Source organism: Phlebotomus papatasi, chromosome 1 (assembly GCF_024763615.1).
Source record: "Phlebotomus papatasi isolate M1 chromosome 1, Ppap_2.1, whole genome shotgun sequence".
Lineage (NCBI taxonomy): Eukaryota > Metazoa > Arthropoda > Insecta > Diptera > Psychodidae > Phlebotomus > Phlebotomus papatasi.
The window spans coordinates 92466570-92575456 of record NC_077222.1 but is presented as its reverse complement, the minus strand read 5'-3'; the positions used below and the strand labels follow the sequence as shown (position 1 = coordinate 92575456).

The 108887-nt window shown below is 35.7% G+C and overlaps 2 protein-coding genes across 3 annotated transcripts; one reads left to right on the top strand and one right to left on the bottom strand.

The window, feature by feature from the left end:
- Window positions 1-5092: 5092 nt before the first annotated feature.
- Window positions 5093-68366, top strand: LOC129809756 (vinculin). 2 transcript variants are annotated; one of them, XM_055859811.1, is made up of 6 exons: window positions 5093-5276; window positions 60678-60923; window positions 64361-66451; window positions 66508-66720; window positions 67144-67386; window positions 67446-68366. In XM_055859811.1, the coding sequence occupies exons 2-6, from the start codon at window positions 60867-60869 to the stop codon at window positions 67707-67709; spliced, it is 2868 nt and encodes a 955-aa protein (XP_055715786.1). In that variant the 5' UTR covers window positions 5093-5276; window positions 60678-60866; the 3' UTR covers window positions 67710-68366. The 2 variants fall into 2 exon arrangements, with proteins under 2 accessions (XP_055715786.1, XP_055715785.1); XM_055859810.1 differs by lacking the exon at window positions 5093-5276 and having other exon boundaries at window positions 60401-60923.
- LOC129809498 (uncharacterized) lies at window positions 10386-58781 on the bottom strand. The gene is made up of 6 exons (XM_055859347.1): window positions 58755-58781; window positions 58531-58671; window positions 17924-18106; window positions 15409-15425; window positions 15116-15355; window positions 10386-15042 (listed from the first exon to the last, which is right to left on the bottom strand). Exons 1-6 carry the CDS (start codon window positions 58779-58781, stop codon window positions 10386-10388), a joined length of 5265 nt encoding a protein of 1754 aa, XP_055715322.1.
- Window positions 68367-108887: the final 40521 nt, after the last annotated feature.

Below are 108887 nucleotides of genomic sequence, written 5' to 3'. Positions count from 1 at the left end.
AGCCCATGGAAAAAAGGTAGATCAAGTAAGGGTAACAAAAGGAAATCCAAAAGACTTAAGGAGCTCAAAGAGGAAGCCAAAATCAATAGACAAAACTGTCCTTACTTGAAATAGCCCCATGCTCCCTTAAGTTGAAATGTAGCTAAAATTAAATATTCATGCTGCTAATGTTGAGCTTGCAGGAGGTTCAAGGAGAGTTTGGGTACTGTAAGTAAAAGTCCATGTGCGTTTTCTGAAAATGAGGAGACCCCTTTTGCACCATCACTTTCTGTGGTCAAGAGAAAACTTTTACTACATACAAATTAATGAACTCCACTCGTTTTGGCCTTGGGAGACCATTTATTGTTCCAAGAGACATTATAGTGCTGGGCAAAAGGAACGCTGAGTTGGGCAGGCTTGCATGAGAAATTTACTTAATTAACTGTTTTATTAAATCGGGTGGACCATTTAATTTATTCTGTGGTCAACAGCTTGTACCTCATTTGGTCACTGTCTTCACCCATTCCCATTCCCAAAATACCCTGCTCCAGCAGCAATTCTCTGGAAAATATCATAGAAATCATACTCGGGAGAAAGGATCATTTGTGTCCCCAATTGGGATATTATGCAGAGAAAAAGGAGAAATTAGCCAATTTCGAAGTTATTCCATCTGCATATAAAGCGATTTCATAAAATGTTAATAAATAGTCTAAATATGACACAAAAAGCTTCTCATGGAAATTGGTCATGTTTACGAGGGTTAGGATTTTGATGTGGATCACAATTAGGATACATCTTATGACCCAATGTCTGTCCTAATTGGGAAGATAGCCATAGACAGATGATTTACAGTGATTAAAGTTTGAAATTGATACATTAAGGAAGCTCAATTGAGCCAGAGCTGCTAATCTTGCAAGCATAATTTATCACGATATACCTTACGTATCATTAAAGTTGCACGCAGATATTTCAACGACTTTCTTTGCTCCTTTAAGATCTATAATTCTCTTTAAAATGATCTTATCAGAAGATGTTATGCTGAGACGGGTGGTTTTCGAAGGCGATTGCCTCAAAAAGATATTACGCATAATTTCATATACTGAAATCAAATTTATTTACCCTAAGTTGCTTTAAACGAGGATATTTTGATTCGAAATCTCCTTTTCTAAATAATAATTCTCCATTCAGTTTTTTCTCCTAAGTGGATCGGTGTTAAAATCGAAAAATTACGCAGCGTTTGGTAGGGGAAAGTGGAGCAGCTTTGAAATTAGGAATTTTCTCATATTTTAAAAACAGAATTGAGCCTCACCATAATATAATTTAGCTACGCAATTGGTTTGTTGAGTCAATTTATATCATAATAAGGCAAAGTTTCATTAAAAATAGGAGAAAAAGCACAATTTTAAAGCTGCCCCAATTCAAAAACGCCCTACTTCCCTCTTCAAGTATATCATTTATTTTATTTAGAAAAAGAAAATTTAAAAATAATGTTTCTGAGATGAAGTTAAAATTTCTTCGGGAAAGAAAAACTTTTAAATTTGATTTAAACTGGTTTTAACTAAATTGTTTTGTATAATTTTTTTTTTAAATTCAAAAACCTATTTTTAGCGCAATGTTGTAGTATTGAAATTCAAAAACTGCATATTCTTCTTTATAATTCGTAAAAGCAGAGTTTTTCTTATTTTTTCTTTTAAGAACGAAGCCTTGTTATTGAGTTAAAGGTCAAACTGGTTCAAAAGGTAAGAGATATCGTACTCTGGTCTTTAGAAACTCCTATAAGTCAACATTACCTCAAGGAAATTTTAGATTTGTCCCTTCACTTTTCTCCTCGACAAGCCACAAAACTATGTTTTTTTTACCTTTTTTTAAATTGGCCGATATCATATCCATCATCATCATCATCATTTTCAACGGCTTGTCTCTATTGAGCCTGTCGATCCTCCGTCAGTTCAGGAAGATGTTCGGGTTCGATCCCAATCCAGGCAAAATCCATAGAATTTGATTTAACCACCTTGTCCTAGGTCTGCCCTGAGGTCGAGGTCTCCTCACAATGGTTTGCATAGCTTTTTTGGGGAGTCCTTCTTCATTCATGCGTTTAACATGACCGTACTATCTAAGTTGTGATTTCTCAACCCGAAGAAGTAACTCCTCGACGATTAACTCCTTACGACCGGCTAAGTTCCTCACTCGATCTCGACGAGTGATTCCCTTAACCGCCCGGAGGTACCTCGTCTCGGCAGCTTGTTTCAAACTAAAACTTCCTTAATTTTCATTCTAAAATTTTAAAAATTTAGTCCCAGGGACCTGATTTTCGAGGACCTTTTTGAAAAAAAACCACTTTATTTGGCTCAGGTCTTATTGGCTGAATTTTTAAAATGTTTAAAAGAAAATATTAGAAAATATAGTTTAAATGCTGTTTTAATATGAATTAAATAAGTTTTTCTTTGTATTGAAGCAAAAAAATATGTTTTTTAGTCTTCTTTACCCACGTAACCCCTTAAGGGGGCATCCTGAATTACAAGGTCAAAAAATACCGATAGATATACCGATGGTAAAAATATTTTTATATTTTTTAAAACCGATAGATAAAGTTCGGTAAAGTGATATAATTTGGAATTAGTGTTAGAAATTGGACAATTCGCCGGTACAAGTTGGACATGGCTCTTGATAAATATAGTACAAAACTTGTTTTTAAGCACAAGGAACCAATTTTTAAAACTAAAGCATTACATACAAATATACGAATAAAAATGAAGTACTAAATTTATCAAGAAAAAGCCCTGTTCAAATTGTAGCATTGTCCAACTTATACCATGGTCCAGCTTTTACCACTTTATCCTATCTAAGAATATACCATAAAAATTTTAGGAGGAAGTTCGAAAAATTTCCGAAGATACAGAGGCAAAAGCAAATGACATGAAGCAGATTTGGAAGCGTTCTTGAAGTGACTTCTTGTAATATGTATAAACAAATGCCGAAAATTTCATAAAGCTTGTTTTTCCCTTCTCCTTCAAAGAAAATCGAGAAAAACAGCTAAGTTTTTACTTTCTATTCTCCCCCTTCTCCCTTAATGCATTTTTGAAAGGCTTATAATCAGAATTTTGTGTTAATATTTCTGAAGAAGCTCTTAGGGCCCATATAGACTGAGGCTGATCCTTGAGAATATTTAGCCTGTAAAATTTAGCAGTAAAGATTTATCCAAAACTGTCATACACTCAAGGTAGAATTAGAATCATCGATTTTTTTAGAGGTCTTTTTCATAAATTTCCCTTATCAAATCCTTTACTGTCAATTTTTACATGCTACATATTCTTGAGGATCAGACTTAGTCTATTTGGGACCTTAGGCCTCTTTGGAGTTTGCTTTTAGTAGTCACAGGGATGTTACCAAGAGCGCTATTAATAGATTATAAGAATTGTGGTTCAATAATGCCTTACTTAGATGATTCTACGAGATAATATTAAAAAAAATGTTTCTTGAGTAAGGTTTATTTCTCAACCGATTTGTTCAAATTTGTATATTATTCAGAGATATTAAAATTCCCAATCTAGTCTCGACACGTCTTAAATTTTAATGATTCGGTCAATGATCTTAGTTCATTTAATCTTTAAAAAAAAATATAAATCAACTCTTATCACAGTCAGTAGTTAGGGTTACTTCAAGCTCAAAGTTCAATGCATGCAGTAAAGCAAATTATTTGATTAATATTCAATCTTAAATCGGTTTTATGCTGATCTGTGAAGGATAGTAAGACAACAAGTATCCAAATAAAACTATGTGAAGGGATATTTTACAGAGAGCTTTATCTCAGAGTTTGTATATTCCGCTCTGAAACAGAAAATAATTAAGAGATAGTGCTAAAAAATTAAATTGGGGTAATTTTGAAATTGAACTTTTTCTCCTCTTTAAGGAGCCCTTTTTCAAAAGTACTTAACATTCCAGCGCCTTGACATACCCAGTCATTTAAGGACCTTGTCTATGTCTACAACCTTTTGCCATTCAAAAGTGCCCCACCGTCCCCTATGAGAAGAAATTCTTGCTCTGTTTTCCTTTAGAGATTTCTTACAAACGATAAGACGGCGATGGACACAAAAAAAAAACGATTAATTATTTCTGAATAAATAAATTATCCATCCTAATTACGCAGAAAATGGGAAATCAGCGAGAAATGCATGATGAAAGTGAAAAGCAATTTCCACAATTTTCCTCATTTCATCGTGAGCATTTTAATTTTTCCGTTCATTTCCTGATGCATTCCATTGTACTGAAATTCTTCAATGTCTTAATTAAAACAAATGTTTTTTTTTAGAAAAATTTCACTATTGACATGGCCTTCCTTTTGTTAAAATAACATAAATTTTCATTCTTGTCATAACTCAAATTTTTGAATTTTAGCTACATAAAATTGATATTCATGTTGTTTCATGTGAGAACGTTTCTAAAGTATACATTTCGTCAAAATACTCTTCTTACTGGATCACATCATAATTCCAATGACAATTGCGTGCTCTTTAGCGAGCTGGGTGTTGACTTCGAAAGTAATATGAGCCTTTTTGCCATGGCATAAACGTATATGATGGTAGACATAAAACGGTGAACGTGCTTGCATTAAACATTTTGGGGATTTCGTATTGTTGTCAACAGAAAAGCAAATAATTAACACTGTGCCACAGAGCGTCGTGTGTTTGCATGGAATGTAATTCAACCCCATAAACACAGCCCCCAACCCCTAAAATACTGGGTTGGCATGGAGGAGTCCCACCAAAAAGGGAACTTTCGCACACATTTTCTCTCAAACACTCGATAATTATTTAGCAATGCTGGTGCTGCCTTGGCATGTGAACCATATTTTCAATCCAGTACTGTAGGAGCCAAATCCCAGGAAAAAATTCCCTGTGGAATATTTACGGGGGCACATGCGATGAATTTTATTACAGGAATTTTGGCTGTTGATAAACATATTTTATTTCCAAACAAATTGTCCTGTGTGGGAGTTGTGAAATAGGAAAAGCTCACCTGAGCGTCTGGAGCGAGGGATGGGCAGTGGGTGGTTCACCCGGAAAATATCGCCGGTTCTGTGACTCAGAGGTTTGGGGCATGCGTCTTAACTCCCATCCGCAGAGTGTCAAGAGAGTTGGAGATTGCGGGAAGACTCTTTCTCCTGCAGAACAGGGGATATTGTGTGATTTTTCGTGGTTATTTCGTGATTTTTTGCCTTTTTTCTGTCTCATACCTATTTAATGGGACAACGTTTAAATGGCAAAGTGATAAAATTCATTAAATCTTCACGAAAAAAGGTAGGACAGATCTCAGTTTTATTCACAAATTATCATTAACTATTGTTCACATGAAAGGTTATCAAATCAAAATATTTTCTTCCTCGCGATAGCTCGAAGTTATTCTATATTCATGGACGAATAAATGCCATTATAAACTGAAAATTAAATTTTAAAAATTGTGGACTAACAGCTCTGTCAAAATACGAATTAGTGAAAGTTTTGTCAACAATGCAAAGTGATAATTTGAGATTTTTTTCCTTCAATCCGTGACACACAATAAACAAAACTTGCGCAGTAGAGCACTCCCCATTTAGAGCACGCTTCAAGGAAAAAAGACAAGGGGCTTGATACTAATTCAAAGTCAAGGCCTTTTGATACAGGGATTGATAAAATTACCTGGCCTTTTACCTCTTTGTGTCTAGAAATCTCGCTTGGGAGAAGACTGAGCTCCCCTACGGGATTTTGCAAATTCAATTCAATTAATTTTCTGTAAATCTAAAAAAAAACGTTATTTTTAATTTCAGTAAAGTAAGTTTCAGCTAAAACTTTAATTTTCCTATGTTTTTTTTACTAGGATTCTTAAAGAATCCTCATAAAATCAGGAAAACCATTCTAGAGAAGAGCACTAAAATCAATATTTGACAAATAATCAAGAGAAACATGAAATATAATTGCCCAATGTAATTAAAGTTACATTAATTAATTTTAAAAGCTTTGATTTACCCTCAAACCATGTCAATACATTTTACTTGAAAACCATGATAGAATTGTCACTTGCTTACAATTTGTTACCTTCGGTAAGTGGATCTGTATTTCAAGGGCTAGCCTTAAGCACTTGTAATTGATACAAGTGTTTTGCGGCTTCTGCCTTGAAATACGATACTCATTCCTGAGAGATAGGTGTTTCAATTACATATGTATGATTCCCAGAATCTCCCTCAGAAAGGGAAATTTAGTTGTAATCAGGGTATTTCCCTAAGGCTTTCTCGAGTTACAATCTGACGCATTAGCTGAAATGTTTGACCATGAAGGAGTTTTAGAAAACAACCACAACCTGGTGATGTGATAATCTTATTTAATCAGTTTGAAGATTAGGAAAATGAAAATTATTAGGTCAAATAAATGGACGAATTGAAACTTTTTATTTTTAATTCAAGGACTATGATGCCTATGACGCTTTGCAATAAGGTCATATCAAAATTTTCATTGTAATGATACGGTTAGTTAGTTATACTTGATGATGATTTAAAACACGGATTATGACCTATGTTTGGATTTATTCAATTTTAACTTTAAGGTGTGAAGTTAAAATTGAATAAATCCAAACATAGATCATAATCCGTGTTTTAAATCATCATCAAAATTTTCACTTCGATCAGATTAAATGTGAAAAAATACTTGAAAATTTAAAACGACATCGAAAGAAAAAAACTGAAAATACAACGATTTGCACTATATGAAGGCATAAGTCAAATGATCAATTTATTTTTCATTTAGATAATGTAAAAATTAAAGATCACATAGTGTAAACAATAAAATACATTGAAAAGAATATCTGAAATTGATATCCGGGGCCTTGGAGTAACCAATTATCTGATTTTCATGGCTCAAGAACCCAGAGCTTGTTGCGAACAGAGACTTCTGTTCGCTTGATGCGTAATCCCAAGAATTTTTGTGTTTGTGCACAAAGAGGCCACAATGAGATCTAGTAATTCCCAACTCCATAAATTTGAAATAGAGACAGGAAAAATTCCTGCCTCCACCCAAGCTTGAACTGTGCGCCTTTCGTTGTCTGCGAATGCTCTACCAACTGAGCAATGGGGTGGGGGCAATGGCTCTGATTGTCTTTCCCACTGATCTCAACCAATTGCCATGAGCACTTCAACTCGGTTTTGATTCACTGAGTGAGAGCCACGTGATGAAAAACGAGTTGAAGTGCATATGAAAATTGGTTGAGATTCGCGGCAAACACAATCAGGGCCATCAGAGCCAGTGCCCAAATAGCTCAGTTAGTAGACCATTTGCCTAGACAGCGAAAGGCTCTAAGTTCAAGACTAGGTGGAGGTAGGATTTTTTTTCTACCTCTATTTGGATGAAATTTGTGGATTTGGGAATCACTAGTTCTAATTGCCGCCTCTCTTTGCAATCCGTTGTAATCTTAATAGAGGAATTGACTTCTGTAAGATATGCTAAAATCATGATGATTCAAAAATTTCAAAGTGATATTAATCGCAAAATTGGTGAGTCTGAAAATTTTTGATGATCAAGTATTTGATCTCCAAAAGTTTGATATCCAAATTTGTTGGTGACTGAATATAATATTTGATCCAGATCGCCAAATTTTTGAGCCCCAAAGTTTAGTGATCAAATATTTGAACTTTGAAGACCATATTCTCGAGTATCAAAATTTTGATCACCAAATTTTTGAGTTCCAAATTTTAATTCCCAAAACCTTTTAATGACGAAATATTTGAATTCGAAGACTAAATTATTGAATTCCAAAATTTTCCGTCTAAGTATTTGATCACCAAATTTTTGATAACTAAATGTTTGATGGATCACCAAATTTTTGAGTTTAAAATTTGACTGACCCTATATTTAACCAACATATTAGCGAGTCCTAAAATTTGAATGGTCAAATATTTGATGACCAAATTTTTAAGGTCCAAATTTTGATTCCCAAAATTTTTTTGATGACCAAATATTTGGACACTAAAATCTTGATTTCCAAAACCTTCCGTCTAAGTATTTGATCATCAAATTCTTAAGTCCCAAATTTTTGATGCCCAAATATTTGATCAGATCATGAAATTTTTTGAGTCTCAAAAATTTTTGATGATCAAATAGTACTTGATTAACATATTTTTGAGTCCCAATCTTTGATTTCCAAAACATTTCGATGATCAAAATATTTAAACGTTAACATTTGAGTTTTAAAGTTTTCCAAGTATTAGATGGCCAAATGTTTGAATCTCAAATTTTTTTATGATATTTATTATTATTATTATTATTAATATTATATTGATTTATTTATATTTGGTCAGTCCATTAATTATTTAATCACTAAGATCTTGAGTTCCTAAATTTTGATGACCTTAATATTTGTACACCAAAGGACATTGGGCAAAACGGTCCAATCTTTCGCCACGAATGAGACCTTTACCATCAAATAGGTATTGGCAAAGGTAACAACTTTTGTTTCGGGACCAACCCCAAAAATATGTGGGAAAAGCACTAGAGCATACAACATAATGTATAAGAATTGTAATAATTTTTTTTTGCAAAACTCTTTTTATACAATAACGGTTAATCGTATATTGTTCGTTTCTAAGAATAATTTGTAAAGAAGGACTCAAAGAAAATTTTCCTGGAACAAACCATATCTTTATCTCTTCATTTTCCCTGCAATTTTCCAGATCTTCCTTATAAATCTTTTACGATCCTTCAAACTCATAAAAAAAGGATTGTATCTAGGGAAATATCTCTTATACAGCAATATTCTTCTTGGAAAAGGAATTAAAAACTCTAAAGATCGCAGTGTCCTAAGAGATACCGTTTTATTTAAATACTTTGAGTATTTCAGAGAAAAAAAATCTTTTCATTAATTATACTGAGAACCTTTTGTTAAAATTCTTTATTAATGGTACCCATACAACCCTATGAACTTCAGCAATCCTAGCTCCTTTTTTAAGGAGAATATTTCTCTAATGACGACAAAAGGATGCAATCGAGGAAATACGTTTAACGGAATTAAATAATATTCGAGCATTTTTGAGGAAAATTTGGATACAAGAGATATAGGGATACGGTTTCTTTTGGGAAAATATTCTTTGAGTTCAGTTCTCTTTTAGAAAACTTTCTTTGGCGCCAACAACTTACGATATGCCGTTATTTAAAAAAGGCATTTCATAAAAATAGTTCTACCAATTTCTTAAGAACCCTTAGTTTAAGATATCTGAAAAAGTTGACGTGATGGACCATTCCGGTCATATGTTCAAGATACATCAAGGACTCCGAAAATATCTGTGATTCGCCATTAAACGAAAAAAGTTTTCGTTTTATTGCCCTGTCATGTGCGATGACTTTAAAATATGACAAGTTTGTATGGGAGCTACCAGATAAAGCAGTCAGAGGGAAAATCTGAAAATATTTATTTGAAGCTTAAGTCATACATCGACTTTGATCCGAATTTCATTAAGATCAGTTACGCCGTTTTCGAGTAATAAATTGTCAAAGTTGTAAATTTTCCGAAGGATATCGTTAATTTCCCAAGGAGTGACAGTCCTTTTTGACTTTGGTCTCGGTAAATTTTAAGTCATACACCAATACCTACAAAATGGGCCTAGTCTCATCTCTGGAGAAGGGTTGGACCAGCTCCCATATATTTCTGCCCATTGTCCTTTCTTTGTTTCAAATTTTTTATAACCAAATATTTTATCACCACATTTTTTATGTTCAAATATTTGATCACCGTAATTCATGCGTCTTAAAATTTTGATGATTAAATTTTTGATTCTCAAAAAGCTCAATGAATCTTCATTGAATCAGCTTACCGCTCAAGAGTAAAAAAAAATGAGAGTGATGGTAGTAAAACTTAAATTGGTTTTAAAGGTTTTAATTTTTTATTATTTTCAACCTTAATTCTCAGAATCTATCATGTTCAATTGTGGAGGACGTACCTTAAAGTAAAATATCACTCCTATGAAAACTCTTGCAAGTCAAATGGACTCACTTTCCCTTGTTGGTTACCTTTAATTAAAATAAAACACGAAGGTTTAGAACCCCTGCCCTGGCTATGGCTTCTTCCTCCTCGTGAATTACCTTTAAAATGATAAAATAGCAATTACAATCCGTCGCGAACGACCGGATAAACGCCACAGGATGTCCGCTGCTGGTGCTTTCCAATGAAACACTTTTCTAACTGAACAACTAAATTTATTCTCACCAATTCTCAAAAATATTTCACACACGCTGTTCTTCACTCCTTCTACTTTGACAAAATTTTCTCAAGACTATCATTTCAAAATTTTTCCGCTAGGGGCGTCACACGTTTTCTCCTTCCAGTCGCCCCATAACCAAAGTGCCGTGGATACTTCCGCGGAATAGTCGACATTCTCCCCCTCGAAATTACTCAATTGGTAATTTCGCCAATTTGTTTGCAGCTCTTTTGACTATTCCGTCTGCTGTCTTCAGAGTCACCACTCGGGTGACGTTGTCCTTTCCTGGATGACATTCCATCACTCTGCCTCGAGCCCACTCTCCTGGTTTGACGTTGTCTTCTTTAATTCTGCTGACTTTTCCTCGCATTCGCACTTCATCATCCTTGGTGGCAGCACTGGCTCCGACGAAATTTCGACCATTGTCACAATAAATATTTTGACAATACCCTCGTCGAGCAACAAATCGCTTCAGGGCGTTGATGAATCCATCAGAAGACAGGTCACCAACTGCTTCAAGGTGAACTGCCTTGGTCGTCATACATATGAAAAGACATATGTATCCCTTCACGTAACGGCTGTTTCGAAGATTTGAAGCCTTGATCTCAAACGGCCCAGCATAATCACATCCTGTGTTCACGAAGGGGCGAATCTGATTGACTCTAACTGCTGGGAGATTCGCCATCACCGGTGATTGGAGCGTTGGTCGATGCTGGAAACATCTGATGCACTTGTTCAATACTTTCCTGGTCGCATTTCTCCCTCCCACAATCCAGTATTCACTGCGTAGGATACTGGTCAGCAGATTGAAACCAGCATGTAGATGTATCTTGTGAGAGTACTCTATCAGCAACTCAGTAAAGCGATGACCTCCAGGGAGAATTATTGGGTGGCGAGCGTCGTACATCATATTTGCAAATCTCAATCGTCCTCGCACCCTCAGAATTTGGTCATCGTCTAAGAAAGGCACCAGCTTCACAAGTCGACTTCCCTTCGGGACTGGCTCCCCCTGTCTACATCGGGAAATTTCCTCACTGAAACATTCTTCTTGGATGTCTCGGATGAGACGTTTCAGAGAGCTTCTGCGTTCTTGAACAGTTAGGGGACCCTTTTGACGCTCCTCTTTCTTCGTACTTAACCGGATGAGATGAGCTCCAATGCTCACCATCTTACTGAAACTTGACATATCTTGTAAGAACTCATAAAGTGAAAACTTACATTTCCTTGTGATGTGGGCAAGCATCTTCTTGACTATCTTCTCCTCGCCAGTATCAGCAGGAACAATCACTTTGTTTTCTGGCCAGGCACTGGAATCTTGGGACAACCACTTCGGACCCGTCCACCAAAGAGGATGACTAACTAATTCACTGGGCTTGACTCCTCGTGACAAACAATCCGCCGGGTTCTGCTTGCTTGGTACATATCGCCAATGATGTGGAGGAAGTACCTCTAGAATCTGCGCAGTTCTCTGAGCCACATACTTCTGCCACTTTCGGGGATGGGATTGTAGCCACTGAAGCACAGTGGTTGAGTCACTCCATGCTGTAACATTCACTTCCAAGTGGATGAATGAGTCCTTGATCTTTTTGACTACTTCACTAAGCAGCAAAGCAGCTTTGAGTTCCATTCGGGGTATTGATGTTGGCTTCAATGGAGCAACTTTAGATTTTGCTATGAACAAACACACGTGATAATCACCATGAATCAACATTCGTGCGTAAATCACAACACCAAACGCCTTTTCTGATGCATCCGCAAATGCATGTAACTCCATAAAGGCTCCATTGTGAGGAAGACATCTTTCAACATGGGCTGATTTCAGCAATTCAAATTCCTTTCTTATAACATCATACTCCTTCTGATCTTCCTCAGAAAGATCATCGTCCCAGTTCTTTGTTGTTGTCCACACCTTCTGGAAGAGCATCTTGAACGTAATTGTAACTGGTGCTATAATTCCCATGGGATCATAGACTTTTGCTGCTTCCGAAAGAAATGCTCTACGAGTTCTGACTTCTTGAGGAAGGTGAAGCTCTAGCTTCATCACGTCTTCCGTTGGGAGCCACCTCATACCTAGAGTTGCGACTCCATTTTCTTCATCTTGGCCAACGGTAGCTAGTTCATCCTGAGCTTTTGTCTGCAAGACCTCTTTAGCATTGGACGTCCATTTTCGTAGCATAAATCCTCCCCCTTGCAGAATATTCTTAATTTGGTCACTGACACAAACACTTTCTTGCACTGTTTCGGTTCCGTAAAGCAAATCATCCATATAGAACCCACTTTCTATCCCTGCACTTGCTTCCGGATAAGTCTCCTTGGAATCAATTGCCATTTGCTGCAAGGTTCTTGTGGCAAGATACGGTGCACTTGCAGTGCCGTAGGTGACAGTCTTCAGCCGATACAACTTCATCGGCTCTTGGGGATTCGGACGCCAAAGCACTCTTTGGAAATCTTGGTCTTCTGCAGCTATTTGTACCTGCCGGTACATCTTCTCAACATCGGCTTGGAAAGCAATCTTGTACGTTCTGAACCTCATCATAATTGACAGAAGATCATCTTGGACTTGAGGTCCAATAGCCAATGCATCATTCAAAGAAACACCGCTGGAGGACTTACTTGAGGCATCGAAGACCACCCTCAATTTTGTGGTTGTGCTTGAGGGTCGAACAACGGCCTGATGTGGAATGATGTAAGACTCTTCTTTGATTCTCTCGTCTTCTGGAACCTCCTCCATGTGTCCGAGAGAGATATATTCGTCCATGAAGTCTGCGTATTGTTTGTGGAACTCTGGATACTTCTTGAACTTGCGTTCCATCACAGACAATCGTGCTTGAGCTGCCGGCAGAGAGTTACCAAACTTCCCACGATCAGTTTTGAAGCATAATTTGACCGTGAATCTTCCTGACTCATCTCGCTTGTGTGTTGCAACGAAATCATCTTCACAAAGCTGCTCTTCTTTTGTCAGGATTTTCCTTTCTGGTAACTCCTCCTCAGCTTCCCAGAATCTTTTAAGTGAATTCTCAATGTCACAATGTGTATGAAGCACCTGTACTGAAGTCTCCTCAGCACTTTGAGTGACAACTCCCCCTAAGACCCAGCCAAAAATGGTCAGCTGCGCAATAGGGTATCCTGGTGCTGATCTCTTGTCCGGAAGGTGGATTTCCCATGCATACTCCATGCCAAGAATTATGTCAATCTTCGCAGGATGGTTGAATTGTGGATCAGCCAACGTAAGTCCCTCAATATGCTTCATTTCATCCAGTGTAATGGTTCGTCCAGGCAACTTGCTGGTCAATTTGTCCAGAATGTAGGCCTTGACTGCGATCTTCTGGTGCTTATCGTATCGTGACGAGACATTGAGATCAATTGCACCTTTCGTATAGCCAACATTTGCTTGTCCTGTCCCCTTGATGGCAAGTCTTGCGTTGTGGCGCCTCAAATTCAATCTTTGAGCGCATGCTTCTGAGATCAAAGTACACTCAGAACCCTGATCAATTAAGACTCGACATGTCTGCTGGTCTCCACTGGCATCTTCAACATTCACCAATGCCGTTGGTAGTAAAATCATCTTCGTGGTGGAGGCAACATGATGTACTGAGACAGGAGTGTCTTTAGGCGCATCCTTCTTGGTTGACTCTGCTTCGGAGTCTGAAGTCTTCTTGTGTGTATCTACTGCAGGACTCATTGTGGAATTCGAGCTTGAAGTTTCTTCGTGCAGCAGCGTGTTATGCCTCTTATGACATTTTTGACATCTTCCCTTGCTGCGACAATCCTTGGCACGGTGACCTTCCTTCAAGCAATTAAAGCACACGTTCTTGTCAGCCACGAAACTACGCTTGTTCTCCACAGACAACTTCGCGAATTTCTCACATTGAAACAATAGATGAGCTTGGCTACATTTCAAACACTTGGCTTCCTCTGTATGATGAGCCTTAATGGTGCCATCGTTCCTATCTTTCTTGGAATAGGAACCCTTGTTCTCCTTGCTAGTTTGGCTTTCCTGTGTTTCTCCATAGACTTCAAGAGAATCCATCCTTCTTCTCAGGAAATCGAACCATTTAGCAATGGATGGAACATCTCCACGCTTAACTTCTTGTGACCAGAGTCTACGAGTCTCGGAATCCATTGATGATTGCATCAAATGCACAAGCCAGACATCCTTGCCGGAGTATCCTTCGCCCATTTTTTCCAGTGCTTCGATGCTATCCTTGTAGACATTGTAAGACTGCTTGATCAGAGAAATCTTTGCTTCTTTCACCGGCTGCTGCTTCAGGAAGCGCTCAATGTGGGCTGTTGCTATTTGTGGCTTCTTGTCGAATTGTTCCTTGAGTTTGTTCCACGCTGTTTCATAGTTGTCACTTGTGGTAGCCATATTCTTAATCTCAGATACAGCATCCCCCTTCAAGGACGACCTAAGGTATTGTAGCTTCTCTACATTGGACAAGGACTTGTTATTGTGTATTGTAACTTCAAACATATCCTTGAAGCCCTGCCAATCTGTGTAATTCCCAGAGAAGGTCATCAAATCCAGCTGTGGTAGCTTAGTCCTACTAGCCTGCAGAGATCGTTCTTGTTGAGTGAAGACTCTCTTCATGATTTCTTCAAGAGAATTGGCACTGTCATTTGTCGATACGTTAGGAACATCTTGAGAGTTATTTGGCTGCAATTCTGTCAACGCGACATGCGCTTCACACCTCAACTCGGAAATTCTGACCCAGAGGGCTTCTCCATCCTTGTATTCTTTCTCCTGAATCTCAGGAGATTCCTTGGCAGCCTCAGTTTCTATTTGCACCAGAATCTTTTCACAAGCTGCGGCCTGCACATCGATCTCGTTCAGAATCGCCTTAACTCTTGCATACGACAAATTTTCCCTTTGCTTGATAGTTTGTTCAATGCGTGTCAGAGCGGACTTGACTCTCCCACGGGACCTGTGTAGGATCTTGAGTTGTTCCATGATGTCTTCTGATCGTTGTCTTACTTCTTGGGAGATCAAAATTCACCGTGTTTTGCTTCCCTGTCGAGACAGCTGAAGCCCTTGGGAACACTTCCTTCTTCGGTGGGAGAGTACAATCTTTTTCCTGTGGACTTGCTTCTTGGGGCCTTAAGGTAACCTCTTCGGTGCTGATTGTACTCTCGAAGGACCAGATTATGTGGAGGACGTACCTTAAAGTAAAATATCACTCCTATGAAAACTCTTGCAAGTCAAATGGACTCACTTTCCCTTGTTGGTTACCTTTAATTAAAATAAAACACGAAGGTTTAGAACCCCTGCCCTGGCTATGGCTTCTTCCTCCTCGTGAATTACCTTTAAAATGATAAAATAGCAATTACAATCCGTCGCGAACGACCGGATAAACGCCACAGGATGTCCGCTGCTGGTGCTTTCCAATGAAACACTTTTCTAACTGAACAACTAAATTTATTCTCACCAATTCTCAAAAATATTTCACACACGCTGTTCTTCACTCCTTCTACTTTGACAAAATTTTCTCAAGACTATCATTTCAAAATTTTTCCGCTAGGGGCGTCACACGTTTTCTCCTTCCAGTCGCCCCATAACCAAAGTGCCGTGGATACTTCCGCGGAATAGTCGACATCAATCTTTTAGAGTTCTGAATTAGAATAACATTTTATAGGAATAGAATCACAACATGTGCTTAAGGCGAACCATACGAGTTGCTTTTAATGAAGGACTGACAGTATAAACCAACTTAAAATCCAAACAATCAGAAAACTAAGACCTAAAGTTACAGCATATTCAAAAATCCTTTTCTCGTGTTTATGGAAGCCTGTGGTGACAAATGCAATTGCAAGACTTTCAGTTTAGAGTTTCAGCATGTATGTTTAATCAACAGAAATTTCATAAAACGGATATGTTGCCCTGTGAAAGTGTGAGACAAAACTTTCAAACCATCCTTGTCACTTTCTCTGTGAGTAAGGTCTCCAAAGGGGTAATTAAATTTATTACAATATCCAGCATGGTTGCACATTGACTTTTCAGCTCTGAGATTGTGGCGTTGGGACTTGGTTCAATTTCACTTAAGATGAGTTTAATCCACACAGTATAGAATGGATTTAGGATTCTATTAAAGTCACACTTGAGTGGAAGATCTACCCCTGAGTTTCACTAACACCAATTTTCTGCTGGTTTGCAGAGAATTCCGTGAAATCGATTGAGTAATTAATTTGTAAGTTCAATATGGTGTGTGTTGATGTGTCAAAAATTCAAGTGGCACAAAGTGCTTCAGTGTGTTTAATTTGGGACTTGGGGAGAGTTGGGTAAATGCTTAATGTAGCAGCAGAAGCTGTTAACATCACCAAAGTTTCGAGCTTATCTGTTTGCCCATGATAAAAGTTCACACTTCCATGGCAATGGATGACATATTGAAGCACTAATGAAGTCAGAAACCTCATTGGATTTTCTTCCACAATCCCAAGAACGTTAGAAGTTTAGCCACATACAAAGAATCCTTAACGAGAATTTCTTTAACCACATGAAAATAGTTTGTTTCATAGTTTTAACCCTTCAAAATGTACGGTTGAATTTTCTTCAAACTTGCACACTAAACTAATGCTCATAAATGGAATGTTTACATCTAGGAGAATTTTATGAAATAGGATGATGATAGAGAGAACTTATAGACATTATAGACAGCCCATCGCTAAAGATTCTTCAAGATTTCCTACTCCAATAAAATGCATGGTAAATACTTGGTCTTTTGTTAGAATTCCTACTTAAATAAATTGCCTGGGATATTAGATATGAGAGATTTTCTCATGAATTTTCTCATTTCATCTTCTGAGAGGATATAAGTGACTCAAAGCAATTCCTGAAAAGGCTTGCAAATATGGCTATTTGGGTATAATACAATGCTATTAGTCAGGATTGGTTGAATGAAGGAGAAGCTTAATGCGAGAGAAATTCAATTTTTTCGGTTAGAGATTCTTTCTAAAAACACAGAAGGTTGTTGACTGATCAAATTTCCCTAAATAAATTGACGTTTACGAAAAAAAATTATTTAAGCTTCCATCGCACCTTTTCGATCGGTAAAATTTCGTGAAATCAAAATTAATATCTTTTACATTCATAAACGTTTTGCATGCAACCATCTATACCTCACTCTTTTGCACTTAAAATTTGATTGAACTAAATTTAATTTGGTATGATGTTCAAAAGAAGAAGAAGAGTTCGAAAGAGTGGGATAGACATACACAAAACGTTTGAGAAAGAAAGGGATGTGGATTTCGATTACATGAAATTTTCCTGATCTAAAAGGTATACCAGAGCCATTACAGTCATAATTCCAAAGAAAATTTAAATTTTCTCGTTAAATGTTGTTCGTTAAGTACTAAACGATTTTCGGTCAAACTGATAGATGATAGTGGAGCCCCTAACACAGAAATGACTTTCGACTTCCTTTAGTTTCTTTTATCGTTCAACATAATTCAACAACGTTTGAACACCAAGGGTTTTCTACAACCCTCCTGATTGTAATCGGTTCCTAGAACTCGTCACTGTAAGCGCCGTGGTCAAAAATATTGTCATCGGCAATATCACCTGGGAAGACTGGTCAGGACTCTTCAGGAAGAGACGAGACTGTTGCCCCCTTTCGTAACCATTTTTGTTGCACGAGCTTGCTAACTCAAACATCAAGAGAACGGATATTGTCATTGTCGACTTCTGGAATAGGCTTGGAAGTGCCATGGCCGTTGCTCCTCACTGCTCCTCACCTTGGTGAACAAGTTCAGCAAATCATTACCAGAAAGTGTGTCAAGAATGTTGCCTCCTCTTGATGACCAAGGATGAGAATCGAGGCCGTTGCCCCCTTCCTGGTCACCGTCTACTGCTAAGCTCGCCTCTTCCAACTCTGTGACTACAGCTATGGCATTGTGATCGGATGAAAGCTTACTCGGCTGAAATATTCGAATTCGGTTTTCGGTGGGACTTTGTGTTGGTTTCTGTTGATTTTGAGCACCTCGAAGTCAGAGTTCTTTTTTGGTAGATACCAGTACTTAGTCTAAGTAGACCATCTCTGAGTTTGTCGTCAAGACTAGTCAACGGATCCATTTAGGAGAAACCGCTACGCCTAGTTAGAGTGTCGAGGCCTTTACCCTCTTTTCTAGATAACAAGTCTGGTCAATGCCCTCCAGGAAGTGAGACAAGGTTTATGTCCCATCTGACTGCTGGAATGGCTAATATCTTTCTTGGGAAGTGTCGTTGTCGAGGTCATTGCTCCCTTCTCTGGTCGACAGAATAACACACTTTTCGAGTGACTCAACGACCCGACACCGCTCGTATCGCTCGTATCGTCTTAACTCTTTTGGCTGTAATCCCGACATGAAACGGAAAACTAAGTTCGACGACTGACGGGCCTTGCTGTTATAGTTCCTACGGCGAAGATGGCGTACTCCGAGATAAAGGGTGTCGCCACGAGAAACTGGCTCAATCCTGTAAAGGGAATTACCGACTGTCTGAATTGTCGCTCAATCTTAAGTTCTAGGTCAACAAATTGTTAAGTTTGAAGTTAACACTACGTCTTCTGGCTGTCGCTGACATTAGACCTAGTTACTTTCCCCTATTCTAAAGGTCGCTAAACTCTAAACCACATCAATACCTATTTTCTAAATAAGGAACAAATATTTTTTGTCGTTACGAGAACGTAAAAAGAACGAAGCCTTAGATTATTTCAATGCAAGATATTTTTCTTACATTTCCATTAAGTTTCGTTTAGCGCAATTTTATGGTTTTTCTGTAAAAAAGCTACGGGTGAACTGGGTGAACCATATTATATTATAAAGCTTTTGTTTTTCGTTTTTCGACATTTTTCAATGCTATACTCTATAAAATTATAAAAATTTTGGATATCTTTGAATCAGACAAAATTTCTTTGAGTTGTGCTTTATGGTATCGCTTTGTTTGACAATTTTGATAACTCCTTAAAAACATCGAAGAACAATTTGTCATATTAGTTGTTTTTAGATAGTCTTTTGAAAAATGGCTCATTAAAATTAAAAAATAAGAATTAATTACAAGAATCTTACCTAAAGGAAGAATAAAAAATTCTTTCGTTCAAAAAAATGTCGTCAGTTTGTCTGCCACATAAATTGCAATACTCTTTCAGGTTTAAAATATTGATATTATTGGACTTATTATTTTAATGGCTATGAAATTAAATTACGGATGTATTTAGCAATCATTGCCAAACATTTCGTTGAGTTTAATGTCATATTATCGTCAAGTTTGATATTATCAATTAAGCCTTCTAAACTTAACGATCTTTTCTCTAAAACAAAATAGTTTTAGTAGCATGAATTTGAGATTTACACAAAATTACCGTATAATTATCAATAATTGATAAAAAGCTAAGTAATTTTTGATAGAAATGTGTAAGACTCTTAGGAAAAATAAAAGAAAACTTACATTATTCAAAGGCATGAACGTTTGAAGGGAGAGTACTTCAGAAATAAAATTGTAGAGCGTGTGGCCTATTCGAAACATGTCAACCCAGTCGACGGCCACAACCCACCAATCCTAATCCTTTATTCCTTTGACACGCCCAACCCCTACCATCCTCATGGGTGCTGAAAGGTTGCTTTGGGGCTCTTACTGTTAGGTAAATGTCCTCAGTCTTCAGTGAGTGAGCATCAGTCGCCGTGGACGGTTCACTCTCATGAAGTGAAAAATGGGTGGCACCTTCAGTTCTCCAATTTTCCTCTAAGTTTGTATTTTTCTATTTAGGTGAGCCCCATCTGGGCTTACAAATTCAGAAGTGGGATCCCCATTCCCCAAAAGTGGATCGCGAAAAGAACAGTTGAATTAATTGTTGTAGTTCTTGTGTTTAGACTTTAATTAATCTTGCATTGTGGTCGAGATGTGTAAAGTTCAGTGATACTACGAGAATACAGAAGATAAGATGGAGCATTCCTGTCGAGGGAAGTCTGCAGATAACTGGGGAGTCCATGCGGAATCACTAAGCCAACGAAGAGGAGACACCGCACTGATTGGGGAGCGCTAAGAGCGAGGTATTCTTCAAGAGAGTTATTGTGAGGATGGAGTTCTTAAGTACAGAGAGATCATCGGAGAAAGATTTTCAGATAAGTCCATTCCAATTAAATTTCTAGAAAAAGATATTTATATTGAGCAATCGTAGCTACAGATATCATAACGCGTGTCAATTTCATAGAAGTATATATAATAGTTTACATCAAGAATTGATTTTAAAGAATTGCAATATCAATCAAATATTTGACGTGTTATCATCAAAGGAAAAGTGAGGGATGATTTGCTGGGAAATTTGTGCAAACGATAACTAAAAATTATAAATATCATCTTGAATGTGTTTTAAATTTACTATAGATCTAAATTTAAATCATGACCACAAATGAAAAGTTCGTTAGTGATAATTTCGGATACAAGTCCTCCATAACTTCATTATTTAGTTGCATCTGTGTTATAGTCTTCAAAATCACTATTAGTCCCAATCATTATTAGTTTTCACGTCCCATGACAACATCTTTACGGAAATACATAGTGAATTCAATTTAATAGAAAAGGTATTAATCTACATTTGAGACAACTATTTTAATAGATCGAACGCGAGTTTTTCATAATTTACCAAAAACAACGTTAAGTGCGCAACTCAGTAAATTTATGATCGAGATCAGAGGATGTTAACAAAATAATTTAGAAGTCTGTAGGGCCGTATGCAAGGAAGTGATTTCGTAGGATTACGTAGGTTAAATTAAAAAAAAAATAATTGAGCAAAAGTACTCTTCGGAACATTAGCAAATAATCTTTTCGTGGCGATACTTAACACCCGGTCGATGACGAATAAAAATCGGAAAATTTAAGAGGTCAACGAAAAGCGAAAATTTCATCTAGCAATAAGATTATAACATTTCGGATTAGACATAGAATAATTGCAAATGGAACTTAGAAGCTGTGTCGATGAATGATCAGTGAGATTGATGTGTGATAGAGGGCCCTCGAAAGTGTGTGTGAATGAGGTTTTCCATTGCAGTTGTAAATTGAATCAAAATTGGGAATTTGGAAGAATTCGTAAAGACTTGATCTTAGGAGAAACCATAATTTCAGTTGTATAAGCAACATAAGATGAAGAGTAGGACACATTTGAAAGCGAAGACGAACCGCAATTATATATTTCAGAGGTTTATATTGATATCCATAAGTGATAAGACGTTTGATATTAAATACGTATCTTCACAAAGTTTACGCGATCAAGGATCAAAATCACATGTGCTTAACGAACATTACCGCGATCACGGAATTGAAGGACAAATTAAAATATTAAAAATTGGAATTCATATGATAATGTTGAAATATAAGAAGAAAGGAGAGAAAATGATAAAGATGAGTAATCCATTTTCGAAAGTATGGGAATAACCCAAAATAAATGCTGAGAGAAGGGTACAAACTTAGGTTTACGATAGGGGCTATAAAATATTGAAATATTTTTGCAGACAAAAAGACCCGATGCGTCGGCAAACTTAATGTTATATTGAAAGGATGCGTTAGAGGAAATGGTCTAAATGAGTTTTTCAATTGCTTAGACCCAAAAAGAAATGCGTCTGGGTTAAGGGACGAAAAACAACACCTCATTCAGGGATCATAAAATAAATGCAAAAGGATCGACAAGCAAATTGGGAAAACCCAAATGTGTTGCAAGGACCCATTAGTTCAAGCGCCTTATGGAAATGAAGTAATTAGGTTTTTCAAACAGACATACCGACAATGTTGCAATTTATCCTACAAAAAGGTTTTACAGTTTTACAATGCACCACTCATTAGGCGGGTCTTGGGATTTCCGGGATGGTCAGATACTCGGGTCGAAAACGTATCCCTTGCAATAAAACCCACATAAATAGATATGTGTAATGCTTTTAAAATGTATACAGCTGCATACCACATTTTTCACAAATTGTAAAATATATTAGACATCGGATAATTATTAACGAAACGAAGGATCTTCGAAAGAACATTATGTCGTGTCGCCATACCTAGAGAAATTTGAAAACTTTCCCAACCACATGCTCTTGGATCTGATCTCAATCAAAAAGGAATATTTTGGAATAAAAGGGGTAACTCAAAATTTAAGGAAGCGGATTTCAGATGGCAGATATATGATAGATAAATAAGACGGGTAATTCACGGTTATATAAGTCGAATTCAGTAACAATTAGATAGTATTTTGAAAAAGTCTTAATATTAATATAATCTCTTTAGAATTCTTAATACATACGGGAATACAGGGCTACGTAACATAAAGACACTAAATCGCGTGTAGATCTAGGTTGAATACGATAGGGAATATCATGAAACGTAACCATATCGACGCGACGCTTATTTTAGTCAACATTTGCGACATAGAAATTAACTTCAGTTGTACAACACTCGCGCAGAAAATATAGTAGTTTATTGATTGGGAAAGGCTTTGTCGAACCATCTACATCAACAGAAGATCGTAATTCGTTCAGGCGATATATGGAAATACTACAGATGGACTGTTCGTAGTTTGAAAATGACTCCTTAGAGACTGATAGATCATTATTGCGAGAGAAGGAATTATCTAAATGGGAGGAATAGGAACACGCTGTCATTCGGAACATTAATGGCCTTTACACACTATAATGAATGTTCGTCAATAGTTGCCATATTGAAGTAAATTGTTGATGCCAGAGAAAACTGTCAAAATTTCTTCAATAATGTAAAAGATAGATATCACTTTCTCTAGCGTGTGGATCTCATAACAGTCACTGAATGAATTCTTCGTTTTGAATTTTTTCAATCATAATTTGTTTACATGTCACAGTGAAATTACATGAAAAGGAAGTTTGTCCTGGATTTTACATGAAGAGAGAGAAAGAGGTGATCAAGTAGACAACATGTATGATCTTCCACGAAGCTGGAGCAAATATACGAAACCTATTTGTAAGACCGTCGGGTTATGCTTACCGTGTTATGCAAGATAATAAAGTAACTAGAAATTGTTTTCCGGCAAAGATGCGTATGTCAATTGTACAGAAATGGCTTATCCAGGATAATCTAGGTTTCGAGAGATATAATATGTGATAGATGCGGATGGGTTAAATGTTAAAGAAATCCGAAAATTTTGGGAGTTATCTAAGAATATATCAATATGACGTGTAAGCAATCTAGCATCAAAGCATTTATTGCGGCATCTGAGGATTCATTAAATTAGACAGATCTTGAAGGAAAAGAAGGTTATTTTTGACGGTCGGTTTTAAAATAGTCAAAGGACTTTTACAGTATCTCGGGGATATCAAGTAAAACAGTTAATGTAAAGAGAATCCCGACGTCTATCGCATGTTGTAATTCAACTTAAAGTAAAGAAAGGAAAGTAAAGTCTAGTTCAAAATAAACGCGTTAATGCAGGATTCGGTGTTAAGAATTTCAAATCTGTGAATCAGTGATATTGTATTACACTTTATGGGATCAATATTTTTAGTATTCAGAAATCGAATCATATTAAAGGTACACATTTTTAGGATCACGGGATAATGAGGGAAAAACCTTTTTCTGCTGTCGAAAGTGCACAGGTAGAAAGTAGGACAACATATTCATTTAGGTTGACGGTTGAAATATTCAAAACTTTGAGTTGAAAGTTGTATCGCACGGATTCGCAAATAGATGGCGTTGTGTATGAAATAAACAAATTGTATGGAATCTAATAGGAGTATGAAGAAATAGTATGCTGTGTGTAAGGGTTTCACACATACGATGAGGTTTTAAGGAAGATGTTGTACGAAGTGATAACAGTCGTTACTATAACAAGAGATAGATGACATTATATGGACAGAAGTGTAATTATGAAAATTTTTGGACAACGTCGTATTGTGAATATAAACATAGCACAAACAAGATCATAATCGAGTTAGACATGAACCAAATACAACAACGTGTGCAGTAGGAAGTCTAAAGCCAACATTATAGTAGAGTAATTCGCAACGCACAATAGTTTTTGTTTTGTAGGTGTGCTTTTGATGTTTCAATGAGAATGAGTGAGATCTAGATATGTTAATCTCTCTTACTTTCATATGAGATTTCGAAGGCATGTTTGCAGGACGGGGGTTATTGTGCTCTGGACCTAAGGGAACGGCATCAAGAAAATAATGGAATCTTCAACAGTGTTTATGTATGAAAAAAAATAGTACAGGGGACTCTTACAAGATTCGACTGTAATGTATGAAAGGAATAAACGAATATAAATGAAACGTATTTCGTGAAATACTAGAAGAAAAACAGAATGGCAGGAGAACAGAAAGGCTGGAGTCAACGGGTTTTATCCGAGCAAAGGGACAATAAAACTCAACTCATCAATGACAGGCTATATATTATTATAAGTAGGACACGGTATTTAGGGGTATATTCGGAGAATAGGAGCGATACTTTATAAACTCTAAAACACACGGTCGGTAAATGTATCACATGATGAAAACGGTAATCATGGGATAGTGGTATGATCAGATTCCTAGGTCCAGAGGTACGATCCAATTACAACAAAGCGGACAGAATCTGGCCAGGAGTGTGATGCATACAATCACTACATCCCAAAGTTAGGGAACAGGGACCGAAAGCGCCGAACACACCGAGTTTGTTCCAGAGGGAGGAAAAGAAGACTTCACATTGGAAACCAACAGGAGCAGTATTCGACAGAGCGCACATTCTACACTACAGCGAACTTCTACGACACGGATGACATCTAATTTGAATGCAAGACAACAGAAATATAACTAGTAGGACCGTTGAAGGATTCTTATCAGAGAATTGAACTACAACAGAAGAGATTCAACGAAGGAGTCGACTACACTAAAGACTGAAAATGTCAAGTTAATATGCGACAGGAGTTTCACGGGGTACAAAGGCATGGGGCAGTAGTATTCTGGATGCTGAAGATAATCGCGACAAAGAGTTTGTGACTAGAAATCACTGAAGTTGTTCACTTCAAAGACGTAATGCTCCCAATAGGTCACACTATTGGCAGACTTCTACATGGATACTTCTGGTTGGATCAAAGGAAATTCAGTCAGAATAGCACCGAGGAATTTGATATTGGAGGAGTAATCAAAGTGATAAAACTGAACTGAGGTCAACGTCATGATCATGATCCAAAAGGAATTGCCATGAATATGCAGACAACAATACCAAAACAACAGAGCTCTGTGAAAGTAATTGTTAAAGGACAGTTGACGGATAAGTTAGCGTTGCAGATGTTTTTGAGGAAGTCAATCACAGAAACTTAGTGATTGGGAAAATGCCACAGGAAAGGACAAGATGTCCGTATACACAGGGGTACTGTGTGAGGAATGCGCATTGAGGAACGAGACTAGCTTGACCTACGTGGACTGTGGGTTTTCGGCCAGTGATGTGTGGAAGTGTCCACTCCTAATGCAGTGATTGGCTCCAACAGGTGCTGTGGGTTTTTGGCTCTTCACGGGTATTTTAGGCGATCTCCAAATCTCTAGAATGCCCACGTCAAAGAATGTGATTTGCCCAAACAGCTACTCTGTTGGCTCGCGCTTCTCACGGGCACTTTCTCAATCATTGAGTCCGGGGAGTGTCACCCCTACAAATGAAGTGAGTAGCTATAACACGTTCCCATGTTGTAGCTTCTCGCGGGGCCTCCATTTCTGGTCGGTGGCAGACCAGGTCACAGCGCCTAGTAGTTAATAGGACTGTGGGATTAAGCTTGCTTAATCATTCGATCCATGGTGATAAGTGGATTCGAGCGCTCTATGTAACACGGAACTTAAAGGTTAATTCGCCTTCCTGGTATACTGGATTCCTAGGTGTTGTGGTGCTATGGGCTAAAGGAGCAGGTTGGTAGCATACGGTCCTGGCCTGGGGCTCCTACCATTCACCACGCTGCCAAGGGACGGCAGCTTTGTCAGGATTGGCCGAATTGTAGAGCGTGTGGCCTATTCGAAACATGTCAACCCAGTCGACGGCCACAACCCACCAATCCTAATCCTTTATTCCTTTGACACGCCCAACCCCTACCATCCTCATGGGTGCTGAAAGGTTGCTTTGGGGCTCTTACTGTTAGGTAAATGTCCTCAGTCTTCAGTGAGTGAGCATCAGTCGCCGTGGACGGTTCACTCTCATGAAGTGAAAAATGGGTGGCACCTTCAGTTCTCCAATTTTCCTCTAAGTTTGTATTTTTCTATTTAGGTGAGCCCCATCTGGGCTTACAAAATTAAAAAAATAAAATTGCTTCTTCGGTTTCTGTCATACTGAAAGTCAGGTTTAACCGATCTTCAGACTAGCAGTTTAGCCCAGTTTCTGAACGCCTCTAAATCCTGAATAACCAATTTTATAGCTTTTTCAGAATATAATAGGTCACCTGTCGTTAATAATCATATTCTAATTTATTTTTTTTTCCAAAAAATCTTGATTGATGGCTAAGTATTAGATCTGTAACCTGTATTACTGTCAATCTTGCGATTAGACTCTTGGTTTTCGTTCAGTTCACTGTCATAATGTCGTTGATTTACTGTTTATGTTCCACAAATTTTAATTAAAATAACAGAAAATTAGAACTCCACAAACTCAAAAGGAAACAAATGATTAATTTTCTTGTCTTCAGTGAAATATTTCTCTATATTTATTCCAGGTGGAATTTATGTTGAGTGTTGAGTAAATTTGAGGAAGTTTTCCCCAGATAGAGCCAACTAATCAGAATCAATCTAACGTAAAATAGAATGATAAGTATAACTGTAGAGGAATTCATTTTGGTGAAAATGCTCACAATTTTCCGACACATATCTCAAACTTTTCCATTAGTTTCATACTTTTGCCTCGATGACTAACCATTTCTGTATGCTTTTGCCCTCCTCTTCACGTGTTTTCCTCAAGGCTTTTTCCCATTTTTGGAGAGGAGTTGGATGGCTGAAATTGTAGTTTTATTCTTTTCTTTTTTTTTGTTACAAATTGACAACAATTTTTCCCAAAACTGTTTCTGAAAGGCACGCAGAAATAGAAAGATAATAACTTTTTTTCAGAACAGGCAAAATGTATGAGGTTTTTAGTGACATTTCCACAAAATCTTATTAATCCTGCTCCCCCCTGCTGTGGTGGAAAAACAAGCATCTCAGAGACCTTGCCGTTAGTTTATTTTCCGTTTTCCTGCATATTTCTTTTTTCGGCGAGAGGATAATTACCTCCGTATAATTGAGTTGGTTCTCCCAACTTTGTGGTTTATCTTTGACACTTGACCATTATGCTCTGGAGCTGCGAATGAGCGTGTGACAAAGAGGTGTCATGCCCTGGAAAATCCCCATTGAGATTGTCCAATTAAAAAACTCATGTTTTAATTTCCATCCCCTTTGGACGCACTTCATGTGGCAGCTCTTTCATGGCCAGTCGACTGATGATGAGGGTGGAAGCCATACGAGAGTGACAGGCCGACAAAGAACTTTCAATGGGGGAGAGCAACAAATAAGACACGGGTGGAGAGAGTGAAATTGACTCCCAGCATCATCTCACTGACAGGATTCCCACGGCCAAAAATAGGTGAAATCTATCGCTCTGCCCAGGCACAAAATTAGCGTCATTTTTCATGTCGCCAGGCCTAATGATTATCGTTCTGCTGGAAATTGAGGGTGTCACTCTGGCAGGAATTTCCCTCCTGTTAAATCCTCTGAGCCACTCTCTGTGGCCACCAAAAATCCATATAGAGCCGCAGAAAAGCTGAAATGAGGGGCTTCCAGAGGGGACGTTTGCGGTTAGAGGAAAGCTTGTTGACACAAAAATTTATCATTTGATGAATTAATTCTGAGGAATTGATGCGCTGGCAAATATTTATGCTGAGTCCATGGGGAAAATGCGGGATTTGAGAAAAATCATCACAAGTCTTCTCAGAAATGTATTGTGATGAAAATATGCCTTCAAGAAATACTGTTTACTGCTCGAATAGCAAAATGTCTTTCGAAGCTTTTTATACCCGACGCCTCCACTGCAAACACATATACGATTTTTTCTCTAAAAAAAAGAAATAGAAATAATTGAATTATTACATAGCCCTTTGTTGTATTCTGTTGAAGATTGTCATGTAAAAGACGAATTAAACAAAATCTATCCATACTCATAAGAAAATACCTCTGTCTCATAATAAAACGTCCAGGAACTGCTAATCTTGCAGGAAACTCTTGGAATTTTTCTATTACTTTGTAAAATAAAAATTTCAGTATCAAACGCATCGATTCTAAAGTTCTGGTAAATATTTTTTTAGCAGCTAGGCTTCCCTTGTTTACTTCCCATGGAAAGTTTAGATATCAAAAAGAACTAAATTTTTGTTTAAATTAAATATAGGGTAGGGGAAAGGCTCATAATTTTGTCCAGTTTCTTATTTTGGACACTTTGAGGATAACATTGGACACTAAAAATATATTGATTAAAATGATGAATTTTTATTCCAATATCTGATGAATAATGAATTCTATTTAAATATTTGTTCTTTTTGGAAGATTTTGACACTAAATACGTTAAATTTTGAATATGATTTGAGTTGAAATTGCTTTGTTGAAAATTCAGTGTGAGCAATTGCTTACGAGAAATATGACAGAATTTCGTGTTTACATCAGTCTTATTTAGCTGTGGTAAACTACTAACTAAGTTTGTTCGCTGTTTTTGAGTGATATTATTGAATATTCATTGATTGAATATTGTGTTGATTCACGTTACTGATGATTTGTACATTTCACCTGAAGTGAGATTTGCCTTGTGAATTATATTTTTCGTGTGAAAAATGGGAAATTTTTTAAGACATTCACCAGTGAGGTGATGATTGTTATTTTGGACAGGTGTTTTTCTCACGAAATTTCGTGAAGTTTCATCTTTTGTGATAACTAGGTTGGACAAATGCCTGGAGAAACAAGGGAGCATGATCTCTACGAACGAGATGTAGCGAGAAAAGCCTTGAAAGGCTCCCGTAAAGGCCAGGGAATGCACAAATCCGAGCGTACTTGGAGTACCGAAGTCAACTCACTTTAATGAATGATATGGAAAGTTTCCGGGCTTCTTGTGACATTCTACGTTTCCCTTATATGAACAGGAAGAGGACTTGGTAAGATTGGTTCATGAAATGAAGAACAATGGGCATCCTGTTGAGGCGGATTATCTGTCCAAATTTACAGCTAAGTTGGCCAAATTAATAAACAAGTTGTCCAAAATAAGAGTCAAATTCACCTCTACATATCAATTCATTTTTAAACGTATTAAAACTAATTTTAATAAAAATAAGACGATAAATAGCTTGCTAAGTTTCTAAACAACCCTTCTGAAAAGAGAGTAACAAGAAATGTCAATTAGTATTGAAAATATCGCACTTCAAACTTGGAACTTCGATGCTTATAAGCAGACTGTCCAAAATTATGAGCCCTTACCCTAAGTGTGCCAAATTTCGGCCAGCTTGAAATTTCAGCCAGATTTTTTGTTTCTCGAATTTCCATGAATTTTTAGTTTTTGGATACTCTTGAGATTGTACAATGCAAAAAATAACAAAAAATGTCGCTTCGACGAGCAAGATGATCTGAAAAAGATATTGAAAGAATTATGGAAGGGCAAGGAACAATGAGAATGAAGGTGGCCGAAATAGGCCACCAATGCTGTGTCTACATTTTTATTCATTTTAAAATGTATTAAGAGTGATTTTAGAGAAAATAAAGATGATAGATGATAAACTGTCTGCAAGGTTCCAAGCAACATTCCTTATAAAATAGTAACAAAAATATTCAATTTTTATTAAAAATATTACATTTCAAACTTGAGACTTTGTCGCTTGCATGCAACTATGCCGAAATTTGGCGCACTTACCCTAGACAGGGGCCCATCAAGCGAAATAAAAAGTGAAGCTATTTTTCACTTTTCCTTGTAAAAATTTTGCATATATTGCACCGCGCTTTAAACAAATTTGCTCGTAGTTCTTGTATTATTTCGGCGAGCATAATGAAATATATATTTTTAGATAGCTTTTTGAGCACGATTTCGAAATATATCAGATTGATAAGTCAATTCTCTTTAGGAAAAAACTTGCCAATAGTCTTCAGTGCCTCTATGCAAAAACGTATGGAAAAATGAAATGTCGAGAGGCCCCTGCCCTAGGTCAATAACAGAATTAAATTGCCTTTTTAGCCTGATTTTATTTGACTTTTAAAACACGCTCGAATATTTTAATTTATTTATTGGTAGGGAAAGACTTGAAGGCTTCGCACATACTCTGGCTTTGAACACTTAATTATTTTTTCCTATATTTATTTTAAATAATCCATGGCGATACTTTTTTTAATTTAAAAATGTGTGTATTTCTGCCCTTAGCAAATTGTAATGCTCGAACCTAAAGAGAGAGCACTTATATATAAAAGTTGTGCTTGATATATCTGGCGTTATAGTGAATGAAGATGATGGGAAACCCTCTTCTCACTGACTCTGACTTTTTTTGTGACCTCTGTTATCCACTCATTGAAACTGTAGGGCCAGGTTTAAGAAGTTTCCTCTTTCCTGGAGCTGAAGGCTTGCTGATCAACGTCGTCGTTTTGCTCGATGTAGCTTTCATCTTTGTGTTTTCAGATAAAAAGAACACGGATTTTGATGTCGTTGTGAAGTTATAAAAGAGGAGAAGATCAGGTAGAAATCCGTGTTTTCTTTACCCAAAGTTCAACTCTTGACCGATTCGTAAACTTTCATCTTTGGTTCTCGAAGACAAGTCTTCAGGGACACACCGACACTTTCTCGCAAAACAACTCGTCGCCCTAATTTTTCGTAAAACACGTCCGTATTGGAAGACTATACTTCACTTGGAATTGATTTGATCTATGGCGATATATTTAAATAGCTGCCCTTAAGTCAGACAATTCACGAAAAAATTAAACCAAATTCATTAAAAGAAATATGGGAAATATATGTAGTGTTCTAAGCCAAAGTATGTGCGAAGCCTGAAAGCCTTCCCCTATAAATTCTATTTGTAAAAGTCATACGAGCGTAAAACTGCCCTAATTTGTAAATTTTAATGAATTTGTTCTGTAAATAATTATGATGCATATGAGTACATTGAATTTATGAAATTCATTTAAAAATTAATCAATAGTACAATTTCCTTTTTGGTACGTTGCTATCAGGCTAATCAAACTAAAAAGAATTAAAGAAAACTAAGATAATTCGTGATTCTTGGTTGATTTCTTTATTTCCATATCTTTTATCTAATTAAAAAAAAACAACAAGTCAATGATGATGTATAAGGACAAATTCTTAACAAAAAAACTTATTTTAAGTCGTATTTGATGTATTTGATAAAGAAATATAATTGAAACGATATCTATAGATTTTATTTCATAAAATCCATAAAATAGTGAAATATACAGTGGCGGCCAAAATAATAGACTCACATTGCAAAGCTTATATTTTTTTAACATTTGTACTTTTTCCCCAATTTGTTGATATTATTCTGAATTAGAAATCTTCAAATTATTAGAATTGTAGAATAAGGGTTGTTTTAGCTGCTAGAGGTCATTTTTTTACATTTTACACTGAATACGTCAATAGTGAAATTCAGTTTGGCCAAAAAAATTGGAAAACTGTCATTTATGGTTTCTAAATATGGCTTTATTTAAACTTATTCGATTTATAGACCACATTATTTAATTTAAATGAAAGTGGTCCTATCGTGTTGTTCAAACCAAATTTCACTATTGATGTATTCTGTGAAAAATAAAGACCTCTAGCAGTCTAAACAATATTGTCAAAACAAAAATTTCAATATTCACTATTTTCTAAAATAAAAGAGACTGAGGCTTGAAATTTTTATTATAGATAGCCTTCATGAACCTTCTTAAACTTACAAAGTTTCAAGGGATTCGAGGAAGGATTATGTAAAATAAAAAATAATGAAATTTTGAGCTCTATTTTTGGAATATTTGGCTTACAGAAAATATCAATACTGATTAGCTCAATTTAAGCACATTTCTCCTTAAGATAGAGAAAAATTATCTTCGACAAAGTTGTAGAGGAATAAATTTCCTATAAAAATATGTCTATTTGATATTTTTAACGTTTGCGAGAGTAAAACGTCACAAATTATCCTAAGACTGACAAAATCTGCCCCAGAAATTTTGAGAATCTCCACAAAATCGACTTTTAGAAAATGATTCGAAAACCATATTTCTTTCGAGATAGAGGAAAATAGTCTTCTGCAATGCTGCAGAGCAGTAAATTTCCTATAAGAATATGCTCATTATAAAACGTTTAAGTTTTCTCAGAGCTCGTGAAAGAATGAAATATGCGTTTTGACAAGTTTTGCCCCAGTCTCCCCTAATTTCGAATCGGTAAGCGGAAAACCTCAACCGGAAAGAGTTCTCAAATCGGGAAGGTTATTACTTAATGAGAGGATTGTGGTCTGTTTGCAAGCTAATTACTATTAAGAAACCTTTTCAGTAGCCCCGCCTATTTTATTTTAAATCTTATTTACAAATTTTCCATTTTTCTTTAATCAGTTTTCTCTAACCTAAAGCATAGAGAAGATACTTTTCTCCAATCTACCAGGCGTCTCCACTGCAAATATATTTTTTCAAACTTTACCAATATAAACTTATTTTATAGTAAAAAAAAACATGCTTAAATTTTTAACAGATATTTCAATAAAGATAAATAGAAACTTTTCGAAAACTTTAACTGCAGTTCTAACTGGCAGGTAATTTATATATGTTGTCTACCAGGCGTCTCCACTGCACAAACTTTTCTCTTCCTGACTTTCGTCAGCACTGCATTTGGTGAGAAAAAATTTCTGATGCAAAGTAATTCAGAAATCTGGTAGCTTAAGGGGTTTAGTTAAGGTAAAATCAATAGGGATGAATTTTATGAATATTCCCTTATGGCAAAAATTTTGAAATATTTGTATGGTATAGAGCTTTTCATCAGGAGCTTTTGCGAAAAGAATTAATTTGCTAATGTAGTTTGGAGACATATTTCCATGACCTGTGCTGAAAAATGATTGCAAGAGCACTATTGATATTGCTCCATGAGTAGAATGTGACTTTCTGCGAGTAGTTGAGGGGAAGAAAGGAAGGAATGTATGTAATTTATAAATGTACCCGCACATTTCCGTCAATACCGGAAGGTAGTGTAGGAAAAGTGAGCAAGTTAGTCAATTCGGAAAATAGAGAGTTTGTTCAGTAATATTGCATAAGGCCAATATTCATTCTTCCCTGTCGAAAACATGTATTTCTCGCGAAAATGCAATTTGCTATTAGCACATGAGCTTTCACGACCACTTGTTTGCCTTTTGTGTACATTTCTCTGTTTGAAATTAAGGGCTGTATGCCAGGGTTTATTGTGCAGCAACATGCCGAAGGATGTCTTCATTGAGTCCCCCATCTCTCTGAAGGTACAAACAATGAGCCCCTAAGTGCTTATTATTATCTTTCTCTGGCAGCAAAACACGCGATGTGCAACATGCACAGTGTCCGCAAATATTATTGCAATTAAATTTCAATTAGTCATACATTCCACTTTCTTCAAAAGCTTCCTTGGTGTTTTCCAGTGTAGAAGCATCCTCAGATATTCCCTTTTCCAGCCACGAGACACAACACCCCCCTAGTATGACACCATGTCACGAAGCAATTTTCAGGGAGTTGGGGCAGAAAAGTTTTGTTAGATGCCAGATAATCTTTTCCGTCACGCTCCCTTAATTGAAAGCAAATACAGTCACGAGGGAAGTTATAGTGTGACCAAAAAGTTCACTTAAATACAATTGAGAATAATTTTTTTCGCACATTTAAAGCAGCATTTTCATCCAACAAGTTGTAAGAGTAAATGGAAAAAAACAAATCTAAAGAGACAAGGATTCCAGGAAATGGTCAATATTTATGTTTAGCATGAAAATTTAATACATTGCTTTTCGAAAGGTGAATGTAAATAAATAAACGCTAACGAAGAGCAAAACAACGAATTATTCAATTCGATTGGAAATGCAGAGGTAAAGGTAATGGAATATTCAAAATTTAATAAAGCAGAAATTTAAGTAATTCGGAGAAATATTGAGTATCAGCCGAGGAATAAAGCTAAATATATCTATACTTAATGAGCTTCAGTAAACTTTAAATTGTTCGAACGTTTAATATTCTATGCAGATTGCAATATTGCTTATGCAATAATTATTCTATCGAAATTGTTTAAAAATTTTAGAACTCGTTGCAGTGCCCTAGATTAGAGGAAAGTGCCCATGTTTCGTACGATCCCTAGCTTCGTAATTACTAAATATTTCCTATCTTGCTCAGTGAATGTGACTAGGGGAAGCACCCAGTTTTTAAAACATATTGCGGATACGAAACATGAGCACCTTCCCCTACTGTAATAGGATTTTCAATTTAAGCTCTTCCTCAGAGTAACTTAAGTCATGCTCCTGTTAAGAGCTATTAACAATAGAAGATTAAACTCAAATTTCCAAATTTGTGATTAAAGAATTGTAAAAGACTAGCCAAGAAGCAATTTTTTCTTAATATAGTCTTGTAGGATTCCTTAAGTAAGGCACTATAGAACCAAAAATCTTTATATTTGCTTATGACGCTTTTGGTTCCATCTCAGAGATTACTATAAGTCAAGTGGCGCACTCTTAAGGATCTTAAGAGCTTCTATAGGAATTTCAACAGAAAATTCTCACTTTAAGTCTTTTAAAAGTGCACTAAAAGTCTTGTTTTAAACTTGGTTCTATAAGGCAGCTATTTTGCTTCTTGGGTACTGATTAATTTTATGTGGAAATCCTTTGATGTGAAAAGTTTAAATTACTGAGCACTTTGTTAGAGATCTCTGTACTATTATGGCTTTGTTAAATACTGAATTAAGAAAAGTGCAACATCGATCCTTGGGTTAATGGCCTCTGGACAGAAAAAAAATATAAAATTGTTCGTAATTGTTTCTGAATTAATACTGAAGATTTACGAAGTGCTCGTAAATCATATAACCTACTAAAAAGTTTGAAAAAGTTTGTACTTTTTCACAAACATTGTTCGTAAAAGGATCTCTTGACAAGTATTTATTGTCCTTTTACAAACTTTTGTTTGTAAACACACGAAAAACTGTTTGTAAAATTTGGTCATTTTTTCGTAAAGTTTTATGAGACAAACAAAAATGTACAAAAAATTTTTTGTAAAATAGAATAAAATATCTTCAAGTGAATATGTTACGAACGAGAAATATTCGAGAAATATTATTTTTTTTATTAAATTGATGGGGAAACCGGAAATCGTCGGGAAATGGGATCTCTCAAGGAAAACTCATCAACTTTTCTCAAAGCTTTCGGCTCAGGCTCCGAGCCTTCATCAGTGACATGGAGCAAAAGAGAGAGAGCCATTCTTTATTCATATTTCTCATAGATCTTTTTTCCCAACTTACTCAAGTCTAATATTTCTCTCCTGAGATTCGTTCAAAACAATTCAAAACAAAATCTCAGGAGAGAAATATTAGACTTGAGTAAGTTGGGAAAAAAGATCAAAATAAAAATAAAATTCGCTCTAATTTTTTGTTCTTCAATTTGATTTTATTTTATTTGCTTTATTTGAATTGAGTATATTGTCTCAAGGAGAATAAAATTATCTTTTAAATCAAAAAAGAGCAATAAAAAGTTTTAACCTGTTCCCGAGATAAAGCAATTTAAAATTTTTGCCAAAAATAGCAAGTGAAAAATAGAGCGCGACACGTCATTTTTGGCACTGTATCTCGAACTAGTAATTTTTCCGAAGCAAAAAATATGTACTTACGTGCTTTAGTGGCTGCGACGTCCCTTTAAGGGACCGGGCCTATTGCACTCTGGCCGCTCGCTCGAGAAACGTAGCATTGGTCACTGTCGAACAGTCCGACCTATCGGAGGCTCCTTTTGAGTTTTCGTAACAATCTTGCTTTTACGGGGAGGAGTTGTTAGGCCCTCACCCAAAACTCTCTAGAGAAGGACTTGATCCTTTGTTCGTTAGCCTCAGATTCGTGACTTCCCACTGGAATTGGTTAACCGATCTTCTATTACTCATCTGTGTGCATTGGGAACTACCAGGCATCTAGCCCGCTTGGAGTTGAACATAGGAATTGAGGGGTAGAGGCTATGTGTCGCATTACACCCTCCCTCCTATTTAAATCCGTGTTAAAAAAAAATACGTGTATATTATTTTTTTCATATATTTTAATAAAAAAATCTCAGATTATTAATTTTTACATTGCCTCAACGATCCGAACTTGTATATCCTAATTTTTATTTACATTACGATATATTACATAGATTACCAGCATTACAATACAATTATGCCTCATATTGTTAATCTATTCCTAAGGGTTCAGAACATGGAACCCTATGTCCCTGTTTCCTCAATCGAATTAAGGCTGACTCCTTTGTCTATGGCCATACTGTTTTCAGCTTAGAAAGACTCAAACTGATCCTTATTAATTTATGCTAAGGATCTTTAATCGATAAACCTAAATCCTCAAGGTATGTCTGTTTGGGAGCCTATTGCCAAATATTACAGGCTAAATTTTCTCGAGGATCAACCTGAGTCTATTTTGGCCATCTGGGGTCGTACTCTCTAGTTCTAACTCAGGAAAATGATAGGAAATTTTCGAATAATAACCGTTGTAACTTTAATTAGAAGAAATGACTCCCAAAATATTGTCGAAATTTTAATTTTACCCTTTATCTACATTCCTGTATGTGATCAACTCTGAACAGTCTGACTCTAAACCTGAACTATATTTTCATATGAACCACTGTAATGTCAGAATTATTAATTAAGTCTTCATAATCATATTACTTGGTTTACAGTAATACAAAATCCTATTTAATGCAACTGAAAAAAAACTGCAAAGTGCAAGGATAATATTTTGCACAAACACCGGACAGTGAAATTGAAATTAATAGTGCATGGGTGAAAGGGATAAAAAAAAGCCACAGAATAATTTTTACGCTGAACTAGTTAAATTTATTCATAAGGCTTTTTTCACATATGGCGCCAAATGGGGCTTTTGGTGTATAAAAGGTGATTCTATGATGGGGTTTAAAAATGAGTGGATGGACACTGAGAAATGAGAGTGGATCAATTGAAATCCCATTCGGTGGGGTCCGTATCAATCCATCATCCATGTCTGTCGCGACGCTAGTCAAATATTGCAGATGTGACGTTGATTTATGCCACCATCCTTTTTGTTAATATTGCGATTTGCACACGATTGTCGCGGACCACGGCTCCGGAACACTGGCAGTTTCGCGTTTGAATGCCACACCCAATGATGGCATAATCTTCCTGTCAAAGATAATGGTCCATGGGTTCAGTGGTCCATGTGCATTTTCTCCCACACCTACATACTGTGGGAAATTGTCACCATCCGCGTTTCTAGTGGGCCCGCTTTTGCTCCGACGGAAACCCCACTGACATGCAGATAATCCTCAAATATAGTCCAGATATTCCCGCCTTGAAGGCTGATCAATGTTAAATTGCTTGATTTGTGTTATCAAGACATACTTATTTCAGAGAATTATGCCAATTCTTCAATGATTCCAATAAGCCCAAGGAGTTGTTGTAGGACTGTATGTAGGATGATTTCTCTATAAATCCAAGGAGAAAATTTCAACGATTCTTGTCGTTGAACACATCCATTTTCTGATAACAAGTCTCAGGTTATCGCCCATCACTGAGAGAAATCCGAAAAAGTTTAAATAACATTCAGGAAATGTTTATTTTACCCTGCAGTATTGATCCGAAATCGGTGTAAATATTATGCTTTATAGGTGTATTAGGGGTTAAAGTTACACCTTTTGATGTTAATTTTACCCTTAAAAAGGTGTAATATTAACACTAAAAAATGTTGATATATTTTTCTAAAAAATGTTAAAGTTATGAGAAAAAAAAGTTAATCGCACCCCCGTTTTTTCTCAGTGATGGCCTATACTCTCTATGACCTGTGCTCTTTGACCTCAAGTAGCACGACATGACTAAAGGTACGACATTATGTAATAAAGACGATGTTTGGATGTTTTTACATCAACAGAATGAGTTAAATTTCCCTAATTTGATGGCAATCAAAAGTGTTGTAAGTTTAGAGTCAAAGTGCTGACGTCACGATGACCATTTACTGTGACATGCATTACAATAATCAAAAAGTAAGATCAAAAAATTGACCATTGAATTTTTTTACTGAAAGCCTGCACTGAAAAATATTACCTTTATGATTATGTATAATTCGTTTCCGACTAAGTGATTATTAAGTATTTAATAAGTTCTTAACTCAATGGCTTAATTTTAAGGAGTTGTAGAGCGTCCAACTATATAAAAGTAAATGAAAATTAGACAAACGTTAGCGCTTGGTGGTTATGATATAACTCAATCTTAACACTAAGTACTTGATTAAGGCCTTTATAAAAGTTCTTAATTAGGCAGTGTGCTTTAAGAATGTTAAAGGGTTTTTTAAGTACTTAATTAAGGACTTTTGAGAAATTATTTATTATTGTAGCATGGATGTTATACGCGCCACACTGGTATATAATGGAGCACCCTTCATCGCCAGCTTTCCGGAATTGTGGCCCATTGCTCAAGGCAGCCATGAACCTGGCATTCTGCTCGCTTCACTGGTGAAGGCCTACTTAGGAGTCGGCTCGATTGTGTTTTCGGAATAACTCGTCGAGCACTTATAACCCCATCTAGCGGAACTACAGTGATATCGTAACGTTAGTTTAGTCGCCGATATATCACCCCTCAGAGTTACCACGCATTTCTCAATTAAAATAGCCCGCATTCGCTCTGAGCGAAATAATTTACGTTTAGAGTTTCAAAGTCGCTTTTATTACTCCTAGGTATAGTAAATTTTAAACCCGTAAAGGTACTAATGTATTACTATCTCAATTTTGAGTAGTTCTCTGACTAAAATTCGACGCGAATACGACTAATTTTCAAGATTCCAATTAGTAGTATTTTTTTGACCATTTCTTGTAGAATAAAACCCAGTCATTTTTGAGTCGGAGTAATTTTTTGCCCATTTGGGGTAATAGAATTAGTTCATAGACCTGTCTGTATACGGATTTTCCTGTGAATTTCAGTGAAATTCTCCATTTCAATTATTCTTCCCGGAGGAAAACAATGTATACAAACATGAAATTAACATCCCCTTAGTCCAATATTCACAGAGATATCCCCATGAATAGTTTCTCTGTCACGTGGAGACACCTTAGCCACATCAACCAATTTACCCAAAGTACCCATTTTCATATTAAATAATGTATCACATAGCAAATAAATAGAGATTGATGTCGAGCTAGGCCCATTCAGGAGCTAAAAGCTCTTCCGTGCATTTCCAATCGATTTCACCACATCAATTCTTCAGTACTTGACGAACAACCTGAAGACATGTGACGGGTGGATTTTCTGGGAAATTTTCTTCCAATTTTAATTGAATCATCCATCTACGTGGAAAATAATTATGTGAAATTAATTCATCTGTGCTCATTCATCACCAAGGAGATCCATCAAGGGTGACAATCTCATGGAAAATGTGCTACTCACTTCGTGAATTTGCAAGATGTAATAATTTCATGCAGACATTTTGTGGTGCATGTGAAAATTAAAGTCATGTGCAATTAATTGAACGTTATTAATTTTGAGATTTTCACTTGGAATAAATTTGTGAATAACTTGTATTAAAATTGGTATTAATATTTATGTTTGATTAAAATATACACCCATTCAAATTGAGAGTTTTTGAGAGACAAATTAGGACCTTAGATGCGGATGACATTGGCATACGGAAGTGACTTTGCTCCTCTGCTGTTTGTAAGCTTTTCTTTAATTCTCGGACTTCAGGATGGTTTTCACAGATCCTACCTAGTTTATCCAATCGGTGAAGATCATCCTTAAGTGTTAGCATTAAAGGAAGGCTTATGACCGACCAGTTGGAGTAGTCACCCAATTTTACGGAATAAAATGTATAGTAATGGTCCGAATTCGAATCGAACGTACACCTAGTCGTAATATTGTATAATGGACGGGCTTCAAACCTAAGGCTTAGCCATATGGCTTAATTCGTCTGATTCCTTATTGGACAAGATTTTTGAAGAAATTGTTGTTTAGGATTAAATATTAAGAGAAAATGATCCATTAAATTTTTAAAAATCAGGAAAATTGTTTGATATTGACATTTTTGAAACCTTCGAGAACTGGGCTAAACCTGTAGTCTGAGCCCCATTATGTAATTAAGCGTTAGTAAGAGCTTTACGACGCCGACGCATAAAAAATAGATGACAATGAGGCCATTTACACCGCCGCATTTGATTGAGATTGAATTGTTCCAAAATCGGATTTTGGGACAATTCAGTCTGAATCTAATGCGACAGTCTAAATGACCTCAAGGAAACCGTTTAGATCGCAGCCTTAGATTGAGACTTAATGATCCGAAATCCGATTATGGAACAACTTAATCCGAGTTTAATGCAGCGCAGCAGCGGTGTAAATAGTCTAAATGAAATTCAATTTAATTCAAAATTCAAATTATAATGGTTTTTTTTAAGTCAAAGGTTAAAAAGGCTCTAGAGACAGTGCATTTTCCAACCGAATGGTATTCCTGACAAGCTTGAACCGATTCAGGTTTATTTTTATCCGAAATTCAATTTTATTACTCCTATTCTATAGTACTATGAGAAATGTTTTGAGGGATTTATAAATCGGTTCAAATCGTCTGTGAGCCGGTAATGAACCGGCTTTGAATCGATAAGTAATTTTTGTCCGAAAATCAATTCTATTACTCTTAAAACTATTTTGGGGGATCTTTTGAGTGATTTATGAATCGGTTTAAATCGGTTGATTACCGGTAAACGGTAAATGATGCGAAAGTACCTTAGAAGTTGTTAACTTTATTTCCGTCAGAGTATTACACACGTACCTAAGGAATTATTTAAGGATCTGAGAGCACTTAGAAAGGGGATCAATGACTAGATTTAAATCTACCAACCGTTCCCCTCTTTCTACCAGACCTTCCCACTAGTTTGTACGCGTGCACGTCCTTACTTGTCCGAATCTAGTCACTATCTACTCTCTCTCTCTCTCTCTCGTCCGTCTTTGAATCAGTACTCCACCTTATTAGCGATATCCTCTGAAGGCTAGGGGTGTCAAACCCTAATCGCATATACGTGCTAGAGGGAGGAAAGTTATCATGCCATGATGTTGTACCATCATGACTCACAGGGGTAGGGGAAAGTGCTCTCCCTTCGAACGTTGATGCCTTTGAATAATGTGAATTTCTTTTGTTTTTCGTAAGAGATTCACACTAAATTATCACGGAATTATCAACAATTGATGATAAGCTAACTAATATTTAATAGAAATGTGTAAGTTTCTTAGGAAAAGTAAAAGAAAATTCACATTATTCGAAGGCATGAACGTTCGAAGGGTGAGTACTTCCCCCTACGTCATCTTCATGGATGAGTACACGATATCAGAAGAATCTTAATGTCAAATGATCAAATGCCCGCCGGTTTGGGAGTCTGCAAGTCTTTGGCTTACAACTTAAAGCATCTAAGTTACGAATTCGAATACTTCACAAAGCTTATTTATAGACTAAACCTTAGAAATATTTCTATCAAAATTATTTTTGCGAGTCTCTTAAATCGTATATAGCAGGAAAAATCACATACAGGCGGAGATTGTTCCACTACACTTGGACTTGAATCTAAACTTATGTCTTGATCTTCTGGGACCAAGCAATATTTCAACAGATTAATTGTGTCAATATACTGATCACAAATATACTGACCATAATATGTTTACTAAAGAGTTATGAGTAGATAAGCTTATCCTTGGTCATTGACACAGCTGCCACCTAGTGGTGTAGACGAATAAATTACTGCCTGCACACTATAACTTCTCAATACTGTGCTTTTATTAATCGTAAATTTTATCCCATGTTATAAAGTCATCGATAAGGGATTGTGGATGTCCTCTTAGTAAACGTCAAGATACCATGAAAAAATCCCTAAGAATTCCTACCACATCGTCTTTTTTTTATCAAGCCAGAGGGAATATGCACACAAAGAGCTTTTTAGGGAAAATGTAAAAATTGTGTCACAGCAGAGTGATTTATCAATAGAGTTATGATGGTAAAAAGGCTGGAAATTCAATATGGAGCTGTTTTGAATTTAATCGATATGATAGTCTCGATGTCTCCATTGATGTCTGAGAAGGGAGAGATTTGAGGACAAAGACCTCTCCATGTGAAATATTCGTCTTTGGGGCATAAGAAGAGATATTGTGATTTGTGGCATGGACGAACATGGGAGTATGCCTGAGGAATTCATAAAATTGGTGAAATGTCAAAGGGAATTTTATGTGTTTCATTCTCCACGATAAACAAATAATAAATAAGAAATTTTTTTTTTCCTTGCTCTGTTGATATTTAAATTGCCAATGAAATTCAATCTGGAGCTACTTCTTGACACATTCTGCAGAGATTTTCTCGACCCTTTTCTCACAGAGTTGTATTTATTTCAGGGTGTGGTAGGAGGACCTCAAGGGCTTTCATGGGGAGCATCTGGTGAGAGACAAAAGCCTCCACGCGAAACTTTATTAAATTGCATACCCCTTTTGTGGGTGAATTTTTCTGATTGCCAAAGTTCTTTTTGGCAAAAAGACAAACAGTGAGAAAAATTTTTTGAGGAAATACTGAAACATTTTCCCATCAATTGTATTTCCCTGGAAACATTTTTCCAAGACAGACTGAAGAAAAACCGCATAAGTGCCTCTTTATCGTCTTATTCAAATTTTATGGGCACAAAATAACAATTGTTATTAAATTATTCACAGCATTGATTGAAAAAGACAATAAATTCTAAATGGCAAATGAGATGAGTACTTTCAGGAAGCAAAAAAGAAACATTCTGAAGAAATTAGTGGCAATTTTAATAAATATTCAATGATCCAGGAAGTTCTCGAAAGCTTCCGCACAAGGACTCTTTCCTCCAGCATTTCCTCTTGGGCTATGCTCTGAGTGGGCGGAAAAGTCTATCAAAAAGCTCCCACGAGAGATGAAATTGACGCAATAAAATCTGGAGTGGAAACGAGTAAAAATTTTTTTCTCACAATTTTTTAATATATTTTACGAGACAGATGAAATGTGTTACTGGGAGAAACTGGAGATGTTCCTAATAAAATTGAAGAACATAAGAACAGCAATATTTTTTATTTCGTTTAACTTGTGTCACCACAATTTACATATATTCGCAATTCCAATAATCTCAAATTACAATATATAGGGGGTAGGGGATGGGGGATAAGGAGAGGAGCCTGTGGGGGGTGAAACAGGAGACTCTGCTCTTTTGCAAAATGTAATGGATTTCCAAATATCAAATGCCATTTCCGTCGATTTTTATTATATTCCACCCAATTCAGGCTCGCAATTTCAGGAGGGCAAAATACATACACATCCCAACAATTTTTTTTCCGAGCTCTTATTCCGCACATTGCGAATTCTTTTTGCTAGGCTGTCTTCCCAACACGAAAAAATACCACAGCTTACGTGTGGAATGCTTCAAGATGTTATCGAAACTGAGATGAGAATTTTATAAATAAGGATTCGGTTGAAGATCATTTGGAAATCGTTTAAAATAATTTTGAGAAAACGAGCATTTCAATTATTCAGATGATACCTAAGTGTTGCGGATTATTTGCCAAGAATAGTTTATCTCGTTCTTTCTATCTTATGCGCAAAGCTAAGAAAAATGGAATAGGTTTAGTCGTTATTTTGATAGCTTTGACAGTTGGTTTGAGCCAAAATTATACCGGAGAGGCAAAATCTTGAATAGGTCGGAATCCAGAAAGGCCGAAATTTCGAAGATCCGAAATCAGGAAAAGCCGGAATACCGAAAAACTAAAATCCCGAAAAGCTAAAATTCCGAAAAGCCATACACAGAAGAGCTAATATCTTGAATGAATCGGAATTCTGAAAGCCAAAATCCCGACAAATAAGTTAAAATTTCGAAAAGCCGAAATTCCAATTGGGCGAGAATCCCGAATAGCTTAAAATTCTGAATGGACCAAAGTCCTGAAAAGCCAAAATCCCGAAAAGCAAAAATCCCGAAAAACCAAAACTACACCGAAGACGCAAAATCTTGAACAAAAAAATTCCTAAACACTAAATTCCCGAGAATTTAAATTCCGAAAAGCCAAAATTATATCAAAGAGACAAAAATTCGAATGAATCGGAATCGCGAAATCCAAAATCCAAAAAGCCAAAATTCTAAAAAACCAAATTCCGAAAACCAGAATTATACCATACAGACAAAATCGCGAACACGTCGGGATACCAAAAGCCGAAATCTCGAAAAGCCGGATTTCTTAATGGCCCAAAATCCCGAATAGCTATAATTCCCAATGGACCAAAATCCCAAACAACAAAATCCGGAAAAACCAAAATGCCAAGAAACCAAAAATATACCGAAGAGACGATATATGGAACGGGTCTGGATCCCAAAAGCCGGAATCCCGAATGGGTCAAAATCCCGAAAATCAAAATCCCGAGAAGCCAAAATTGAGGAAATCCAAATTCCTGAAAAGCAAAAATCCCGAAAAACTAAAATTATACTGAAGAGAAGAGACAAAATCTCGAACGGGTCGGTATCACGAAAGTCGAAATAACTAATAAGCCAAAATCTCATATGAGCCTAATCCTGAAAAGTCGAAAATTCCGAGAAACCAACCGACCAAAATCTGAAAGCTATAAACCCGAAATTCAAAATCCCGAATGGTCATAATCCAGAAAAGGACAAAATTACAAGGAGGATAATGTATGGAATGCTTTTCCATACCACAGAAAATTTCTATGTGTCTCCAGCAGCACGGGTGCAATCGGCACTAGCTATGACTCTTCTAAGAATTCCGAATTTCGGCATTCGGGATTTTAGCAATCGGAATTTGACCCATTCGGGATTTCGAATCATTTTGTATTTTGGCTTACTTGGAATTTTGTGTTTTCGGGATTTTGCCGTTCAGGATTTTGGCTTTAGGGATTTTGGTTTTTCAGTAATTTGACGAATTCGGGATTTCTCATTCGGGATTTTATCTTTCAGAATTTTGACCAGAATCACAAGAACCCATTTTATTTATATATCTTAAATTTGATCGTAAGATTATTCTTTTGAAGTGGTCGAAGGTTCATTAATTCGATTAAAACGCTCTCGATTTTCACTGCAAAGAAGACTAGTTACATTGGAAAGAAGATCTCCACACGAAGAAGATCCCCAAGTAGATCTCTTAACCTTGATCTTTTAAATTTAAATTCGTTGTTGTTGACTATTTTCCTCAATCTTTGATCTTGAACAAAACTCCCGTAGTTTTCATATCAGCTCTGGATAAATGTGGAATAGTCCTGGATGGGGAGAAAGACGATAATCCCAAGATTCTGAGACAATAGTCTTGTTTGTGGGCGTTCGATGAAGTCTCATATTCATTTAAAAGTCAAAAGTCGTGAGTGGCAGTCGATTTCTCAGGATTTTCCCTTTTAAATGAAAGTACCCTGGGCACGATGGTGTGAGTTTTTTCCGGGAGTTTGATGTTCAATCAGCAAGTTTTTCGTGTCACACAGTTTTCCTTCTGTTCCCTCCGTGCGTCCTTCTTCCTGGAAAAATATATAGCGAATGCGTGGTGTTTGTGCTGAACAGCAGTTGATGTTTATTGTTTTTGAAATCGTTTTATAGAAGACCATTTGTATTCAAAATAAATTTCATACAGTGACAGACAAAAATTCCGTGTTTCCTTTCCCTTCCCTGCCAGCCCATAGTTCTCCTTTTGGTATCACATACAAATTCCCAATGAAATGAAAGTTTGTTGGGACGTTTTCAGGATTGGGTTTGAGGTTGTTCTGGATTCAAGAGCCAGGGAGAAGCTAACGTCAACCCATTGCAAATAAATCCACTTGGAGCTCATAGAGTTTATAGAGAAGAATTTTTCATTTAGTCCTCCATGTGACTTGACTCTTTTTTTTTCGGAACCCGGAGACACTTCATGTTGAAGAGTTGTGTTCATTCCGTTGGAAGAAATATTGCGGCAGCCATTCATATTTTTCCAGCACGCGACATCGCGGTGAAAGTTCCCCAGTGTCGTTCATCAGCAAGACAAATAGTCTGCAATAATTCTTCCTGATCGCATATTACACTCCCTCACACATGGCGGGAGCTTTTCAAGTATCCTCTCGATCCTCTTTCAACTGGATTTACCCAAGAGAGCTTTTCGAGGGACCGATGCTTTTTCTACCGGAACGCAATTTGGGCTAAGCTTCAGTTTTTCCCGAGAATGTGGGATAATTTTGAAATACTCTGCTAGCGGTTTTTGCTGCAATGTTTTTAGTGTTGTAAAACACATCGCAACTTCACTATAACAGAGGCACATGCTGATTTTGAGATATTGCTGCTTCAGTGTAGTAGTAATAAACATTAGAATAAATTATGTTAAATCTTTCTTTTTGATTAATTAAGCAATGCTAGGGGGAGGTGGGGCTATTTTGAGCTATGGGGCTACATTGTTATACGATTTTTCACACATTTATGAAGGAAACTAGAGTATATGGAGTATATAATTTAGATAGACAAAACAATTGTGGATCTGAATAAAATAATTGTAAGGACCTGGACCAACTTCATTCAGAAATAGGCGACAAGGTCATATATCAATTTAGCCTCACAGCTCAAAGTAGCCCCACCTTTCCATATGTTATTTCGTTTCCTAAATAACAATGATTTTGGAAAGAAATATAAATAGAAAAAAACCAGTTTAATAAAAAGGTGTGAAACATAGATGAAGAAAAAAGTACAATTGTTTAAATAGTTGCTCAAAAAATAATATTTTTCAAAATTATATCTCGATATTTTAAATTTATAATATTTATATTAAGATTGCGAAATTATACAAAAAGTATGAATAGAAGAAGACTTTCAGTCTTCGCACACACTCTGGTTTCGGACACTTGATATTTTCCTCCTTTAATGAATCTGACCTAATGTATATGTACCTTAAGTCACATATTTCCTGAGAAAAATTGATCGAATTTAGTAAAGGAATGTGGGAAAAATATAAAGCGTTCGAAGCCAGAGCATGTGCGAGGCTTTTGCATTTGAAAGCCTTCCTCTTTTTCTTATCATTCTTTATAATAATAAAATAATAATAATTTTATTTAGACTTTACATTTGCCCCTTACCTTACGTCTGCCGCTGTCTCAGCGTTCTTGACGAGACTACGAATCCAAACTCCAGAAATGGTTTTACATTTGCTAGGCAATATTTGAAGACAAAAAATAGATTTTACAAAATCAAAATCACAAATTTTATAATTTTAGAGCAAAAACCTAGCGAAAAGATAGACAAAAGTAGAACGCGTTTTCTAGTAGGGATAGCACGTAACCAAAAGACTCTTCGCGCTGTTTAAGTTCAGGTGAAACCTTCTAATAGAAAATAAAATAAAATAATTAATGATTTTATAAACCGGAATATGATGAAAGTCTTACACAAGAAACATTTTTTTCTTATATTACCCAGGCAGAATTACTCAGGTGAACTGTACGGCCTTATACAAAAATCTCGTTGAATCATTCCTAACACGGTTTTTAAATGAATGATTTATGAATTGGTTCAAATCGGTTATGAAACGGTAATGAACCGATAAGTAATTTTTGTCCGAAAATCAATTTTATTATGCGGGCTTCAGACTAGAGACTTATGGCTGAGGCTTAATGCTTAAGTCATAGTCTGAAAAGATCGGATTGTGACTAAGGCCAAAAATTTGAAGATTAAGCAAAGCCGGCTTCAGATCTGAGACTAATGCCAGTACCTCACTAAGGTGGCTTTGTTGGTGACTGAGGATGAGCCAGAAACCTTTCAGATCTAAATTAAGACTTAGTGCTTAGATTCTGACAACATTGAAATCTGGCGGGCTGTCAAATGGCATTTTCCGATTACATAAAAAAATCGTTTTGAAACGTACATACACAAAATTATTTTTCTCTCGAGTATGGTGGAGAAATTTTATTTTGTGTTTTTTTTAATATCTCAATTTTTCGTTCAAAACATCATAAAACACTACCTGAAAACGCGTATAATTCTCTTATATTTCTCGTGTCATTACAAGAGTGCGCCATCATCGATAAGCCACTAATAAACTTTTGTTTCAACGAATACTTAGCTTTCGTAATTTTTGGGTTTCGCCACAATCCGATCTTTTCAGATTATGACTTAAACGTTAAGTCTCAACCATAAGTCCCTAGTCTGAAGCCCGTCTAAGGGCTTTGACAGACATGAGGATTAGCCGAGAGACAGCTAAGTGTAATTATATTAAAAATAATGGTCAAACTACATTTCCATCATTTTCCATTAAGTCGTATCTCGGCTTAAGTCGTAAGTGTGTCTGGGGCATAAGTCCTCGTTGAAACGGAGATTAATGTGCTTTGTTAGTGGCGCGTCAACAATGACGCACCCTTCTAGTGACACAGTAAAACATAAAATCAGTCATTACAGAGATGAAAAGAGAACTATACGAGATAATTATATTAGATTATTAAAGATAAATGACCTATTAGGTTCTCAAAAATCAATACAATTGCTCATTATTTAGGATTTTGAGGGATCACGGTCAAAATCCCGAAAGCTGAAATCCCGAAAGCCAAAATCCCGAACGTCAAAATCCAGAAATCTAAAATCCCGAATTCTTAAAAGTGTCATAGCTACTCACACGATTGCACCCGCGCTTGCTGGAGGCAAAGGGAGATCTTCTGTGTCTTGGGAAATTATTCTGAACATTTTCCTCCTTATAATTTTATCCCTTTCACGATTTTGAAGATTCGGGATTTTCGCTTTCGAGATTTTGTCTTTCAGAATTTTGACCTTTTCGGGATTTTGGCTTTCGGGATTCTGGCTGCCACCGATTTTAAGATCTTCGGTGACTAGGCTAAACCTCTAATCTGAAGACCGGTATAGCGAGGAACTAGAATGAGCCTCAGGTCTGAAACCAGCCTTAGGGTTGAAGCCCGTATAAGTCTTCTTTTCAATTTTCTAATTAAACTTATTTTATTTTATTCCATTCTCTAAAAAGGAGCTAACTTTTTTTTACGTTAATTTAAGACTCTTAATTTCAATAAGAGACTTTTAAATATATAACCCTTATTCTAGGGATTCCGTAGCGTATCTTGCACTTATTTAAATAAGTAGGGTAATTTAAGTGTGTAAAACCCAATTTTCTTCTAGATTGTATCACGAAAGGTATCAAAAGCTACTTCCGTATTTATTGCCAAGAGCAGGCGGAACTTCCCTCCTGAGGGATGGATGGAGGTCATAGGGCACAAGAATGGATTTTTCCGCACGATGCAGTGGAGTGAACATATTTTTTGCAGTTGAAGTCTGTGAAGCAATAAATCTTCTAGTTACCTTGATGAAATTGTTGGCACAGAGGGAGGGCATTGATGAAATTTGCTGTGAGAGTAGTTTAACATGGGGCAGCATTTGCCATGGTATATAATTTCCATCAGGCGTGTTCAGCACCGCAGGATTTTCTCTGTGGTTTATGTGCTACCCCGGACACTTTTTGCTTCCAGTTAATGGGTCACATTTGTATATTTGGCCACCCTATCCCGGAGACAATTTTACCCCCATATATATCGAAAAACACGTCCCCAGGAGGAGTTTCGTACATTTATCCAAATATCCCAGCAAAACATATGAAGTTGTGATTTCCAAGGGGATACCACAAGATGGAAAAAGCCCCCAATGTTCGTATCATCATAATCAAATATTAACGATTTTAACCATTCCACTGAGTTTGGAGGTTTTTTCCTTGTGTATCTCTTCCCTCGGGAAAATGCGAATTCCCTTTTTTTGGGATCATCCTTTTCCGGGATTTGTCAGGAAAAAGAAGAACTGTGGATAATGAATCCCATCCAAGGTTAATTCAAACAAACCCATATGGGTTTTTCTCACACTGGATTATCCTCTGTTTTTTTTCCGAAAAATGAGCTGAGTACAATTAAGCGACACGATGCTATACGATGTGAGATGAAAAATATTAATAGGTTTATTGCTGTAGAGCAACTCTTAATAAAAAATTTCCCAAATAATGTACTAAAAAAAAATTAAAATTCCAACGTGTCACTCGCTAATTTAATTTAGTGCACGTGAATATAAAATTATATCGAAGCTGTGTGGCAATTTGTCATGGGACGTTTTTCCTTCACTCATAAATTTAACATGAAAACTCCACGAGTGAAAATTTATTCCTGAATTGTGAGAAGGAAGTTCCTGGAAGAGCAAACAGAGAAGAAATCTGGTGGATTGGGGTCAAGCTCAGAAGCTTCCAATTATGTCTTTCAGTTTCTAAATCTGTCAACGCTTAACAAATTTAAAAAGTAATTCATGTTTTTTTTTTGCCATAGCAGAGAGCCTCATTCTCCGTTGAGCTTTTTCCGTAGAAATATAACAGGAGAGAAAAATAAATTATTTTCCACTCGTACTCAGGTTCATAACGTATGAGAGAGACATGGGTGAGAATATGATGGGCAGACAAATCTAATTTTCACTTGCAAGGGTTTACTGGACTGAGTTAGACATTCAGAACTGTCGACTGGATTTACACTTAATCCATATTCTTTGGATGTGAGAGGTATTTTCCCCGCAAGATAACGATGTGAAAATTTACAGTATTTCCTTTTTCGGATGGCACTTTTGGTCCTTCGACCCAGATTGAGATTGACAAGTTGTAGGATGTCCTAGAGACAAGTCAACTATCTTATTGCATTAAGTTTCATAAGAGCTTTTCAACGCGCTTTCCACTCCACAGCTTTCAAAATTACATGAGAATGCTCTTTTGATTGATTCTTCCAGATCCGCGAGCAATTTATTTACAGCTAAAAAGACCTCAAGATGCATCTCCTTGATGGCTCTATGTGGGAAATATGCTTTAGGTTTCCTCTCTGTGAAATTTATCGTGAAATGGTCACAATAACAAATTTTCCAACCATCCCCTCAACACAATGATAACGTTGATGATTGTGCCATGTCAAGTAAATTTGTTGCCATTCACACTCCACTCGAGACTGCAAAAGAAAAGACTGGGGACAATTTTCATGGGAATTCATCTGTCTTTTCCGGAACTAAGGGGTGGCTGAAAAATGACTAAGATTGGGGAGGAAGGGTAGCTGTTCCCATTCAACTTTTGCGCCGTGATCTCATGACCCTTATGCAGCGATAAAGTTGTCTCTATTGTATGTTCTAGAATTTAGACCAAAGGCCAAGCCAAGTGAACACTGAGGAAAATCTTTGGGATTCTATAAAATCTAAAAAGTTTTTCAAAGGACTCTCTAATCTTCTAAAAATGTATAAACCAAATCATTCATAATTATACTGATATTATAAGATTGCGGTATTACTTATAGCTTATCTTTACGTATGGTATCGTTGCAATTTTTGCCACAAAATGATTTCGAAGACTAAAAAACATTGTGATGTGTTATCATAATATATTTCGTGGCTATTCGAAATCATTTTGTAACTAAAGTTGAAGATTTTTGTAGGGGGTCATAAGTATGGACGGGCCATAAGAAATGCCACAACTTTCACCCTAGAGTGAAAGGAACACCTATTGACACTTTAAGAATTCGTGTCAGGACTTATTGACACCCTACCTGTACTATTTGGAATACGAAATTTGAACACTTATCCTTACCGAAAAACGTAGATTAGTGAAAAACGTTATATTACTTATATTTTATTGGATGCATCATTGAGAGAAATCCGAAAAAATTAAAATAACATTACAGAAATGTAATGCAGGGTAATATTGATCCGAAATCGATGTAAATATTATGCTTTTTAGGTGTATTATGGATTAAAGTTACCCTTTTTCATGTTATTTTTATCCTTAAAAAGATGTAAAATTAACATTAAAAAATGTTGATACATTTTTACACCTAAAAAGTTTTAAAGTTACCAGGAAAAAAGTCAATCGCACCCTCTTTTTTCTCATCGATTAAATAAATAACAACAATTTGACAAAAGTGTCAATAGGGATTCCCTGTCGAAGAGGAGTTCCTTCGACTCTACCCTTGAAATAAAATAAATAAAAATATTGTTACTTGCACGCTAGCCATTATTCATTATTCCATTACTCTAGGACCCATTTTCCTTTCCAAAAAGTTGCACGGGAGGAAAGTAACCTTTACGTAATAACAATGTCAGATTTACCATAAAATTTTCGATTGAAATATAGTCCTTCTTATTACACGATGGCATTATGAATGTTCTTACTGTATCAAATAATATTTACAAAGAAAGAAATATAAGGGGTTGCAAAGCGTTCCAGCTTTGTGGAATGCTCGAACTCGTGACTTTGACGCAATGCCACAAAAGTACTTTAGCATTATTTATCGATTTGTTGAACAGATTGAATCACTTAAAGATCGCCCAAAACAACTTAGAAGTTATATAATTGGATTTCGGATAAAATTTAATTAACGATTATGAACTGGTTCATTAACGATTCACAACCGATTGGAATCAGTTGAGATTAGTCAGAAATTCCAAGACCTTTACAAAAAAATATTAATTTCTAATACATTTTCAGAGCTATTGTAACATTTTTTTCGGTTAAAATACATAGTCCTATTTTTGTCAATGTGTCAATCGTTTATTTTCCCGGTGAATCATTCATAATAACTAGAGAATAACACTACTCTGCTACCCTGGTATCACACTTTTTCATTAAAATTTAATTAATATTTAATATTTATATAACTTAATATTTAGATTTTAAACTATTTATTTTAATTAACACTTAAAGACAGAAAAAATCTTCTTTTAGCTTTTTCACCTATAGGGAAATCCATAGTTTTCTCTATAGAAAAAAAAATTATGGACGATTTGTACGAAACTGTTTCGGTTTACTCAGCTTCGTACAAAATTTGGTCACTTATGTATGCCTCATTTTCACCGTAAACTTTACACCGGACACAAAAATTTAAACATAAGTGTTTAGATGGAACTTTGATCTAATTGCTTTAACTGTTTATACGACGTGGGATGCGTTTGAAAATCTTTTTTTTTTGTGTGACATAAAACAGTGAGGCAGTCCCAAAGTCGGTGGTCAGTAATATTAACTGAGGACTGGGGCTTTTGCGAAGCTGCAAAGGATCCATTTTCCCGAGCTGCCAAGGTGGTTACGACCCCTTACGAGCGCGAGATTTTTACGGTAAATATTAACCCTTATAAGCCCTCTAAAACTTGTAATATGTAGTTTTTTTTCGAAAAGAACTTTGCAATGTGAAAAAATGCTTAAAGTATTACACATTCAAATTGTTCAAATTGCAATTTTAGGTGTAAATTTTATCTTTGATTTTTAAACTTAAAGAAAGAGGCCTAGGTTCCCAAGTTTGTCAGAAAATATGAAGTGTTGGATTAGCTATGATGCATTTAGTAACTTAGAAATGAAATCTACTATTACAGTGCTGAACCATTACGATGCTATAAAACCTTCTCCTATATTCAAAGGATTTTGCGTAGTAGTAAAGTCTACAAATATAAACTGGCATAAAATGTTTCTTCAGTTCTTCAAGCGTTGAAGAGACAGCAACAGGGGAAAGCGCGCACCTTCGGACGACTAAAACTTCGGACAACACATTTTTTCCCATGTTCCTAATGGATTTGACTCATGGATCTTTTCAGGAAGTTTGAGGCATTGGACTAGCTTATTAAAATATAATATTATAATGGGCAATAATGGGTCAAATTGTTTAGAAACATATTGAAAAAAATGAGTTGTTCGAAGTTAGAGTCGTTCGAAGTTAGAGTCGTCCGAAGGTAGCGGACTTTTCCTTATTTAAAATTTTAATGTAAAAATATATTCATGTTTTAAAAACTTAAGAAAATAGCGATGACACCGTTAATTTGGCAACAAAATTTTTGTGGGATAGTCTATTCGTGCTCAAAATTCACTAATTTTCATAAGGGTTAAGCAAAGAGATAACGAGATACTTTCAATCATTTTAAAATATGAAGTTTAAGAATAATCAAATGAGATTTATAGTACAAGTATAAAATGAAAATTGCACTAGGGGGAAGCGAGGCACTTTTGAAATTGGGATTTTTTACCTATTTTTAAACAAAATTGAGCCCTATTGTGATATAATTTAGCTTATTAATCTGTTCGTGCAGCTAAATTATATCATGATAAGGCTGAATTTTATTTAAAAATAGGTGAAAAATCCTAATTTCAAAGGTGCCCTACTTCCCCCTATGTTTAATTAAATTCAGAACAAATTGTATACATCTTCTGAATTCGGTGTCAGAGAAGATTTTTTTCTTGATGTAACGAAAAGAAATGTGCAAGTCCTTTCTCAATTTAAAGCAAATGTTTGGATCAGGACAGAAATTATAGGATCAAGAAAAAAAATTGTGAGCTCAAGCGAAATTTTCTTTGATCAACATTACAATTTCTTGGGATAAAAAAAATAATTTTTTGGTAAAATAAAATATTTTCTTTTATACAAGCAAAATGTTGATTTCTAACATCAAGATAAAACTCCTGGGATTAAAAAGTTAGTTTTACGATTAATGGCTTTTAAGGCCTCTACACACTAGGAGAAATTTCTTTAAAAAATGCCTTTTTGAAGAAAATTTCCCCTATCCTTGTAGGCAGAAACGTCAGATTAAAAAAAAGCATTTTTTTTACGAAAAATGTGTAGACACCATTACACTGAAGAAATTTTCATCAAAATTTTCTTTTTTGAAGGAAATTGTCTGTAGTGCTGTGAGGGCTTCTACAGATTAGGAGGAATCGTCTACGCTGCTGTAGTTGGAAATGTCAAAATTCGGAAATTGTTCCTAATGTAGGGGGAAGTGGGGCACTTTTGAATATGGGGCAGCTTTGAAATTGGGATTTTTCAAACAAACAATTAAACATCAGGGAAAAATCTCAATTTCAAAACTGCCCCAATACAAGTGCCCACATTCAAAGAGGCCTTAAGTGGAAACGTCAAAATTCTGCCAAATATGCATTTTTTGATGAAAATGGCTTTAAAGTTTAGAGGCTTTGATGTCCTATACACACTAGAGAAATTTATGCTCATATTTGACAGTTTTTGCTACACAAGTGTGGACTATTTGCTTCGATATGGACATAAATTTCTCCAGTGTGTAAATGCCATAAAAGAAAATTTTTCAAGATTGAAGAAAAGTTATCTTTAAACTTAAATAAGTTATGTACTGAAACCAAAACCAACTTATTAATGTACTTTCTTAATTCTCAGTCTCTTCTGTATCTTGAAGTTTAATTTTAATTGTCTATGCACTTTCCCACGAAGTGTCCTGGAAATTACTTGAGTTTCAGTATCAAGAGATTCCCAATTTTAGAGTAGAGTCGTGTTCCGTGTTAATGGGAAATGATTCAGTGGGCAGAAAAGAACATATGACAAAGGATTGGGGGGGAATGGAAATCTCATCTGGAGCAGTCTATAGGGTAATTTCAGTTGTTTCCCCCAAGGCTCATCCCACAAATTTCCTTACTATCAGCACATTTTCATCTCTTCAGGCATCCCACTCACGTCTAGCACGATGAACTAACGCGAATTGGGTCTCATGGATCCTGGAGAATCTCCACGGATACCCACATTTGCATAGAGAGTGATGCATTCTCTGATATAGGACTGTAAACACAATCCTGTTCTAAATCCCACTCAAATCTCTAGCAAATCGAAATCCCTGTTCAAAATATTAATGTATGAAATCGTTGAAATCACTAGGAATTGATTCATACCTTGTGATATTCAAGAGGGATAATTTTTGATGTGGCAAAACCTTTTGTGCGGAAGATGCATTCTGGTAAATTCTTAGAATATTCCTTAGAAGATGCAGTACTTTAAGTTCTATATGAGAAGTTACGGTTGGAATATGAGTTTCTCAGGACAATGGCAAATTCCTTTTGGAAGAGAGATTGTAGATTTTGAAAATATCTCGTATCTCTGCACTGTACTCAAATCCTTAAACTTAAAGCTCCCAATGGAATTTTGTAATATTGCTATAGGTTACTTTCAGGATAAGATTTGAGATTGGCAAAGAAAAATTATCTTAAAGAAGTAGAATAACTGGGCTGTGTAAAAGGGATGTCTAGGGTACTTTAAAGCTTATTTACAGTGCTTTTAATATCATTCTATGGTTCTTGAAAGCGTATAAATAAAACAAATTGATGATTTAAAAATAGACTTTGTAAGTAGTATTTTAGCCAATTCTGACCGAATTGAAAGCTACTCATAAGCAAAAAAAAATTTAGGAAAGTCTGGATTTTTTTTTGTAAAAGTGTAAATACAGAATATATAAATAAGCTTGGTTCATCCTAATATAAAATATGTCAGATTAAAATAAATTCAGGATTTTCATCTTTGAGGTTTACTTGATTGTTTATCGATTGAAAATGAGTTTAACTTTAGAATTTTATAATGTTTTCTATCAACTAGAATTGGAATTCAATACAATTTAAGCAAAAATTAAGCAATTTTACAGTTTTTTCATTCACCAATTTGAGCAACAGAAATTGACGAATTTTTTAAAATATTTATTCTTAAAACATACAATTTAATAAAATTAATGTTTTAATATAAAATCTGATAAGTCTTTCTAGAGATTAATATACATGGAATGACTCTTTTTCGTTCTCACTGTCAAGGATTTCTGGTTTCTCGAGCTACATAATGAAATTTTCAGATTTATCTGGTTTTGCAAGGAGATTCTCGGGCAATTGATAAGGGTTTCTCAATGTGTATCATACCATATGAATATATAATAAAAATTTAAGTTTACTTCATTTTAAATTTATTTATTTATTTTTATTTATTTATTTATTTTTATTTATTTATTTAAAATTCAAGTTTAATTCAGAACAACAAACTTCAACCAAATCTGTTGAAAAATTTTGTCTTCCTAAGTGATTAACTTTTGACCTTCAGTAATGCAAAATAGAGAATTTTCCGGCCATAGGTATGTTTGGACGAAATATTGACATAGGCTACCTTTTAAAAATCTTTGAAAATAAAAAATAAATCCCGTCCGAGATAATGTTTACTTATGGTTGGGGGGGATATCGATAACTCTTACCGTTTGACCTCTATCTCAGGAACAAACTAGAGGTAAAGCAAAAGAATAATTTCCGAATAAAAATATTCAAAAATCGGTATTTAACCGATTCATTGTCAATGAAGAGCGATTCAGCCGGGTTTAGAGTTTCAATATGTTTCCAAACGCTGGAAGTTTAACCAAATCCATTGAAAGTGAGCCCTGCAAAGTGATTGACCTTTCACTTCAATCAATTCAAAAGGGCGAATTTTCTGGACATATGTATGCTTGGACGAAATGTTCGTTTGGACTACAGTGACTACCTCTAAAAATATCCGAAAATCATTGAAAAAGCTTGGGCCAATCTTGAGCAAAACCAAAAACACATGGTTTTGGATGGGATGAAAGGGCGAAGGGAAAAAGAGAAAAACGTCTGGAATTAATGTTTTTTATTGGTGGTAATGGAAAACCTGAAGTTCATAACTTTTACCGTTTAATCTCCAGGGCGGTAACAAGTTGGAAAAAAGCGGATTATATAATTGCTCTATCTTTGAGTTCGAGCAGTAAAGTTAATATTTATTCACTTTAACTTTTCATACGCATCTCATTCAAAAACTGTGTCTTTCAAAAAATTAATTTTTGAAATTTTATTCAGGTACTTAGTCATTTATCTACTTTAACAGCAGGAAGGATCGTTCGTATGTACATTATGATTATACATTATAAAGTTGTTTGTACTAAGAAATGTGAATCAATGAAATAAAATAATTATTGCGTTATTTGTATCAATTTTCTTGAATTGCAAACTGTCACTGATAAATTTTGACAGAAGCCTTCTAATTAAGGGAAAGCAAGCTACCTTCGGACGACTCAAGCTTCGAACAATTCATTTTAATGAACTTGACTCATTAGCGTTCTTTCCCCTATGAAACAATTCTTTAACTCTTTAAGGGCAAGAAGGTTAAAAATCGAGGGTCAGAGAAAAATCACTTTTTCAAACTTTTCAGAGCAATTTAGTAGGAAAAATTTCATTTTTGGCTAACTGGTGACCCAATCGTCCTTAAAGGGTTAAACGCTAAATCTTTTAATTGACTTAAATTTAAAGGCTGATTCGTATGATCTAGCAAAAATTTTTGTCAATTTTTTTAAGCCTTTAGCTTTAGACTTACTTACTTAGGTAACTGAAACGTTTCTTTAAGGGACTGGGCTTCTCGCACTAACCTCCTCCAGTCCTGGCGATTCTCCTTCAGCTCGCTCCAGGAACATGGATCTCTGTCGAAAAGTCCGTCCTATCGGAGGCTCCTTCCGAGTTTCGTAATAAACTTGTTGTTGAGGGGTTGTTAGCTCCTCACCCAACCCTCTCTAGAATGACCAGATTCTTTGTTCGTTAGCTTCAGGTTCGACATTTCCAACTGGGATTGGTTACTTAATCCCTTATCACTCACCTGAGTGTACCGGGGCCTGCCAGGCATCTAGCCCGCTTGGATATGAACATAGGAATTGAGGGGTAGTGACTATATGTGTCGTATTACGCTGTCCCTCCATTCAGACCCCTTTAGCTTTACTGTGTTATCACACTTGCACATTAAAATTTTAATATGATTCAGATTAATTGTCGCTGGTCAGAGTCCAAATGTGTAATTTCTGTGTTTGAATCATTTTATATTCAAAATTTGATGTATTTGTTGATAAAAAGGTAGACTTGTCCCGCAAAATTTGATATAAATTGATTTATAGCATTAATGCGAAAAATTAATGCGATTTTCTCTTTAATTTTTTAATGTGAAAAATATTTATGCTTTAGGTAAATTTAAACTTATTTTTGCAGGCCAAGTCCACTTCTTTATCAATAAATTGAAAAAACCCAAATATTAAGTGACTCAAAGACACAAATAACATATTTGGACGCTCACAAGCGACAATTAATGTGAATCACATTAAAATTTTAATGTGCAAGTGTGATAACGCCGTTAGACTGAAATGTAACAAATTGCATACAAGTTGAAATGGGAATATCAAACATCTTGTCAAACATCATTAATCTGTCTTTATACTTAAAGCTAGTTGGTAAGATATTTAAATTCTTTGAATATAGAAATTTTTAGGCAAAATATGAGAATAGATAAAGCATCATTAGACTTTAACTCAGACTTAGAAATATTTAATATTCCCCTCAATTAAGAGATAAGTTTTCAAGCGGAGAATCTTTAAATCAGTCTTTCAAGACTAGTTCGTATTTCAAGATGTTTAAAATGTTAATTTTGTTTATCCCTTTGATGCAAAATGAAATATATTTCACAATAACAAACTAAGCAAAAAGCGATGTCAGACTTTAAGATTTCTTTGATTTTAAAGGTACTAGAAGGGAAACTTGCCTTTAATGTTGAACACTTCATGAAAAGTTTAGAATAAATGGAACATCAATAGTTTTTAACGCAGAATAGTGCCTAAACCTTTTATTTAAACACTTAAATTTTCACGTTAATCTTTAAGCTATTTTTATCTCAAAATTGAAGTGAAGGTTTAACAAATTATATAAAAATTAAAATAAAGTGTAAATAATTTATTTGATTTTCTATTGAAGAAATAATTAAATATTTCTTTAAACAATTTTATTTCCATATAACAATGAGAAATGTACACCCGTTATTCACAATTTTTGAAAAAAATCCACTAAAATCTGAAATACTATTTGTACAATCTTAAAAGTTCATAAACCAGAGTATATTTGCTCTAGGAATTTGTAAGTTAGCTTATGATATATCTTTGAGACTAAATTCCCAAGCTCATCATTATGCACTCGAGGAGTTGTGAAAGATGAAAGCACAAACTTTTCGAAGGAAGAAATCCCAAACAGTTGTTTGACAAAACTTTGCCCAAAAGTCCACGAACAATCCTCACGCTAAACTATCATTCCCTAATGAATTTTCTTGAAAATTATGAGTCGCTGAGCCATGAAAACACTCTATAAATATTTTATCGTGGAACTTATGTTCTCAGAGAGTTATAGTGTACTCGGAAGATAGACGACTTATGAATCACCCAGTGGCCGATGTTGACAGAGTTTCTGGCCCGCGTGCGTAAGTGATTCAACACAATATGGCTACGGGTATATAGTACTATCTCGCTCGCACACCTAATGCAAGAGAGTGGAAAGAGAGCAGTTGGTACGATCAGTGGCAGAAATCTCGTCGAGACGAATCCACCAAAGTTGACAATTAATTGGCCACAAATATTCCCAATCAATCAAAATAGTTTCAGTGCAATAGTGGCAAATAGCAATAAGTGTTAATTGACGGTACATGAAGCAATTTTAGAGATTCACTTATCTATTTTTTTTCTCCTTCTATTTAATCCGTACACAACAGCATTAGTCACGCAGCAAAAGTGCCTACAAGTGAACTCCCTGTCTATTTATAGACATTTCTCTGACTTCTTCCATAAAGTACAAAACAGTGCCAATTAATTAAGCTCGATACCCGAGGATTCGTCTAGGTTCTTTTAAGTTTTTTTTTCCCTGCAAAAATAAAGAAGAGGTTACTGCACCTGGAATCGCAATGCCAGTGTTCCACACTAAGACAATCGAGAGCATCTTGGAGCCTGTAGCCCAACAGGTAAGTGTCGTGTGGCTCTTTTTGCTCGTCTTTCGTGGCTTCTTATTCTTCAATACACGCGATCCTCTCCGTCCATTTCCACTCAGTCAGCAGTCTAAAAATATAGTTTCATCAGTGGTTTCGTACCACCCACACACACGCATCTCACAGTCCAAAAAGCACACATGTGTGATGTAATGCCGTGTGGAAATGTTCGTTTGACCCGCGAAAAACACCGCGCGAATTTTTCCCGCGCCCGTGATTACTTTAGAACCCTCCACAGCTGGGTGCGTGGGTTCAGCCGGGAAAATGTCAATTGTCAGCATTTTCCGCGGTGTTTTTCTTCCGATAGAGATTATCGAGATTCCAGACTGATCTCTGGAATTTCTATCATTCTCTCGCGATCTTCTCTACATTCCTCACAAATCACCGACTAATGAGTGATTCCGTTAAATATTCTGTTTGACGGAAATTTGAAACTTACGCCCAAAAAATTCGAGGGGTCATATACTTAAGATTTGTGAGTAGTTTTGTAATGGAATATTCTTGTGAAGGGGTGACGAATTAGTTATGTTAATAAATCGTAAAAAACAAAATTGGAAATCCTCCACTGAAAGAAATCCGAAAAAGTTAAAATAACATTCGGGAAATGTTTATTTTACCCTGCAGTATTGATCCGAAATCGGTGTAAATATTATGCTTTTTAGGTATATTAGTGGTTAAAGTTACCCTTTTTCATGTTAGTTCTACCCTTAAAAGGGTGTAAAATTATCTTTAAAAAATGTTGATATATTTTTACACTTAAAAAAGTGTTAAAGTTATGAGGAAAAAAAGTTAATCGCACGCCCGTTTTTTCTCAGTGTCGTTAATTTTCCTTAAAGAACGACAGATCGAGGCTTGATTATCCCTTCCTCGGGACCCCTGTAAGAGGCCCCTATAAACTAGCGTTTTGATTCTAAATCTCCCTTTTGAAAAAAAAGTTCCTAATTCAACCAATCCCTGTTCTATTTTGCCTCCTACTTCAAAACTACTAGCTTATTTTGGTTTTAAAAATAATATGGAATTCTTTTATTTCTTTTTATTAACTTATAGGTAATAATGTATTTTTTTAAATTCATGTTTGGTTACTTTAACTTTTATTTTAATGGATTCTTCTTTCCAGTAAGTTTGCAATTATACGAAATGAAATATAAAACCTGTTTGATATTCCATATTAGTAAAAATACTAGGAGGGATCACGGGGACAGATATTGTTTCAGATCTGAACCATTGCACTGGGAAGGTTTGTCCAAGACTCATCTGTGCATAGTACAGAAAACTTTATTTCTTAATTCTCTAGTTATACATTCAACGAGTCCCGGTGAAACTACCGAAAGTCGAAATCCCGAAAGAAAAATTTCCGAATGCCAGAATCTCGAATGGGCTAAAATCCTAAATGGGTCCAAATTACGAATAGATCAAAATTCCGAATGGGAAAAAACCCCGAAAAGCCAAAATCCTCAATGTAAAAATATCAAAATGGTCAAAATCGCGAGCGCCAAAATGCCAAACACCAAAATCTTAAATGTGTCAAAATCCCGAATATCCAAATTCCTAAATGGGTCAAAATTTCGAATGCCAAAATCCCGAACGCCAAAATCCTGAATGAGTTGAAATCCTGAATAGCCAAAATCCCGAAAGCCAAAATCCTGAAAAGTCAAAATCCTAAATGGGTCGAAATTGCAAATGCGAAAAAAATCCTGGAAAGCTAAAATGTCGGAAAGCCAAAATCCTGAATGTAAAAATACTGGAATGGTCAAAATCCCAAACACCAAAATCCCGAACACCAAAATTCCGAAAACCAAAATCCCGAATGTGTAAAAATCCCGAATATCCAAAACCCTAAATGGGCCAAGATTCCGAACGCCAAAATCCCGAATGAGTGGAAATCCTGAATAACCAAAATCTCGGAAGTCAAAATCCTGATAAGCCAAAATCCTAAATGGGTCGAAATTGCAAATGCGAAAAATCCCGGAAAGCTAAAATGTCGGAAAGCCAAAATCCCGAATGTAAAAATATTGGAATGGTCAAAAGCTTTAACGCTAACTTCCGAACACTAAAATCCCGAAAACCAAAATCCCGAATGTGTCAAAATCCCGAATATCCAAAATCCTAAATGGGCCAAAATTTCGAACGCCAAGATCCCGAATGAGTTGAAATCCTGAATAGCCAAAATCCCGAAAGCCAAAATCCTGAAAAGTCAAAATCCTAAATGGGTTTTAAATTGCAAATGCGAAAAAATCCGTAATAGCTAAAATGTCGGAAAGCCAAATTCCCGAATATTAAAATACTGGAATGGTCAAAATCCCGAACGCCAAATGTTGAACACCAAAATTCCGAAAACCAAAATCCCGAATGTGTCAAAATTCCGATTATCCAAAATCCTAAATGGGCCAAGATTCCGAACGCCAAAATCCCGAATGAGTGGAAATCCTGAATAGCCAAAATCTCGAGAGTCAAAATCCTGATAAGCTAAAATCTTAAATAGGTCGAAATTGCAAATGCGAAAAAATCCCGGAAAGCTAAAATGTCGGAAAGCTAAAATCCCGAATGTAAAAATACTGGAATGGTCAAAATCCCGAGAGCCAAAATGCCAAACACCAAAATACCGAAAACCAAAATACCGAATGTAAAAATACTGGAGTGGTCAAAATCGCGAACGCCAAATCCTGAACACCAAAATCCCGAAAACCAAAATCCCGAATGTGTCAAAATCCCGAATATCCAAAATCCTAAATGGGCCAAAATCCCGAATGCGTGGAAATCCTGAATAGCCAAAATCTCGAAAGTCAAAATCCTTAAAAGTCAAAATCCTAATAAGCTAAAATGCCGCAAAACCAAAATCACGAGAAGCCAAAATCCAGAACACAAAAATTAGTGAACGAAAATCGCGAATGGGTCGAAATTCCGGATAGCCAAAAACCCGTATGAGTCGAAGTCCCGAAATCCAAAATTCCGAATCGTCCAAGGTTTCAAAACCCGAAATGGGCCAAAATCCCGAAATGCCAAAATCCTAAATGATTTGAAATCTCAAATGAGTCAAAAACCTAAATGGGTCAAAATCTCGAAAAACCAAAATCTAAAAATTTTCTGAGTTTTGTAAAATTATTCAACACATTATTCTCGGTATAATTTCGTCCTTTTTAAAATTTTGAATATTCAGAAGTTTGGCTTTCAGAATTTTATTCATTTTAATAAATATCGTTGTTAACGTATGGTCAATGAAATCGTCGAAAGCGAAGACGAAGTTCTCAAAAACGAAAATGTTAATAAATAACAGGCATTATTTTAAATTCTTAAATGAGATTAGATAATCAGACGTCTTGTGATTTACGGAATTAACGAGTGATCCTGAAGAATAAGAAGCTTGAAAGCTTGCAATGAATATATGAATATTAATGAACTATATGTATAAATAGGTCTCCAGATTGGTTATTCTTCACGAAGAAGCTGAAGATGGAAACGCAATGCCTGACCTCTCCCGGCCCGTCCAAGCGGTTTCGATCGCTGTGACAAACCTCGTAAAGGTCGGCCGGGAGACAATCAATAACTCCGACGATGATATCCTTAAACAGGATATGCCACACTCCCTGGCCCGCGTTGAAGATGCTTCGCAGCTCCTTGAGCAGGCGTCAGCCATGCTCCGGGCAGATCCATACTCCGGACCTGCTCGGAAAAAGCTTATCGAGGGTTCTCGTGGAATCCTCCAGGGCACCTCAGCATTGCTTCTCTGCTTCGATGAGTCCGAGGTGCGCAAAATTATCCGTGAGTGCAAGAGAGTACTGGACTATCTGGCTGTATCTGAAGTGATCGACACAATGGAGGATCTTGTGCAGTTCCTCAAAGATCTCTCTCCATGCCTTAGCAAAGTCACCAGGGAGGTGAGTGCTCGTGAGAAGGAACTCACGCATCAGGTGCACAGTGAGATTTTGGTGAGGTGCATGGAGCAAGTGAAGATCCTAGCCCCCATCCTCATCTGCAGCATGAAGGTGTATATTCACATTGTGGAGCAGGATGGGAAAGGAGCCGGTGAAGCGGCTGAGAATCGCAATTATCTGGCTGCTAGGATGTCCGATGAGATTCAGGAGATCATCCGTGTGCTCCAGCTCACAACGTACGATGAGGATCAGAGTGAGTTGGACAATCTGACGGTGCTGAAGAAGCTCTCCAATGCCATTCGCAATAAGATGGAGACTGCCATGGATTGGCTGGCGAATCCCTATGCCTTGAAGGGAGGAGTTGGTGAGAAGGCTCTAAGACAGATTGTTGAGAATGCCCTCAAGATCGCTGATCGCTGTCTACCTCAGCACGCTTCGGCAATCCGGAAGGTGGCGTCTGATGTCACCAGTATGACCAATGCTCTCTGTGAACTTCGCCAGGATGGCAAGGGAACAACGCCTCAAGCTGAGAACCTAGCCAGAGAGATTCGTGGTCGCCTGACCGATCTAAACAGAGCTGTGCAGGATGCAGTGATCGGGGTAGATAAGGCTGGTCTCCAGCAGGCAGCTCACACTGTCCAAGGACGCCTGGAACAAGCCTGTAGATGGCTGAATAATCCAACAGTTGATGATCGTGGCCTAGGAAAACGTGCCATTGACTTGATCGTTGCTGAGGGCAAGCAAGTTGCTGAAGGACTTCCTGGGCATCAACGAGCTGAGATTCTTGCTCTCTGCGATGAAGTCGAAGCCTTGTCTGATCAATTTGCCAAGCTCTGTGCTGCTGGATTGGGAGATACTCCTGAAGCTCAGGAGATCGCTCGTAGATTGAATGCCAAGCTCCACGAGCTGAAGAAGCAAATCCAGACAGCAGTTGTTGGGCGAGTTGTTGAGGACTTTATGGATGTCGCTACTCCATTGAAGCAGTTCATGGAGGCTGTAAATGTGCCAGAGGGAACTCCAGGAAGAGATCAGAACTTTGCCCAGAAAGCTTCTGCTCTGCAAGCTTTCAGTGATCGTGCAGCTAAAACAAGCAGAATGGTGGCTGCTGGAGGATCTGGAGGCAACAAGAAGCTGGCTGAAATTCTTCTGTCTTCAGCCGCTCAGATTGACTCTCTGACACCTCAGCTGATCTCTGCTGGACGCATCAGGATGAATTATCCTGGTAGCAAGGCGGCAGAGGAGCATTTGAACAACCTCAAGCAGCAATATGCGGACACAATTGCCAGGATGAGGGCACATTGCGATCAAGCTACTGATCCGGCGGACTTTATTAAGGCATCCGAGGAGCAGATGCAGAAGCATACGTTCCTGTGCGAGGAAGCCATTAGGCAGCGTCAGCCACAGAAGATGGTGGACAACACGACAGGAATTGCAAGATTGGCCAATAGGGTGCTAGCCGTGGTTAACCAGGAAGCTGACAATTCGGAAGATCCTGAGTATATTGGGAAGTTGAATGCTTGCGCAGCTGAAATCCAGAATCGTGTTCCACAAATGGTGCAGGATGCCAAGGCGGTGGCCACAAATATCTCTGATCCTCAGGCAGCGTCCAATTGGCGCGACTCCAACAAACAAGTTAGTTACAGTTTGTTGATTACTCGATCATCTCATCAACAGATTTTTTCTTCCAGCTTCTTGCCAGCATCCGGAATGTCCATGGTGCTGTGGCTCATGTTCCTGAGATTCCCCAGCCTCCGGATATGTCTGCCCTCAATCTTCATGATCGTGCTCCACCAAGGCCGCCACTTCCTCGTGAGATCCCACCATCTCGTCCTCCACCACCGGAAACCGATGATGAGGACGAGGTCTTCAAATCTGTTCCTCAGGCCAATCAGCCCATTCTCGTAAGTCACTGTGGATTTTTTTTTCTTGTGATCTCTTTCAGCTGTTGGTCAATTGTATCTGCTTCTATTGACTTTCCATCACTTCAATGAGACGTGACGAAACAATTAAACATACATCTCGCGATCGTGTTTATCTTTTACATTCTTTCAGGGTTATATCAATCGCTTCAAGCGAGGCGAATGACTCTGTGAGATTTTTTTTAACAGAGAAGATCACTCGAGATCGCTGGATAAAATTATGACGCAATGCGCAAATTTTAGAGCAGATGTTACTCCAACATCCACTTGACATTTCTAATCTCAGAGAAAGCTATTTGATCTCCATGAAAGTCACTTAAAGTTCTCTATTCACTGAAATTGGAACAAGTGACGGAATATTAGAGATCTCTGGGCTGATTCTCTGCCTTTTGCTATTTTGTATAGATCGCAGCTCATGGATTGCACCAGGAAGTTCGTCAGTGGTCATCGAAGGACAACGAAATTATCGCGGCAGCTAAACGAATGGCCGTTCTTATGGCCAGACTTTCCGAACTCGTGCAGCAGGATTCGAAGGGTAGCAAGAGGGAACTGATCGCAACGGCCAAATTGATTGCTGAGGCTTCAGAAGATGTCACTAGACTAGCTAAACAACTAGCCCGGGAATGTACAGACAAACGCATCAGAACGGTGAGTAATCCTGGAAGATGATCCTTGAAAAGGATACTAATTGAAAAGTTCTTATTCAGAACCTTCTGCAAGTTTGCGAGAGAATCCCGACTATCGGTACGCAGCTGAAGATCCTCTCGACAGTCAAGGCTACCATGTTGGGTGCTCAGGGATCTGACGAAGATCGCGAGGCTACGGAAATGCTGGTGGGTAATGCCCAGAACCTCATGCAGAGCGTCAAGGAAACGGTTCGAGCAGCTGAAGGAGCTAGCATCAAGATCCGTTCAGATCAGACCAACAATCGCCTTCGTTGGGTCAGAAGACAACCCTGGTACAGGTACTAAAGATCCTCATGCATCGAATGATCAACTAAAGATCCCCCCAACACAAAGTGCTACACTAAACACTAATTTGTTCATAAATAAAAATTTTGTCAGTGTGCCTTTTTTTATTAAATTAATTCTTCACACAGAAATGATTAGAATTGAGAATAATATTGCAGTATGGACTAAAAATAACTCAACGTCAGTCATCCTCCTCATCCGAGCTTCAACACATTTCATAATACTTAGCATTTATGTCATGATCAACAGTGTGTGTAGAAAATGAATTGTTGACCAAATGTTTATTAATGTTCAAAAGACACCTCAATCCATTTTTTTTTCTCTTTGAAAAATTCACCTCTAACTCGTATAGAACGATGAAAAGAAATACCTGCCAATTTGCCAAGTTTGTCACAAAATATGTGAAAATGTGTTTAAATTTTTCTCTTGATACTTAAACATAATGTTTTTTTTTTCTAATGAGAATGATCTTTTTTTTTTAGTAATGATTCAACTCTTTACTATCGACTAATGCCAAATTGTTACAAGATTAATGTATATTGAATGTTTTTAAAATAGAGTAGGGCCTCTTTTTTTTAATAATAAAATAATTACAAGGAATTAATGTGTATCTGAAACTAGAAAGAAAATATACAATTCAATGGAGAGAATAGCAAATAGTTGTTTTAATGGAGTTGCTTGTGCCTTTTTTGGCCATCGAGATAAAGAGATTCAGCAAACACCATTCAAGGCAGTGAGAATTGGAAAATCACATTATGGGGTACGTACAATTAATTTCGATGAGTAAATATGTTTTGGAAATCAATTACTTACACGACTGTGCCAGATATTAAAAACCTAGAATTTGCACAATTTCTTTAATAGAGTGTTTAATAATTTATTTTTTAAGGTTTTTCTAACTTTTTCATAACTGGCCTAGGCGATTTCATTGATTTTCGGATATCATTTGTAGTTATTCCAGCTGAACATTAGTACATCGACATGTTTTACCGATTAAATCGCTATCTTGAATTGTACACGGTCAAAGGGCGTAATTTTCCTAAGATGGTTTTATATAATTTATAGAGAAATTAATCTTATATAAACATAAAAAAATGCCAAAAAGAATATAAGGCAGAGCTCCTTTTTGGGAGCGTCAAACCGTCCGTCTGTCTTGGCATTTATGACAAGATTGAATCAATTCTAATCGGTTACGAACCGGAATTGAACCGGCAATTAAACGATAAGTTATTTTAATCCGAAAATCAATATAAACCATATAAATATAAACCCTAAGATATTTTGGCTGATCTCTTGAATGTCTTATGAAACGGTGCAAATCGGACGAGAACCGGTAAAAGATGTGAAAGTTGGAGCAAGTGGGGGACCTGTGAATTGGGGTACCTTTGAAATTGGATTGTTGTTTCCTATTTTTAAAAGAAATTGAGGTTTATCATAATGTAATTTAGCTTCACAATTGGTTTGTGGAGCTGAATTATATCGTAATTTATTCGTATCGTATATCGTATTATATCGTAAGTTCCTTTTTAAAATAGGATAAAAAAAAACGTTTTTAAACGTGCCCCATTGCCCGCTACTTTTGAGATAGGGCAAAACTTTTTTAGCAAGTCATCATCATCATTTTTAGCCGCTTGTTCCTATTGGGGTTGCAGGCTTAGGACATCCAGTTTAACAGCCTGTATCTCCGACACTTCAGGAAGATGTTCAGGTTCGATTTTAAGGGCTCTAAGGCAAGATCCTGAATTTGATTCAGCCACCTTGCCTTACGTTTTCCCCGAGGTCGAAGTCTCCTCACAAAAGCTTACATTGTAAATTATTAATGAAAAATAATTTATAACTTCTTAATTTTCCTGTTATCAATAAGCATTTCATTACTTACCAATTTTCATTTTAATTGACCATATTTCGTTTTTACTAAAATACCTACCAATATTCTGCAGCAATTAAAAGCGGAATTCTTATTTAGAAATACCACGTAGAATCTTTAAAAAAATCATGTAAAAAGAACTGGAATCGCATGAAAATGGAATATCGACACAAATTTTCGACCGCGGTTACTCCCTTGCGACATTAAAATTATAGGGGGTCCTGGGATTACGTAATTCAGAATTATGCGCCTGAGAGAATTATGCACGCATTATTTTATAATACCTATTATTGGGAACTAATTTTACAAATCATTTTTCCAATGTCCCTAAATTCCTTAAATTAATTCAAATATTTCTCACATGATAAATTCGAAATATTTCTTATTTTAAGCCTAGATAGGGGCTCCCCTAAATAATATTATAAATTCTTCCAAAGGAAAATTGGGAAATTGAAGGTGCGACCCATTTTTCAACATCCTCACAGTGTAATGTCCACGGTGACTGATGCTCACTCACTGAAGTACTGGTATTATTTGCTGTGAGTACCAAGAGCTTCACATAACAACCTTCAGAACCGTCCTAGGGATGATGTGTTGGGTATGTTTTAGGAATGTAGGATTAGGATTGGTAGGTTTGGCTTTCAACTGGGTTAACAATTGTCGAATGTATCATACGTTATACATTATGAATAGTTAGAGCTGAAAACTTGGAACAAATCTCATGCTTGCATTCAAATTTTTATGGCTCATAAAGCCATTAGAACAGAAAACGACAAAAGAAACATGTACATCAATGGGCAAAATGCTAACAGAACAAGCTTATTTTGACGTTTATTCGGTTTCAACGGTTTTTGCACACCTCTGCATTAGGCAATGTTTTTATGTTACGAAAATATCCGTAATCTGGGGTACTCTTGTAGTTTGCAAATTTAAATGGGTAAAATGATTTACATCCAACAAATTATAGTATCATAATAATAATTCATTGTAGACCGTATGGCCCATCCGACAACTGTTAACCCAGTCGATGGTCGAAACTACTAATATTAATACTTATTTTCTTAAGAAACACGTAAATTCTTAACGCTAGGCGGTACTCTAGGTTTCTAGGGCTTGTCTCCGCGAACACTGGACAGCTGAGAGAGTCTAGTCCGGTCTAGAACGTCAGAAAGGACGTGTGGACTTGTGTCTCTCAGGGGAATCTAGTTGGATGCTGGAAGATATGGCGTCTAGTTGCCTAAATAAAGTCCATTCCCTCTCAATCCTTCCAATCTAAGAATCTGACCGGTAGTTTAGAGTAATATCTGACTGATCGTATTACAAATATTCGTATAATGAAAATGACTATAGTCATTTATATATTTTAAATATTTTTATAAAAACAGCAAATACTTTTAAATTAGTTTACCTAAGTTTTAATTCAAAAGTATTTTATTAGCTTTAATATTGAAAGGATGCACATTTAAAAAGTAACATGAAATTATAAAATTAAAAACTATTTGAAAAAAGAAGCTTAAGAATTTTTTTTTTTAATATTTTCAATATCATATCAGATTTATAACAAAAAGTTTACGAATTATAAATTGAGAACTGTTGGTAGCTCGATTCACTGAAGAAAGCAGAGTATAATTTTTCAGAAATTTTTTGTTCTCGTAATTCACGAAGAATATTTTCCGTGAAATTGAAGCCAAACACTCCTCTCGATGTGAAAATAATGAAAAACAAAATGAAAATACTAAAAATATTGAGTAAGTGCATAAAAGTTTTCATACATTATTTACCCATTGTTTTCGATAAATGAAATATGAAAATAAAATTCCAATTTAATTAAATTGTGAGATTATTTTTCAAGCTTATAAAAATTGATGGTATTAACCGGTGGTTATTAGTATTTATTTTTAATACAAAATTTTCGGGATTAAATATTGGATTTTTTAAATTTTACATTTTCCTGTTTTTATAAAATTACGGAACTGTCAATTGACTATTTGAAAAATAAAATTAATGCTTATAAAGCTTTTGCTGATCGAAGCGACAGTAGGTAGAGGAAAGTACTCTCCCTTTTCCTAAGAGACTTACAAATTTCTATTAAATATTAGTTACCTAATCATAAATTATTGATAATTACGTTATAATTATGTCTAAGATTCTTATAGAAGATAAAAGAAATTCACATTATTCGAAGGCGTGAACGTTCGAAGGGAGAGTACTTTCCCCTATATAATCTCTAATACCAGGAAATTCTTTATTCTCCATTGTTACCCAGCCGCGAAAAAAATAATAAAAAGCATTTTACCTAATAAATTATTTTGATTAGCGTTGCAGAGTTTTTTTTTTATATTTTCCTCTTAATGCATTAGCAAAAGTATTTCAAAGAAAATTGGTACATAGCAGTGGAGACGCCTGGTGTGAGCATTTGCTGTTGCAGAGATAAATATTTAAATTGCTCATTTGCGTGTAAATTTTTATTTACAAACTAATTTGTTCAATTTACGGACATTTTAAATTTATCTATTTACTCAACGCACTCACATAGAGCATCTTTAGCAAATTAGCAAACAAGAAATGAGAGAGAAAAACAGCAATTGTGTTTTTTCTGCTGAGTTTCAGTCAATAATTCTATTTTTTCCCCGTTGTTGCGAAATAAATACAGAGCCAGGGATTTTTTTTCTGTGTTTATATATTTTTTTAGGGTGGAAAAGCTCAGAGATTGAAGTGAAAGACACGTTTCCGCTTGTATTGAAACTGTCTAAGCTTCTGTTTGAGCTGATAGCCAGCGGCAAAGAATTACTAGCAAATGGTTAGCAGACAATCAAATCCCATGGAGATATCCAAGAACCATTCAGTCGTAGGTTCCAGAGTGCAAAAGTGTTATCTCTCCTCTGCAGATGAGGTGTTAATTGCCTACCAGAGATGTCAGAGGTAAGTTCTGATTAAATGAGAAGCCACAGGAGTTTGAGAAGTTCTATGGGTCCAATGACAAAGAATGAATAAACAAAAAGAGGAGTTGGAACTTAACTGCAATTCTATATTGCTATTGTTTGCAAAAGTTTCCCTATCGCCTGGCATTGTCTTTTCCTTTTTGGGGGGAGCAATGAAAAAGTGTTGGTGCGGTTGCTGGGAAAGGAAGCACCACAGAAGTTGCACACTGTGGCTTCCTGCCTGTGCTTCGATGATTCTCAAAAGAAAGACTTTCTCTCTTTCTCTTTTGTGCTCCCCCAAAGTGCCTCCACGATGAAGAGAATTAATTAAAACACAACACAGTCATTCATGAATGACTATAATCATATAATAATTCACTTTTAACATGACACTGCACAACCAAATATCGCCTAACCTCGCCTTATGATATTCTGCAAAATTAAATAATACCTCTCCAACCCCGTTTCAACCTCTTAAACCTCACCAGTGCTCCAGCAATTACAATAATATTGCTGGGGGTATTATGAGAGATGGTTGAGAAGGAAGCTTGGCGGGAAGCGTACTCCTACACTCAAAAACATATAATCCTGCCTTTCTCTGGCGCACCATCCTTCCTGACTAGCCCCAACCGCTTCCTTCATGTTGATTATTTTTGCTCCCTTTTCACAAAATAATTCCTCCACTTTGTGCAATAAACATACCAAAGTGGAGCTCCTCATCGTGTGAATAAGTATACATTTCACATACTGAAATTTCATTGTCTACAATTGCACTATGTTGAATTTGGTTAGGTTTGACCAAATCTGATGGTTGCAAATGAAATTCTTCAACCACGAGGATCTCCAAATAATCTGCATTTAAAGCAAAAGTTAAGCATTTATAACAAAGTTAGAGAGACAGGAGTCTTTTGTACAAAAAATCAAAAGGTGTTACCTATATGAATATTTTTTTAAGGATCAATTAATAGCGAGCATTTGATATACAGTAGACTCTCGCTCAATCGGGTTTTCTTCAATCGGGCGAAAAATTTTGTTGACAATTTTCACGTTTCATTATGAAGCAAATTTGCTCAAATTCGCTGTATTTCCTCTTATTTTATCATGATTCTTTATAATTGAGCGCTTTTTGTGGAATTTACAATAATTTTGACTCTCAAATCTATCGATAATTTGGATGACATTTTGCCCCATATGCCCGATTGTGAGAGAGTCTACTGTAACAGGGACTCAACATATTTTCAAGAAGTGTTTTATTCATTTTTTGTTACAATTTATACGCTCATTAGAGTAATTTTAACCTTTGACCATGAAAGACTGGTATTAGGAATGATTGATCGGTATTTTCGTATATGGACGAAATGTCTGCTTCGTTCATATTCGAATTTCGTTCGAGTCATTCCAAAAAACATGGTTTTGGAGTCGAACGCATGAGTTGGGGAGAAAATGAGGGGCATGTCAGCGGTTCTTGAACCGACTTACGGGTGGTTCTTCAAGGTCTGAAGTCGATATCTCTAACCGTTTGACCTGTAGAACTGGTTTGTACTGGTTTGAAGTTTAAAGCTAGTTTTGGAGGAATTTTCGGTCTAATAGGGTGTAGCAGATTGTGAACGGAAAAATAGACCTTTCTTGACTTTTTCTCTTTAATTCTTCAGGACGTTTCGAGGATGGATGTCCTCTTCATCAGACTGACAACGAATTCGGTGTCAGTAGATTTGTAAAAAAGTTCAAGTGCATTGCAGCAGCAGAATTTCCCACCTGTACGTGATTTTTCCTCCACATACGAAACCTGATGAAGAGGACATCCATCCTCGAAACGTCGTGAAGAATTAAAGAGAAAAAGTCAAGAAAGGTCTATTTTTCCGTTCACAATCTGCTTTAAAGCTAGTAATTTATACCTTGCACGATCATTCCTTACTTTAAGACCTTCATACTCTTATAGAGCCTCTAACAGAAAAAAGTTTTACTTTTGCTCATGCTTTTTTTCACTTATGGTCTCTACTCACCAGAGAAATTTATGTCCATATTGAAGCAAATTCCCTACGCTTGTGTAGGAGAAACTATTCAATATGAACATACATTTCTCTAGTGTGTAGAGGCCATTAACCAATAATTGAAACTATTCTGAGGCAGACCCGGCATTCGTCATTTATAAACATTGGACGCATTGGATGCCAAGTGAGTATTATATTTTCAGTTTTCCTGTTTAAAATCTTATGCTTTTCATCGAAATTATCTGTGGCTCTATTTAAATTTGATTTACGTTTTACAAATTAACTGTGACAATATTTTGTGTAAAGACTGAGGCTTTGAAAAAAAGAGCTTTTGAGATAAAATCAATTTACATTATTATCTTCATTTTTTAATAAAGGTAGAATACTCAAGTTTTACCTCAATTCAGAGATATTCAATTTTGAAATTCGGAAAATTTAGATTTTGATACTAACATCCCTATAGGCATTATGAGGTTCCAATGTTCTGAAGAGATTTCGAGCAGTAAATATCCTATAAAAAATTTCATATACTAAATTTACCAATCTTTATAACGGTGACCAGGGACATGACGTTTCCTATGTTTCCCATATGTTTCTAGCGTGCCGAAAAAACTTTTGAGTTTATTAGCTGTTTTCTGTCAATGTAGAATGAATTATCAAAAAATACAAATACAAATTAAAAGCCAATTTAATATAGAATCGGCAACCGAAGACTCCAAATTAGCAACCTACGTAGTTTTGGAGATATCTCGTGAAATGTGTAAGAAAACAGGGAAAAATTTATACTAAAACTGGTTGCATTTTTCAGAGCTAATGTCACCCCCCTGACGGTGACACTAATGGTTCTTTTATAATTTAAATTCTGTTTATGAGTAGGGACTTATGCTCTTCCTCGAAGAAGAGGGCCACCTTTAGAACCCAATGTACTCATGCTGATCTTCGAAAATAATTAGCCAGTTAAATTTGATACTAATGGCGTCTACAAAATTGAAGAAATTTCGCAATTTCTGTCAAAAATTGCGAAAAAATTTAAAAAAATTTCACGTTTCTGACTACAATTTATAGGGGAAATTTAATTTAAAAAGTTTTTTTTTTTAAATTTCTTTTAATGTGTATGCAGAAGGCTTAAAGCTTAAAGGATTAGGTACAGCAAATTTTGTTGCTATGGGCCCTGGGATTACCAATATTTTTCACTCCTCAGTGCCCAAAACACGAGGCTCGATGCTCTCGGACAAAAGATCAAACCAAGTGCTGCCTCCTCTCTCCACGAGCACCTTATTTACCCACCCATTCTAGAAAAGCGTGAATGACTCACCACCTACAAATTATAACCGTTGTAACTTCAATACAAATAGGGGAAAAGTCTCAGTGCTTTCAGGAATCGCACACATTTTGGCTTTACGGCCAAAATGTGTCGGCGTATTATGTTGGCGTATTACGTCGATATATTACGTCGGCTTAATACGTCGGCATTTTACGTCGGCTTAATACGTCGGCGTATTACGTCGGCTGAATACTTCGGCGTATTACGTCGGCGTATTATGTCGGCGTATTATATCGGTGTATTACGTCGGCGTATTACGTCGACTTAATATGTCGGCGTTTTACGTCGGCAGTAATATTACGCCGATATATTACATAACTATAAATGGGACCTAATTGATCATTCTAAGCCCCCAGTGTATGACAGTTTGGGATAAATCTTTACTGTCAAATTTTATAGGCTCTCAAAGATCAGCCTGAATCTGTTCGGTTTTGCATCCAGGCTCCTAGTGAGAGTTTTCCTTAAGACTAGTATGGTAGGGCTCAACATTCATTAGACTTGGGTAATGGAGATTGGGAATAGTCAGTTGGAGGAACATGATGGGACTTATTTCGTGTAAAGTCGGAGACCATGATATAACGTCTTGCAGCCTTAAAAGACACCAAACAATAGCATTTTCTGGGCAGATCTGCTTACAGGTCTCGACAATGAACTTGGATTATTTTCAGCAGATCCTAAAAAGAGCTGAAAAGAAGCTGTGAAAAGCCGACCTGACCTATGTGCAATGTATGATGAATTTCCACTTTGTAAACTTCCTGAGGGACACCTCGAAAAGCACCTCTGCCATCTCAATAACCTAAAACAGACTGTTGTCTCAAGCTTCAACAAACTATCTATCTAGTCACCGTTTTCACCGAGTTATAGTAACGGCAATTCCGTATAACGTTCACAATTGTTCTACTTCAAATACTATTGATCATAAACATTCCTTTCGGTAGTTCTAGAATAAGAAAGATTGAGATGTATTGTAAGCGCCCGGGATAAGAGATGATTTACAGAATGTTTAACCAGTTGCGAGGGTGCGAAAGGGTTGAGAAAATGAAGTTAACTTACAAAGCATTACTGAAAGGGGTAATATTGGAAACTAGCCGTTCTCGTTTGACGGTAAGAAGCTCATCGATGATCTTCCGATTCTCAAATGGTTAAACTTTTCGTCAGATGTTTCTCTTGCTTCTGTTGAACCCGAAAGAGATACGAGTGATACGTGTCTAATGGTGCTACTCGCATGAAATTTATCTTCCTAGCGAGCACCAAATGTTAACGAATTTCAATTCAGCTGAAATCATGTATATTTTCAGCTGAATTCTGCTACCCTTAAAACGACTCTCTCGAAGTAGTGCCATTTCCATATATTCGGTTAGCACTTTTTGTTTAAGAACCGCTGACTGATCAGCCATATTTTTGCTGAATATATGCTGAATATATGAAATATGCTGAAAACGCTCTTTTTTTCACCTAACTGTGCTCGATAGGTTCGGATGAAAATATTTTAGTTAGTGCCATGCTAATTGAAGATTATTCTTGAAGGAAAAGTGCAATGGATTCATTTGCATCATCAAAATGAAATAAAGTATCATGTTTAGAGTTCATCTTCCTGGCTTACAGAAGAATCATTATGAATCAACAGATTTCAGCAAATCTTTTTGAAGAACACACCGAATGCGGAAAAATACTGCATGGAAATAAATAGAACATGTCCTAATTTAAAAATCATCCTATGTCCTGCGAGAGTTTAAGCTCTTTCCCTGAATTGAAATCCAAGTGAAAAGCTCACATGAGTGGATGGAAGTGGAAAGTGAATAAAAGCACCTCATACTATGCAAGAGCTTGAATTGCAAAAATATTTTTCATCTTTCGATATGTGACACAAAATATCTATACATCGTCATTCGCATTTCCCAAACACCCCTGAAAAGGAAGCTTTCAACGGTGGTATTTGCTTGGTGCATTATGAGTAAAATACAATATCTCGGAACTATGATATTTTCCTTGCATAAAACATGATGAAAACACCCTCTATTGCATGTGAGGAAAATCCTTTATTCGAGACATTGAAGAAAATATGCTTACTCTTGCATGCTGTATGGAAGAGGATGAAAATTCTTGGTATTTGGGCTCCCTAATCTGTACACCACGGAGAACACCTTCGAGATATGTTGAAAAGATGCCTTATGTTAGACATTGCATGATTTGTGTATAATATTATACTGCTCCTTCAGCATTAGGCTCATTGTTATTTGAGCCGTTGTGTTAATATATTTTGCTATTACTGCATGACAAAGGAATTGGTTTACTAAATTGGAAATGTAAATTGTTTTCAATTAACGAGTAATTAAACCAAATGGATTGATTACAAAATCGTTCTAATCTATTACAAATTCCACTTATCTGACTCAAAAACTAAATACCTGATGGAGCTTGCGGAGCTTGCAAATGTTTGTGAATTTCCATAGGAAATCTGTGCCAAAAACTTTCTCACATTTGCTCTTGTTTATTTGCATGATCGAAGGAAGAGGTATTGAAGATTTTGTGTAACTTGACATCAAATGGAAATTGGTTGATAAGAACAGATGTTTTGCGGTGGATTCAAATTCTTAAAGTAGTAAAACACTAATTTGTCTACACTGAGTGAGAGAAATCCAAAAAAGTTAAAATAACATTTCGGAAATGTTAATATTATCCTGCATTATTGATCCGAAATCGGTGTAAATATTATGCTTTTTAGGTGTATTAGGGGTAGAAGTTATCCTTTTTATCTTAATTTTACCCTTAAAAAGGTGTAAAATTAACATAAAAAATGTTGATATATTTTCACACCTAAAAAGTGTTAAAGTTATGAGGAAAAAAAGTTAATCGCACCCTTTTTTTTCTCAGTGTACCAACCAAAAAGTCAAGTTTGCTAACAATTAATGATTTCATACTAATTTGAATTAAATTGACCCATTTGTTAGAGATTTAGCTTCAATATTGTCAAAATTTATAATTACTGCACAATAGTTGTTTGCATTGTTAGAATCTTTAACAAATTATACTTTCAACAAGTTGCTTGCAACTAAGCTTAAATAAAATTAAATTGATCATTTAAGGCTAATGAGGCTCTCATAAGCAATTCTAAAATGGTATTGAAGGGAAATGGGAAACAGACGGTTGTACTTCTTGTCAATCTATCGGAGTCAACCGTCTCCGGCGACCGGTCTTCACATTCTAGAGTACATTGCAGTTGTCCCTAGTCCCTACTTCTTAAAACAAAAAACCACACTCTTCACTAAGAAAAAAGAGGGTGCGATTAACTTTTTTCCTCATAACTTTAACACTTTTTAGATGTAAAAATATATCAACATTTTTTAATGTTAATTTTACACCTTGTTACTCTTAAAATTAACATGAAAAAGGGTAACTTTAACCCCTAATACACCTAAAAAGCATAATATTTACACCGATTTCGGATCAACAATGCAGGGTAAAATTAACATTTCCGGGATGTTATTCTAACTTTCGCATTTCTCTCAGTGTTCAGCACCTACCAGAAGGCACGGACTTGGTCATGTCCTGTAGAGGAATTCTGTAATTTTCGTGGCATTGTCACGCGTGAGTTCGAAAAATGACAATATCAATCGAGCTTTTTTTGTCATATCATATGAGTTCGAAAATGCAATTCACTGACTTTTTTAATGGAATTACTTTACTTTATGACTTTATGAAAATACAGTACGTCTTGGTTGATTTGTTTAACAAAATTCATCGTCATTTGAATTGCCAGAAATCTGAAATATGTGACTTCTGACAATGCCACGTGAGCTGAAATGCAATGTCACGGCTACAGAATCGCATTTTCGAAAAAGCTCTCCTAAGATTCGAAACCAATTTGTCATATGGCATTGCCAGAGCGTTACAGAATTCCCCTCCTGGAATAGTGAATTAAGATCTGTCCACCGCCGCTTCAGGAAGATGTTCGGGTTCGTTCTCAAGGCGCTCCTAGCAAGATCCTGAATTTGATTTAGCCCACCTTGACCTAGGTCTGTTCCGAGGTCGAGCTCCTCACAATGGCTTGCTTGCATAGGCTTTTTGAGGAGTCTTTCTTCTTGCACCGTTCTATGCTGGAGAGAGTCGTGAGGCTGCCATTCGCGATGTATATTGCGATCTACGGTTGATTAATGGCTGATTATGATATCACAAAATGCTGATTAGTGCTAAAATAATTGCTATGGATTTTGGTACAGTCCATAACGATGATGAACTCACAAACTCACTGAAGTACTGGTGGTAATCGTCATGAGCAACAATAGCCATCATATAACAACCTTCAGCAAGTTTAGGGATGATGTGTTGGATGTGTTAAAGAAATGAAAGGATTAGGATTGGTGGATTTGACCGTCAACTGGGTTAACAACTGTCGAATGGACCGTACGCTCTACAAATATATGTTTAAATCTCTTCTTTTTATGCGTTTCAGATGACATTGCGCAATGGTGTTTGAAAGTAGTCCTTTTTTAGGCATTTCATTCATTCATTTAAAAAAAAATCACAGGTTTTACAACTTTTCTGTAGTTAGTACTGCTCTAGTCTCCCCTATGCTTCCGCGACAGATTACTTGTTATTTTATTTATTTATTAATTTTTGAAATTAAACAATGCAAATGTCTTGCGATTTTCCACAGTAGCTTTCTAAATTAGTAACTCATAATTAGGAGATTTTCCTGCAATCACAATTTAATAATTTTGACATAAAGCTTCAAGTCTTTCGGCTTAGACAAAATATGAGAATCGTTTTAGTACAAGGATCTTAATAAACGAAATTTCTAGAGGCAGGAAAAGGGGATAAGCTGATGAATCATGATCCTTCTGACGTGGAATAATTACTCTCAATTTATGTACATGTATCATACATAAAATAACTTATGTGTTGATTGTCTGGTTGGTGGGATGGAACTGCAGATATACGGAATTTCCAGAAGAGTGAACGAAGAAAAAACGAGTGGAAGCTTCCACCCCCAAAAGGCATTGAATAATTCTGAAATATATAGTGCTGTGGTCAGCAAAAATAGCTCATCTATTTTCATCATATGCCGCCTTTTATTGCCAATTCTTCGATTTATACTTTTCTCGAGTGGATGGCCAAGTCCATGAGGAAAAGTTTCATCAAGTATCTTGAAGAATTTCCACCATTGGATGATGGCTATTTATTTTGATATTGTCCCAAATTCCCGTGTATCCATTTTGGTAATTTGGCTTTAAATGTGGAAACCTTGTACATTGTCGAAAATATTTCTTGGTATCCACCACTGTGGCCCATTAAATATGAGCTACCATTAGCGTTTGGATTATTCTTCATGTTGACAATTTTGGCAAATCCACTTCTACCTTCTGCTAATATAAGTCCCATGGCATTGATAAAACAATAATGGAGAGCTTCTGTATATGGGGAGACCTTTTCTCAAAATATCCATATAGCTCTAAAACTTTGGGAAACTCATGTATTTATTTTATCGTTTTGGAGTCCCAACAAGCTATTATTCATTTATTCATGCGTTTCCGTCACAATTGTCGCTGAGCCAGCTATTTTCCTTGCTACATGCAATATTTATGATGATTTCGTGTGTCATTGCTCACCCCTGAATTCTCCATACACCATCCCCTCCTGGGAATACCTTCTGTCTGATGGACTATTTGCCATTCTCCCAAACAATCTCAAATTATTGCGTGAATTGAGGCATTAATTCGCTCGTGATTAATTATTGTCATCAAAGTACTAACGATCATTACAAGCCTCAAAGATAAAGGGGTTGGATTTCTTGGCTTGTCTCTCTGCATTGGAAAAAAAAAAAATCCACGACCACCCTCTCAGGATGATTACAAAATTTTAATTTCGGAAATTAAACCATCAGAAGAAGGCATCCAATAAATTTGAAAGCTTTTCTGGGTGAGAGAAAACCAAAAGAGGTAGGGATTGAGGAGCTAAACAAGGCCTCAACTTAAAGTAAAAATTTTACCCTAAAATAGGGCATTATTTATGATTTTCATCACATACAGGACCTATACAGTTGTAGTTGAAAAACAATTGAATCGAGAGTATTATAGGGACGAAAATTAGCTTCTCGAGAGGTATTCAAATAATGAGGGACTGATCAAATAGAGATGAATAATTAATATAAAATTGCAATTTGCAAGCTATATAGAGGGAAATGTTGAAGGATTTCTCAGCTTCTTGTTACCATGGGGATAAGACGTGGGTTTTCCCTTCTTGATGTTCTATGATAATGTTATGAGTTTTTAAATTAAAGGCCTGTTTCTTGGTATAATACTCCATGATTGCTTCCTTAATCAAACCCTATTGATTGAAGAGTTTGATTTGTTCATGGAAGATATTTTTGGCCCATAGGGCCCATGGAGGACTCATAAGTCCTTTAATTTGACGAAAAATAAATCAATATTGTGTTTTTCAGTGGAACTTTAAGTAAATATGATATATTTATAAATAAGAATCAAATAACATTATCTTAGAATAATTTGAATTTGAACACTAGTAATTAACATTAAAGAAAGTTATAGTATCTAGTTAAATATTTCGTAGGGGAACAGATAATTAAATTCGAAGAAATAGGAATAATATTAAATACATCTGAAATTTGTAAATGTTGACTCAGCTTTCTAATTTATTGACTAGTTATTTGAAATTATTTATTTTAGAAAAGGTATTTTGTAATAGCGCTTGCAGTGTTTTTAACGTTTTCAACGTGCAAGAAAGTTGTGGTTGTGAGACCTTTTATTAGCTTTGGAAGCTATGCAAGCCTTTGTAAATGAATAGGGTAAGTGTGCCAAATTCCGTCCAGCTTGAAATTTCGGCCACCTTTTTTGTTCCTCGAATTTCCATGAACTTTTATATTTTACGTACTCTAGAGATTATACAATGCAAAAGAATAACGAAAAATGTAGCTTCGACAAACGAGATAACGTGAAAAAGATATTGGAAGAATTCCCGAAGGGCAAGGAACTATGAGAATGAAGGTGGCCGAAATAGGGCACCAAAGCTTTGTCTATATTTTTATACATTTTAAAATGCTTTAAGAATGATTTTAGAGTAAATAAAGACGGTAAACTCTTTTCAAGGTTCCAAGCAACACTCTTTCAGAAGAAAGAATAAAAGAATCAATTTGAATTTAAAATATTACATTTCAAACTTAAGACTTTGACGCTTGCATGCAACTATGCCGAAATTTGGCACACTTACCCTATCTATTTCGGAACAGATGGCTAAAGCAAATTCAGGATCTTATATTAGAGCGTCTTGGGATCGACCGTGTGTATCTTCCTGAAGTGGAGGAGGATTGAGAGGCATAGGCTGCTAACCTGAGTGTTTCAAGCCTACTACCCTGATACACTGACAGAGAAATCCGAAAAACTTAAAATAACATTGCGGAAATGTTCATTTGACCCTGCATTATTGATCCGAAATCGGTTTAAATATTATGCTTTTTAGGTGTATTATGGGTTAAAGTTACCCTTTCTCATGTTAATTTTACACTTAAAAAAGTATAAAATTAACATTAAAAAAAACTGCTCTCTCTTGGAGTTCGAGCAGTTAAAATGTTGATATATTTTTACACATAAAAAGTGTTAAAGTTAAAAGTGCAAAAAAGTAAATCGCACCTCCTTTTTTTCACAGTGTAAGGACAAGCGTTCATAAACATTATATGGATGGTAGCCAAGTGTAAGTTGATTTTAACCCATTCGCATCTATCGCATTGGCATACTAACAAAAATCAGATGATTTTGTCTAATTTATTTCTGCGAAATTGATATCCGAATTGCTGTGAGTTAAGGATATTTAATTGATTTTGGTTTTTATAGGAATGAAAATAAAGTTCCCAACAGAAGTAGAAATATATTTTGTTGGACTTTTCACGCCTTGAGGAAAGCTATGCAAATTTTGTGTACAAAGTTTCGTGCAGAAATCTTGATATTGCGTCGATTTTGATAATATTTTTCTTCATTCTCTTACTGGATTCAAATTCTGATTGACAAATTGTAGCAAGAATTGTTACAGGCTCACACCAAAACATGCTGGAGCACCCTGCATCGCTTGTCTCCGAGAGTGAGATCATTCCAAGAGAGCCACGAATCTGGCGTCCTTTTCGGTTCTTTGGGGAACACTGACTGAGGAGCCGATTCGATTGTGCCTTCGGAATAACTCGTCGAGCACTCACAACCCTATCTTGCGGAACCATAGCGATATCGTAACTTGAAGGTAACCGCCATTATAGTGCCCCTCAAAATCACCGCCCCAGCTGAACAGTGATTGGTACCGTTGGCTTTGAAGAGTCTTCGTCAAGATGGGCTTTCTGCTTCGAACTCTTCTAAGCTCAACAGTCCTACTAAAAAATTCTTTTCTCAGATAGTTACTATATTAAAAAATTAAATTTTCAATAGATTAATGTAAAAAATTTAATCTAAGACCGTTAAAAAACGTGTTTAAAAGGACCTCTACACATTTCTTCTGTAGATTATTTTCCCTCCCCAATAATCATATGTTCTATAAAGAAATAATTCTAAAATATAAAGAAATTTATCCCCAGTAGGGGAGACTGGGGCAAAAAGTAACAAATCGAAAAATTTAAAATTCAATATCTTCCAAGATATATAAGATTGCGCCTTAAATTTTTTTTCTATAGATAGCCGCCAAAAGTCTTCTTCAATGTCGTAAGTTTGTTAGAATTTGAACAAGGAATTTAGACAATAAAAAATATCGAAATTTTTAGCCCTATTTTTGAAATATTTTTCGTGCAGAAGATATCAATTATTAGCTACTTATATTAAATTTGATGCACTGGTGAATATTTCCCAAATTATCTGGATATTCCTTGAATACGAATCCGCTATCTATTTTGTAATTTTACGAAGATTCTTTTCTCCCGAAATCCTTTTATTAAAAACGACCACTTGGGGTAAAAAGTAACAAAAGGTAAGGAGCAAAAAGTACCAAAACCGAAACAATTTCTAATCTACCACGGTAAAAAGAAACGTCAATGCTTTGTGTCGCCGCTTGTTGTTTGCATTGGTCAAGTGATTTGCACTCTTTTTTGTGTTTTTTTTTTTGTAAAATAGCTTGAAATGCGCTTTTCTCGCTTAGATAGAGAAAATAGTGTTTCACAAAGGTGTAGAAGAATAAATTTCCTATGAAAATATGTAATATAAGTATTTTACCTTAATTTACGGAATCCCGTAATAAAAGCGAATCAAAATGTGATAGTATCTTATGCTGATACTAATAGCCCCAGCATTTCTGAGAATTATCACAAAATTATCTTTTAGAAAACGGCTCGATAAATATATTTTCTTACAAAATAGAGGAAAATGGCTTTCACAGAGTTGTAGAGCGGTAAATTTCCTATGAAACTGTGATAATTAGAAATTTTGAAGGTGCTCGGGTAGCTTGTAAAAAAAATAAAATATCCGTTTTGTGACTTTTTGCCCCAGTCTCCCCTATAGTAGACTATTTTAATGGTTTAATGGGACATCTACTGATTAAAACTAGTGCGGTATCATTTTACAACAAGCTGAGTTAATGAAGGTACTTCAAAATATAGTTGCAATCAAAAATTGTTTTAGTGCAAATTTACTATGATGCAGTAGTGAAAATGATTCAGGTGCAGTTTACAAACTATTAAACGACTGGAACATCGGTTTTCTACAGTTTACAAGTTTCATGGATAAATTAGCATGATTAAATGATGTGGAATAAGAACTGTATCTCCTCTTCATAAACATTCATATCGCAGGGGGTACATAATGAGCTTTCATAAAGCTATTTTCAACAATTAACGTGTGTTGTACTCGTCTGATCACTTGTGTTTAATTCTAAGGCAAAGAATAAGTAGCGAGTGGTTTTTAAATGAGTTCTTATGAATAATTCTGCTAGAAAACCAATAATGTTTCAAAATGAGGCTTATTTTAGCACTAATCGTATTTTTCTTCAACATTTCCTAAAAATGGTGTAGCTTCTAAGCATATGTTGAACTCGTCCGTTTCGATTTAAGACTCGATATAAAATTGAGTGTTTAGATTAGAATGGACTTAGGCGTGTAACAAAACAAGCATAGGGAGTTTGCTTCAATATGGACATAAATTTCTCTAGTCTGTAGACGCCATAAGACTTAAAATAGGTCACAAAATTCATTAACAAAACATTTTGAATTATAATAAAGTAGGTGAGATTATCAAGAATCTCCCCTGTAGGGGTTTCCTACTGAAATATGATTCTGCTTTTTTTAAAAACAATTTACCACCTGGGTTAAATAATCGTATTTTGCATACGCATAATAAATCTATCACATACAAAAATTTCACGAGTAGTTTTCATGGTAATACACATTGGTTCCTGACCTCTTCATTAAGAAGATTAATCCTCCCATTAATAACTATGTGAACCGTTTATTATCTCATGCCCAGTATTTGAAATGATGCTTCATTTTCAGACGATTTCCGGCCAAATTTACGACCACTGGAAAAATAATTAAAATCGTGTTGCTATTGAAAAATTGTCGAGGGTTCAATTTATATGGGAATTGGCTGGAAAATCGGAAGTTGGGTCAAAAAATAGCACTAAATTATGTAAATGAGCTTTTGTTGGAGAATGGAATGAGTAAAAAAAAAACAGACTAGTACTGCAATTGGGCAATTTCGTGTCAATCAATCAAAAAGTCGAAAATCCCATGGGATATTTCTAGTGTACAAACATTAAATTAAATTCTAGAACTGTTGATATTTTCTCTGTATAAATTTGATAGATGGATTAATATAGTTTCCCTGTAGACCATTTTGTAAAAAAAAAATACAGAATGGAGCACGTTCTACATTGAAATTGACGAGAAATAATTGTTTCCAAATTACTGAATTTAATTGAAATATTCGTCCACCATCAATGAATGATGTTTGGCTGGGAAAATAGACTGATGAATTTTTATTTTCCTCCACCCTCGTAGAATTTTAATTTCAATTTCTCTTTTGGTGAAATGCAGAAAATTTGTACGCTTAAAATGAAATATATATACGAGTAAATTGTTGAGTCATTTAATATTACATTTCCAATGATTTATCTTTGATTAAATTGCAGAATCGTGTAATTTTTTGTTCTTTTTATCTTACTATTTAATTACGTAATTTGAGAATTTGAAATTAGTTTTAATTGAAAATCGTACAATTTTCCTTGAACTAATTGTATTATTCCGATAAGAAATTTCTATTAGGAGAAGAAAGGACATCTCCTAATTAAGTTCCAAAGTCGCTTCCTTGTGAAACAAGAAAAAGGATGGAAAAATTCACAGTTTCTTGTTCGGACCCGGATCCTAGAGTCGAGTTCTCTCCATGCAAAAGCAATTAACAGGCGGAAAAAGTTAAATGAAACAGTCATTTATAATTTAGTCATCATGTATGGAAACGAGCTGCATTTTGTGTTAAAAGTGAAGCGAAGGGGGTGGCTGCAGATGGGTGAAAGAAAGTCTCTTAAAATAGTGTTTGCATTTTCATGCAAATTCTCAACCCTTTTCCCAGGGCATATTGCCCGGATGTCGCAAAGGCAAAATGTGTTAATTTCTTTTTATTCTCTACTCTCAGTTCCATTCGTTTTTTCCTCAAGAACCAATTCTGACATCATCAATTTATTTTTAATTAATTCTTGGAGATCGCGGTTGCACACCCACTCGAAATATCCTCAATATACTCTTTCAAGGAATTCCAATTTTACGAATGAGGACATTTACTCAAGAGCCAACTGGAGCATTTTCATTAAAGCTTTTTTAAGACTAAAATATCCTAATTTACTTGCAAAGTATTCAATTCGGATTTATTCAGTAATGAATAGCGAAAGTATACATCTTTTTTGGTAATATTAAATGGTAATGGATCAAAATTATCTATCGTTTTCATGGTTTCTAATTCGTGATAGGGGAATGTTGGCATGGCTCGCACAGAGTGAACCTTCAAATAACGCAAATTTTCTCTTTGTTTACAAAGAGCTAGTTCGTCATTTCGTAGCCATAACATAGATAATTATTAAGTTCATGAGACGAGATGAGAAATTGTAAGTTAGATCCTTACAAACAAAGCGAAAATTCACATCGTTTGAAGGTTCACTCTGTGCGAACCATGCCTATATTCCCCTATACGCTTGCCATTAATTCAATTCAAAGACCATTCTAACGAACTTAGTCTCATTTAAATAGGATTTTAAATAGATAGAACTCGCTTAAGACTTAAGACCTTCATAGTTTTGAATTACCGCAGAATGAAGTGGAATGGAAAACCTATTACGATGGGTTACTAAATGAGAAATTTTCTAGTGAGTTTCCTGTCACAGAAATTCCAATTAGGGATCTCTTGCACCATATTACAGGATGCTGTCAGGGTCATGAAGAATGGAAGAGCAACTGGACCAGACATGAGCTGTTTAAGAAAGTAAGGGAAACTGGACTGACTTGGTTAACGCCTATGTTCAGTGTTGGCTTATCTGAAAAGCTCTTTGGGAAAGAGAAGTATCAGTAGACTGTCTTGTAAATATTATGATACAGGACATATATCATGAAGTTAGGATAGTCATGTATACCATATGTCCAGGAGGGGAATTCTGTAACACTCTAGCAATGCCATATCACAAATTGGGTTCGAATCTTAGGAGAGCTTTTTCGAAAATGTGATTCTGTAGCCGTGACATTGTCATTTCAGCTCACGTGGCATTGTCAAAATTCACATATTTGAGATTTCTGGCTATTCAAATAATAATGAATGTTGTTAAACAAATCAATCAAGACGTACTGTATTTTCATAAGATCATCAAATAAGGGGATTTCATTAAAAAATCAATGAATTGCATTTTTGAAATGTCGAACTCATATGATATGACAAGAAAAGCTCGAATGGCATTGTCAGGTTTCGAACTCACGCGTGATAATGCCACAAAAATTACAGAATTCCCCTACAGGAGGGGAATTCCCCTACAGGAGGGAAATTCTGTAAGGCTCTGACAATGTCATATGACAAATTGGGATTGAATCTCAGGACAGGAGAGCTTTTTCGAAAATGTGATTCTGTAGCCGTGACATTGCCATTTCAGCTCACGTGACATTGTCAGAAGTCATATATTAGAGATTTCTGGCATTTCAAATGACAATGATTGTTGTTAAACAAATCAACCAAGACAGACCTTAATTGCATAATATCACTAAGTAAAGTATTTCATTAAAAACCAGTGAATTGCATTTTCGAACTCATTTGATATGACCGAAAAATCTCGATTGGCATTGTCAGGTTTCGAACTCACGCGTGACAATGCCACGAAAATTGTAGAATTCTAGAAATGGCAATGTCACGGCTACAGAATCGCATTTTCGAAAAATCTCTCCTAAGATTCGAACCCAATTTATCATATGGCATTGCAAGAGCGTTACAGAGTTCCCCTCCAGACCGAGGTACCATGGCCTTTACTCTATGCAGAAGATATGGTACTGGTGGAAAAAACCAAGGATCTCCTGCGATGCATATTATAGATCTCCGGAAGGAATTATTGGAGGGTGGTGGCCTAAACATTAGTGCTCGAAAACTGAGTAGGGGAAAGTGCCCATGCTTAACACGGTCCCAAGCTTCATAATGACTAAATTTTTTTCTATGTCTTTCACTAAATGAGACTCATCGTATCCATATTTTAAGAACTAGGGGACAGTGTCCTGTTTTTAACATATATTGCAGAGTCATATTTGTTTAGAAACGTAGGAAAAATGAAGTATTATGAAGCTTGGGACCGTGTAAAGCATGGGCACTTTCCCCTAATGCACCTCACTTTCAGCGGAAGCACTGAAGGTAGCGGATCTCCTTCTATGGATGGAGAAGACCTGCCTAGAACCAACAACTTCAGAAACCTCGGCAGTGTCCTAATAGTAGATAACGATGAATGAGCGGGGAGCGGTCATAGAAATAGTGATTATGAATTTTATGGTATTTATTTTGAGGTGTTTTATGATCTCAGTCGTTTCTAAGGGTACTGCACCCCTTGTGCCCGCGACAATGTGCATCACCGAGGCATAGGTTGTGTTGTACAGCCTCTGCCCTACGGGAAAGAGTTCATATTTGGCAACCTTATCCCAAAATCCTTGGGCAAGCACATCCCCATCCTCTGATGGACAGTGACATCCACCACAAAGATCCTGTCCTGGCTCTTTGCCCAGTCGGAGACTGTTGCCGTCGGGCAGAGAGAACGTTTACTCTTTACTGAGCACAACCCCCGGAGGATCCTTCTTTGCCATCTCTTCCGTGATCATGTCTGTGGTCATAGCGTGCCGCCGGATTCTTCTGTTTTTAGTTACGTTCAGGTTAAGAGAGTTCCTAACTAAATCTAATAAAAGAGGGATTCTGGCCTCCCCCTTTTCCCCCTTCTGTTCGTAAGCTTTTCTCTAATTATAGCACTTAACGATGGTCTTTAACGATTGGACATGGTAAATAGATACGAATGGTAGTTAGAATTAATGAAAAGTTTACAAGCAGAAGGGGGCGAATTCATCCCGGGAAGTCAGTTATTCGCATCTATCTGAGATTATGGAGGGTCGATAGATTTTCCAAAGTACTTTTCTTCAATAGCATATAATTAATTATCATTTTCTGTCCATTGTGGCTTATTTTTGGAGCAAATTCTGTTTTAATTTTCTCTTCAATGATTTATGTTTGCGCGATGCGACACAACTGGTTTATTGATTAGTAAAATTGTATAGAGAACCCCAGCAGGAATTCTTATATCACTTAATAAATGTAATCTTAATATCTTATCTCGTAATAACAACATCGTAATAATAACACTATTTTATCGTAATAGTAACATGATCACAACGTGGTAATAACGTTGAAACAGCGTCACAAGAATAGCGACATCATCCAATTCAAAATTTTTAATTACACAATATTCCCTTGCAAATTGACTTGGAAAATTGGTTTAGTAATATTTTTTCTTAATAGCAATTTTTTCTGTGTTAATAATGTCAATATTGACTTATTGGGAGGTGTCCTGAAAACCAGCAGTCGCTATCTCAAATTATTCAGGCTCTAGCTCTGCTTGTGGCCAAAGGATTGATCAGACAGACGTACAAACTTTCATTAGCAATATTTTTCGATAATAACTGAATCCTATGGCAGACTGAGTACCTAGAGGAATTCAGGTAGAAGGTCCAAATCAAATTTTGAATTCTCTTCTTAAAAATGTTGATTTTCACTACGTGCATGCGTGCGGGTAATTATTGGACAGCGTTTGTGTTGAGTGATCAAGATAGAAAATGAAATAATTTTTAATTGCAAACAGTTAATTAAATAATCAAGACCATTCAATTTTCCAATATAGATATTTTCGTAATAAACACATAATATTTACCTCCTAACTAGTAAAATACGCAACAATTGCCAATAATACTAAAAACACAACATACTGAACATTAAAAGGCGGCAATTTAAAATTTAACGATGGTGTATTGACGAAATTACGGTATCCTATGGGGTGGGTTATTGCCTCTAAAAAGTCACTGTTATTTTTATTTTAAAAGCCATTTTTATTGTTTGAATGTTTCGTATTAATTTTGCTTCTATAAAACTTTATGCTGTAACCACAAACTCTAAATGAGAATAAATTGTATATTCATGACAGTGGGTGGTAATGATTCGGTTCTACTGGGGCAAGGATGCACATTCGAGATGATGCACTCAATAGCAACGAAAATTGCGTGAAAATTCAGGAGAGAGTTGACTTTTGGTTCGGCAAATTTGAGATGCAAACATAATTAATGATGCTCTGTTGTCTTATCGCTCCTATGCATGCAACAGCCTTGAGCTCTTCTCGCGGATGGCACGTATAAATAATCAAGTATATTGGGGATTTGTTCGCAGGACCAAAACCACCCACTATTTGCTGTACGGTTTGTACGTGATTTGGGACATGGAAGGATATAGCATGTAGCACAGACACCGAAGATTTCATCTCAAATTGCTAGTGTTGGGGGGGATTTTTGCATGTGCAAAAATTGCATTGGCTATGCATTGGGGATGTTTGATGAAAGGCAGGGGGTAGAAATTGGTTGTTGTCGCCTCCATCGTGCAATCAAAATACCTTGTCAGCTCCAGCAAACATATATTGTGGTACATTGAACACTTGAGCACACTCCCCAATAACTCCCGTAACGAGCACCATCCGCCCACTCTTGTGGAGCTATGTCTTCGCCAGTGATCTCACTGTGCAACACTCTCCCAGCTTTAGTATTCCCAAGGGGCTGCCAAATAATCCAATATTGAGCATTTTTGCTTCAGTATGAATACGACTTTGGCACATATTTCGGCTCAAATTTTATAATTATACCTCTTGCTTTAAACCTTTCGATAAAAAAGATTAATCTCTTCAACTTCCCTAATTAAGGATTAAGAACGCTTTAAAATGAGTTTTAAAATAGTCATAAATCTGACTGTAATTGATGGAATTGGATCATGGAGAGTGATAATGAAAGGCCTTATGAAATATTATCTTTAAATTTTAGAAGGCGGAGCGCTTATAGTAAGGTGGGGTAATCGGATCGTTTTCCGAAGAGTTCTACTTAAACGCTTGTTTTTAGACTGATGACATTCTTTTTACTTCTTCTAAATCCATAGAATTATTCACTGTTTCATTCACAAACATAATATAAAAAATTATCAAAAATATTAAAGAAAATTTATAAAATAACGATAATACTGAAATAAGTCAGAATGCACTAACTGGGTCGCCTTTTCGCTAATTCACTTTTAATTAAACCTTTGGATTTAAAATACTTTTTCACAAGGAAAAAAAAACAATAAAAGTTTTCAATCAACCTGCTGTCATTAGCGAAAATATCACTGCTAGAAAATTTTTAGTGAAAGACCCAGCTGGTACAAGATTGAAATAAGTCGATTACAGTCAAGTGTGCTAATCCGGGCACTCACTAATTTAATGGATAAAAATATTATTTTTGCTTTTTCTCAAATTTGAATAGTTATATTATGTTACTGTTGTGACTATATTACGGAAATAAAAATAAAAATATTATTTTAAGTGGATTAGTCATAAACGATCCAGATAGCGAAGCGCCCAGATTAGCATACTTGACTATAGCATGAAATACAGATGCTAAAAATTTTAATTTGTTGTAGAGCTCTATAAATCTCTTAGGAATCATAAATCGGTTATTTCATTAGTCCTTCCGAATTAACCACTTAAAAAAATATTAATTTGCCATATGATATTGTCATACTGTTACAGAATTCCCCTGCAGATAAAGATTCTTATTTATTTATTTCATTACTTAGTTATTATTTTAATAAACGACTGAAGGAACATAATACCTTGGACACACTTACGACTTAAGCCGAGAGACCGCTTAACGAAATTATTATTTTATTAATGATTTGATTAAATTCCTATCAGTTTCTCACTAACTGAGCCGTCTCTCGGCTTATGTCGTAAGCGCGTCTAGGGCATAAGAGAATTACTAGTCCCGGGAGGTGAAAGACAATTAGCCATAGGGTACTGTTGGCCAATAAGCTGGCAAATGAATGGGGGTTTGGCAAATTGAAGGTACAGCATAAATCGTTGTAGCCGTACCCATTCGCTCTCACTTTAAGGATTACCGAGTCAAATCCGGCCACCATAATTGTAGCTGCAGAATATAATGCCCTAGACACACTTACAACTAAAGTCCAGAGACGACTAAGATAGTTACCAAGTCATAGCCAAGTCAGTTCCTGACACACTACAAACAAGGCTTAACATTTTTTGGCACTCACAAAACATAACTTTCCTGGGTTTTTATGCAGATATTTCTGCTGAAATGCACTAGTAGTTCTTTGAAAATGAACTACTTTTAAATGTACTTCACAATTCACGTATAATAACAAGAATTATTCACTAGAATCGCCTAAATTGACTTAAGTCACGAGTTAGCTTCCACCTCAAAAATAATTGCAATTAACAATAATAATTACACGTGTTCTGAGACATGAATTTACAAATAGTTTCATTTTCAGAGGAGTATTAGTGCATTTCAGTAAAAATATCTGCATAAAAACCCACGAAAGTTATGTTTTGTAGATACCAGTGTATGCTAATCCTCGTTCGTAGTGTGTCTGGAACTAACTAGGCTATGAACTAGCTTAGTCGTCTCTGGACTTTAGTCGTAAGTGTGTCTAGGGCATAAAGGAATAAATTTCATTAGTAAGGATTTAAACTTTGAAGACCTGTTTTGCCTCTTGTAATTTTCATTTTACACGAGGTCTCGGGAATCTATGTCCCTTTCGTCGGGTATAAAATAATGGGGAAGAAACACATAAAGTTGGATTCGTACACTGTGCTTGTACTGGGATCGATGGACAAAACAGGGTCAGGAGCTCATTTCCATGAAATGGATAGACACAGAAACGGTCTTTTCCCTTCACCACTTGTTTTACTCCATTAGACCGTACCTTAACGAATTTAAACTTTGGTCGGTAAAACACCTATAGCTTTTCTAATTAGATTTTAATATGGTTGCATATTAAACGAAAAAAACTTTTATTTCCTTTTGACCAGACTTTATACGTAACAAAAGTAATAGCTTTTAGTATGGTAAATTGCGTAACTGTTCTAAATCGATTTTTTCTGACACAATTTAATAATTTTCTGTTCATTTCTGCATTTGCAAGATTTCCAATCTGTAACCTGGTTGTTTCTGACGCCGACTTACCAATATCGGGTACATCAGGTAAACGACAGAAAGCCTGGATCATAGTCCATTTATGCCACTTTCATCTTAATACTAAAGGGGAACTTTTTTACAGGTCACTTCAAATTTTTCTTAAAAGTTAAAAATCGGTTCAAAAAAAAGTCGAAGTGTACGATGGAGTAATTTGGAATCAAGTCTATTTTAAAATTTTGAGATTTTTTCACTGTTTCAGATGGACAAAGAAAAAGAGAAAACCACGAAGAAGTACAAGACTTTACATGACTTTAGATGACTTTTTTCATCTAAAAAATGTTCCAAATTAGACAGTATTCCAAATTACCCCACCTTACCCTACGATTGCAAGATTTGGATTAAGAAATCTTAAACGCAATATTATTAAAAATGCGGTATTCGTAGAATATTAAACATTTACATTAAGATTCTTTATTTAAATTGTTTCATTAATTGTTCGACTTTTTTTTGGTTAGAGGGAATATTTACTTTAGGTATTTACACAATATTTGTTTAGTTATCCACCCCTCAAAATATTCCGTTTATTCGTTTTCATCATCATTCTCATTCTCCCTCGTATACTTGCAGAGTTCTTGTGTCATCCCCAGTAAATCGCCATCAAAGTCCTATTCCATTCATCCCCTTATTCCTTAGTCATACTCCCCAATTGTTGTGGCAAGTCGAGAGATGGTTGTTCCGTCCCCAAAATTGGCTACAAAATCTCACTAAAATTTCATACAACACTACTCACGAACTTTCACAATATTTCCCGAGTTTTCAACTTTAACATGGAATATCTATTCAGAATCTGCCGGATGGATAATTGCCTAGGGAGAAAGCTCAAAGATTGCATTCTCCTCCATCAACTTTTCCGAGTCTTGATATGATTAATCATATGAAATGTAATCTATAGGGAAAATGAACAAGGGTCCTGTCTTCCAGGTGATTGTTACAGTCTTATTAAGGGGAGCTCGTATCATATTTATCTATCGATTTTGAATTTTGAATTGATTAAAATTCTGATGGGTTGAATTACTGTTGTAAGATTGTAAGGGAACAAATTGCGAGAATTTCTGAGAAAACTTACGATCTGATGTTATTAAGAAATAAAAACAAAATAATTGAATTTTGTGTTGTTTTATGGGAATTTATTTGCAAATCCGAAAAGTCATTATCGTGAATGACTTCAGAAATACATGCATAATGAGGATTCATGGAATTGATACATCATTGTGTGTTGGCAAAAGAAAATTGACGAGGGAAAAATGTTGAAGATGTAACAATAAATCAAATCGAATTTCTCAAGCGATTATTTTCCACAAATCCACGATTATTCTGCCTGATAAGGACGAGAAACTTTTCCGCGGCTCAAGTAAAAAAAAAAAGTGGAAGGGAAGGCAGCAAGAAGTGGAGCGATCCAGAAGAATGTAAAGTTTCTTTTTGTCGACAACCTCCAAAGGCAGAAACGAGCTTTCCCCCGCATCGAAACACTTTGAACATGCAAAAGCAATCGATAAGGGATGGTGGTTGATTTTGGTGTGGAGAAAGGGGTGAAAATCATATGTTCCAAGAGAAGGGAAAAACTTTATCTTAGAGGCGGATTACAAAAAAAAATTGTAGACTACAGCACAAGATGTGTATCCCAAAATCCCAAAGTGATGAGACTTTTTAAGTGAATTTCCTGGCATTTTTGCCCCTTTTTCAGTCTGTCAAACAATTTCTCATCAAACTATATCCATTTCCGGGATACACAACCCTCAGTAAATTATTTACCTTTCCCTGCGAAATTTTTTCTTCTTCAACGAAACACCCTCAAAGATTTCTTTTTTTTTAGGGGAGGTGGTAAAGTGAGATCTAAACGTAAGGGGTTGATGTAACATCATTTTCCAATACTTCATGACATGTCTTGGCAACAAGCCCTTGAGATCCCAATAAATAAAATGAAATATGCCGGTAGCTGTACTTCCGGGAGTTACTTTTTTGCCACTCTCAAAGTGTCTTTGGGCGCTAAAAGGATCGCAAGATCTTACATTTATTGCAGGAATGGCAATGGAAAATCATTTTTCCGCTGCTGAGTTGATATCTCTCTAGAATATTGATGTGACATCGAGCACAAAGTTGAGATTTATTATACAAAAACATCTTTTTAATTGAACATTGAACATATCTCTCAAGGAAGTTGGTGTATGACTTTCTAAGTTGAAAGTCAGTAGAGAACACTTTAGGCCACACCCTCTACAAGAGATATATCAACCAAAAATGCAGAAATATGCGCAGCTTTTCCCTTTTTCCTTATCAATCAATCCTAGCGCTAGTTTATAATAAGTTTTGAGAGGGTTGTGATAACAGTAATTTTCTGGTTGATCATATATAGAAGTTCAATTAGTAACTGTATGTAAAGTATCGGATTTTCTGACAAAATTCTACATACCCGGATTATCCGGGTAATACAAGATAAGCTGTTCCTCTGATTGCCTCTATATTTGCTAAAGTAGTTAGTTTTTTTTTGTGATTTAAGTTTTCACTTTCTGTGATTCACCGAAAAAATATTCCTACTTCGTAAAATTGTTCGTAAGTGATATTCTTACTGGAGACTTAAAAAATACTCGTTAATCGTATAATCAACTAAATATAGTTCGTAAAAATTTGTATGTTGTCACAAACATTGCTCATAATATGACCACTTGGCCAACATTTTTTGTCCACTTACAAACATTTGTTAGTAAATGTTTGTAAACACACAGAAAAGTGTTCGTAAAATTTTGTAATTTGTTTGTGGAGTTTTTCTAGACAAACAAAAATACACGAACAAATGTTTGTATAATAACAAAAAATGCTCGTCAACAGTGATCATATTCCGAACAATGTTTGTGAAAGAGTCCAAACTTTTACGAACTTTATAATATATTATACGATTTACGAACATTTTGTAAGTTTCCAGTAGGAATTCACAAACATTTACGAATAATTTTACTAAATATTTCTGTGTTGAGGATTCACTGTACATAAATACAATTGTCATTGAATGAAATGGTCCAATTTTTGGATGAATCATATTCAGAAAAGCCAATAAAAAGAGACACTATTACTTCTTGTTACTTTTGCAAGGTGGTTGAAGTACATCCTGTTCGAATTTCGAAGTGCTGAAGTGTCAAAATGTGTTCGTCTTCACTTTGTTGTGAGGAAAAACACAAAGCAACGACGTTTATTCGTTCTGTCCCATTATTTAATCACTCCATAATCACTTAGTAACTCTTTTTCGAGTTTTTTAGTGCAACATTTCATAAATTTTCCCCACCTTGTTCGAAAATTTAGTATGAAATTCGAAATTGAATTTGAATTCTTCGAACATCAACGACTTTTTGTGCAAATATAGTTCTATTTACCTTTTATCCAAGACACTATTGGAGAATCAAAATCTACTTGTGTTTACATCCAGTATGTGCAACACCTAAAAGCCTCAAACAATTTTATTTTTTATTGCCCTCATCAGGGGGTGACATTTGCTCTAAAAAATGCGACCGGTTTTAATGTAAATTTTTCCCTGTTTTCGTACACATTTCACGAGATATCTTCGAAATCACGTAGGTTGTCAATTTGGGATTTTCGGTTGCCCATTCCATATTAAATTGGCTTTTATTTTCTATTTGTATTTTTTGCTAATTCATTCCACAATAACAGAAAACACCGAATAAACTCCAAAGTTTTTTCGGCACGCTAGAAACATATGGGAAACATAGAAAATGTCATACCCCTGGCCCTCATAATAGCTGAGTGTGCTCGCATACTTTTAATTGCTTCTTAGTATGGAATTGCATTAATTTTAGTATAGAAATTCGTAAATCAGTTTCAATTTTCGAACATGAATGACTTTTTATGCAAATAGAGTTTCATGCACTTTTTATCCAAGACACTAATGGAGAGTGAAATTCCAGCTGGAAATGGGAAGATTGGCTTTCGAAACCGATCTTGGAATACCTTTCTCTTGGCGAAATCCGGCCGTGGGTTCTCGGAATTAAAGTCACATACTCTGTAGTAAATTTTTGCTATATACGAAATCACCTCCATTGTAGAATTTACTAATATCCTTCACATCTTCGTAGGAAAGTCGATTTTGGAATCAGAAGGTAGTCAGAAAATTGAACTAATTTAGGTGATCTTCTCAAAGGTTCACTTAAAACACTCTAAACTCTAAACAATTTCGGAAACCTTAAAGTTAAAAATATTTGATGTGTTATAATAAACATATCACAGTGTTTAGTTTTCGGAATCATTTTCTAACAAAAATTGTGACTAGGCTATAAGTAAATACGGAACTATGTAATGTTTCTTCAAAGTTTCAGTTGATATGATTTCATAGAGAAACGTGTAAAATTCTGTAGATTTTTCATCCAAAAGAGGACGAATATTGCCATCAGGCTGGGAAAATATTCTGAAGAATTTTATGTGATTTGTCATGTAATCTCCAAAGGCCGAAATGCAGCCAAAAGGACAACCCCATCAAGGATTGATAAAAGGGATGAAATCCTTCACAATGTCGCAAAATTCCCCACATTAAATTCATTTGTAGGATGGAAGAATTTTTGTCAAAGACACTGGAATTCTCTTGAGGGATCCCTTTTCCCATCTTCACAGTGATTTATTGAGGGATTTTTCCTTAGGAACCTCTTTCATTTCCTTCCCCGATTCATTTTTTTTTGTATCCCGAGGGTATATATTTTTGTGAATGAATTTTTTGAATCACATTTGTGGCCTTTATTTGCTATTAGCATAATTAAAATTATTGGCCATTTCCTAGTATGATGCTTTGGTTTAGATTAGTTTGAGTTAGATATTTTGCGTGCAGGATTAAATGGGAGCATCTTGCGTTTATAGGCACCTATATAATTCCATTAAGGGAGAGTCCTTATGAATTTCTTTCAAGACAAGGTAGTTGGATTGCCTGAAATTCTCTGTGGGAAGGCACAGCACGACTTATACCAATATTTCGAGATGTTCTTCCTAAAGGGAAGTGAACTGTGTATCTTTATTCTAAAGCATATCCTAAAAGCTCCTTGGATCGAGCTCATCATCCACGAAATGTGCGAATATAAATAGAGAATGGCCTCTGGGGATATTTCCTTCATGTATGGAAAATGCATAATAAATTAGATAGAAAGAGGCGGACTCTTGGGAAGCTTTTTTTTCCTTATACTTTTCATCAGAACAAAAATGAAGATGAGCTTTATTTTGATTCTTCTTGCTCCTTGTTGCGTGATTTTCCTAAAGTGGTATCATAAAAAAATGCCTTGTATTTTTGTTCACCCACTATGAAAGAGTGCAAACGAGGAAAAGCCAGAAAAATGTGAAAAAAGAAAATTTAATGAAAATGATCGTACAATAATTTCTGTTGGAACACTTGAGCATTGTGTGGAGAAGGAAATTGAGAGCGAGCGTGGAATTAAAGTGCATTTATTACCAATAAAGATCATAAAAATGAAATCTCATTGCAATGCTGAAGGGAATTTTTCGTGAGAAATGGAAAATGCGACCACACATGCCTTAAGAAGTAATTAATTTCTCTTAAAATTGCAGGTTGAGTAATTTTCAAATGGAATAAAATTCTCAACAGTTTTTTCTTTCTCATGATAGAAGACCACGAAGAAAAGTTCCATTAAAAAGGAATTAATTTCAGGATAGCAGTATAAATCTTTTTCCCAAAAGCCTCAAGTGGGGAAACTCTCCTGGATTGATTTATATCTAAAGTGATGGAATTTCCAGTGTTTATCCCGTATTACTCGGTCGTTTTGAACCATAGACCGACCTCTTGAAGAAAAATAAAAGAAAGTGATGGAATTTGTGTGTGTCTCTTAGGTCAGTAAATCTCCGCCTCTAGTAAATTGCACGTAAAATAATTTTACGATTTATCCTGGCGAAAAATCCCTCACAGTCATCTCGTATCATTTCACAGAGCTTGAATAGGGACAGGGGGAGTAGAGGAACAAGGAAAAAATGTCTTATGGGTTTATATCTTCTTGTGCACAATATTTTGTCGTGTTCTGAGCCCCGTACAAGAGGACGACAGTGAGAAGAATAAAAGTTAAATTGCGTTTTTAAATCACTTTTTTCATAAATCATCTTCTGTATGCACACCAAGACATGTCCTTTGTATCTCCTCGAGCACAAAATTTTATTCATACAGGATATCTTTCTTCTTGATTGCAAATTGCTTTACTACACATAATATGCACAATGAATGGAATTAAATGAAAAATAATGATTTTTAGAAATTTTTTAATACTTTTCTAAGATTATTACATTAAATTGCTGGGGATTTGAAGTTTAATAACTTTCATAAAATTGAGCGCTTTTCATAGAAAACTTTATACTTTTCCCCTTTGTTTGCGCTTTTATATAAACTTTATTCCTAATATTTAAAAATAAATGACACTCCATTTATTCTAAATTTGTTCATTTGTTTCAAACTTTATTTTGAAAATCTTTAAGGTAAACTGAGACTCTCCTTTTAGTTCTTTGTCAATTTAAACCAAAGTGTAAACCCAAGTAAAGATACTTAAGTTTTTAGAGAAAATTTTGGAAGTGTCGGCGGTATGACATGAGCAAATTGAGCAGATGTTATTCAATAGGGAAGACCGGGACAGAATTAGTCCAAAGAAGAAATAGATAGTTGAGTGTTATACTTTTACTTAAAAAGAATATAGAGCAAATTATTTATTTAGAGTAATCAATTTCCTCCCTATTCATTGAAATTTTTATCAGTCTGATTCAAGAATTGTATGCGAAAAAATATTTTCTGGTTAGTTCTGCCCTTGTCTCCCCTATATATCAGTAAGTCTTAGACATTCAAAAGACAGATATTAAATGTTTCTGAAATTTCCACAATATGTGTACAAAAGCCCATTAAGGAATGTGTTTCAAATTTCGGACAGCTTAAAATGTCGTACATTTATTTTGTTTTTCAAAATTTCATATATTTTAAGTTGTTTTCAATTTCTAAGGATTGTACAAAGTTACAGAAAGAAAGGAGATTCATCCCTATGGAAAAGATCCTGTAGAAAAACCCTTAAAGTACTTCCAGAAAGAAAAGGGACTCTGAGAAGCTTAGTGTCCGATATAACACACAAATAATTCCCTCAGTTTTGAAAGCTTAAAGTTTGAAGTTAAAATATTTGAAGTCAAAATTAAGGAATTGTTAAAAGCTAATGACGCTTCATCTTTTCTAATCATTCCCGATAATTTTCTGTAATAGGAAGTGGGGTATCTTTGAATTGGGACACCTTCAAAATAGTGTTATCTCCTAGTTTCAAGTCCACTTCCATTTAAAATGTGATGAAAAACCTTATTACAAAGGTTCCCTAATTCCCACTATTTAACGATTTGGTAATTGCTTTTAATCAGCTGTAAATAAAAAATAAATAAATGAAGAAACATAATTATGTGACAATTCTATATCAGTTTCGTTAGAATAATAATAACACTGTACAAAAGCCGAAAACGATGAGTAATTCGGGCGTTGTGGCATCTGTCTTCAATTCATCAATATTCTGCTTCCGGTAATTGTTCCAAGTGCTTTAAAAACCGATAATTTATCTGAACGATTAAACTCGGCCATCCTCACCACGCTTCTGCCAAGCTCCCTCATTACTGCAAAAGCTTGACCGATTCGCGATGAGAGTTCTGCGTCCATTCAACCATCATTCGTGAATTACACCCCGAGATACTCAAATTTCTCCATCTGTTTCAATGGGACTCGACTAACATGTAGAAAGCATTGTACTGGCTTATACAGTAGACTCTCGCTAATTCGGCTCTTTTAAGATCGGACTACTTTTTAATTCGGGCAGCAGTTGAATTTGAAAAAAGTTTGTTGATATTTTTTAAATTTGATTATAATTATCAAATGAAGCAAATATGCGTAAAATTGGCATGGTTTGTCTTAGTTATGATGTGTTTTTGCATTATTAAGGGGTTTTCATGAAATTTACCATAAATATAAGTATGTAAACTGAATATGTGTATGCAGAGTATGCAGATGAATAAAAAATCGTTGCATTTCAAAAAAAATTGTCGCCCGAAGTTCTCTCCAATTCGGGTGAAATTTGGTCCCAAATGCCCGAATTTAAGAGAGTCTACTGTATTACCTCCGACTTAACAGATATTTTTAATTACGTAATTACAACTTTACGTTATACTGATTTTTGGAAACGGACTCTTGTAGTTCCTATTCTCAAAATTATTAATTCCAAATCTCTCTGATTTCAGGCTCATTACCCAAGAAGCAATTTTTTCTTAATATAGAGCTTGTAGAATACTCTAAGTAAGGCACTATAGAACCAAAAATCTTTTTATTTGCTTACAACGCTCTTGGTTCCAACACTGAGATTACTAAAAGTACAGTGGCGCACTCTTCAGGATCTTAAGAGCTTCTATAGGAATTTCAACAGAAAATTCTCACTTTAAGCCTTTTGAAAGTGCACTAAAAGACTTTTCTAATACTAGGTTCTATAAGGCAGCTATTTTGCTTCTTGGGTAGCCTTCTTCGTTCTATCAAAGGCCTTTGAGTTTCTTCTTCATGTGCGTATCTCGACAATATTGGATGAAAAAAGGTTTCTTTGTGATTTTCAGTCAAGCTTTCGAAAGGGTCACATCATTACGACGACTCTTGTGAGAATCAATAATGACATTATTGTATTATTTGTAGATCGATGTCGTTTTGTTATTCTTGTCCTGCTGGAATTTACTGCGGCCTTTGATAGCCTTCTTCACGATCTCTTTTGCTATAAATTATGTTTCCTTTTTAAATTTTCATCTTCTTTAATATTAATTTTCTCTAATCTTTTCATTTAACTTCAGTTTCACTGATAGGTCACAAATCGTTAACTTTTCTGCGAATGTTTATCCTCAATACTAGGCCCATTTTCCTTAATAATTTTCCCTCGGTATTGAAATCTATATTGAGGGTGAGCCTTCCAATTCTCTTCAAGCCTTTTGACTCATGAACGCTAATTTTTCTAAAATTAAGCACTGGGCGTTATCAAACGGATTAATTCTGAATCCCAAAAAGTCCCAAGGTAATGTGATTTCCAAAAAAAGGAGTTTCCATGGATTTCCATCAATTACACCTTCGCGGTGAAACTATTCCTTTTTCTAACTAGATTCAGAGCCTAGGTATAATCTTCAATGCAAGTCGCTTCTTGGTCTGATTAAGTCACTAGGGAAAAGTGCTCTCCCTTCGAACGTTCATACCTTTGAATAATGTGAATTTATTTTGGTTTTCATAAGAGATTTACACTAAATTATCACCGAATAATTATTAATGATTGATGATAAGCCAATTAATTTTTAATGGAAATGTGTAAGTCTCGTAGAAAAACTAAAAGAAAATTCACATTATTCAAAGGTGAACGTTTGAAGAGAGCGTACTTTCCCCTAGGGGTCTTCTAAACTCCGGAAAAATTCTGGAAAAAATTCCTGGTTCATTTCATTAAATTTCTGATATGTCTTTGATAAATTTTTAAAAAATTTGTAGAAATATTTTATAAATCTTGTTTTATCTTAATAAAGGTACATTCGAGGGAGTTGGTTTCAAAGAATCTTTTGTAGTGGAGTATTAGGGAAATTGGAGAACTGAAGGTGCCACCCATTTTTCACTTCATGAGAGTGAACCGTCCACGGCAACTGATGCTCATTCACCGAAGACTGAGGACAATTACCTAACAATAAGAGCCCCAAAGCAACCATTTAGCACCCATAAGGATGGTAGGGATTGGGCGTGTCAAAGGAATAAAGGATTAGGATTAGTGGGTTTGGCCGTTGACTGGGTTAGCAACTGTAGAATGGGCCATACGCTCTACAATTTATTCTTTATAAATCTCGAGGTATCCTTCAAATTCACGAAAAGGATTGCATGGGACAATTTGTCCCTTTTGATAAATATTCCTCTATAAAAAAGAGCTAGGCTCACTGAAGATCATAGGATTAAAAAATTTAGTTTTATCAAGATTTTAATTAATTAAATTGTTCAAACCTAAAACTGTCAATATCTTAATATAAAAATATTTGCTTCTGAGCCTCATTGATTAAAGTTTTCTTGGTAACCTTTGTCTCTTTCGGCATTTCCGGGACCTATAGTGGCCCTAGGGCTTTTTTCAAGGAGATTATTTAGTGGAGAAGATAAGTCATCCCATGTCCCACGCAATTCTTTTTGTGAATTTAAAGGATATTTAGAGCATTTATAAACAAAATTGAAAAGTGTTTTCAAAAATAAAGATAAAGGATGGTAGGGATATATTGAGCTGAGGCTACATTGACAACGCAATTTTTCGCGTATTTTTAAAGAAATCTGTGCTTTACGGTAATGTAATTTTGATAAACTAATCAATTAAAGATCTAAATTAAATAATGACTAGAGCTAACTTGCTTCAGAAATATGCGAATTGTTGGATTTTCAATGTAGCCCCACTTCTCTCTATAGGATCACGGTTTGTTTATATTTAGGAAAATCTTATAAACAAGGATAAATACTTTGTGAAAATTAAACTCGATCAAACGGCCGGAATATTGTGAGGATTACAATTGGTGAGCTTCTTAGGAATTTCACTTAAGACTACTCTTATCATTTTGCCTTTCTAAACTTAACTGTCTTAAGTATTTTTTACTTTAATCCGTTTCAAAAGATAGAGTTTGAGGCTAATAATGCATAATGGACCTAAATCTTATAAATTCACCATCTCTTATTTCTGGGGCAGCGTGTGACGAAGGTAGAAAAAAAAAGCTCGCTTATTTCAAAGTTGAGAAACAATTTTAATAAGCTTGCATTTGAAATTAATATCAGGGGTTTGATGGCAGAAAAGTATCCAACTTTCTTCGCAGAAGAAGGCTCAAAGTGTTCACGGAGCGTTTTCGCTTGAAGCACAATGTAAATATTGTGCTGGGGATAGAAGAGTATAAGTTGGAGAGAAAATTTTCCTCACGTTATTATTTGCACAGTTCTTTTGCATATTTTCTCTCCTTTTGTACCCGTGCTCTAACATCTACGTCAGACTTATGGAATGAAATAAGTTATTCGTCTCGAAAAATGCATACAAATCAGAAGATTATAAGACTATCTTTTATCCATGGAGAATATAATATATATAAAGTTCCGGAAAATGGAGAAACTTTTCACCCAAAAACCCCAATTATACCTCGTGTGCTCCGGTGCTTTGTTTGAATTTAGCGAATAATTTACAAAATTGAAAATCTTCAAGGTATACGTACGGTGTATTGTTGAGACTTGAGAGGAAGCTTTCTGAGCTTTCAAGAGTTTCTTCACCAATTCCATCAATGGCATTACAGTTTAAAAAGAACAAAATGAAAGTCTATTGGGTTAAGCCGCAACTCATTAAGAAGTCCTCAGCTGTTAATGTAACTTTTAGTTTGTATAGTAATTGAATTTGCTTATTTAACAATTAGGACTCTTGTACTGAAATCCTAATAAGTCACGAGTGTGGAGAATTTTACATTTAATGAAACATATGAAAGATGTAAATGAATGATAATGAGTTAACAGTGTGCGTGTCTGAGTGCTTAATGTATAATCTTTAAATGGATTGTATAATGGGCAAAATATAATTACTTTTCACAGAATAGTCACCAACGAGGAAGGATCTACTAATTCATATAGTACGCAAAAGCATTAAAACGGCCGAGGAAAGGTCACTATCTCTACATGTCATTTTACATTGAATAATTTCCGAAAGATAATGATTTAATTGATAATTAAATGGTGAAAATGTATGTAGTTTTAAGAGAAATTTTCTGTAAGGAAATATGTGTAATAAAAATGTAATGTGAATAAAGGACGTAAATATAGCATTCTGGCACAAACCATTTTATTTATGCTACTAAAGCATAGAATGGCATAAGATTTCTCTGCTTTAACTTACCAAGATTTACCATGCCTGTTTCTCACGAGCGTAGCGTGCATCATGAGGCGAGTTATCCGTCCATTGCTCTGCAAGTCACTACCCAAGTAGCAAAATGAAGTCACCATAACTTTTGTTTGCCGTATGGCCATGTTGATTATTTTGACAAATTCATGTCATACTTTTGAACAGGGAAATAACCGTAATGTAATACTGAAGTTAGTAGTACTATAAAAATGGTCTTATGTTAAATTTTATTTCATTCTGATTTTCTTCCACAAAATGATGACGTTGTGCATAATACAATTATATAACCAATTTAATTGGTATTGGATAATATAAATAATAGTTAGTAGTTAAAATTTTATCTCAAAGTTTTCAAACAAAATAATATTTGTTTTGCAATAGCTATTGTGGGTTTTCATTCGATTTATACTATTAAGAAGGGTCCTGGTGAAAATCCCTAACGCCGAAATCCTGAAAAGGCGAAAATCCCGAAATCTAAAATCCTGAAAACCAAAATCCTGAATTGGGCGAAAAGGGCGAAATGCCGAATGAACAAAAATCCCGAAAAGCCTCAATCGCGAAATGCCTAAATCCTAAAATATCAAAATCCTACATTTCCAAATTCCGATAGGGTCAAATTTCCGAATTCTTAAAAGTGTCATAGCAAAGTCTCACAGTTACACTCGTGTTTTTAGGAGGCAAATTTTCGTATTTTCATTTCAGTGTTTTCACAATTTAAGATTTTGGATTTTGGGATTTGGCGCTTTCGGGATTGGGGCTTTTTGAGACTTTGGCTTGAACGGGACTTTGACTAATTCAGGGTTTTGTCTCTTTTGGCTTTTCAGGTTTTTAGCGTTCGAGATTTTGGCTTTTGGGGTTTTGGCGCTTTCAGGATTTTGGCACTTTCAGGATTTTGGCTCTTTTAGTATTTGGCTGGGAGCAAGAAAGGAACCTCCACGCGTATTTAGAGCTCTTTCGGAACCAAATCGGTGTTCCTGGACAGTTTCCGAAGACTGACTAATCCTTCCACCACAAGGCTAAAATGATTGAGTGTGGAAAAGAGTACACGAGATGCTGGGAAGTCCGCTTGCACTTGACGTGGTCAGTTTTCGAAATTTTTAAAAATGTTTTTAAAGCCTCGACACGATTAATAATAAATATTTGGCTTTCCGGGATATTAGTTTTTGGGATTTTGGATTTGCAGGATTTTGTCATTTCGGAACTTTGACTTATTCGGAATTTTGACCCATTCCGAATCTTGGGCCATTTGGGACTTCGACCCACTAATCGGGATTTCGAACCATTCGCGATTTTGTCTTTTCACGATTTTCGTTTTTCGGGATTTTGGCGTCTGCATTAATCTCTTTGAATGCTCAATAATCGTATGTGTAAAGTAAAAATTTCAAATCTCATAAAAACTAATATTATAAATCCTTTGATTCTGTAATAAATTCCAGTGATATTCTAGAATGTTTCCATCAGGAAACACTCAAAAAATGAATGTAATCTGAAAACTTTCATGAAAAGTTCTCAATTAAAAATCTCAATTCTGAGGAAATCCAAACACGATTGTTGTTTTTTATTTGTTGTATTACTGCTGAGAAATGCTCCTTGGGTAGGTTCTTGGGACAAAGTGAAACGATCCAAAACGAGTATTTTTTTCGCTAAACTTGTTCTAACTCTTACCGGTTATACACATCTTTTACATTCAAAGTAAAGAATAAATTAGGCAGTAATTAACTTAAAATCAAGAAAATATACAAAGTTCTTTATTTAGACATACGGACAATAAAAAACATTGGACTTAATAATGAGTTGTTTGATCTGAAAGTGAAACAAATGGACAATTTGTGGTTTATTTTACTTTCTTTATTTTTCTTTAAATAACGGTTAACAGAAAAAAGGACACAGATTCTTTGAGTCCATTTATGGAAGGAATCTCATTATTTAGAGAGTTTGTCTCATAATCAGCTTACGTCCAATTAAGAAATACGGAGAAATTCAAAGGGAAAGGTTCATGTAAAAAAGTACTATACTTCCTTCAAGTGGTCTCCATTGTATATCTTGAACTCCAGGAAAGTTTTCCAGGATTTTGTAGTAATTGCAATTAGTTGGTAATTGCGAAACGAGGACGTTGTTAATACATTAAAATAATAATTTCTAAATTTAATTTTATAAGAAGAAGGCGAGTCTTATGCAATTTTCCTGTGGATGAGTAATGAAACTTTTTCTCAATTATAGTGAAAAATTGCATAATAAATTCACCGCAAATTTTATGAAATTCTATGCATAATTACTGATAAAGTTTTCTTGTCAGTGTTATTGAGAGTTTCATTAAACTGACTTTTATATTTTTGTAAGTATTTCTTTTCAATTTTATTTTTTAATATTTCTTCCCAACGATTTTTCCTATGATTGAAT

Excerpts from the sequence above, each read along its gene's own strand:
- LOC129809498 (XM_055859347.1), bottom strand. The coding sequence starts at position 58,781 with ATGCCTGGCAGGCCCCGGTACACTCAG. Across the intron at positions 58,672-58,754 it reads GCAGGCCCCGGTACACTCAG|AGAGGGTTGGGTGAGGAGCT; the intron begins GTGAGTGATAAG and ends TGGTCATTCTAG. Across the intron at positions 18,107-58,530 it reads AATCGCCAGGACTGGAGGAG|CCGAGTAAGCTTTCATCCGA; the intron begins GTTAGTGCGAGA and ends CGAATATTTCAG.
- LOC129809756 (XM_055859811.1), top strand. The coding sequence starts at position 60,867 with ATGCCAGTGTTCCACACTAAGACAATCGAGAGCATCTTGGAGCCTGTA. Across the intron at positions 60,924-64,360 it reads TGGAGCCTGTAGCCCAACAG|GTCTCCAGATTGGTTATTCT; the intron begins GTAAGTGTCGTG and ends ATGTATAAATAG. Across the intron at positions 67,387-67,445 it reads CAGACAAACGCATCAGAACG|AACCTTCTGCAAGTTTGCGA; the intron begins GTGAGTAATCCT and ends GTTCTTATTCAG.